This window comes from Pantherophis guttatus, chromosome 12, assembly GCF_059756535.1.
Source record: "Pantherophis guttatus breed Tessera chromosome 12, ASM5975653v1, whole genome shotgun sequence".
In the NCBI taxonomy this organism is placed as follows: domain Eukaryota; kingdom Metazoa; phylum Chordata; class Lepidosauria; order Squamata; family Colubridae; genus Pantherophis; species Pantherophis guttatus.
In genome coordinates, this window is record NC_142074.1 from 3,635,266 (window position 1) to 3,752,010 (window position 116,745).

At 44.1% G+C, this 116,745-nt stretch overlaps 2 protein-coding genes and 1 long non-coding RNA gene across 5 annotated transcripts; 1 reads left to right on the forward strand and 2 right to left on the reverse strand.

Moving 5' to 3' along the window:
* Positions 1–31,800: 31,800 nt before the first annotated feature.
* On the reverse strand, positions 31,801–69,488 carry NALF2 (NALCN channel auxiliary factor 2). Of its 2 annotated transcripts, XM_034434972.3 has the most exons (3): positions 68,571–69,488; positions 52,298–52,469; positions 31,801–45,221 (listed from the first exon to the last, which is right to left on the reverse strand). In XM_034434972.3, exons 1-3 carry the CDS (start codon positions 69,357–69,359, stop codon positions 44,794–44,796), a joined length of 1,389 nt encoding a protein of 462 aa, XP_034290863.3. In that variant the 5' UTR covers positions 69,360–69,488; the 3' UTR covers positions 31,801–44,793. The 2 variants fall into 2 exon arrangements, with proteins under 2 accessions (XP_034290863.3, XP_087733693.1); XM_087877567.1 differs by lacking the exon at positions 52,298–52,469 and having other exon boundaries at positions 68,571–69,399.
* Positions 69,489–73,286: 3,798 nt separating this feature from the next.
* LOC132711957 (uncharacterized) lies at positions 73,287–82,431 on the reverse strand. Its single transcript, XR_009622662.2, has 3 exons — positions 82,276–82,431; positions 76,633–76,758; positions 73,287–75,084 (listed from the first exon to the last, which is right to left on the reverse strand). It is a non-coding gene; the product is annotated as an uncharacterized LOC132711957 (long non-coding RNA).
* ZDHHC15 (zDHHC palmitoyltransferase 15) lies at positions 81,585–115,968 on the forward strand. Of its 2 annotated transcripts, none has more exons than XM_034435121.3 (12): positions 81,585–81,784; positions 91,306–91,332; positions 92,482–92,576; positions 94,507–94,627; positions 95,540–95,609; positions 99,958–99,990; positions 101,915–102,035; positions 103,897–104,029; positions 104,968–105,094; positions 108,410–108,522; positions 110,853–110,935; positions 114,167–115,968. In XM_034435121.3, the coding sequence occupies exons 1-11, from the start codon at positions 81,667–81,669 to the stop codon at positions 110,894–110,896; spliced, it is 1,002 nt and encodes a 333-aa protein (XP_034291012.2). In that variant the 5' UTR covers positions 81,585–81,666; the 3' UTR covers positions 110,897–110,935; positions 114,167–115,968. The 2 variants fall into 2 exon arrangements, with proteins under 2 accessions (XP_034291012.2, XP_034291013.2); XM_034435122.3 differs by having other exon boundaries at positions 81,610–81,784; positions 114,187–115,968.
* The last annotated feature ends 777 nt before the right edge of the window (positions 115,969–116,745 follow it).

The following is a 116,745-nucleotide window of genomic DNA, read 5'->3' on the forward strand; positions in this document are numbered from 1 at the left end:
TCGTGTTAATACCCCAAATCCTTCATTGTTTCAGCTCAAAACACAAAACTGCAAAATTGACCCTTTCCATCCATATAAGGATCTTGCATTGCCAGGGCTGCTTATGGGGGAAGGGGGGCCGCTCCTGAATTGCAGGGGTCTCTTTGTTTGCAGGAGGGAGGCCCAATTGCTCGTGAAACCCAAATACCTGAGAGCAACCTTGGCTGTTCCCCTTTTTCTTCGGTGCCTCTTCCCCACAGCAGAAGCCCAGATCCTAAGTGGGATGTTAGGATGACTGAGAATCTCCAGGGACATTTGCTGGGGAGAATTGCTCCAGGCCGTGTGGATCTCTTGTGGTCACCCCTTCTTCAGCTGCTGTCTCAGAGTTTGTAATTTGTATGCCACCCAGACTTGCTTAAGATGGTAGGCCATATAAATATTTTAAATAATAATAATAAATAAATAAATGTGGCATTAAGAAGCAGACTCTTAAAGAAAGCAAATATATCTTCAGGAGGACTTGATAACTTTGTATTCCCATTTTTGATAGCTGTAGCTGTTATTTTCTCTTTTTCCCCTTGTTTTTGCTTTGAGTGATGTTGTCAGAGCTGCCATCCTTCGCTCAACTCTGTGCTTCGTTAGAGGTCAGTCTGCCATACGTTATTGGGGGGGAGGAAATGAGAGGGAGGCAGGGAGGGAACAAGTGGAACCTGAGACAGAAATCTGGGAAACCGAAGGCGATAAGTCGTACCGTCCCAAGACATTTTGAGGCTGTGGTCCTGGGAATGGACCTATCCATCTAACCCACCACAGTGGGGACAGTTACCAAAATGTCTTCTCTGAATGTGACTGGACAATGGGGTGATAATGGGGTGGGCCAGTAGGGGAATTTTCCCACTCAAACTGTTACGGTATTTCTGGCTTTGCTTATTGTAAACACTTGGCTTTAGTAAAAGCAATCTTTTTGCTACAAATGGAGTCGAGAGTCTTTCTTTCCTCAGGGTCCGAGCTGGACCAGGTCTGACAGATGTGCTAAGATCCAGCCACATGTCTCAGCCGTTTCCCAGTATCTTCGACACAAGCTTCTTAACACAAACTCAGTTTGATGTGATACTATTCAGTTCATACTCTGCAAGCAAGGGAGGCACAGGTGTAACAACTTCTCTCCTTACCCATGATCAGAAACGGGGGTGAAATCCAGCAGGTTCTGGAGAACTAGTAGCAGAAATTTTGAGCAGTTCAGAGAACCGGCAAATACCACCTCTGGCTGGCCCCAGAGTGGGGTGGGAATGGAGATTTTGCAGTATTCTTCCCCTGCCATGCTGACCAAGTCACACCACGCCCACCAAGCCATGCCCACAGAACCGGTAGTAAAAAAATTTGGATTTCACCACTGACCAGAAATACTCTCTAACTCTAACCCTGCAGTGTTATTGAAAGCCACTGATTTTCTATAATCTTTTACACTAAAAGCTGATATTTCATTTTTTACTTTCAGCTGAGATTTTATTTTTCTATTTATCTTTTATTCATCTGTCATTTTTTAATACATATGTGAATTATAAATTATATCTAGAGGCCAACCTCACTTGCGTTTAAATTTTTAAATTCTGCTTCAACATTAGAGACAGGAGGGATCAAAAGACTAACATTTAAGAATAGAAAAATGTAGTTTAAATTTTAAAAAAAATCTTCTAAATTTTTGAGAACATTTATAAATTCATTATGATTCAATTAGAGACAATAAAATATCATCCAAATGGCTTAATAAATAAAACTGTAAATTTAAACTGTGCTATGATCAGATGCATGACATCAATGATACCCTTTGAATATGCTGAAATAATGTTGAGACCAAAAAGTAATCAAATCTATTTTTTTTTAACGCCCAGTATAACTCTGTGCTATAATATAACAAATGCCAATCTACCGTAGTTGCATGTATCCATGTATGATTGAATTATAGTTCTGGTTAATAATTTTTTTTATGAATGGGAATTTTTCCATAGAATTTAAATCCAAAGTCTCGTTGAAGCCTCCTCCCATAATAATATAACCATAAACTACCTAAATAATAAAGGCTTAAAGGTTTTCCCTGTCCAGTCACGACTGACACAAGAGGGCGGTGCTCATCTCCAATGCTCATCCGAGGGAGCCTATGTTGTCGAAGACATATTTCCATCATTATGTGGCCAGCATGAAAAGTTGGAACACAGTACACTTCCTGCTGAAATGGTACCTGTTTATCTACTCACATTTGCATGCTTTCGAACTGCTAGGTTGGCAGGAAGTAGGGTGAGTAACAGGTTCTCATCACAGGCTGTTGCCTTTCCAGCTGACAAGCTCAAGCATCTTAACTCCTGAGCCATCATGGATATATTTACATATATGTGTAAGTCAGTGGTGGGTTGACCCCGGTTCTGTCCGGTTCTTTAGAACTGGTAGTAAAAACGACGGGAGGCGCCACCTACCCACCCGGACGTCATAATTGATCATCTGCGTATGCGCGTGCTCCTGTTGCAAACCAGTAGTAAAGGTAAGTAGAACCCACCCCTGGTGTAAGTGTGTGTGAGTAGAGTGTGTATGTATGGGTATATAAACACTATATTTATATGTATGTGTATATACCAGTATACTCACACTATATGAACATGAACATGAATATGAATATACATATGTATATGTATATGAAATTCTGAATATACACACAATGTTCCATTCATATCAATGGAACCTGAAAAGAAAGAGGTTTATGACTGATTTAGAATTAAGATGCTGCTACTGCTGGAATTTAGGACAGCCTTCCGTTTAGCTGCTGGGGGCTTTTTTTCATTGGTGACCCTGATGCTCTACATTTATAGCCTGGTGGTGGATATCCTGGATTGGATTATACAGATGTATCAGGCCATGCAAACAAAACTCTGCATATTTGGCATCTTAAAGGAATGTTTAACATTGCATGTTCCAAAATCTTTTGACCTGACTTTGCTGCTGACTTGACACAAACTTTTCCTCTGCTGGACCAAGATCCATAGGCATTAAAATACATCTTGATCTTCTTCTTTTCCACCTGTTTTCATGTTTCTAATCTCTAGGTTTCAGTTGGACAGTTGAGGCTCTTAAGCGCCAAATGCCAACAGTCAAGTTATTCATCCAAACTGACATAACAGAGAAGGTGCTGTTTCAATTTTTTAAAAAAATAGTTTTGTAAAGCTATTCAGACAAATATTAAATCTGAGGCAAGTAAGTTTCATAAAAATGGCAATTACTCACCTCACTTTCAGCACCTAATTAAAGCACAATTTGGCACGAAGCGCAACAATGATTGCCAAATCCCACATTTTGAAGATTTCAGCTCTGCCCTATTCTTAGCCAATAAATTCAACATCAACACATGTTGAATCATAAGCCTACAATGCCAGCGATCCATTTGGTGGATGGTTTTTCTTCCAGACTTTCATGCCTCCTCTTGCAACTCTGAAGACAACTCTGATGAGTAAAGAAGAGACACGCAAGATTGTGTGAATTTCAGGCGGCTTTCTGCTTTCTGACCGCCACTCCAGACGACCTGCTGTTTTAGCACTCATTTTGCTTGTGGCTACTTACCCGTGCTGTGCGGTCTAAGGTGGCTGGCAGCAGTGACCAATATATCCCTTATGTCCTAGGGACAGGAAGGCCTTCCCCAGCTCTGCTTGCCTCTCTCTATCCCTTTTCCTCTGCTTAAGGGTTTGCTTTGCCTGATCATATTCCTTTTCTCAACCGCAGAGGGAGAATAACCCAAATTTGAAAGATTAGATTCATCAGCCTCGATCCATGTGGATTGAATTACCTGAGCTGTGAGATAGGCAGAAAAATACATTTGATAAACCAACAAATAAAATTAAAGATTGTCCTAAAGAATGTATGGTGCTAAGCCTTGAGATTTATCCAAAGAAGCCAGAGACGGCCTTTTCAACTTTCATGCCCACCCATAGTCCTACATATGCACTTGAGATACAAGGTGGTATCTGGAGAGCTGCTTTGATAAATTTGGATTGCACCCTTTCCAGAGAAGTGAAACACGAAGCTGGGGGAGCCGATCAGAGTCCCATGAAGGTGCTGGCTTAGCAGCTTTGCCTGAAAGAATATGGTGGGGCTGGAACAGAATGTCCATCCTTGGATCAGAAACTTTTAATGATGGAATTGGCAGAGCTTTGTCCAGTATTCTTTCCAAAACCCTCACTTGGGGCCCTGGGCAATGGATGAGTTCTGCTGTAAGATATCTCTTGGCATCTCTGGGGCACAAGGCCCACCTAGCCTTGGTCTCGGCCTCAAACCCAGCTCTACATCCCAATTGGCACAGGTGAAATGCATTGGCCAAGGTCTGGATGGGGCAGAAGAGACTTTAGCTCAAGTCTAATGAGGCTGAGTGGCTGTTTGGAAGCCTTGGGTCGAGAAGGTCACGATCCTTGTTCTTGGATGGGGCTGCCCTTCACCAGTCAAGACTTGGATGTCCTTTAGATCTGCATCTACTGCTTATAGAGCCTGGGATAACTGTGGCCAGAATGGGTCTTTGTGCAGGTTGTCCTTTAGACAGCCCATCGCATTGGCTGTCAGAGCTGCCAGCCTGCTATGAACTAAGGGGGGGAGGGAGGAGGAAGGGAGGGGAAATAAAAACTGATGGAGTTGGTAGGGAGAGTCATGCCTCTCAGAGTCTTCAAGTTTGTTGCAAGACCGTTGCAAAAGCCATTTACTCAAGTATCATTGGACAGTAAGGGGCCAAAGGAAGAGAAGAACTGGATGGGGAAAGTTAACCGGGAAATGTTGGTGCGAACTTCAATTCTGGCTTTGCTTTACTGCAATTCACTTGACCTCCAATAAAAGTTTTCCTTTTGCAACAAATGGAGCCAAGGAACGTTTCTACTTAGGAGTCCAAGCTGAGGCAGGGCTGACAATGGCCACCCCACAATTGGATTATTGCAATGAGCTTTTCATGGCCCTGGAAGCCGCCCAGAAGCTACCGTTGGTTCAAAATGCAGCAGCAGAGACAGCAATGGGCGTTTCTTGGTGTGCCCTTGTGTCGCCACTCTTCTGCGAATTGTGTTGTTTACCAGAAGGTTTCCAGGTGCAATTCAAGGTGTTGTTACCAATAAAGCTCTGTGTGACTGCATGTCTCCAATCATTTCTGCCTGTCCAATATTTTCTAGCAGTGTGTGCACTCCAAGTCCCCTCCATTAAACATTACCATCTTGCAACACCGAGGAAGCCTACCTTCTGTGTTGGGGCCCCGCCATCTGGAACAGCATTCCCCCAGAGATAAGGATGAGGCCCCTCCCTCCTGGGGTTCCAGAAAGCCTTGAAAACCTGCTTTGATGTTTGTTATTGTTCAATGGCTCCTGTTTTGTTTTGTGGTTTTGTTAGCAGAGCATTTCAGCCTGGACTGCCTGTTGATTTCATATCTTTAGTTGTTTTTATGTCAGTGCTTCTTCTGTGTGACAGAAGGTACAGCAAAATTGGGAGAGGAGGGGGAGAAGGAGGATGAAAACTGGAGAAAATGTGCTAGAGAATTGAAAAAGAAAAAAGGGCATTGGAAAAATATCTGAAGGACAGTGAGATACAGAAACTAGTATACTGTGAAGAGACAAGTAGTCCTCGACTTAAAATCACAATTGAGCCCAAAATTTCTGTTGTTAAGTGAGACATTTGTTAAGTGAGTTTTGCCCCATTTTACAACTTTTCTTGCCACACTTATTAAGTGAATCACTGCAGTTGATAAGTTATTAACCCGGTTATTAAGTGAATCTGGCTTCCCCATTACTTTGCTTGTCAGATGGTCGCAAAAGAGGATTACATGACCTTGGGACACAGCAACCGTCAAAAGTATGAACCAGTTGCCAAGCATCTGGGGATGCTGCAAAGGTCGTAACTGTGAAAAACGGTCATAAGTGACATTTTTCAATACCATTGTAACTTTGAAGGTCACTAAATTAACTGTTGTAAGTTGAGGACCACCTGTATACTGAATAGCCAAGAAAGAAAACTGGCCTCCAAGAAAGACCAAATGAAGAATAGAAAACAGACATGGCAAGACAAAGTACATTTTAAAAAAATAGTACCAGGCAAAGCAGGTAATAAGATCTGGCAAAGGCTAAGAATAGTAAAATTGGAGAAAGAGACAGGGGAGCTGATTCTGGCAGCACAAGACCAAGCCTTATAAGAACAAAGGCATACAAAGCCAGGATTTTGAAGACAGCAACTGACAGCAAGTGCCACCTTCACAAGGAAACAGTGGGGCACCTAGTTAGCTGTTGCAAGACAGTCACACAGAGTGACTACAAGCAGCGGCATGGCAAAGTAGCAACAATAGTGCACTGGAAGATTTGCAAGAAATACCATTTATCTGCAAGCAAGAACTGGTGGGGGCCACAAAACAGACAAAATAATAAAAATAAAGAAGCTAACATGCTCTGGGAATTTAGAATTCAAACAGACCTGCCACGCCACATCCCCCACACACACCCAGGCTTAACAATTGTCAATAAAAAAAGACAAAAAAGTCTGGATGGCAGAATGTGGCAATACCTGGAGGCAGCAGAACAGAGGAGGAAGAACTGGAGAAAATCATCAAATACAAAGATTTACAAATAGAAGTAAAACAACTGTGGCAAAAGAAAGCAAAGATAGTACCAATAGTAATAAAGCGCCTGGGATGCAATCGCAAAACATCTGGAGCATCTCTTGAACATCATTGGCATTGACCAAATTGCCAACAGTCAATTGCAAAAAAAACAAACTTTATTTGGATCAGCTTACATCCTGCGACGATACCTTTAATGCCATCAAACCACATGTGCCTATCTCAGATCCTTGGGAAGGACTCAGTAGGTGGATAAAATTGTCAAATCCAGTCCGAACATCAAGTGGCTGTTTAACAAATAACTACTTTAAAAGATAGTCCTTGATGTATGATCCATCGCTAAATTACAATGAACCCCCCAAAAGCAATTTACAATTTGGATTAAAACTTCTGATGGCCGCTCCTCACAAGGAGCGTTGTGACTACATTTTGGGCTCTTGGCAAGCAGCTCACAATTACAGCAATTTGCAGCACTTGTGACCACAATTTATAATATTTTTTTCTATTTTTATTTCATTCAAAAAAGTTAAAATACAAAACATCAAAAATATTTCTAAGAAACAAAAAAAAAAAAACCACACACACAAAACAAACAAGATATTAAACAAGTGCATTAAAAAAACAAACACATATATACATATTGTCTCCCCTAGCTGAACATTGATTAATATATTACGACCATATTAGCTTTGCACCCCTTGTGAAATAGGCCCAAAAAATTTTAAACTACTAAATTACTAATTCTATTTGCAAGTTATTAACCTGTCATCTACATACTATATTAATGCCAAGATAGTTAACAGGGAGAACATTAATAATAAAAAAGACAAGATTAAAATTTCGAAACTCTCTGTTAACAACTGTTATTGTAATCAACTCATAGAAAATTTGCCGTGGCTTCTTAACAATCCTAAATAGTCCCAAGAATTAATATGATTCATCCTGGATCAAATACCCACATTTATTTCTTAATACCATTTCTTATCAATTGTAATCTACTTAAATGTACTAAGTCCAATCTCGAAAGCCAATCTATCTTTCCAAAAATATCCAGATGACATTTTTTCTGAGTTAAGTGTGATAAATCCATTCCCCGATCTCCTTCAATTCACTTAAAGAAGAACAATTTATTATTTATATCCCCTCAGACAGTTTTCCACTGTTGTATAAGAATTCAGGCTTGAACTTCAGGGAAGTGTCTATGGAGTCAATTCAGCTAGTTCTTTGTCTACTTCCCGGTGAATCTACTGATTTCAAATTACATTCCTTTTATTGGTTTAATTTATCTGCAGTTACTTGCCTCTGAATATTTTCCTCAGCCTTTATGAGCTCATCAAACTGTTTAACAAAGCTTTCAGCTAGGAATTGCATTTTATCAAACAGATAAATACTGGATGCAGTATTCCAAGTGTGGTCTTACTAACTAAGGCATAGTCAATTAACAGATTAACAGAGTTGGAAGGGACCTTGTAGGTCATCTAGTCCAACCCCCCAACCAAGCAGGAAACCCTACACCATTTCTGACAGATGGCAGTCCAGTCTCTTCTTGAAAGCCTCCAGTGATGAAGCTCCCACAACTTCTGGCGGCAACTTCTGTTCCGTTGGTTAATTGTCCTCACTGTCAGAAAATTTCTCCTTATTTCCAGGTTGAATCTCTCCTTGTTCAGTTGCTATCCATTATTCCTTGTCTGGCCTTCAGGTGCTTTGGAAAACAGCTTGACCCACTCCTCTCTGTAGCAGCCCCTCAAGTATTGGAAGAAGGCTATCAGGTCTCCCCTGGTACTTCTCTTCACTAGGCCAGCCATGCCCAATTTTTTTTTATTTTTATTTTTATTTATTTTAATTTGATTTATATGCCGCCCTTCTCCAGAGACTCAGGGTGGCTTACAATGTGTTAAGCAATAGCCTTCATACTTTTGTATATTTTTACAAAGTCAGCTTATTGCCCCCACAAACTGGGTCCTCATTTTACCTACCTTAGAAAGGATGGAAGGCTGAGTCAACCTTGAGCCTTGGCGAGATTCGAACCTGCAGTAATTGCAGGCAGCTGGTCTTAATAACAGGGTGCCTTAGACCACTGTACTACCAAGGCTCTTGATAGTGTTATAATTGATGTGTTAGTCTCAAGAGCAGCTTCAGATTGGGTCCACAGCATCCCTCTCCTGCCAGATCTGATAGGATGGGCTGGGCAAATATAATCAGGGAGAGGCAATTGAAGAGCCTTGGTAGTACAATGGTCTAAGGTACCCTGTTATTAAGCTGGTTATTAAGACCAGCTGCCTGCAATTACTGCAGGTTCGAATCTCGCCAATCCTTCAAATAATTCCATTCCATCCCATGAAGGACTTCCAAGGTCAAAAACAGCTCCTTGAATTGGACCCAGGAGGAAACTGGCAACTGCTGCTGCTCTCAGAAGAGAAGCCTTATGTGTGCCATTCTAGAGGCACACATAGCTGTCTACACTAGGGGTCTCCAACCTTGGCAACTTTAAGACTTGTGGACTTCAACTCCCAGAATTCTGGGAGTTGAAGTCCACAAGTCTTAAAGTTGCCAAGGTTGGAGACCCCTGGTCTACACCACTGCCAGATGAAGCTTCCAGTTACTCTCTAAGGGCAGCTCCAAGTAGAGTGCATGGCAGTAGTCTAATCGGAAAGTGACTATATTCCTACTTGATTGTTTTACAGTCAGTAAGGTTACTTTTCACAGATTGGCTGTTCTCTGCCACACTTCTGTTAGTGCAGTCAAAATCTGTGATTAGAAGAGGTGAGCCAAGTTCCTCTTTTAGTTGAAACCTGGCTCTATTACATACTGTGATTAGTATGCTGAGTCATACATTGGCAAGCAGTCTGGTAGAGAACTCTCTGAAGTAATTGATGGCTGATTTATCTTTGTTGGTTCAAACAATAATATGTAAGCTAAAATAATTTTATCAGCAGCAAGATGGGTCGAGACAAAATACATGTGAAAGGAAAGCTTGAAAAAGAGCTTAGAGGGCCACTCACCTCCACCCACCCAACTCCCCTTAGGACAGAATCCCTCATGGATCCTTGGGTCGGCAGGGCCATCATCCAGGTCTCCTACCTGGCGTCAGGTGCCCTCCTTCAACTTTCTCCTTTGTATGATTATTGCAGATGTCAACTGTAATAGCACAGAGGTTCAGGGGGATCACATTGTTTCAAATTCAATTCAGAATAAAACTGGAAGGGACCTTGGAGGTCTTTTAGTCCAACCTCCTGCTCAAGCAGGAAACCCTCTATGTCAAAACTAACCACTGAGCCGTGGTGGCGCAGTGGTTAGAATGCAGTACTGCAGGCTACTTCTGCTGACTGCCGGCTGCTTGCAATTTGGCAGTTCGAATCTCACCAGGCTCAAGGTTGACTCAGCCTTCCATCCTTCTGGAGTCGGTAAAATGAGGACCCAGATTGTTTGGGGCAAGAGGCTGACTCTGTAAACTGCTTAGAGTGGGCTGTAAAGCACTGTAAATATAAGTGCTATTGCTATAACATTTCAGATAAATGGCTATCCAGTCGCTTCTTAAAAACCTCCAGTGATAAAATACCCACAACTTCTGGAGGCAGGCTGCTCCACTGGTTGATTGCTGTCATTTTTAGGAAGTTTCTCCTTAATTCCAGGTTGCTTCTCTCCTTGATTAGTTTCCATCCATTATTTCCTGTCCTGCTTTCTGGTTCTTTGGAAAATAGGTTGACCTCCTCTTCTTTGTGGCAGCCCCTGAAATACTGGAATACTGCTATCATGTCACCCCTAGTCCTTCTTTTTTCTAGACTAGCCATACCCAAAAGACCAGTCCCTGTGGCGACTGCTGGTGCCTAGCATGGCATGGAGAGATTTCCTTCAGATGAGTCTCTCCAGGAGCTTCTTCAAATCCTGCACCCGAACTGGACAGTTAGAGCCAGAGACCACCAGACCAGGGGAAAATGGGTAGTTCTCCTTGCAAACATTTGATTATTATGTAGCAAGAAATAGGAAGAATAAATATCCTTGATGAGAAGTAGGAGTAGTTGCAGTAGAATATTATCTATATTTTGAGGGACCTGCCTGGGGAAAGCTTTCAAAGCGGGCTGCTTGTGAAAGTTATTATTGTCACAGAAATAATAATTCCTGGGTATTTTTTGTTGTTGTTGCCTAGGGGCTATATCAATTAATCAATGATAGCAGAACAACCAATATTTTATTTTGCAATTGAAACCATAAACTTTTAATCACATTTGGTGCCTCACCAGCAAATATGCAAGACAAAGTAATGTGAAGAAACCTGAATTATTTGGGCAAGAAATATGGTTGTGTGAACTTAGGCTGTCCCAGAAGTCAACAGCTTTCCCTACTAACCTTCGTGTTTCAAGGTTCCCCCAACTGTCATGGACTCACTTGGACTTTTTTTTTCCAGAACTCACATGATAACACGTGGCAGTCAGTGTCATACAGATCACCATGGCAAAGAGATCATTGAAATCCTTTCCACATTCAGATGAAGCAATACCTTCTCTGAGGCAAAATGAAATCTAACATATAATCAACTCTATGCATTGGGCTCCATGATTGTCATGAAGTCAGTGAATAATAGAATAAGAAAATAACAATAACAGAATTGGAGAGGACCTTGGAAGTCTTCTAGTACAACTCCCTGCTCAAGAGGAGACCCTACACCATTTCAGACAAATGGTAGTCCAATCTTTTCTTTAAAACCACCAGTGATGGCGCACCTACAATGGTTAATTGTTCTCACTGTCAGGAAATTTTTCCTTGGTTCTAGGTTGGATCTCTTCTTGATAATGTTCCCTTATTTAGAGTTAGTAACTAACATCATCTGCAAATTCTCTGATGCTATACACGAACATCTGCTGATGCTACTTCTGATGAGGACACAAAGCTATCAGCAGAAAAAGGGGCATGAGATTCTACCTCTTTTATTGAATGCTATCTTTGAAAAAATGTCTCATCTGAGAAAGTCCATTGTTGCTCCTTTGTTTTGATTTGTTCTAGGAATCCTTTCAGCTTCTAGATCACTTGGAACCCTTCAGCCTCCTGCCCACATTTAGCCAGTAACGGGTAGCAGATCTCCTTAGTTCTTCTGCCTATTTGCTGCCCAAACACCCTGCATGCAGATTCTGGATTGGTTCATAATCTTCTAATGTTATGACTTGCTTGAAATGAAAATATACAATTTGAAAAAGAATAACCAACTCATTAGACCCCACTTCACCTGCCTCTGTTGTTCACACCCTGTCATACTCAGACACCTGTGCTAGTTTTGACATGTCTTCGTGTGACTTGCACGGACACATGTTTGAGGCTTAGGCACCTGGAATCATCTGCCTAGTAGCTGATTCGGTGCCATAATCCCTGTTACATAAAGAGCCTGCATCAAGCAGCGACAGCCCTGGCCTGCCTTTAAGCTAAGGATTCAATTCACCTCCGTTCTTTGATCATTTAGCCCTCTGCAAAAGTTGGTCAGTTTCTTATTCAAATTCTGGAAAGTTTTTACAGAAGGACCTGCCAATTTTCCAAAACCAGCCACAAAAAGAAAGAAATACAGAACACAGAATAACAGAATTAAGAGGGGCCTTGGGAGATCCTCTAGTCCAACCTCCTGCTCAAGCAGGAAACTCTATACTTTTGCAGACATATGGCTGTCCAATCGCGTCTTAAAAGCTGTCCCACTGATTCTAGATTCATTCTAGATACAAAGAATGAGTTAAGCAGTTCCACTTTCTCCCTGCTGCCAGTCACCTCCTTGCTCTCTTCTCCCATTAGTGGATTGATAATTTTCAGCAGGAACGGGGACATGCTTTCAGTGAGTGTCTGTTTCTGACTAAGCAATATGCCCTTCGCTGTTCTTGGGCACCCTACCATTGTTAACGTCTAAAGTTTCTATTTTCACACCTGGGAGAAAAATAAGAGAAGGTATCTGAATCCAAAGACATCATCTGGATGTTCTCAGCTATTAGTCAGAGAAGGTTCCTCCTTTCCACCTTTCAGGTAGAGATGCTCCAATAGTTCCTGGAAAAAAATTAATCTCTTTCTTCAGTTCTTGGAACCACTTCCCAGCAATGTGAGGAACATTTTGCAGAAGAATTGAGGTTGAACAAAGATCTGGGTAGCATCACATAATTTAATTAAATTTCAGTGAAAGTTCATTAAATAGTTCCCCATCCAAATTACTGGAAGTCAGCTCAATTCCCAAGGTCACCCTAGATCAGTGGTTTAAATAAAGAGCTACCGGTAATTCATCCCAATTCATTTCACCCTCAATTCCAGTGCTCAATGTATTGATTATCTCCTCTCTTTCTTCTAAGGAACTCAAGTTGCATTCAGAGTCAACTTCTTACTCTTATGCTCTGAACCACCTAGTGAGACAAGCTGGGCTGACTGGTACAAAGTCCTCCTGGGAACTCCGTGGTCAAATGACGATGTCAGTTTGTGACTTCCCAGTCCAAAACTTGAATTGTTGTGATGGATATGTTGCTCCCATTCAGCATTTGTGTGCAAACATCTAGAGGTCATAATAACACTTTTTGCATGGAAATAAAAGAAATTCAATGTCATCACGGCTTATTTCAAGGATAAAGCAACAATTAGTGATGCTTTAGTGACTTTTTAAACTGGCCTCCAAAGGCTCTACATCCCTCCCTTTCTCTCAGAATATTTTCTAAAATCAGAGAGGCAGGACTATTTTAGACTTCTGCAGGTCATTCAACAAGGCAGTTACTCAAGGAGTACTAGTTGTAAATTAATTCAACTGATTTAAATGTAATTGACCCTGCTAATCAGTAATTACCTACTGGTAGTTTGCAAAAGTAATGTTTCTGCTATTGTGAGAAAATATCTAATTAGTAATATTTATGTAATTATACTTCCACTTCCTTTAGTAAATTGAGTTAATAAATAGCTTTACCTGCTCTTAGCTGGTAATCCCTTGTGGCTAGGAAAATGTTCTGGTCCTCTGGCAGATGAAACATGATCTTACGCTCTGTCCCACACCTTCCATAGTGATTCTCCCATTGACCTTGCTGCTCTGTTGTGGTTTTCAGGCTACTACGGAGCAGGCAAGTCCTGTCCAAATTGTCCCAAAAGTGCTTTTATAAAAGGCAACTGGACTTCTTGAGCTGTGCTTTTTTCAGGACGTTTTCTGCCCTGCGTCCTTTCATTGTTGAACAGAGGCTCAGGCTGTGGTGGATGAGTCTGTGTTGTCTGCATCACAAATTGAAGCACAGATGGTTTCTGCAGTCTGCAATTTTTCTGGAAATCCATTCATGCTCCCGTACCATTCGAAGGGTGTTCACCCCAAGTGCATAGCTAAATGTTCATGGAGATTTTCAATCATCCAGGTCATGTTTGTCCCAAGAGCCTTGGTAGTACAGTGGTTTAATGCACCCTGTTATTAACACAGCTGCCTGCAATTTCTGCAGGTTCGAATCTTACCAGGCTCAAGGTTGACTCAGCCTTCCACCCTTTCTAAGGTAGGTAAATTGGGGACCCAGTTTGTGGGGGCAATAAGCTGACTTTGTATAAATATACAAAAGGATGAAGGCTATTGCTTAACGCATTGTAAGCCGCCCTGAGTCTCCGGAGAAGGGCAGCATAGAAATCAAATTTAAAAAAAAAAAGTGCTTTTTCAGGAGACAACTGGACTTTGTTTTTTCCTTGAAGACATTTCACTTCTCATCCAAGAAACTTCTTCAGTTCTGACCGAATCCTTCCATCCTCCACCATTAAGTCACAACTGAAGAAGCTTCTTGGATGAGAAGTGAAACATCTTCAAGGAAAACAAAGTCCAGTTGCTTCCTGAGAAAGCATTTTTGGGACAACCATGACCTGGATGACTGAGAATCTCCATAGATAGTCCAAACTTCTTAAGCCCACGTGATTTGCTGGCCTCCTCTTCCTCTCTCAACTTTAATTCCAACCCTTGTCCTGCCAGCTCATCAGCCCATTTTCAACTTCTTTTCTTCTCCCTGCCCCCTGCGTGAGAAAGTTTTATGTATTTCACTCCGTGGTATTTCCCCACACCAGGCTTATCACCTTGAGGCACACCTTGTCTGTCTGGGAGATCACATCACCAAGATGGCAGACTCTGCTTAGCTGCCCCATTCTGTCACACCTTGATTCAGCAAAGCATCGATAAGCAAACAAGATTATATGTGGGCTGGATTGTGTGACAATTGATGGGAAGCAAAGCTAGCTCGATAACGCCTCACCGAGTTGGAGAGAGGAAGAGAGTGGGGTCCTTTTGATCCTCTTCAACACTTTAATTGGTGACCTCGTTGATGTTTTCATATTGGATGGAATAGACTAAAAGACCAAACTACTATTCAAAATTATCTTCATAAACTGGAGAAATGTCCTGACGGTAACAGGATGCGTTACTGAAATGTTAAGCTGCTTGATTCCTGGGCACGACATTCACTCCAGAAGGAACACAGAAATATAACAAAATAACAGAGTTGGAAGGGACCTAGGAGATCTTCTAGTCTAACCACCTGCACAAGCAGGAGACTCTATACCATTTCAGACAAGTGGCTGTCCAGTCTCTTCTTAAAAACCTCCAGTGATGAAGCACCCACAACTTCTGAAGGCAAGCTGTTCCACTGATTGGTTGTTCTCACTATTAGTAAATTTCTCCTTAGTTCTAGGTTGCTTCTTTCCTTGATTAGTTTCCATCCGTTGCTTGTCCTCTTGCCTTTTGGTCCTTTGAAAAATAGTTTGACACCCACCCACCCCTGTCTTTGTAGGAGCCCCTCAAATATTGGAACACTGTTGCCCCTAGTCCTTCTAAGTGTGCATCGCTTCTCTTGTTTCCCACTGCTCCCACCCCTTGGAGGGGAGGTTCAACATGCCCAGCTGCTCTCCACTGTGATGGAGCAGTCCACACAGCTTGGGTGGGCACCTCAGAAGACACTGTTTTGGATGCCAAGGGCTTTGCCTGATTGGCCTGTGGCTTTGCAGGGGCCAAGATCCTGCATTCCTGCTCTCGGGAACCAGAAGTCTGTTTCTGTGAAGAAAGATGGAAACAGCTGCCTATGTTGAACCATGAGAAAAGATAACACTTTACAAATGGCTGAAATGATCATCATATTTTATAGGAGGTCTGAGCCTCTTCTCTGTCGGATGCCGGATGTGGAATAATGGATTCAAATGACAGGATTCTGATTCCATGCCCAGAAATCTCTTCCTAAAATAAAGGTAGTTCCGCAGTACAGCCAGTGGCTGAGAGAAGTGTTGGCTCTTTCAATTGAATTTGCTTCAATTGAAGCTGGGTAGCATCCATCTTGAAACTTCCCTGTGGATTCCTGCGTTGAGAGTGGTACTCAGAAGCAGGTACAAAAACAATAGATTTCCCCCCCCTCAACCCTAGAATCATATGGCTGTATCAATAAACTAGACTTTCTTCTTTTCAGTAACTGTTGTATCAGGCATGTTATGAAAAAGTCAACATTATGACTGTTTGAATGTTTGAGTCCCATAAGACAGGGGTCCCCAACCTCCAGGCCGTGACATGCCAGAAACTGGGCTGTGCAAACAAGAGAAGGTGCACCCATGGAATGCAGGCTGCATGCAAAACCACACCCCCTCCAGTCCGTAGAAAAACCTCTTTCCATGGAACCGGTCCCTGGTGCCCAAAAGGCTGGGGGCCACTGCCATAAAATCTTAATCTGCTCATTTTCTAAAACCTTCTCAACCTGATGTTCCCAGTAGTTTTTGCTACATTTAAATCCAAATCTTTGGCAACTTTTCCAATGAGTAATTTTGGAAATAGTCACGAAACCGCTAATAACAGGGGTGTCAAACTGGATTTCTTCACGGGCTGGATCAGCATTGTAGTTCTCCTCTGCAGGCCAGTGGAGGGGGTGGCAGGGGGGCAGGATGGGTGCCTCCTGTAGCATCCTTCCAGCCAAAACGGGACATGGAGCAGAGGTGGGTTTCAGCAGGTTCTGACCAGTTCTGGAGAACTGGTAGTGGAAATTTTGAGTAGTTTGGAGAACCGGTAGTAACAATTCTGATTGGCCCCACCCCCAAATATTTTCTGCCTCCCAAGTCCCAGATGATTGGAAGGAAATGGGGATTTTGCAGTAACCTTCCCATGGAGTGAGGACAGAATGGAGATTTTACAGTATCCTTCCGCTGGAGTGGGGAGGGAATGGAGATTTTACAGTATCCTTTCCCTGCCATGCCCACCAAGCCACGCCTACAAAGCCACACCCACAGAACCTCTAGTAAAAACTTTTGAAACCCACCACTGGCATGGAGGTCCATGCGTGGTGTAGGGGTGGAGGTCCATCAGGTGTAGGGGTGTCACATGCAGCCCATTTTAGCCACCAGAGGCACCGCAGGCCAGACCTTTGATATTTCCAGGCCAGCCCCATGGGCCGGACTTAAGCACCCCACAGGCTGAATCCGGCCCATGGGCCTTGAGTTTGACACTCAAGGAAGCAACGTTGTAGATGGTGTCAGTTTGTACTTTGAAGCTCCGTTTTTGACTCTGTGTTTCCGTGTGGCCTTGCCAAGATAATTGCCAATTAGGTCTTTGGCAGCATGTCAAAGAAGATAAAGGTGGGTGTTTACCAGCCTTATCCGAAGGACTGTGGCAGACTTCTGTTGGACTATTTATAAACTTTTGATCATTCAGCACATGCTGTGAATAAAAGGAATTCACAGCCATTAAAATAAAAAGGGGGGGTTTGGGACTAATTGTATGTTTTTTACTATATCAGGAAGCCTAGGTCAGAACAATGATAAGGAAATGGATAGAGGGGTGTGCCCGGCAGCAGGCGATACAGTGTGGATTCTGGGGCTCCAGGAGAACACTGATATCCTAGCTGATTTTGGGGATCCCCAGGGATCATAGCTGTCTTGTGGAGACAGCGAAGAAAGAAGACGCTGGCTGCATGGATAGAGAATGAGTAAGTTCCCTGAAATGCTGGCGTTAGTCTTCGACCCGTCGGCAAAGGAAGGCAGCCATTCTGTCACAAGCCAGAATGGCCACAATCAGAAAGAGAGAATGTAGGAGCGGTAATTGAACGGAGTATTGTTGCCGGGTGAGTAATTGGCCAACTCACAGGTAAAAGAAAAAAAATCTTGGATTGCTTGAAAAAATTGTAGCGGAAGATTGGCGGCTAATTGGCACAGAAGGATTAAAGCAGAGGGGGAAAAAACCCGGAACTTTAAAAATCAAACCTAAAGCCCTGGAAAAAATCTTCCATTCGGATTTAAAACTGGATTTGGGGGAAAAAAAATAAGACAAGGAAAAGAAGATACAAACACATTTTAAACAGCAGGAGACTTTAATGTGGAAAAGAGAAAGTGAAGTTTTTGTATATTACAAGATGGCTACTTTGTTATGGAAAGGATTGTGAATCGGAGAAAGACAGCTGCTGGCAGAGAGCGTGAGAAAGAGGTGTGAGAGAATTCATACAGCTCTACCAAGATAAGAGAACAAAGGACAAAGATTGAAACGGTGCTGGCTCAAGTGAAGATCTGAATTGGACATTATTTAAAGCGGGGGGGAAAGAACACTATATGGACTTGGAAATTTGAAATATATGTAAAAGAAAAGAATAAATTTAAAAAGCTCAGCCTTTTAAATTGAAAACATGGAGAATTGGGAGGAGGAATATGAGACATTGAGGGAGATGTTTCAAAAAATAAGAGAAGCATTTAAGGGAAACAAAGAAGCAGAGGATTGGTTAGAATGCAAAAAAGAGAAAGAGAACAGAAGAATGAGAAACAAAAGGAACAAAGAGATAGTACTGGAGAAGAAATAATTGAAAATAAAGATAAAGATGATTACACTGGGTTTAACAGTGACAGAATAAGAATGGATAAGGGAAAATACATCTCAAATAAGAAAAGAAGAGAAATAAATGGGAAAAGATTGAGAAAGAAAATTAATAGAGTTAAAATTAAAGAAAAGAGGCTGAAGGGGCGATTCAAGAAAAGGAAAGAGAGGAAGGTAAGGGAATGGGAGAAAGGGAGGAAAATTCCAAGAAATGGAGTTGTGGAGAGATTAAGGGGAAATGGTTAAGAGTCAGTGAAAATATTAATTTGTTAATAAAGAGATTGATGTTAGTGGTAGAAATTATATGTGAAAATGTTGTTAAATGAAATAGACCAGTAGGTGCAATGTGAAAGAAAGAATGATTTCGGAGAAAGCATTAAATGGAGAGAAATAAGTAACATACGCATTAATTGAAATTATGATGGAAAATTGAAATTGAATGTAAAATTGAATGAAATTGAAATGTTAAAAAAATGATTTAAGTGTTATACTTGTAAGAAGTAAAGAAGAAAAAACATATTGTTAAAAGTAAAGAAGATAAAGGATTGGAAGATTGTTTGGGTAAAAATTTAAAGAGAAAAATGGAATAAGATGAAATATACTGTTTATAATTAAAAAGATAAGAGGAATTGTGTGAAATATACTTGATAAATGAAAGATCGGGGTTGCCTGGACTCCATAGTGGAAAATATTAAATTGAAGATGAATACAGCAATAGAGAGAGATGAAGGAGGAGAAGAGAGGTGGAAGGGAAGAGGAAGGAGAGAGAGGGAAGGAAGAGTAGGGAGGAAGGAAGGGAAGGGAAATTAGAGTAGGAGAGAGGGGAAGAGAGGAGGAAGAGAGGAGGAGAAGGAGAAGGGGTGGGGAAGTAGATAAGAGAAGAAGAGGAGGGGAAGAGAAAGTAAGAAGGAAAGAAGAGAAGGAGATGGCAGGATTGAGAAGAAAGATTGCTGTACAACAAAAAAGATGAAATGGAAGAAAGGCAACCCCGAACATACAGTATATAAATATACTAAGATAAAGAATGAATGGTTAAAAAATAAAAGAGAATAAATATGAATAAGCAGGAAAATTAGAATTTGAGGGCGAATGAAGATGTTGTTTATATAAGTAAATAAAGAAATATTGAGATATGATAAAAAAAAGGAAAAAAGAAAATTGTGGCAAAAATTGTAATTGAGTAAAATGTATTTGAATTTGATAAATTGTATGAGCCGAGGTGGTGCAGTGGTTAGAGTGCAGTACTGCAGCTACTTCAGCTGACTGCTAAGTTCAGCAGATCAGCAGATCAAATCTCAACAGGCTCAAGGTCGACTCAGCCTTCCATCCTTCCGAGGTGGGTAAAATGAGGACCCAGATTGTTGGGGGCAATATGCTAATGCAATATGCTAATATGCAATATGCTATATGCTAACTTTGTAAACCACTTAGAGAGGGCTGTAAAGCACTTTGAAGCGGTATAGAAATCTAACTAATAAATAAATAAGATAAGATATGGCCAATACTCTGTTTAAAAAAGATGTGGGTGAATGTGGGAGGGGTGGGGGGGAACCAATAAAACTTGATTTTTTAAAAAAAGGAAATGGGTAATAGGAAAGTTGAAAAGAATTGTAGTAATTTTTCTATAATGTTTTACACTTACAAATTACAAAATATTTCATTTTTTATTTTCAGGTGAGATTTTATTTTTCTTTTCATCTTTTTATTTCATTTGTCTTTCTTTTATACATCTGTGGATTACAAACTATATCTAGAGGGCCTTGCACTTGCATTTAAGTTCCACTTCAACCTTAGCCACAGGAGGGACCAAAAGATTAACATTTAAGAATAGAATTTTTTATTTATTAATTTTTTTAAAAAATTCTTCTAAATTTTTGGAAATTTTGACGCTGTTGTGATTTGCAAAATACGTTCCATATATGTGCTCATGCCCATAGAAGACCCAAATTACACATGTACCAAATGTAAACTAAACAAATTACTTGAAGAGAAAGTAAAAGGTCTATTAAGACCACTCTGAGATTCCACCTTACAAAACAAAAAATTCCAACAGAGGAAGGCTGTATCTAAACTGAACCCGATAAGGAACAACTACCAGAAGAAATGAATCTGTACATGAGCCTTTAGAGATAGACCGTTGACAGCATGTCACTCATAGAAGACGACGACAACAGCCACCCCATCCAATCTTTGTGGTTTAGGGGCTCCCACTGCTGAAGAGGCAAGCCCGGTCTGGCTGATGGGCAGGCTGGGTTGAGCTTCAGCTGCCAAAATAAAGCCAAAAACAGCCCCTGAGCCATGGCCCCTCAAGTCATATAGCAGAATTACAGAGTTAGAAGAGACCTTGGAGGTCTTCTAATCCAACTCTCTGCTCAAGCAGGAGACCCTGTTCCATTTCAGACCAATAGCTGTCCAGACAAAAAGCCTCCAGTGATGGAGCACCCATAACTTCTGAATGCAAGCCATTCCACTGGCTAATTGGTCTGGCTGTCAGGTATGCTTCCTTCAGTATCCAGGAAAGAAAACCCCAAAGTCAAGCATTTTGAAGAATTTGGTACTTTTACTGAATAAGAAATGATTAACAACCCAGTTAAGCTGGAAGTGAGCAAAATGCGCGAAATGCATCTACTAAGCTTCTTCCCCCCCTCGTGTTTATAAATCCTCAGCCAACCCAAAGGTCTTCCAAAGGTCAGGTGGCAACACGTCTGGCAGCGTCATCCATCAGGAATGTCGAGACAGTTGGTCAGCCATCCCCTTTTGAAAATACAGTTTCGATTCCCACGAAGTCCCCTCCTACAAAGACAAACCCCCTCCTGCTCCCTTCCCCCCCTTTGCTCCATACCTAATCCCTCCCCGTTTCTTATGGCAGCTGAAGCAGGCAAGCTGAGGCTGACACTCGCTGACAGAAAATTTCTTCTTAATTTTAGGATACATCACTTCTTGATAAAATGTCCATCCGCTACTTCTTGGCCTGCCTTAAGATGCTATGGAGAATAGGTCAACCCACTCTTATTTGTTTGTTTGTTTGTTTGATTGATTGATTTATATGCCGCCCTTCTCTGGAGACTCAGGGCGGCTTATAATGCGTTAAGCTGTAGCCTTCATACTTTTGTATATACCTGCTTAGTAGGGCTTTCGCCCCCCCCCAAGCGGTGTTCTTTTTTATACAAAGTCATCTTATTGCCCCCACAATCCAGGTCCTCATTTTATCTACCTCAGAAGGATGGAAGGCCGAGTCAACCTTGAGCCTGGTGAGATTTGAATTTGCAGTAATTGCAGGCAGTTGGCAACTAAGTGCTACTTTAACAGCACTTAGTCCACTGTGCCACCAGGCTCCTGCTCTTCACTCTGACAGCCCCTCAAACTCTCAAAGACTGCTATCATGTTGTGCCTACTCCTTCTCTTTATTAGATTAGACACACCTAAAACAAAATACCAGCAAATAGCCCAAATCTGCAAGGATGAAGTTAGGAAAGTTAAGGCTCTGAATGAACTAAGACTTGCAACAAATGTCAAAAATAATCTTTAAAAAGTTTCTTTCAACATATAAAAACACAAAAAAGTCAAGGAAGCCCACCGATGGGAGAAGATGGCAAGGAAGTGACAGGGGGAAAGCAGAATTGCTCCATTCATTTTTTTGCATTTGACTTTACACAAAAGGAAAAAAAATGGTCCATCCTATCAAAAGCAGTGCTGTAACAGGCAGAATAGGAATACACATCAAAATAAGGCAAGAAAATAGTAAGAGAACAGCTCTCCCCCCTGGATGAATCCAGTCACCGTGACCAAATGGATTACATTCCAGGGTTCTGAAGGAGCTGGCAGAGGTGATCTGGGAACCATTGAACCATATCTTTCAAAGATTCTGGAGCACTGGGGAACTACCAGAGGACTGGAAAATGCTGATGTGGTTCCTATCTTCAAAATAGGGAAAAAATGAATCCAGGAAATTACAGACTAATCAGCCAGAACACCAGAATTGAGCAAAGCTATTACTAGAACCAACATGAACTTGTCAAAAACAGATTACGCCAGACAAACAATCCTTATTGCCTTCTTTAACAAAGTGACTAAATTAGTTGATCAATTAGGCAAACATAGTTTACTTAGATTTCAGTAAGACATTTGTCAAGGTGAACTACAGCCTATTTCCTGGTAAGATAAACATCGTCACCACCAGATGGATTCTCAATTGGCCAACAAACTGCAGTTACCTACAGTCCTCAATGGAACTACATCTAAATGGAGGGAAGCATGCAGTGGGTACCTCAAGTTTCTGTCTTGGGCCAAGGACTCTTCATCATCTTCATCAATGATTTAGGTAAGGGGACAGAAGGGGAACTCATCAAATTTGCAGACTACACCAAACTTGACAGAATAGCCAGCACAATAGAAGACAGTCTCAAGATCCAGAAGGATCTTGACAAACCTCAACTTTGGACCCTATCCAATAAAATGTAATTCAGTGGTCAGAAAAGCAATTAGGCAAACACTGCCTATCCTGCACCTGGGCATCTGGTTTTTCCTGACAAAGTGCAGGACCCTACTTTTCCCACCAGTTAACTGCATTTTGTTGGCTAGGACCCAACGCTCAAGTCAGTCAAAGATTCTTTGAATATATTCCGTATATCATCTTCTATATATGTGCCATATGTACTTCTTATTCTTTGGAGAGAAACATGAGCACCATCCAGTGGTGGGAAGGAATTATAACTACAAGACTGCTTATTTTAGGGAATTTTCCAAAATTAAGCTGCTGAAAGTACAATCACAGAAGGGGGAAATGGTAATTTAGGAATGTCTATGAATGTAGAGGCAGTTTTCAACTCAGCTATCTATTAAAACATATGTAGGTAATTGGTCCTATGGGAAATTTACCAGCCAATAGCAACTGGAGGGAGGCTAAAGAAGGAAAGGCTTGGTCCACCCGTGAGCAATGGGGAATGCTACATCTACCAAAAGGGAAACCATGTTCAACTGGACTTAAGCAGAACAGTTGACAGCTCAGGTTAAATGAAGTGGTGAGTAGAATAGACAATAGTCTTAAATTACAGGGAAGTACATTTCAGCTGGACATCAGAAAGTATTTCCTAAAAGTAAGGGTTTTTTTGTTTGTTTTTGTTTTAGCAATGGAGCAGAAGAGCAAATGTTTAAATATCTCTAGCAATGACTTTAAATAGAGCCTGGATGGCCATCAGTGAAGGACGCTAGAATAACAAACTGGGCAGGAAGTTGAACTAGATTATTTTTAATGTCTCTTTCAAATCCTACATTTTTAAATTTTTATTTTTACTTAATTTTTTATTATTTTATTTTATTATTTTTTATTTTATTTTATTTTTGAAAATGTAACTCACTTTTAGTGACTTCAGGCAGCTTACAAAGATAAAAATCTCATATAAAAACAATAAAAAGCAACCCCACCCCACCCCCCACCCCCAGCAACAACAACCAGTCAGTCAAATAAGCGACTCAGGAAGGGACTTGATGTAGGAGATGACCAGGTGGCTCCGGAGGGCAGGGTCAAACACATCAGCAGCTTGGAGTCATTATGCTCCCATAAGAGAGCTAAGTCTGTCCCCCTTGAAGTCCGTTGACTCTTATCTGATGTCAATTGGCCTTGCCCATTAGTAGGTCAGATTCTTGTGTCTGGGTTGCATGGAATGAATTCGCAGTGCTTTTGACTTCTCTCCTGACTCCTGGTTTCCTGCATCTGCCAGTCGAAATCTCCAAGTGGGCAGGCATGGCATTGCAATTCAAGCCCTTCCTTTTTGTATGTGTGCATTCAAAAGGGATGGGCATCTCGCAGATTTTAACACACAACCTGGGCTGCTTCCTATCTGCATATTGAGGATACTTCAAGTCATGCTGCTTGAGGACTCTCCCAGAAGCTTCTCATAGATGCTAAACAGCAGAGGAAAAGAAGGATGGCCCTGCTCACGATGGCACCCCAATGAAACTCTCCCTCCCAACTGAAGCCAGGCAGGCAGAAAAGAAGGAGGGAAACCACTGAAAAACAAGCATTGCTATTGCTAATGCTCATGGCGTGAGCAGAAGGAAAACCACGGCTAGTGATACTGAACGTGGCATTTAGGCAGTATCAGGATGGTCCTCTCTGCCCCAGTTCTGTCCAGAATCATATATAAGAACAACCCACAGAATAACAGAATTGGAAAGGACCTTGGAGGTCTTCCAGTCCAACCTCCTAGTTTTCCCTGGAGCTGCAAGTCCATCTAAGATACACTTTGTTTCCTCTTCCCTGTTCAAGACAGTCCTGGCCTTTTTTCCAGGTGGAAAGGGAGCCTCCAGGAGGCTGGTGGGTGCACCTTTTCCATTTAAAAGCCAAAGGAAACCTTCCATTTAAACCTTCCACCTTCCATTTAAAACCAAAGGGGAAAAAAATGCATCTCTTGGAGTTGTCCCTCCAGATATCTAGAGATGTCCAGAAATGAATTCTTTCAAAATCTCATTTCCAATATAAAACATGGCTTTGCATCAAACTGGATGGAATTGTTTCACGTAGTCCAGTTACTAGGGAACGAAGCTGAAGCACACTCTTGGTGGCATTTATTCCATCCCCTGCCTCTCCTCCGCTTCTCCTGTCCCTAACAGAATTCCAGAAGGCCATGCCTAGTCTTGATCAGCTTCGCCTTCTTGACTGGAGTTACAAGCATCATGAAAAGCTCAGCAGGTAAGGCTCCAGTCAGACTGGGTGGAGCTCCTCTATCATCCTTCCTAATGAATTAACTAATTAGGATTTTATAAGCTGCTAATCTGTTCCTCCAGGCACATTCAAAAGACATAAACGTCTAACAAAATGTTCCACCAAGAAAGGCCTGAACTGAATGTTGTGGTCTGTGCATGCTTCTCTGCTGGGAGCCCAGAATTGGTCTAGATCAGGGGTCTCCAACCTTGGCAACTTTAAGACTTGTGGACTTTGACTCTCAGAGTTCCCAAGATGGCTGAGGAACTCTGGGAATTGAAGTCCACAAGTCTTAAAGTTGCCAAGGTTGGAGACCCCTGATCTAGATCACATCACTGATCCAATTGGCCTGAATGCAGTCCCATGCAGTCATAGATAACCACTAAAGCAATATTTGGAGTCCAGGACTGCAGCAGTCTATGTCTTGGCATGGAAAATTCCTTCCCCCTTTTGGCCCACCTGGGTACCCATTCAGATCTTTTGGGGGAAGGCCAGCATTGATGAATGAAAATAACCTTCCTATCTGCATGCCGCAGATCCCTGGCTGACCTGAGTTTCCTTGCTCAGGGGTGAGCACTGTGCCGCATCTGTACAGTTCTTCTGCAACCCATCTGGCATTCTTCCAAGAGGGAAGAGGAAACTGTGTCAACCCCATGAACAGTGCAAACTAAAGTACCTGAAGGCAAGAATGGAAACAATGGATAGAAACTAACCACAGGGAGAAGCAACCTAGAACTGAGGAGAAAATTCCTAACAGTTAGAACAATCAACCAGTGATTGTTCAGAATCACTGTTCAGCTTGCCTTCAGAAGTTGTGGGTTCTCCATCACTGGAGGCTTTTAAGAAGAGATTGGACAACCATTTGTCTGAAATGGTATAGGGTCTCCTGACTGAGCAATGGATTGATCTAGAACAGGAGTCTCCAACCTTGGCAATTTTAAGCCTGGCGGACTTCAACTTTTTGCTGGCTGGGGAATTCTGGGAGTTGAAGTCCACCAGGCTTAAAGTTGCCAAGGTTGGAGACCCATGATCTAGAAAACCACCAAGGTCCCTTCCAACTCTGTTATACAGTTAATGACTTAATGAAAGTTTGTAATAGAATCTTTTGCCCAAAGCTTTGGTTCTGTCAGAATGCTTATTCATGTCTGGATAAGTCCAAATGTTCTGTTTTTCCTTCAAAGTGCCTAGCCTTTGCTTCTGGGAAGCACTGCAACTATTTTTCGTCATAGCTCGCCTACTTCTCCTTTAACATACATGTTTTTAGATAAAGATTTCCCAAGAAATCTTGGAGTTAATATTTACAAAAACATTTACAATCTAAAATGGTGCAGTAAGAAAGGAATCAACGAATTTCAACCCCGGCCACAAGAGGAGCTATAATAAGCATTACCCCAACATTAATCTCAAAAGGTTACAATCCTCCATAAATGTTGAGTAAAATAATATATATATAGGTTTTTAATTTTATAAAAGGAAGAAAGGGGTTAGGTTCTTGAATCCTGTTTTTCAAATTTGCTATCATTTTTCAAATTTTACATTTTCATATAGAAATAAATTTTAAACTTCTATAATTTTTTTAATTTTTAACATTTGTGAAGTTAATTTTTTAAGTTCATATGAATTTTATAATTTTTTAATTTGTAAATGTTACATAAATTTTACATTTTTAAAATCATTACATTTACCAGTACATCGTATCTCTAAATGGTACTTTAATGGCACTTCATCTACATGGAGTGAAGTAAGCAGTGAAATTCCTCAAGGTTCTGTTTTAGGCCAAGATCTTCATACAGGATTTAGATGGGGTGGGGGGAGATAGAAGGGGAACTCATACATTTGTAGACAACATCAACCTGGTGGGAATAACCAACACTCCAGAAGATAGGCTCAAGATCCAGAAGGATCTCGACAGACTTGAACACTTAAACATATCCAACGAAATTAAATTCAGTGGTGAGAAAAGTAACACCTAGCCAAGAAAAACCATATGCACAGGTATGGAATAGGTAGTATTTGGCTCATTACCAGTATCTCTGAGAGGGAGCTAGGATAACCACTTAAATATGAGCCAGCAATATGCCACAGCTGCCAAAAAAGCTAACATGGTCCTAGGCTGCGCAGGGATAAAATTAAGATCATATGAAGTACTACTTTATAATGCCTTGGTAAGGCCACACTTGGAATGTTGCATGCAGTTTTGTCATCACGATATGAAAAAGATGTAGAAACTCTGGAAAGAGTGCAGAGAAGAGCAACAAAGATGATTAGGGGACTGGAGGGTAACACATATGAAAAATGGTTGCAGGAACTGGGTATGTCTACTATAACAGAAAGAAGTCTAGGGGGTGACATGATAGCAGTGTTCCAATGTTTTAGGGATTGCCACAAAGAAAAAGGGGTCCACCTATTCTCCAAAGCACCTGAAGGCAGGACAAGAAGCAATGGATGGAAACTAATCAAGGAGAGAATCAGCCTGGAACTAAGGAGAAAATTCCTGACAATTAGAACAATTGATCAGTGGAATGGCTTGCTTTCAGAAGTTGTGGGTGCTTCATCTCTGGAGTTTTTAATGAAGAGATTGGTCAGCCATTTATCTGGAATGGTAAAGCATCTCCAACTCCAAACTTCTTGTTTTGTTCTGTTAAATTCCCACTTTCCAAACATTTATGGAATTCTCATGGATGCCATTTGCCTTTGGAATTCAATTGTTTTACTGTTTTTCTTTGGTCTTGTTCTTCTCACAAATCTTCAAGATATTTAAACTGAATTTAAAATATTGAGATACATGCAATATATTTATTATTACTTAAAGATAAATAAGGGTAGCCTTTTGCACAGTCCAGACACCTTTATAGGACATAATGAATTTGATTTTTGCATAGTTTATCCCACCCAATTTGGTATGAATTACATCAAATAACATGGACTGCAACATTACAGATTTCTTTCCTGGTCTAAGTGCCAAAGCATTCTGAATAATAAGATTGAGAAGTCAATTCATGTCAAAGCCCAACCACAACTGCTGATCTTGACAGTCCCTAGAAAACATCTCAGTTCTTTTAGCATTGCTATCATGAACGTTTACTAACCTTTGGGGTTTGCTTTGATTAATTTACATACTCCATAAACAGAATTATTCTTGGTTTGGAGAATCTGAACTTGATAACCTCAACAGACAACTCTTCGGTGTCATTAGAATAAGATTCTTCATTAATCCTGTCATGTCTAACCTCTTATTTGTGAACAAGGAAGAATTGCAGCAGCTGGTATTAAAACAAATTGATTTATTTGCAAATCTCCTTATGCATATGTGTGTGTGCAGGCATGCCCTACAGCAAAGCATAGAGATAAGATCAGGTGCCTTCCTAACTGAAGGAGTGGCTAGACTGAAGCCTGTTGCCAAGTTGAGGGAAGGAGCATCTCCACACATGAAGATGAGCCTGTGGAAAAAAGTTTGCCAGAAGGAAAACAAACAGTTCTTAATGATCTGATGTCCTTACATTGCCAATCCAGTCCCAAAACTAGTGTCAACTTCGAACTGAACCTGGCAGCAGCCATTTTCCTGGTCCTCAGTTGCCACACAGAGGGGGAAGGGTGGGAAGGAGGTTGGCATGCCTTACTAGACCCAACAGAGAGTTTTCTTGTGAGAACCAAGGTCATCTCTACTGGCAATGGATAAGGTTGGGAAAGGGGTGCCTGGAGAGCCCACCAATTAACCCAATTGGCCAACATGACCTGTGACATTTAGGGATGGAGTTATTTCCTATTTTAATTATACTGAAACCATGAGAAAGATTTAGAGTTGTTTTTCCTTTGAAGCAATGCCAATATGATGTACTCAATAAAGAAGACCTTTGAGAAGGATCCCAGTCTCAGAGTTCTGATTTGCTTGGGTTCATTAGACGGAGCCTTGACACTTAGGTCATAAAATCATAGAATATAAGGGTTGGAACGGCTTTAGAGAACATCTTGTTCAATCCTACACCCAGTGCAGGAATCCATTACAGCATCACCAACTGATGACCATCCAAGCTCTCTTTAAACACCTCCATCCAAAGAAAATCCAGCCGTTTCTGAGGTAGTCTGTTCCATTGTAGAACAACTTTTACTATATACTAGGAACTTCTTCCTGAGATCTGCTTCCTTATAAACCATATGTTCTCCACATCATATTCTCCTGTGGCTTGGTCAGTCTGCCCTTGCTGCTTCTATCCCATGGATAGAGCTGTATCTCATTGAATTCTGAGTCATCTGTAAATTTAATTAGCACTCCCTCCCAATGAAACAGTAATAACAGCCCCCTACTCAATCCTTGAGGTCCCCATATCATCTCTTGATTAGGGGACTTGCTTGCAAGATTGGACTTTTGCCCATAGGAAGCTTCTGCACCATGGCTTCAAAGAGCAAACCCAGAGGAATAAAAGATCTGGAGAGGCCTAACTTGTCAGTGCAAAGATTAAGTCATCCCAACCTGTTGATGCTTTTTCTTGAGGGAACCTGAATATTATTATCTTTTTTTTCAGGATGATCACAAAAGAACATGCTTTCCTTTTTGAACAGTCAAAAACAACAACGCAGCTCACCAGCTCAAATCCCCCTGCAACTCAGACTAAGCTGAGCACAACCAAGCCCCCACCCAAACAGAACACACCCCCAGCCAATCAGAGCACAACCAACCCCCCATCCAATCAGAGCACAGCCAAGCCCCTAACCAATCAGAACACACCTCCACCCAATCAGAACACAGCCAAGTTCCCATCCAATCAGCTCACACCCCCACTAGCAGTTAAAAGGAAGAGACAGCTGCGATCTCACATTGCTCCTGGAAGCACGAAGCCGAGAACACCAGCCTGAAGATGACGAATGAGACTTCGTCGAAACGTCGCCAAGACACTTCCAATTTTACGTGGGAGAAGACCCGAATAACCAAAGACCTACATATATATATATATATATATACAGAGAGAGAGAGAGAGAGAGAGAGAGAGAGAGAGAGAGAGAGAGAGAGAGAGAGACTGACTCTGAAAAGAGTGCAAAGAGGAGCAACAAAAATTATTAGGGGATTGGAGGATAAAATATATGGTTGCAGGAATTGGGTATGTCTAATCTAATAAAAAGGACTAGGGGAGGCATGATAGCTCTGTTCCAATATTTGAGAAGCTCCTACAAAGACGAGTGTCAACTCTGAAGCGAGCTCGGTTGAAGCCATCTTGTGCTGCCTCATAGTTGCTACGAAGCCTGAGAGGGAGAAGGGAGGGAGTGGGAAGTAAATAGCCTAGACAAAACAAAAATTTTTCCTGTGGGAACCAAGATCATTGAAAGCGGTGGCTGTTGAAGGAGGAGTGGAGCCTGCCATCCATCTTCATTGGACAATGTGACCGGTGACACCTGGGAGGGGGGATTCTACTCTTTTTAATTAGGTGAAAACTATGGGAACTGTTAAGAGTTGGTTTTCACCAGCTGTGCTGATATGATGTATCCAATAAACTTGTACTTTGAGGAATCTACCTGCCTTGGAGTCCTGTTTCGAATGGGTGCATTACTCAGAACCCTGTCAATGAGGGAGTCAAACTATTTTCCAAAGCACCAAAAGGCAGGACAAAAAATAATGGATGGAAGCTAACCAAGGAGAGAAGCAATCTAGAATCAGCCTGGAACTAAGGAGAAACTTCCTAACAATGAGAACAATTAACCAGTGGAATGGCTTGTCTTCAGAAGTTGTGGGTGCTCCACCACTGGAAACTTTCAAAAACAGACTGGACAACCATTTGTTTGGAGTGGTGTAGGGTAGTGGTGTCAAACTCGATTTCATTGAGTTGTGTTTGACCTTGGAGGCCAGGATGGGTGTGGCCAACTCAACATCACTCGTGTCGGGGGCGCCTATGGTGGCCCGAGCATTCTGCCAGCAAAAACGGGCTCCCGAGCTCCATTTTTGGCTGCGATGGCCTCCTACAACCCTCTGCCAGCGAACACAGAGCTCAGGAGGGCCACACACAGCCTCCTGAGCTCTGTTTTCACTGGCAGAGGCATCACAGGCCGGTCCTTCACTGTTTCCAGGGCAGTCCCACAGGCCAGATCTAAGCGCCCCAAGGGCCAGATCTGGCCCCCGGGCCTTGAGTTTGACACCCTAGGGTAGGGTAGGGTCTCCTGCTAGAGCATGAGTTTGGACTAGAAGACCTCCAAGGTCCCTTCCAACTCTATTATTATTCTATTCTTTTGATCCAAGATAACTCTTGCTCCTCCTCCTCATTGAACATGTCTCTTTCCTTCTCTTTTCTCTCCCTTTTCACTCAGCCTGCTTTCATTGTGCCCAGGCCAAAAGAAACATATTTCTCCACTTATGCAAATTGTTCCACAGGAACATCTTGTTTTCACATTTTTACCCTAATTCCAAACTCTCCCAGTGTCTTTCTCAGTCCTACAGCAGGTAACATTTCCTCCCAGATCTTCTGATGACCTTTTTTCCACTTGCCATGGGAGACCACTAGACATTAAAGAGCTGTAGGAAATTTAAAAAACAGCCCAGAAGGCAATAAAGGCAAACAATCCCCCAAATATTCCAGTTTTTAAGAAATTTGCCTTTCAGGACATCAGATCAAGTCTCACAGTTCAACGCATGGATATATTTCTCTACCTATCTGCAATCTACAGACCCATCCGGAAGTGAATATTTCTAGCTGTCAAGAAAATCACACACCAGATAAAAAGTTATCAATTCATAACATTTTATTTCTTTACTGGGTTAAACAGGAGCAGAGTAGTTCCCTGATCCAAAATACAACAGAACTGAAAGCATTACAGGTACAGAGACTATTGAAACACAGAGAGTAATAGGATAATAATAATAGTTTAATACAACTGAATTATAGCATGATTTTTATCATTTCCCCCCTCCTTTTTTGTTTGTTTTTTTGTTTGTTTGTTTTTTTTGTCAAACCATCTTGGAAAACAAATGTAATAGGAACTAGTGCAAAAAAGTTCTAAACATGAAGCACAGTGTATAAAATGACCTAAGAAAAGTGCTCCCTCAAAGAGCACAGCCATTTTCTTATGACAGGAGAGGAAGAAAAGGGAGGACAGAGGGCCAGTGGGGAAGAGGGCCTGAGGGGAGAAGGAGGCTGGAGAGAGAAACAAGGCCATGAGGGAACAAAAGAGTTTTAAGGTTGAGTTCAGCAACACGTCTTGTAGTTTTTCAAACATCTCAATCATGTTCTGCAAAAAGCTCCTTGCCATCGCAGCCCAGGGGTTCCTCTCTGTGGCAGAAGCAGACCGACAATTCGTGTGGTGGTCTGCCTTGATACCCTTCCCTCTCTGGCCGGCTCCCCTTTGGGTGGCATAGCCTCTTTTATTCCAAGGAAGGCCCTCAAGGGGATCTTAATAAACAAACAATAGCATGAAGAGGAAAGAGGAGCTTCCCCCTCCTGGTCTTCAGGTCCCCCCCCAGCACCCCAATTCCATAGACCTGGCTTCCTGCCCAAACAGAAAAACCTCACAACAGAAAGGGCTCCTTCAACCCAGGAGACAGCAATGGCCAAAGGGAAAAGAGGAATAACCCTACCTGTGAAATGAGATGTTAGAATGGGTTAGAAATTATGTCTTCCTGGACCATTTCCTTTCCTACCTGCTATTCTAACAGCCCAAAGTCCCAAAGGTGCTTTTTCTAAAGGCAACTGGACTTTCTTGGTTTTATCCTTGAAGATGTTTTGCTTCTCCTCCAAGAAGCCTCTTTAGAACTGAAGAAGCTCCTTGGACGAGAAGCGAAACATCTTCAAGGACAAAACCAAGAAAGTCCAGTTGCCTTTTGAAAAAGCACCTTCGGGACAACTATGGCCTGGATGACCGAGAATCCCCACAGACACCTACAGCCCAAAGACCCTGACATTTGCAGTTCGTAAAGCACATCTAGGGTATGTTATTATTTTGTACCGTGTAGGATTTGAAAACCAACCTGGCTGGATATTGGAGGCTTTGCCAAATCTGCCTTGAAAAGTAGTTTTCTGGCCACAAAAAGAACAGAAGCATATTCTCAGGTCTACCCTGAATTTTAAATGCACATTTGAATTTCAAAACATTTGTTTTAGAAAAGCAAGAAACAGTGGGGGGGGGGGGCATTAATGATTATGGGGATCACATCCTCTGAGTTAGGTGCATGCACCCTCATTTAGTACAGTTGGGGAGAAAAGCTGACATTCTGATATTCCTCCACCCACTTTTACTTTTAAGAATTTGCATATTGGGGGTCACAGTTTATCCTCTAGGACAGGTGCCTCCAACCTTGGCAACTTTAAACCTGGCTGGGGAATTCTGGAAATTGAAGTCCGGCAGGCTTAAAGTTGCCAAAGTTGGAGACCCCTGCTCTAGGAAGCAGTTCCCAGAAGCTGCCTGTGCTTTGCTTGTTAGAGCTGTTAACTACTCTACCAAGAGTTATCATTGGCAGGAATGCAAAGATGTGGCTATTTGGCAGGCTTAACCATGTAAGTATGTGTAGAATCTGGATGTTTGTCTGGTCAGCAGCATGGACCCTGAATCTGGGAAGATGTGTTCAGAAATTATGCTGGAATTTTGTGCTCTAGGAAGTAATACAGAATCAGGACAAAACCAGATGTGCAGAGTTAAAGGGAAAACCACAGAAGCTGCAAAATCAGGGATTGTGGCATTAGAGCTGAAGGACTGGGCTGTCCGTAATATCAGAAATCTCAGGTGCTCGAGCAACTTGGTCTCTTGATAGGTTTATGAAATGCTATCCTCTAAGAATGCAATGAGAACAGGTGGCTGTTTAATCAAAAGCAAGCTTTATGGAGTCTGATATGTTTGGTCTCGTGCAATGGCACAGTTAATGGCCATGTAATAAATAAGATTTCCAGATGCTCTCTGTAAATTCTATCTCGAATGCACGTCCCTCTCTATTCAAGAAAGGTCTTCTCTGATATACACTCAAATATGATCAGACTTTCCATTTTCATCATTGTTCAAAGACCACAGCATTGATAGCCCTTGCCTCCTCCAAGGTTAAGAAAATATTTGGAAAGGTAAACAAAATTGGAAGCTGTGAACAGAAACATTTCCTAAGGGATCTTAAAGATGGAGAAAACATGTATTTGTGAAGGAAGTAGAAAGATGGATCCTTTTGCTCAAACCCCTAAAACAGGGCCTCCTGAAGTTATCCTTATGTTATACTGTCGAAAAAAGAAAGGTGGATGGGACCAGGTGCCAACTTCTCAGTAAATCTTTCCATCAATTCTCATCTGAGAAAAATAATTGTTCAGATCACATGGCAGAGTTATATACTGTGGCTGAAGGCTGAAATAAATATTTTTGTTTCCTGACCATCCCCTATTTCTAATTTATTTTGAAAGCAAAATGGAACTATGGTTAATGCAATAAAGGAATAAATCTCTAACTTGTCTACATAAGCCCCAGTTTTTTTTACAGAAAGGGCGCCATTTCTTGAGCATGGCAAATCTTTTCCATATTGCTCTTTGCACACTTTGCACATAGAACAATAGGATTCGAAGGGACCTTGGAGGTCTTCCAGCCCAACCTCCTGCTCAAGTAGGAAAGTCTATACTATTCCAAACAAATGGCTGTCCAGTCTCTTCTTGAAAACCTCCAAAGATGGAGCACCCACCACTTCTGGGGGGAAGTGGTTCCATGATTAACTGTTCTCTGTCAAGAAATTTCTGCTTATTGCTAGGTTGGATCGCTTTTTAATGATCTGCCACCCATTTCTGCTTCTTCTGCCCTTTGACCTATTTGGAGAATAGGTCAAACTCCTTTTCCCTGTAACAGGCCCTGTTAAGTACTGGAAGCCAGCTATCATGTCACCCGTAGTCCTTCTCTTTGTTAAGAGTAGGCATACCTACTACCATTATCATACATTTTAGCTTCCACACCCCTTACCATCTTTGCTGCTTTTCCCTGCTCCCTTCCTAGGCTCTCAACATCTTTTTATATCATAGTGACCAGACCTGGGTGCAGTACTCCAAGTGTAGTCTCAGCAATGCAATATAAAGTGGTACTATCACTTCACATGAACTTGTTACTATCCCTCTATTGATGCAACCTAGGACTGTGTTGGCTTTTTGGGCAGCTGCAGCACACGGCTGGCTCATACCTAAGTGATGGTCCACCATGACCCTTAGGTCCCTCTCACAGTTACTTGAGCCAGGAACCACCTATGCTATACCTGTGCATTTTTCTTGCCTAAGCATAAAACTTTACTGAATTGCATTTTGTTGGATAGGACTTTGATGACTTTAAATCTTATCACACTTAATGAATACAGGTAGTCCTCAATTTACAACAATTCACTTAGTGACAGAAGTTACAATGGCACTGAAAAAAGTGACTTACGACCATTTTTCACACTTATGACGGTTGCAGCATCTCCATAGTCACATGATTTACATTCAGATGCTTGACAACTGATTCACATTTATGACGGTTGCAGTGTTCTGGGGTCTCCTTTTGTGACCTTCTGACAAGCGAAGTCAATGGGGAAACCAGATTCACTTAACAACTTTGTTACTAATTTAACAATTGCAGTGATTCACTTAACAAATGTGGCAAGGAAAGTTGTAAAATGGGATAAACTTACTTAGCAAATGTTTCACTTAGCAACATAAATTTTGGGCTCAATTGTAGTTGTAACTCGGAGGACTACCTGTACTTTAAATTTTTATGTCACTTTATTTAACTTGCTTTGAAAACCTGAGTCTGAAGAAATGTGTTGTGTACACATGGGGATGTGTGAGACAACAAAGAGCCTGAAAGCAATAACAAAAGACTATGTGTATCTAGGCATGAAATCCAACAAAATGGGAGCACAGGTCGTATTTTCATCTGTACTTCTAATGGAAGGCCAACATCCAATGAGGAAGTGCAGGATTTTAGAAGTACAGTAGTGGCCAAAATTGTGGAAACCTTTTGGGAAAAGTGTATTTTGGAGGTTTGATGGCTAATAACACCACTTTTTTGGGGAGTTTCAAGATAATCCTATTCCATTGCTGGAATGGCCTGGGAATAGCCCAGACCTTAACCCAATTGAAAATCTATGGAGCTGACTAAAGAAACTTGTTAGTCAGAAGCGACCCATCAATAAAACCCAGTTAATAGAAGCAATCATTCAATCTTGGTTTCACATTATAACAGCTGCAGAACTAAAAGACTTTGTTCACTCCATGGGAACAGAGCCGAGGTGGCGCAGTGGTTAGAGTGCAGTACTGCAGCTACTTCAGCTGACTGCTGACTGCTAGTTCAGCAGATCAAATCTCACCGGCTCAAGGTTGACTCAGCCTTCCATCCTTCCAAGGTGGGTAAAATGAGGACTCAGATTGTTGGGGGCAATATGCTAATGCTAATGCAATATGCTAATATGCAATATGCTATATGCTAACTTTGTAAACCACTTAGAGAGGGCTGTAAAGCACTATGAAGCGGTATAGAAGTCTAAATAATAATAATTTAAAGAAAGATGTTGTAAGGCCATAATTCATGCTAAAGGTTACCCAACTAAGTATTAACTGACGTGATAATTTTTGTATATCTCATTTTTTCTATGGTGATAATTTTTGTATATCTCATTTTTTCTACGTTTCACTTTGTTTCTTTATACTGTTACTGCTATTCTAATAACAAATTCTTCATAAAAGTTATTGCATTACATTCAGTGGTGGGTTTCAAAAATTTTTACTACCGGTTCTGTGGTGTGGCATGGCTTGGTGGGTGTGGCTTGGTGGGCGTGGCAGGGGAAGGATACTGTAAAATCTCCATTCCCACCTCACTCCAGGGGAAGGATACTGCAAAATCCCCATTTCCTCCCGATCAGCTGGGACTTGGGAGGCAGAGAATAGATGGGGGTGGGGCCAGTCAGAATTTTTACTACCGGTTCTCCGAACTACTCAAAATTTCTGCTACCAGTTCTCCAGAACTGGTCAGAACCTGCTGAAACCCACTTCTGATTACATTCTTAATTAAATTATCTTTCCATTGATACATAATTTTATGGTACTACTCCAAAAAAAAAGTGGTGTTATTAGCTAGTTTTAGAAAATAGACTTTTTCCAAAAGGTTTCCACAATTTTGGCCACTACTGTAAATCATTGACTTCAATGATGATGCCATTGAAAGAGGATTTCTGGACCACGGTCTAAATTATGTACATGGAGAGTTTCTGGCAGGGGATAGACTACACCTCACAAGAACCAGGAAGAAAATAAGTGGCTGAGCTTATCTGAATAACTGATGGGATGTCACAGAGAAGAGGTGTTCAACCCATTCTCCAAAGCACCTGAGGCAGGACAAGAAATAACAGGTGGAAGATCCTTAAGGGACATCCAACATAGAATTAAGCAGAAATTTCTTGACAGTGAGAACAATTAATCAGTAGAATGCTTACCTCCAGAAGTTGTGGGTGCTCCATCAACAGAGCTTTTCAAGAAGAGATTAGGCAAACGTTTGTCAGGAATGGTATAGAATTTTCTGATCAAGCAGGGGGTTGGATTAGAAGTCCTCCAAGATCCCTTCCATCCTATGATTCTATGTTCTATAATAATTTGGGTGTTCTAAAATGCAAAATGGCAATTTATTCAATTAAAACATCTTCTGATTTCTCAATTTGGTCTGACTAACCTTAGGAACTTTTGAAACTACAAAAACACAGAATGTTTGAATGTTTTAAAGAACGATCGGTGTCCAATGCTTCTATGCCACTTAAAAGAGTTTTAATATGTGGCGTAGAAGCCTTTTAAATAAACACATTTGGATCTGTTCTATGGATTTATCAAATCTGCCAGTCTGATTCTCAGATGGCCTCAAACAAAATCCTACAGGATCATTATTTCTGAGGGAGCACCTATCAACAGGAGTTATTTTCACAGGACATCATAGACCAATATTTCTCAACCTTGGAAGCTTGAAGATGGGTGGACTTCAACTTCCAGAATCCCTCAGCCAGCGCTGCTGGTTGGGGGATTCTGGGAGTTGAAGTCCACCCATCTTCAAGCTTCCAAGGTTGAGAAACACTGTCTTAGATATTACCTACAACCTTGTGTCTCAACCTTGACAACTTTAAGATGTGTGGACTGGGGGATTCTGGGAGTTGAAGTCCACCCATCTTCAAGCTTCCACGGTTGAGAAACACTGTCTTAGACATTACCTACAACCTTGTGTCTCAACCTTGACAACTTTTAAGATGTGTGGACTTCAATTCCCAGAATTTAACAGGATTCACAAGACCCAGAACATTCTCTTCCCAGGGCATATGCTCCATATGATCCTCTTGCACTATTTGTGAGTCTGGCGCCCAACAAACAGGAGCCACAAGCAAATATCAAATGTTTTCACTCCCCCATTCAATCTTTCTTGTTCCTGTACTTGTTCTTTTAAAACTTTCTGCCTGGAGTCTCCAAAATGCTGCTTGCAAATCCATGTCAGGAGACACTTTCCGTGGCACCCACCAGGAGGGGGCGACAGTAACCAGCTGATAAATTGGTGCTTTATATTTGGTCTCAGATGCAACTATTTTGAGACTGAGCCGCCTCTCCCCAAAACCAATCATTTCACCTAAAATGTTTTTTTTTTAATTCCAGTTGCGTCCACCAGGCCAAAAACTCTGATGATCCTTGACAAGGGTCATTTCCGTACAAACTTTCTCCACCTAAAAATCTATGGGGGGAGTAATCTATATAGAAAATGGTGTGTAAATTGTGTAGAATCAAAACCTTTCTTTTCTCATTCAGAACAAACTGTGTAGAGTAGATTATCTCCTATCAAACGTCAGCAATTGCAAGAATCTGAGCTCAACAGGCTGCGCATTCCTCCTGCTGCAGAAAGTCTGCACTGCCCACCTCCAAACACTTCAGGTTCCCTAGTTGCCCTCTCTGCCTTTCTCTGTAGGAGCCTGGTCCCCCCACCCTCCCACTGCCCCAGTATATTTGGTGCTGCCACAGAAGTAGTTGCAACTCATCCAGTAAAAGAAAATTGGTGGTTCCTTTATTTCGAATCCAAGCTGACAGCAAAGTTTTGTACTGGTAGTTCCTGATTAATGGCCAGTTTTACTCAAGCATACTTTGTTGGGGTGATCTCTCCCTGTAGCTGGAGGGGTGCGGGAAGGGCAGGCCATCGTATTTCAGGCTTCCTAACCATGTGCTGACTGTTTTAATGCTTTTCAGACAGCTGAATCTGTCTTTTCCAAACTACAGAGTCTTTTCCAAACTACAGTAACTGAAGTAGAATGTATCCTGTTTAGAAGAGAAGGATCAACCAAGTCTGGGAAATGGCTCCTAATATGTTTAAGTAGCATCTACGTAGCTGTAAAAGTTCAGAAATTTCCTTTGAGAAATGGAAAGCCCACTTCACGGAGAACAGAAAGGGGCACAGACTTTGGCAGAGAAAGTAGGTGATAATAAGAGATGCAAATAAAATGGTAATAATTGAAGAGCATGTGGCAAAAAATACTAAAGGAAAACAGTAAGAACTTATGTTCAAAGTCAAAAACTGGCCAGAGAACCATTTGGGCCACTGGGTCAAGTAGTAAAAAGAGACACTATGGAATGATGCAGTTTGCAAAGAAACTAGATGAATCTGCTTTTATATTAACATCATATGAATCTGTATTGCTGTGGTGGCACAATGGTTAGAATGCAGTACTGCAGGCTACTTCTGCTCACTGCCGACTGCCAGCAGTTTGGCAGTTCAATTCTCACTCACTCAAGGTTGACTCAGCCTTCCATCCTTCTGAGGTCATTAAACTGAGGACCCAGATTGTTGGGGGCAAGATGCTGACTCTGTAAACCACTTAGAGAGGGCTGCAAAGCACTATGAAGCGGTATATGAAGAGGACCCGGATTGTGGGGGCAATAAGCTGACTTTGTATAAAAAGAACACTGCTTGGGGGCGGGGCAAAAAAGCCCTACTAAGCAGGTATATACAAAAAGTATGAAGGCTATTGCTTAATGCATTGTAAGCCGCCCTGAGTCTCCGGAGAAGGGCGGCATATAAATCGAACTAATAAATAATAATAAATAAATATAAGTCTAAGTGCTATTGCTAGTGTCTTTCTCAAGGAGGCAATGAGAAGTATGCAAGTAAACAGTGATAATAATATTTTCCAGATGTCTTTAGAAACTACCCAGCAACAAATTGCCAGTTGGATGTGATCCAATTCTTAAATAATTCAAAGTCTGATGATTTAACAAAAATAAAGAATAATGTCCTTCAAACTGGATGCACGTTTTAGAAAGGAGACCCAGGAAAATATAGACAAATCAAATGTCTGTTCCAGATAAATTGGTGAAATTCTGATTACATTAAAAAAAACCTACTCTAAACACAGAAGCTCTGCTGGAGGAAAATCACCATGTCTTCCATAAAGATTAATCCTCCCTCTCCAATCTTTCAGATTCCACGTCAAGATCACGTGAAGTGTTAGTACCACTTTATATGGTCTTGCTAAGGCCACACTTGGAATACTGCATTTTGGTTGCCATGATGTAAAAAAGATATGGAGACTCTGGACAGAGTGCAGAGAAGAGCAACAGAGATTAGGAGATTGGAAGCTAAATCATATAAAGAACAGTTGCTGGAATTGGGTATGTCTAGTTTAATGAAAAGAAGGACTAGGAGTGATAACAGTGTTCCAATATTTGAGGGGCTGCCACAAAGAAGAGGGTTCAACCTATTTTCCAAAGCATCAGAAAACAAGAAGCAATGGATGGAAATTAATCAAGGAGAGAAGTAACCTAGAATTAAGGAGAAATTTTCTGACAGAACAACTTGCCTCCAGAAATTGTGGGTGTTCCAACATCGGAATTTTTAAAGAGACTGGACCACCATTTCTCTAAATGGCATAGGGTCTCCTGCTTGAGCAGGGGGTTGGACTAGAAGACCTCCAAGGTCCCTTCCAACTCTGTTATTCTGTTAAGAGGCATGTGTTCATCAAAGACTCTTAAGTAACCTTGACAACCATGGGATAAGAGGATGTGTCCCTGTATAGATTGTTGATAAACACAAAGCAAAGAGTAAGATAAGTGGGCAATTTTCTCAATGGAGAAGTGTAATTCCTAAGGATCTATTTTGGAACATTGTGATGGTCAGTAATCTGGATAATTTAAAGAGGTATTGGTTAAATGCATGGAGGATAGCTCTATCAAGTGTCCTTTAATCATGTAAACTCAATATTACCTCCAGACTAGGGCCAGTATTACCTCCAGACTAGGGCCTAAACCAGTTGGAGGGAAACAGAGGCAGGAGAGAAGTAGGACCAACTCCCCTCCAGGCAAGCACATCATTAGCTGCTGTGAGAAGCCGTATGCTAATTAAGATGGGTTTTGCTCAGATCCAGCTCATGTTCCTGTTATGATTGCTCAATTATCTTACGCTACTTTTCAGAATCGTATTACTCTGTTTAATTCAATTTAAAAAAAAGAAAAAACACCCTCCTCTGCCCAATTTAGCCAAGAGAATTTATAATAACCATCCAGGAATGTGAAAAGCAATGACAATCTTTTGGGGTCCAATTCAGAATAATCAGCAATAGAAACTGTTGTTGGAATCAGTAACACAAGTGCAGCAATATTTCTTCCATTTTGCTTTCATCCAATAATACTCAATGGGTTCAGTTCCGTTGGTTCAATCAACCAGAGGCTGCTTAAGCTAACCCTGAATTAAGTGGGTTTTCTATGGCATTCATTGCATTATTTACCCCCACCTATAAAGAGATCAACGGTCCATCCACCAATTCCTAAGACAGGGAGGGGGGTAGTTTCTTATGAGTCCCAGGCGATTAAAGGTAACACAAAGGCTGAGTCTTTGATTGTAAATCAATAGTGAATATACTGTTGAATCCTGTTCTACTGTTGAGTCTTTTCATTCAGGCAACCTGTTGGCCCTTTCCATCATGAATGGCAAAGGAAGTCATTGCAAAGGATGAAGCCCTGCATTGCTTCAGTATGGGAATTTTATTTTCCGTATGTCTTAAATAGGATTGAAAACTATGCCTTCTTTTGATCTCACTGTGCTCTGCCACCATGATGCAACATATAGTTTCAAAAATAAAAGATGTCTTATCATGAACTGGACTGCATATTTTAAAGGATAGCCAATTCTTATAGAAATTATGTCACCAAGAAGGATCAAAGCAGGTGGAGGGGGGACACCTCTGCAAGGACCAGGTGCAGGCACTTCAATCCCTGGCACCTCGTTACAGGCTTGGGAGTAGACCTTACCTGGAGATCCTCTGGAAAGCATACACTGGTTTGGAGTGATCAATCTCACCCCTTTCATATCATCACTATTCCTCTTCCTCCTGCTCCTCCTCAAAAGAGGCAAATTTAATCTGAGAGCAAGAGAGAGCAAAGGGGGAGTTTATACTTGAGGCAGATGTACTGTGTGGATTGGATCAAGATGCACTTTTGTTTTCATGTTGCATAGTATCCAGTGGGGTTAAGAAGACGACTCTCTTTGGGCATTCAGGACTTTGATCATAAATTTGAGATGGATGAGTATCTCCCGGAAGGTTCTAAAGCTCAGACCGCAGAATAACCCAACATGTCGGTTCCCTCTTTGATAATGAATTGAATGAATAGTTAACAATATAGCCTTCCTGTGATTTGCTATGATTATTCAATTCCAACCACGCAGAAAGTAGCTTTTCTTTGAGGAGGAAGGAATGTGGCCCAACATATCACCAGAGAGCACAAAAATCCATAATGAATGTGATTTCTGGAATTATTCCACTTCAAGATTTGTCAGACGTTACGGAGAAGCCAAGAACAAGGGTTAATTTTTTTACGACCTAAGTGTCTCTAAATGAGTCTATTTTAGAAGAACACAAATCACCTATGGGATTCTTGCTGCTCTCAGAGTCTAGTTGCTTTCTTGCAGACTGATATCAGTGCACTGATGATGTCACTTAGTTTAGTAATGAAATGTCTGCCAGAAAACCACCAAGGTCAGAGAGCACCAAGGACCCCACAGTTCCATCCTTAGCTGCAAGTATTCTCTTCTATTGGTACAAATCACATCCTTAGAGCTGCTCACTTTTCTCCCTCTTGTTTATACCCCTCATTGTTGTCACAAATTCTTCTTTCTCAGTGATGATATGTAACACACCAACTGCTGCTGATGGAGAATAGTCTTTTTGACGCTATCCACGTTTCTGAGAGTGAGGGCCTTTGTGAGAGGTTTGAGAAAAAAAATGGTTCTTTAATGTAAGATTAAAGAGACAGAGAGAGACAGAGAGATATTTCCTTGTCAAGAGTCTCTTAGGAGTCTCCCTTTTTCCTTGAATGAAAATTTAACATTCAGATAGAGAATTTTTGGGTATCAGAAACAGCCTGCCTGCATTGTGTCTGCATAGAACCATTTTTCCCATGGGCATAGGCGGGGGAGAGAGAGCAAATTCAAATTGAAGAAAGAATGTGGACCCAAACCTGGTAGTGTTTTGGTAGAGGGTTAATTGAGCCAAGAATAAGGACATGCCTTTGGTTTCTGTAAAGAATCAGGAACTGGACTGGACTCGAGTCAGTTAATGAGAATATATGAAGAGCCAAGCCAAGCCTATCAATTGCCCCCCCAAAAAACCCTGCATCTGGGCTGGTATTTCTCACAGGAAATATTCAGAGGTGTTTGCTTGGACGTTCTGGCTCAACTTGGAATCAATCGACTATAATCTTTTTGTGGGGGTGCTAGAAACAGGGAGACGGGCATTTCTAACTTCCTACCCTTGTGCGAAAGACAGCATGTCTACCTCTTAAGAGTATGGGTGGGGAACCATGGCCCTTTTATGACTTGGGGACTTCAACTCCCAGAATTCCTGAGCCAGCATGGCAGATAATCCCCCTTCCCCTGCAAAACTATAATGCTGTAACTCAACGAAAAAGAACAGAAAAGGAACGGCTTCTATTGGCCTATTCTCAACGAATCTAAGATGCCCCTCCAATTTTGAAAGTAATCCCTTTGGAGAAAAGCCTAATCTTTCTTCCAAGCAAATACAGTATTTCATGTGTTTGAGGACATCTTACAGAGATGATAGGCAGACAGTGAAGGAATTCAGCCCTTCTGGGAACATGGGACTCCAGACTGCACAAGCTGCTGTTGACTTCTCCTGGGCCCTGGCCTGGGAAGGTCCCTTCAGCACTTCTTGCAGCTCTTGGTCAGAGAAAGGGGGGAAGGGGCCAGAGAGGTCTAAGAAACAGGGAAGGGAGGAACCCTGTCATCACCCCTGGGTTGTCTGGGATGGGCCTCGTGTAGGACTTGGATCTTGGGCAAGCTACTTCTGCCACTGCCACAGGCCAGTTACTCACTCCGGAGGGGAAACATCCCGGCCAGGAACCTTACCCAGGATACGTGGTGGCAGAAGCAGCGGGGGTCACTCCCGGGAGCCTCGCACTGGCCTTTGCAGACGACCACCTGCTCCCCCTTCCCCTCAGCCCCTTCCCTGCCTGGCTTCTGCAGCTTCAGGCCAGGAACTCATGGAGCCCTCCTGGAGGCTGTGTTTCCACACAAGCCGTCTGGGCATCCCAGGGCGGGCCCTTGCGAGGAGTTGCTCTTGGTGGGGGGTTTCCACGTGGGGGTGGGTCTGTGCATGGCATGTCACCCAACCGGTGCCCCCAAAAGAGGTATAAGGAATGCCCCCTCCCCTCCCCCGCAGGCGCCTTTCCCGCCCTTTCTTTTTGCCTGAGGAGCTGCCCTCGCGCTCGGTCACTCGTCTCTGGCGATGCTCTCCTCCACGGCGGGAAGGACCTCCAAGCTCAAGCCTTCACTGCTGTGCACACCAGAGAAGGACACCATGGTGTGCAGGAGCATAAGGACCAGGACGCAGAGCCGGATTTTGCTGTGGCTGAGGCGAGACCCTGCAGAGACCGGCAGCAGAGATGGGGGAGGGTACTGGTGGTGATGGTAATACAGGTGATAGTGCTGCTTCTGTTCCTTCTGCTGCTTTTCCTTCTGCTGCCGTTGCCGCTGCTCTTGCTGGTGATGGGGGTCTTCATGGCGGGGGCTGTGGAATGACTCCGACTCGGTGGATTTGGTGGAGGTGTTGTAGCTGCGGTCCGGTTGGGGATCACAGGAGTCCCACTGCACGTCACAGCACTTCGCTTCCGGGTCAGGCAGCTGGTTCTCCAACAACCCTGGAAATACAATGGCACAATAATTGTCTGTGGAATAGCCCTAGCCCTTAGACCAGTGTTTCTCAACCTTGCTGGCTGGGGGATTCTGGGAGTTGAAGTCCACCCATCTTCAAGCTTCCAAGGTTGAGAAACACTGCCTTAGACTTATATGCTGCTTCACAGGGCTTCACACAGGGTGGATTTGATTTAAATCGAGTTGATTTAAATCACGATTTAAATCATGATTTAAATCACTAGTAAAAAGGCTTGATTTAAATCAACTCGATTTAAATCATAATTTTTAAAGAGCAACTGTCATCTCTGCTACTCCTTTGACCCGCTGTTGACTCACCAATAGTCCCAGTGTTGCAGAATATACAGCCTCGTGCTACATAACGAAGCTCCATTTCATGCTGAATAAACTAAATTATTTATGTATCTTAAATAGAAAACTATCTTACGATAGATTTTTACCCCAAAAGTTTTTTATTAAAATAAATTTGATAAAAATAAAAAAAAATCGATTTAAATCAAAAAAATCCAATTTAAATAAAAAAAATCTGATTTTTTTTATTTTTTTAAAAAAATCATTGATTTTTATCCACCCTGGCTTCACAGCCCTCTCTGAGCAGTTTACAGAGTCAGCCTCTTCTTGCCCCCAACAATCTGGGTTCTCATTTTACCCCCCTTGGAAGGATGAAAGGCTGAGTCAACTTTGAGCCTGGTGAGATTCGAACTGCCAAATTGCTGGCAGCTGGCAGTCAGCAGAAGTAGCCTGCAGGACTCCATTCTAACCACTGTGTCACCATGGCTCATACAGATAGTCTTCGACTTACGACCATAATTGGCCCCAAAATTTCTGTTGCTAAGTGAAACACTGGTTAAGTGAGTTTTGCCTCACTTTACAATCTTTCTTGACACAGTTGTTAAATGAATCACTGCAGTTGTTAAGTTAGTCACACGGTTGTTAAGTGAATCTGGCTTCCCCGTTGACTTTGCTCGTCAGAAGGTCGCAAAAGGGGATATCACGTGACCCTGGGAAACTGCAACGGTCGTAAGTATGAACAAGTTGCCACACGTCTGAATTTTGACGACGTGACCATGGGGATGCTGCAAAGGTCGTAACTTTGAAAAATGGTCATAAGTCCCATTTTTCGATGCTGTTTTAATTTTGAACAATCACGAAACGAACTGGTGGAGGCAGGTACCCTTCATCATTTCATCTTCTGCCTTCTTGGCCCCCAAAGTCTGCAGCAGCCAAAATGTCCATTAGAGAACTATGAGGATAGAATATTACAGGTGTTTCCTAAGTGACTCCTAAATATCTCTAGAATACAGGTAGTCCTTGACTTACACTGACTTAGTGAACTTTCAAAGTTACAACGGCACTGAAAAAAGTGACTTATGACCGTTTTTCATACTTACGACGGCTGCGGTATCCACAGGCATGGGATCAAAAATTGGCTGCTTAGCAACTGACTCATATTTATGACGGTTGCAGTGTCACGAGGTCACGTGATCCCCTTTTGTGACCTTCTGATGAGCAAAGTCAATGAGGGGAAGCCAGATTCACTTAACAATCGTGTCACTAACTTAACCACTGCAGTGATTCACTTAACAACTGTGGCAAAAAAGGTTGTAAAATGGATGTCAGGGTGGCAATTAATCCCATTCTGCTTTTGGGTAATTGCACCTTGATTTAGAGAATGGATTGAGGCTTTTCCCTTGAAGTATACTTAAGAAAATAAACCCGAAGATATAGTTTCTAAGAAAAACTCATTTATTTGTTATAAAGAAAATAAAACATCTTACTAGCTAATTAATTACATCTTGGCAAAGTTTTCCCGGCCACCTCTCCTGATCGGAGAACAAAGAAAGATTAGAAGAAAGTGAAAGAATGTGGACATGCGCAGTTAGCTTAGAGATAAGAACTTGGCAAGCTACGGTAAATCTGAAAGTTCAGAAATAAGAGCTCATCTGGTAAATACAAAAACGCAGTGACAATGGAGCAAATCTCTCTTAACAAACTTCTCACTTAGCAAACATAGATGTTGGGCTCAGTTGGGATTGTAAGTCAAGGACTATCTATATGACATTCACTGCAGGGGCTGTTGGATTTATCCCGTTTACCCTGCTCTTAAAGAAACTGTCTCTATGAGATTAAACCAAGTGATCCAATTTGGATTTAGGGGGCTATTATCCAAAACACTGACTGAGCTGGGGGGGCGGGCTGTGTTCAAAAGAGGAAAAGCGCGGGGGGGGGATGCTGGAATAATATGGTAAATAAAGGAGTGGATAAAAAGCCAGTACAAGCTTGCCATCTGCTTCCAAGGAAAAGGAATACAGAGCATAAACCGGAGAGCCCGTTTTTCTTTGTACTGCCCGCATGCTGGGTTCATTAATTTGGGCCACTGTTTCCAAATCTGCTTTATTGCACTCCCTCCCTCTCACGCCCGTTTTGTCAGCAACTGGGAAATCTGAAATGAAATGAAAAGCAAGGTGCTCCTTCAAAGTATGGACACTCGTCAACATACGGACATTGTCCAATACAGATTTACAACAGTTCATTCAGTGACCGTTCGAAGTTACTACGGCACTGAAAAAATGACTTCTGGCTGTTCCTCACCCTTACAACCATTGCAGCCACCCCGTGGTCACGTGGTCAAAATTCAGACGCTTGGCAACTGACTCATACTTATGACGCTTGCAGTGCCTTGGGGTCCTATGGCCACCTTCTGCAGCCTTCTGACAAGAAAAGCCAATGGGAAGCCAAATTCACTTAATAACTGTGTTACTAACGTAACAACTGAAATACTTCACTTAACAACTGTGGCAAGAAAGGTTGTAAAATGGGTCAAAACTCACTTAACAACTGTCTTGCTTAGCAAGACTCAGTTGTGGTCATAAGTCGAGTTACGATGGTAATGGAGCCTGCTGCCATCCATACTGTCGAAAGTCGGGATGATGGTTGAGTGAATGGGTTCTTCTGGCCACTAGAGATTACCTGAGCTCCCCCAGGTTAGCAGTGCCAGTGTAAAGCAAGCACATTTCATGCCGGGGAGGCCAAGGCCAGAGGGAGGCAGGAGAACCAGAAGGACGCCTTCGTCCCCTCCTTGCCTGAGCATCCCCAGCATAAGCAGCGCTAGCAGGAAGCTAGGACGAGCAATGAAAGGAGAACCGGCTGCATTTGTTCTCCTTGTTGTCTGTGCCACGTGGCCTTTCCACTTTCCCTACCCCGACATCCTGAGTTCTGGATATCTTCGGAAGATAAGTGACCAAACAGTGACCAGTGGCGGGAGGGGAAGACTGGGCCGAATCCAGTGGGGTGGCAAAGCAGGCTGAGTGCCTGTGGGTACCCAGCGGGACAGGAGGGGGGAATAGGTGGTATGGGGCGCTGCACCGTCTGTCTCTGGTTGCAATGACGGCAGCAGTGCTGCAGGCATCGTGACATTGAAACGGGGCTGTACGTTGCTTTTGGGGATCTGTTGTAACTTCGAATGACCTCCAGGAAACCTATACTTAACTGCTACATGCCCCTCTCTTGCTTTAGAACAACGATCCCCAAACAGTGGGCCATGGCCCACTACTGGGCCACGGCCTATTCACAACCGGGCCGCGTGCGTGAGTGGCAGGCTGGCGCATGCACACGCACTCACACCCGCTCACACTCATGGGGGGGCAGGGCACGCACCTGCCACTCACACAAAACCATTCCCTCTCCCCCTCACCGCCCCCACATTAGGCTAAAGATTGGGGAATGCTGCTGTAGGAGATTGTTTGCAGCCCGGTTCCTGATATAAATTGTGATATTATATAAGTGAAACATCTAGGTTACACAAGACTTTAGAAACCACAGCTATGTGACCAATTGTAAAATACCTCAGACAGCCTCTGTGTTCATTACTGCAACAGAAATGGACTTGGCTCATGAGATGGGAAAAAAAATAAAAATCCAGTCCATTCCTACTCTTTGACACCTTCACAGGACAACCTTAATTTTGGGTCTGTGCTGATGTCTTTCATAAATCATGTAACAATTTTAAATAATAAATAATAATTTAAGAAATAATGATTTAAATACTAAACAATAATTAAATAATAAATAATAATTTCATTTACATTTGTTTGTTTGTTTGTTTGTTTGTTTATGAATGAATGAATGAATGCCACAGCCCGGAAAATTTATGCTCCCTAATCTACAGCAATGAATACTTCATGTAAGGTTCATTAATTATATTACAATTAAAATATGTTATTATACAATATTAATACTTCTATTTTAATATACCTAACATAGTAGGAGGTCCACAGGCCCATGTCCCCATGGGCGAGTGTAGGTGCATCCCCTGTTTCCAATCTGACGTAACTTGGCTTAATTTTCCTCTTTTAAAGACAAATAATCACATTTCTAAATGTGAAATTTGCATCATCATTTTTCTTCAGTGCCATTTTCTGTTTTATCGCATTTTTGATCTCATCCAACAGTTTTTCTGCTGCTTTCAGTCCAGAGGAATGAAGAATTGCCTTCTCTTGTTTGACCCACTTCATAACGTACTCGACTTAAAACAGTTCATTTAGTGACCGTTCAAAGTTACAACAGCACTGAAAAAAAGCTATTTATGACCATTTTTCAGAGTTATGACCATTGCAGCATCTCCATGGTCATGTGATCAAAATTCAGACGCTTGACAACTGGTTCATGCTTATGACCACTGCTGTGTCCCAAGGTCACGTCATCCCCTTTTGCGACCTTCTGGCAAGCCAAGTCAATGGGGGGGAAGCTGGATTCACTTAGCAACCGGGTTACTAATTTATGAATTGCAGTGATTCACTTAACAACTGTGGCAAGAAAGTTTGTAAAGTGGGACAAAACTCACTTAATAACAGAAATTTTGGCCACCTTTGTGGTCGTAAGTCGAGGACTACCAGTAGTTTTGTTCACTCTGTTAGCAATTTTCTTTCCTTTTGATTTCTTAATTCAAATTATGATGAGGACCCAGATTGTGGAGGCAATAAACTGACTTTGTATAAAATATACAGAAGTATGAAGGCTATTGCTTAACACATTGTAAGCCGCCCTGAGTCTCCGGAGAAGGGCGGCATATAAATCAAATAATAAAAAAAAAGTTCTTCCCTAAAACAGTTCTGTGGCAGTCTATTCTCGCTTACCTAATGCTCTCTGTCTACCGTTCTTCATTCAATCCCATATCTCAAAGGCTGTCCTTTGCACCACATTATAAAAAGTTCTTCCCTTAAACCAAAACGTTTTAATTCCTAATCCCTTGCGTTTTTCAAGTCTCTTTCCTCTTTACATAGAAATGTGTCCCACCCTTTTTATCAGCCATTCCCAGCACTAAGCACCATCGTGCAATATTGCTTTTCAATCCAAGCACCATCCTGTTCCAGGCATTTGTGTGTTGCAGCTGCCCCTTTCCTTCCTGAAAATTTGCATCTCTTTATGTAGCATTTGAACAACCGTCCCCCCCCCCCAACACCCATCCCAGGCCTGACAAAAAGAAGCTGTCAGCTTTGGAAGCCATATTAGGCCGGGAGCTTCCATGCTGCCACCTTCTCCTGTGTGGGAAAGTAGGAGGGGGCATTTAGTAGAGGGGTTCTCTGTAGACATAATAGCATTCTTCCTGTCGGTCAAGGTCAGGGCGATCCTGCATCTGGAGAAGGAGTGGTCGGAGTGCTGTCTCGAGATGGGACGGACGGTGATTGGAGCATATGACCGACTGAGGAGTGAGGGGATGGTTTTGGGGGTTTTGATTCACTGACGGAAAACCCGGAACTCTCAAATTCGGGTTTTCCCAGATGTGCCAGTTTACCTATTCTAGTAAATGGAACTTTGAAAAATGATTGCTTCAGAGTCTTTACTTGGAGTCGGGGGGGGGGGTTTCTGGAATGCTGACATAAGCCTTGTCAGTACACTGTAAGTAGTCCCTGGTTAACCACCTTTTATGGAACCACCATGTGAAGGCGCTGAAGGAATGGTAGTTAAAGCCAGTCTTCATAGCTACGGCTGTTACAGAATTCAGATTTAATCAGAATTCAGGCGCTTGGCAGCCTACCCACCTCTACAATCCCAGCTATATACTTCAACTTCCTTCGGCCATCTCCCACCCACCCCCACTCTTAACTTTCAGCCAGTATCACCACTACCCACCATTCCAAGCTAACCTTTGCTATCTTCTTCCTACTGGCTGAACAGGTAGCTCTTCTGGGAAAGAAGGGGGAAGCCAGGTGGTGGAGCAGAGGTAGCCAAAAGGGCAGAGGTGGTGGCAGGTGAATAAGTGGAGGGAGCTAAAGAGGAGGTGAGCCTGGCAGGCCAGGAGAAGTGGGAGATGGTGGCCCTATTGACAGCACAGTCCTGCGATTGCCAGAATTCCCATCATTAAGTATTGTGGTTGTGTGTTGTTTCACCTAACAGCTGCTTTCCTTGGTACAGGTAGTCCTTGACTTACAACCACAAATGAGCCCAGAATTTATATTGCTGAGTGAGAAATTTGTCATTTTACGACTTTTCTTGCCACGTTAAGTGGATGGCTACAGTTGTTAAATTAGTAACATGGTTGTTAAGTGAATCTGGCTTCCCCATTGCTGGTCAGGTCGCAAAAGGGGACTGCATGAGCCCGGGACACTGCAACCGTCATATGTATGAGTCAATTGCCAAATGTCTGAATTCTGATCACATGACCATTGGAGATCCTGCAATGGTCGTAAGTGTGAAAAATGGTCATAAGTCACTTTTTTTCGGTGCCGTTGTCATTAAATGAACTGTTGTAAGTCGAGGACTACCCATAATGGAAATTTCAGTCCCTGCTTGGATCGTTAACCAAGGACTACCTGTACCTGGATAAAATCAGCTGCCTGGTGATTGGCCTTGTTCCCTGTCCGGTACACCTGAGGCATGCCCCGGGGGTGCAGAGCCGCAACCTGCCTCCCCTTTCTTAGCTGTATAGATCAGCAGAGGAATGCCAGCTGTGCCAGGTGAACTGGGCTCTCTGTGTGCTCCAGGCTATCCCCACTTGCCCTAATCCAGTGAGGCAAAGGGAGGTACTTCCTGGGACACTTTCAAGCCCCCCTCCGAGTCTTACCCGTACAGAGGAAGCCAGGCAACCCTCCGTAGACCAATTCATCGTTGTCAGGCAACACAAAGGGACACCTAGTCTCCACCTCCAGGCAGTATTGCTTGCATGGAATCCGGTGCTGGCACTGTAGTTGGGTCACATCAAAATACTCAGAGCACAGCCAAGCCTTGTAGACAGCCTACATGAAAGGAACAAGAGTCCAGAGGCAATAATACAGTAGCAAAAACACCCCCCCCCCCCTCCAAGAATCTGAATGGTGTCTGTTGGGATATGTGGGTAGTCCTCGACTTACAATAGCTCAATTAGTGACCGTTACAATGGCACTGAAAAAAGTGACTTATGAGCGATTTTCACACTTACGACCATTGCAGCATCCCCGTGGTCACGTGATCAAAATTCAGCCGCTTGGCAACTGACTCATATTTATGACGGTTGCAGTGTCCCAGGGTCAAGTGATCAGCTTTTGCGACCTTCTGACGAGTAAAGTCAATGGGGAAGCCAGATTCACTTAACAAACATATTACTAATGAATGCAGTGATTCACTTCACAGCTGTGGCAAGAAAAGTGGGGCAAAACTCACTTAACAGCTTAGCAACAGAAATTTTGGGCTCCATTATGGTCGTAAGTCGAGGACTACCTGTAGCCACGGACAACCTTAATTGTACATTGCCTTGCACGACTTTGCTGAACTGTACGTAAGATAAGATAGATTGTTGGAAAATAATGTATCTTCAGCGAAAATTCTCTGTTTCTACCTCGTTTCCCCCAAAATAAGACATCCCCTGATAATAAGCCCAATCGGGCTTTTGAGCGCATGGCAATAAGGCCAAGCACTTATTTCAGGGTCCAAAAAAAAATATAAGACAGGGTCTTACTTTCGGGGAAACACGGTATAAGAAGAAACTCATGAATCCTGTGTAGGAAGCCATTCTTTCCAAGCCCAGGTATGTCAGGCTGAGTAATTTGTGGGGACACTGGAATTTACTTTAAGAGGAAATTATTGGGAGAAAGATAATCAGCACTGCTTAAGTTTGTCACGTGAGTACATGAAGTTGCTCACTTACTGGCCATTCCTCCAAGCGGCTACAGAAGGGAAATGAGATTTGTAGAAAGTACATTTGTACAAATGTATTTTTGTACATTGTAAATTGCATTTGTACAAATCCAGAGTCTGGATTTGTAGAAAGTTAAAACTCAAAAGTTACATAAAAGAGTTTTCAAAGCGATGAGACTTGACATACAACACAAAGCAAAAACAACAATACTGACTTTGGTTTATTGTCATCATCTTATTTCATAAGAATCTGTTGTAAGAGAACTGCACCATTAGTTGTAAGTCATTTTCTAGTCCCGTGACAAGAGAGCCAGAGACAGACGGGATATTTCCTTCAGCAAATCTACATTTCTCTCTAATTTCAGCGGAAAGATGCATTTGTTCTATCCTGTCTTTTGCTGAGAAGCTCAAAATGGCACACAACAAATACCACGCCATCCCCACTCCCACCAAACTAAGTTAAGTTGGGCTCCCACCAATTTAAGTTGGGCTGGCAGAGAACTGCCTCAAGGCCTCCCAGGGAGCTTCCAGGGCTGAGGTGGGGACGGGAGGGGGACCAAACCTGGCTCTCTTTGCTACTAGCCCAGTCCCTTCACCACAGAGTAACCCTGGCTGTCGCTGCCGCTCTTGCAAGACAACTCTGAGTGAGAGTCCTGCCTCTCACCTCCTCCAGTCCACAGCTACAGCCAGCTGCAGAGGTCTTCCCCATCTCCATGTTTCTGCTTTCAGGCAACCCTGCTGCTCTCTGGTCATCAATGACTTTCCTCTGTGGCTATTTGGATTGGCCTGATCCCAGGCTACTGGAAACAACAGTTTCCAGTAGCCTGGGTACAAGAGCCCTGGTAGCGCAGCAGACTAAAGCACTGTTATTAACATTAGCTGCCTGCAATTACTGCAAGTTCAAATCTCACCAGGCTCAAGGTTGACTCAGCCTTCCATCCTTTCTAAGGTAGGTGAAATGAGGACCCAGTTTGTGGGGGCAATAAGCTGACTTTGTATAAATATACAAAAGGATGAAGGCTATTGCTTAACGCATTGTCAGCCCCTCTGAGTCTCCGGAGAAGGGCGGCATATAAATCAAATTAAAAAAACAACAACAGTAGACCAGGACCTCTATAAAATGACCTGCCTCATTGACCTATGTGGAAAGAAATGTGCTGGCTGGCAAGTTACTCTGTGATATGTGTAGCTGGGTCATTTTTTTCTATGTGGGTCAGCTGTACAAGTTCTACAAACTTCACAGAACAAGCAATATCTGTCCTAACAGATGGTTAACCTCCTGCCTTGATCATCAATTAAAGCTTTCCTGTTTCCCATGTTAAAGCCAGCAACTGGATATTTTTTCAGCTGTCAAAAAATCCATCATTTACTTCTTATATTGTCCCACATTGCAATTATCTAGTTAGTACATACCACCTACTGGTCTCCTGACCCAGATAGGAGACCAGCTTTCAGGAGAAAGCAAATTATATTAACATACTAATGGACTAGTGCAGGGACTCAAGGACGCCACCCCCCACCCCACCCCTGCCCCACTGCTGCCAGAAAAGTTAGGGACTGCTGATTTAGACCCCTCCTCGCCTTTTAGCCAGGAGTCAATCTTGAAAAGCATGGCTGGGTGATTTGCAACATCCAGGAAAGTGCAGACAGCTACAAATTGGCCACATTCACATTACTCCACCCACCCACCCCTGACACACAGACACCAATCCCTGGCTGAAGATTTGAAAATACCACTAAAATACTAACTGCTTTTCAAGATTGTATACAGTGCTCCACGGTACAAAAATGAAACCTCTGCAAGAAAACAAGCCAGCTCAGAGAGCACTAAGGACCACTGATATAAAATTTACCAAATGCTCTTGTATGTTGGATTTGCAAATGTTGCGCCAGTGTTTGAGGGGTTGCTGAGCACCACAATAAACATAAAAAGAAAAAGAAGGAAAGAGAGAACTCAAAACAATGGAACTGATCCCCTAGGAAGATGAATTTTTATTAGTCTGCAAAAAGTATTAGATTATAAATGTAAAATTTCTAGTGAGGGAAAGGCCCAAAGGGTTGTGGAATCAGGAACCTGATTTGTGGGTGTATTCTCATCACTCGTTCAATCATAGTTTCGTGTGAATCCCAGAAAACTGAGAAAGTTTTTTGTTTAGGAGGGAACAATCTGGTTGACCACAAAGATTTGTGCTTTACAAAAACAAAAGCTCCTTTTCTTCTCTTTTTTGATCTTTCCTCCTACCCTATACAGGTAGTGCTTGATGTACAACCACAATTGAGCCCAAAATTTTAATGTTGCTAAGACATTTATTAAGTGAGTTTTGCCCCATTTTATGACCTTTCTTGCCACAGTTGTTAAGTGAATCACTGCAGTTGATAAGTTAGTACTATGGTTGTTAAGTGAATCTGGCTTCCCCGTTGATTTTGCTTGTCAGAAGATTGCAAAAGATGATCGTGTGACCTTGGGACACAGCCACGGTCATAAGTATGAGTCAGTTGCCAAGCATCTGACTTGTGATCACATGGTCATGGGGATGCTACAAAGGTTGTAAGTGTGAAAAATGGTCATAAGTCACTTTATTCAGTGCCATTGTAATTTTGAATGGTCACTAAACGAACAGTTTTAAGTTGAGAACTACCTGTACTCCAAGAATTCTGCTGTACGAATTGTAAAGGAAGTGTAATTGGAGCCAATTGAGTAGAGGAGTAGACAAGTGGTATGCCCTGATAAGAAACACTCAAGTCATTCAAACGTGTGTATGTTAAATGTACTTTATCTTAAATATAAATGACTAAATCATGTGTGCTAATGTATATTGACTAGCCAATGAATACATATATGGAAATGATATATAAACCTATATTTCTTTATCTAGGATAACTTTTGCATTAGGGAAATGTCCCAATGATCATTAAATAAAAAATTAGTTTCTTTTGGTTACACTCCAACATAAAATATAAAAAAAGAAAATTACACCAATTTCAATAATTTCACTGTAACCTGTAAGTAATAAAGAAATAACTAGAAGTTAGAATTACTAACATGATCTATAAAATTACAACCTTAAAATATCTCTATAAAAGTCCTTAATATTAATACTAAAACTAAAGCCTAAAATAAGGCTTCAAAGGGCAAAAAAAAGATGTAAAAACAGATAAAAGATTAGAAAAATAAAAGAATATAATTTTGAAGAATTTGAAGGAGCAGCTATAAGGATGAAAGGATAAAGAGAAGCAAGAGAGATCTGGTGTGATGTATTAGTAGACAGTTAAAGACAGTTGTTGTTTTTTTTAAATTTGATTTATATGCCGCCCTTCTCTGGAGACTCAGGGCGGCTTACAATGCATTAAGCAATAGCCTTCATACTTTTGTATATTTTATACAAAGTCATCTTATTGCCTCCACAATCTGGGTCCTCATTTTACCTACCTTAGAAAGGATGGAAGGCTGAGTCAACCTTGAGCCTAGTGAGATTCGAACTTACAGTAATTGCAGACAGCTGGTGTTAATCACAATGCTATTAGTCTGCTGAGCCACCAGTATTGAAAGTATTAAAGAGTGATCAAGAGGATCAATAAAGTGGGAGAATTAATTAGCGGGCCATCCTGTAGGCAGACCCACTATTATAAGTAAATAGATGAGAAAACATAAATTATCTGGCTGTTGAATTCAGTAACAGCACTATTTGATGGAAGTTACACATATGTAAGAATAAATGAAATGCTTAGTAAATGATTCAACACTGAGGAGAACGTGTGAGGTCAGCTCAATTGCTTAATGCACTTATTGATCACTATATAATGAATGCTTGTGAAGAAGTTAAAAGGGTATTGATTGGGACATAAATTTGCACAATAAGATATTCTTTGTTGCTTGACAACCTGAATGATTTGTAATGAATGTTAGACAAACCGTGTGATGCAACGAGGCATATGAATAAGCAAATAAGAAAATTAATGTATCAGGGACGAAATCAATTCTGATTGACTGGAGAAGTGAGGTGAAAGGTTGCTGATAAATTAGATTTCTGTAACTGGGTGTAATGTTTAGTAAGAATGGGATAATTAATACAGAAACTTTTAAGTTCTGCAAATGCTGATAGGAAAATTGGATAGCCAGCTGTAAGGCATAAACATTTGTTGAAATAAGTTAATGGTTGGAATATGAGAGTGTGCATATGTCAAATTCCAAAACAATCCAATAACAGTCTATTCTGGGACAATTCCAACACTATTTCTTGATGATTTGGTCTTCTCCCAAAGGAACTAGCCCACAATATGTGGGAACTTTTAGACCCACAGTTCCTCCTACAGCAGCAACTGGAGGCCATGGCCAAGCTTTGGCTAGTACATCAATTACAACAATTCCTAAGATGGGAAGCACTAGCAACAACCGCTCAAGTCTTTCTCACGACCAAAAATGGACTAGTATCATGTGCTTTCCTGACTTCATCCTTGCAGATTCAAGGTTTTTGCCAATATTCTGTTTTAGTTATGTGTCCCTCTTTCCATTTTTTAAAAATACTTGTCATTTTTGTCTCAGTTTATGAGAGAGTTCTTTATGCAACCATGCTGGTTTCGTTCTGGGTTTATTTTTCTTTCTCTGTGGTATTATGTTAGACTGGTCTTTTATAATCTCATTTTTTCAATTTTCCCAAGCATTTTGATTTCTTTCCCCTTCAAGATTTCCAGCCATTGGAATCTTCCTAAGTTCTCTCTAAGATGTTGAAGTCAGCTCTCTTAAAAGTCTGAGATGCTCGTTTGACTTTATTTACTTATGCCTACATTATGTTGAATTCCAATATGCCATGGTCACTCTCCCCCAAAGTTCCCGCAATCTCAACTCCTTATATCATTTCATCTCTAATGGTAAGGATTAAGTCCAGTATAGCTGACCCTCTGGTTCCCTCTTTTATCTTTCGGATGACAAAATGGTCTGGTACGTTGGTCAGGAACCTGATCTCCCACTTGATGCAAAATTTGTCTCCCAGTTCACATCAGGATAGTTAAGAGTCCTGCATGACTACTATAGCAGGGTTCCTCCATATTTTAGCTAACTGATTAGCAAAATGTTCCTCTATTTAATTTGCTTGTTGGGTGGTCTCTACTGTATGCCTATGGCAGTATAAAGAAAAAGCCACAAAAATGTTATCCTTGATTTCACTATAATTAGGGCTTGAATTGTTACATAAGCAGTCACTGGAATTATTTTACAGTCATTTCATGACAGCTTCTTGAAATAAACCTATTTACCAGAATTTTGTGTCCTTAAATTGTTTCCCATGTTGCTTCCAGTTCTAGTATCTATTGAGCAGTTTGACAGCAATTTCATTAACTCATTACTCTCTTTTTCACAGAACAGGGGGGGAAAACCAGTTCTGGTTTCTACACCCAGACAATGATAATCCTTTGCAGCATCACCGTTCATAGAAAAGGTTATGAAGACTTTGCTTCTATGGCCCAACATCATTATTACATGGTGGCCCAGATAGATCATTTGAACCAAACGATGAATCAAACACCACAGCAATTAGCCCAAATCCAGGAAATTGCCAGACAGAACTGCTTCTTATTTATATTTTCAGAGCAGCATATCCTTCTAGAAATGTTCTACCCCTTCTCCCCAGTTATTTGACTAATGAATATTATCTGAGGCCCTGAGAGTTTATGACTTTATGAGCATCACTTATCCTAGTACACAGCAGCCTGGATATAAACAATTATACCAAATTTATGATCAGATGGACAGCTGCCTGCAGTAAACCCACCAGGTAGGCAACAGCAAACCACAGTATCCGACACTTATGATGAGGTAAATGGCTATAGACATGAGGAATTTTAGTAGAATATGGAGGAAAGTAAGCAGTGGGTACCTCCAGGTTCTGTCTTGGGCAGAACTTTTGATTTTGGGTTTTACTGATTAATAGGTTTGTTCTTATAGAAATGGCCAGTTTATATTACTATGAAAAAGTAAAAAGTTGAGGTTTGATGTTATTATCTTATTCTACTGCACTAAAGGGAGTCAGAAGTCAATGCCTTTTCTTTCTTTTTTCCCTTTGCCCCACACTTTTTCCTTCCCCTTTTCCTCCCCCATTTTCCTATTATTTTCTTTTGTACTTTTGTTTTATATATTATAAACTAATAAAAAACATTTAGATTCAAAGGTTTTGTCTTGGGCCCATGCTCTCCAACTTCTTCATACATTATCTAGATGAGGGGGAACTCATCAAATTTACAGATGACACTAAGCCGGGAAGAGTTGCTAACACTTTGGAAGATAAACTCAGGATTCAGAAGGATCTTGACAGATAGAAATTTTTCATAGTACCTGACTGCAGGACAAGAAGCAATGGATGGAAGCTCACTAAAGAAAGATCTAACCTATAACTATGGAGAAATTTCCTGGCAGTGAGAACAATTAATCAATGGAACAGCTTGCCTCCTGAAGTTATGGATACTCCGTCGCTGGAGGTTTTCAAGAATAGACTACATAACCAATTTTCCAGGATGGTATAAGATCTCCTGCCTTGGGCATGGGGTTGGACTAGAAAACCTCCAAGGTCCCTTCCAGCCCTAGGTTTCTATGGACAGGAAGGAGATAGGTCATGACTCTGCTTTTTCCTCCCCTTCCATCTATTCTCAGATGATGGAAATGCTATGAAACTGAGGGTTAGGAAAGCCACTTATGACTGTGAAGAAACAATTCCAACACATTCAAGTCATAAGTGGCTTTGCTTTATACTGTGGACGTTTGAATTATTTTGCTTAAGATTGTCCTGTCCTGGGGCAATATCTGAAGCATTTATTAGCCATGAAGCTGACATGTGGAAAAAGGTGGCATTTTACAAGTCGATGTGAACAATTTAGGCCTGGCTCCCAGCCTGCCTGTGATGGGACATGATCCTGTCTTCCACCTCAAGTTGCTCAGGGAAGGAGGCAAATAACAGTGAAAGGGTGCTCAGAGTGATAACTGCTCAGTCACATTGGTTTATTCCTCTCCCTCCCCTCTCCCACATTCACTCCCCCAGAATCTATGCTACTCTATTGTCTTTTTCCTCTGCATGTTCCTGTAGTGCAAGAGATGGATTGCCCTCACATGTTTATAACATACACATTTATTAGACCAAAAAGGCACAGCATTTGAGGTTTAGGATTGCCCCATACACCATGTTGAAGTGTTGAAACACTTTCCTTATCCTGCTCTGATCAGATTTTTCACTGTATCTGTCAAACATTCTAATTGTTCTGACTTGCTAGGAAGGACACATGAATCATTTAGAGTCACAGATCCTGTAACTGCACTATAAACATGGTTTTGAGAGTTTGGACATATGCCTATATCCCACGGTGCCAAAGAAATTGGCCTATCAAAAATAAAAAATCAAGTTTCCCCTGTCCAGTTGTGTCTGACTCTAGGGGTGATGCTCATCTCCATTATTTTAGCCAAAGGAGGCAGTATTGTCCAAAGAAACTTCTGTGGTCATGTCGCTGGCATTACAAAAGCCAGTGTGCACAGAACACTGTTACCTTCCCATCAAAGTGGTACCTTATTTATCTACTCGCATTTCCATGCTTTTTCACCGCTACATTTGAAGGAGCTGAGGCAAGTAAGGGAAGCTCATCCCTTTGCATGGTGTTTGGGTCTTTCAGCTTTCCCACTGACAAGCTCAGCATCTTTAACTGCTGAGCCATTGCACCTCCCTAATTTGCGGAAACTTACAGAATATTGGAGGACTTCCATTCCCAGCAAGTTTGCCTATATTTTTTGTAAACAAAACAATATTTCTGTAAAAAAAGAAAAAGGGACAAGTCTTTTAAACCCTGCATCTATTACAGATTTCCTCCCATTTCCAAAAAATAGCCGCAGACTACATATTGTTGTCCACAATCTGCAATGTCTGCAGCAGTGTTTCTCAACCTTGGCAATGTTAAGACATATGGACTTTGGATGGATGGATGGATGGATGGATGGGGAATTCTGGGAGTTAGTAATAGCAATAGCACTTAGGCTTCTATACTTAGGCACTCTCTGAGTGGTTTACTCCCAACAACTTGGCTCATTTTACTAACCTCAGAAGGATGGAAGGCTGAGTCAACCTCAAGCTGGTCAGGATCAAACTACTGGCTGTGGGCAGCCTGCAGTACTGCATTCTAACCACTGCGCCACCAGAGTTCATTATGCAGTTGATGATAGAAGTTCATGGGTCCTTCACGCTGCTAAAGTTGAGAAACGCTGCTCTACAGACTTCTCTCAAGCTCAAACCACACCAAATAGGAGGGGGCAAAATGTTCACATTTTAATTTTTGTATCACCCAAGTTCCCAGTTTAAGAAATAGACAGGCTGATTATGTCTTTTTGACTCCAACCTGGATATTTTCAATGTTCCTTTCTCACTCTCACACCAGGGACCCAAAAACTTTGCACTCCCTCCCCTAACAATAGACTCAGTCTTCAAGATCCTGGCAGCCAGACTGGCAAACTCCTCACTTCACTAAGGTCGCAAAGCGGGGTCACATGATCTCGGGACACTGCGACCGTCATAAATGTGAGTCAGTTGCCAAGCATCCAAATGTAAATCACGTGACCATGGAGATGCTACAATGGTCGCAAGTGTGAAAAACAATCATAAGTCACTTTTTTCAGTGCCATTGTAACTTTGAATAGTCACTAAATGAACCTGAGTCTTCGGAGAGGGGCAGCATATAAATTGAATTAATTAAATTAAATTAAATTAAATTAAATTATTAAATTAAATTAAATTAAATTAAATTAAATTAAATTAAATTAAATTAAATTAAATTATTAAATTAAATTAAATTAAATTAAATTAAATTAAATTAAGGACTACCTGTACTCAGAACAGTTAAACAAAAGTGATCTTCCGAAAACCTCACAAAATTAAAAGAACAATAAAAGGGGAATGATAGACCAATAAAAGGTAGAGCAGGGGTCCCCAACCTGTGAGTCGTGGCCCACTACCAGGCCACGGCCTATTTGCAACCGGGCCCTGTGAATGTGAGCTGGCAGGTGTCAGCGCTCACAGCCCCACTGAGGGCCAATGGGAGAAAAGAAAAGGGGGCCTGTCAGGTTTTGGCGGGAAGAGCATCTTTTGTGAAGGAATTACCTCAGGCAAGATTGAAGTTATTTAGTCTGTTGGAAACACCTGAGAATGTGAACTTGTCTTCTTTAACATTTATTTTTTATTTCAACCCTGGCTGGTGGCCTTCTCTCACCTGCCTCAGGTGGGCTGAACTGTAGACTCAATTTTTGTTTTTGATTTGGTTTCCCTTTTTAGTACTTAGCCAGACCCCTTTTCTGTCCTCTCCAGCTCCTGAGAGGGTCAGTGTGGAGGGAGAAACCAGGGGAGCAGCAGGAAGGCTACTGAACTCTGGCATGGGGACCTCAGAGACAAAGGGCCTCGGAGGCCGAGGAAGCTCTACCCTCACTGACCAGTGGGCCTTTCTGTGAAAAGGCTTCTGGTGTAATGGAGCCTGGAGAGAGAGGGGTCACCAGGCTGTTCCAAATGAATGCCCTGCTGGCTTTGTGGAAGGAGTCATTCTTCTTCCTGCTTCTCTTCCTTTGAGATGGGCTCTTTGGTCTACTGCATTTAAATTCCCTGCCCAATTTCATTTCATTTGCCCCAGAGATAGAGTCAAGTTCAGCTCAGACCTGAGAAAATATCAATTCCTAGATACGACACTCACATTTATAAAAATATTTATCAAAGATCTGGCAACTTTTTTCGAGGGGAGGAGAAGGCAAATGTCTGTGACACTCTAAAAAGTCGTTGGTGGGGTTATAATAAAAGCTACATTTCATTGAATTAATAGAGTTAGCAGTTGTGTTTTGTGCAACATGCTTTAATTGGGTCATGAAGTCAGAATGTCACACAAATAGGAAACTGGGTCAGTTGATGCAGCCAATCGATTCCAGAGAGGGAAGCGCAAAACCCTTTCTTCTCCCAGATGTCAGCAATACCCATAACTCTGTGGATTTAGTTCACCATCTCCATTTTGAGCTGCAGACCGAATGGATGAAAACATCTACCTTGATCCTGGGCGTTAAGATCCTTATGTAGTACCCTGTCCTGGATGGATCATGGACCACACTTTGATTCTATGTGGGTCTGTGGGCTGCCCCCAGAGTCTTTCACAGACTTGGGAGGGGGGTTGTTTAAGAGAGGGCAAATGACAAAAGCAGCATCACATCAATATAAGACAAGTGCCACTCCTTTTGTATATTCACTATGACATTTCTCCTCAAAAGCAATGGAGTTGCATTAGGGTTGCACACTGTTGCTTTTGCTACAGTGATGAAAGCCTGCTCCCGGTGGGTTTAAGTATTTCAGAGAGGTGGAAGGCGAGATTTATACAATAACACCCTTGAATGAAGATAGAACTCCTTTTGGACCTGCAATACCTCCTCTTTTGGCTATCTAACTTCTGGTTTACCTCTGAAAATCATCTCTCCTTTTTTGAGAGGAGAGAAGTTCACAACTTGCCAGGAAATGGCGCTACCTCACAGGAAACAAAGCCCGAGTAGCACAGGTGTTCTATTCACAGCCCACTCTAAGTCCCAATATATCTTATTAGCACTTGCTCAAAACTCAGCTAGGTTTTATACAAGCCTGTTGTAAGAAAAGCAAAGTCAGCAGTGAAGAGACCTCTGCTCTCCCCAAATACTATAGGTTCTTGAGTCCACCAGACTGCTTCAGGCCATGTGCATTTTGACCTTGGCTGTATAGTAAACTGGCAGCCAGCACAGCATTTTCAGCACAGTTGATGAATTTAACGTATACTGCCTTTAGTAACCAGTTGCGTAGCTCAAATTGAGTAATTTTTCCAACTTTGAATGGTCACTAAATGAACTGTTGTAAGTTGAAGACTATCCATACAAGAATTATATGGGTAGTCTTCAACTTACAACAGTTCATTTAGTGACCATTCAAAGTTACAAAGTTACAATAGGTCAACCTATTTTCCAAAGCACCAGAAGGCAAAACAAAAAACAATGGGAGGAAACTAATCAAGCAGTACTGGTAGAACTAAGGAGAAATTTCCTAACATTGAGAAAAATCAACCAATGGAGCAGCTTGGCTTCAGAAGTTGTGGGTGCTCCATGATTTGAGGCTTTCGAAAAGAGAATGGAGTGGATAATTTAATTTAATTTAATTTAATTTAATTTAATTTAATTTCCAATTTATATACCGCCCTTCTCCCTGAGGACTCAGGGCGGTGTACAGCCAAGATAAAAAACATAGAATACAAATATTAAAACATTTAAAAATACATATAAATTTTGGCCCGAAAGTTAAGAATCACAGACTAATTAAAAGAATTTAAAAATTTCTTCTTAAGCCAACCCGGCTTGCTGAAAAAGATGGGTTTTCAGGGAACGACGGAAGGCATTGAGGTCCTGGATTCTTCTTATCTCAGGGGGCAACTGATTCCAGAGGGTGGGAGCCCCCACAGAGAAGGCCCTCCCCCTGGGGGCCACCAGCCTACATTGTTTGGCTAATGGCACCCTGAGGAGGCCCTCTCTGTGGGAGCGCACGGGTCAATGGGAGGTCGTCAGTTGCAGCAGGCGGTCTCGAAGATAGCTAGGCCCTATGCCATGGAGCGCTTTAAAGGTGATAACCAACACCTTGAAGCGCACCCGGAAGACCACTGGGAGCCAGTGCAGCTCGCGCAGGAGCGGTGTTACAAGGGAGCGCCATGTTGCTCCCATCACTACCCGCGCTGCTGCATTCTGGACCAGCTGGAGCCTCCGGGTGCTCTTCAAGGGGAGCCCCATGTAGAGAGCGTTGCAGTAGTCAAGGCGAGAGGTGACGAGGGCGTGAGTGACTGTGCACAAGGAATCCCGATCAAGAAAGGGCCGCAACTGGCGAATCAGGCGAACCTGATAAAAGGTCCCCCTGGTAACAGCCGTCAGATGTTCCTCCAAGGACAGCTGCCTATCCAGGAGGACTCCCAGATTGCGAGCCCTTTCAGTGGGGGCCAAAGACTCGCCCCCAATAGTCAGTGATGGAGTCAACTGACTATATCGGGATGCCGGGAGCCACAGCCACTCAGTCTTGGAAGGGTTGAGCCTGAGCCTGTTCCTCCCCATCCAGATCCGCACAGCCTCCAGGCACTGGGACATCACTTCAAGGGCATAGTTGGGGTGGCCTGGGGTGGAGATGTACAGCTGGGTGTCGTCAGCGTACTGGTGGTATCTCACCCCAAAGCCACGGATGATCTCGCCCAGCGGCTTCACATAAATGTTGAACAGAAGGGGCAAGAGGACCGATCCCTGCGGCACTCCACAAATGAGAGGCCTCGAGGTCGACCTCTGCCCCCCTGCCAACACAAACTGCGACCGGTCGGAGAGAAAGGAGGAGAACCACCGCAACACAGTGCCTCCCACCACCAACTCTTCCAGCCGGTGCAGCATGATACCATGGTCGATGGTATCAAAAGCCGCTGAGAGATCTAATAGGACCAGAACAGAGGAATAACCCCTGTCCCGAGCCCTCCAGAGATCATCCACCAACGCGACCAATGCCGTTTCCGTGCTGTGCCCAGACCTGAAACCCGACCTGAATAAACATATCTAAGCATATGTTTAAACATATAAACATATATATGTTTAAACATATAAACAGACCTGAAACCCGACCTGAATAAACATTTATCTAAAATGGTATAAGGTCTCCTGCTTAAGCAGGTGGTTGGATTAGAAGATCTCCAAGGATCCTTCCAACTCTATTATTCTATGTCCTGTGTATGTATGCTCTATATCTGAAAACAGAAAGAAGTCATCAAAGTTTTTGAATATGTTGCTAAAAATGCAGTCATTATACAAGAGCCTTGATAGTACAGTGGTTTAGTGCACCCTGTTATTAATACAGCTGCCTGCAATTTCTGCTGGTTCGAATCTCTCCAAGGCTCAAGGTTGACTCAGCCTTCCATCCTTTCTAAGGTAGGTGAAAGGAGGACCCGGATTGTGGGGGCAATAAGCTGACTTTGTATAAAATATACAAAAGAATGAAGGCTATTGCTTAACGCATTGTAAGCCGCCCTGAGTCTCGGCATATAAATCAAATTAAAAAAAATATATATGCAATACCAGTGATACAATTTTTTTTTCTGAACTGAGGACTGCTTTTAAATAACCACACCAGAAGTCAGTGAAAAAAAAATAGATGATCTGGGAAAAGTTACACTTTTAAATTAAATCCTCTCTAACACCAGCTTCAATTTGTTTGTGTCTTCTTCTGGATACATTTCATCATTGACTTTTTTCTGAGAATATCTATAGGACTGAAATATGATGATCCCAGAGTAATCTGGGATCATGAAATTCTTGTTGGAAGCCAACCCTTTTTTTAAGTTAACAGAATACCTGACAAAATAAAATGACACAGCATTGGACACACTGAGACTCATGGGCACTGGGTCATTACTAATCTCTGAGGTAAACAAACCACACACCTACGTATCAGCCTCCTCCAAAAGCTAAGGATGATTCCCCTCTCATCCATTGCATTATCAATGGAACTAAACCATCTCCATTCTGCTTATAGTTTCTTTTCCAACACTGCCATATTGTGACAGGCACTCTCTATTCCTTCTCCCCATGAAGGTCCCACAGTCAAAGCTGATATACAAATATCAACAGAATCGCCAGAAATGTTATCCCCTCCCTTCCACCTAATAGTAAAAGCTTAACTTTATGTTATATTCAACATGCATGGCATAAACGTGTACTTTTAACAAAATGCTACAATGAGGTGGAATAATTTATTGTGGGATCAGAGGACAGAGAGAAGGTACATTTAATCCTCCCGTTCCAAATTAGTTAATGGAAATAATGTTTCCATTACATTTCCATATGTAATGGAATATCCATATGAAAATCAGTGCCCCTGCACTTATTTCTTGAATGCACATTCCACTTTCCAAAAATGGGGCATTTAATGTTATGTACAGCATAACTTCAAAAACCTTTTCAGAGAGGAAGTAACGTTCGAATTAATTCTTATATGAAAAATACAGTCAATTTGGTGATAAGTTTTCTTGACAATCCAGAAATGGTCTGGGTCATATTTTCAACTCTTCTTACTCATCTCTATCCCTGCAAGAGCTATTAATTCTCTGGGCTTCCATTCTTAATCAGGGCGTCTTATTTCCAGAGGTGGCTGAGGGGGGCAGGTAGGGAGTCTGTGCCCAAGCTAGAGCCCTGATCTCCCAGGCTACCTTCCACTGAGTTCCATGCAAGTTACACTTGGAAATGCTACCCATGGAACTGGGCCATTTGGCCAACACTCATGCCTATTATTAGTAGGGGCAACTTTTGGAAGAGTCTTTAGGATGTGCTAGATGCCTTGGAGTACAGTTATTACGCCTGTCCTAAAGGCAACCCTGGGGAACTTTGGAAAGTGGGAGGTGCTTATGATCAAACATCCCAAAGTAAAATTTCTAAAATGCTTTGATGTAAAGGAAGTTTGGAAACTATAATAAACTATAATAAAGAGAACCCTTTGGGACATCTACAGGAATACATAGTAACTCAATGTTCCATCTTTCGGTTCAGCAAGGCAGCTCAAAGCAGCTAACAACATTGGTCAAAAGTTGAGATCAAAATATAAGGCAATAGTGAGTGTTGTCAACAAGGCAGATTCATTGCCTTCTTAACAAAAGTAAAGTATTGGAGAGAAGCTTCCAAAAAAGCTCCTTGGTTCTAGATGAAAAGAACGAGTCTTACATAGGAAAGCAAAGGTGAGTTGTCCTGAGCGACAGTCAGTTCAGAGTGGCTACTTAATCACAAGGCTATTTTGCTACCCGGGAAGATGAGATTCCCAGCCCTTGACCTGCCCTGCTGAACAGCAAGTCGCTGAGGAACTCTGATGGCAATCTACGTCCTTCCCAAGAAATTCTGAGCAGGGCTGCTGCAAGAAAAGCAAAATTAGCGTTTAAAGCAGCCGGCCTGCAAGAAGCCAAGGGCCTGGCTCTCTGTGGAGGGCATTCCTCCCATCTCAACCCATCTGTCCAGCCAAAGTCTTGCTTATCGGCAGCAAGAGAGATGGTCCACTGGTCCAGAGAGAAGGGAGGGAGGCACAGCTGAAGAGTCCCAATAGGCCGACCAGCTGTTGCACCCAAAGCCGGGGACAAGCCCAAGGGGGTCCGGCTGCAGGGGAAGGTTTCTGGGGCCCCCCCCTCCCCCTGTTCCCCGGCCTCCCTACCTTGCAGTCTCTGAGGCAGGAGCGCACAGAGTAATCCTCGGCCTGCAGGTATTTCTCCAGCAGAAGCTCGAACTCCTCGTATTTTTCCTGAGCGTGTTGGTCCAGCCTTTGATACGCCTCCAGGCAGCTGGTGCAGGCCTCCCCGCGCCGGGCTCCCGCAGCAGCAGACAGGAAATCCATCAGCAGGTTGGACAAGCTGCAGTCCAGGCTCTCCGGGCCGGCCATGCCGAGCAGCAAGTCCCAGGCCGTGTAAGCGTCACAAAAAGGGAGGCGAAAGGTCCGAAAGTGGCCCTCCAGGAAGTCCAGCTGGGGAGAGGCGAGGGCGGCGGCGGCGGCGGCGGCGAGGGCGGCGGCCGCGGGCAGCCGGAGAGGCACGGCGGCGAAGGCGGCCAGGGAGCCCTGCTGGAAGAGGCGCCGCTGGGAGCAGGCCGAGCTCAGGTCCGGGCGCGGGGGCGCGGCGGCGGCGGCGGCGGCGCAGTGCGGGGGGGCCGGCGGGGCGGGGCCCTCGGCGCTCCGGTTGCGCGGCCCTCCGAGCAGGGCGGCCTCGGGCGCCGCCATGGCCGAGCTCCTGGCCTCAGCTCGGAGCCGCGTGCCGGCGGCGGCGCCGCAGAGCCACAGGCGGTCGGAGAGGAGGACGGCGAAGAAGAGCAGCGAGCCCAGCGACAAACGCCATTTCTGCGCCCGCTCCGAGTCGGCGCACGGCTTCTCGGGCTGGCCCGGCTGGCCCAGGCGGGCGGCTAGGGCGGCGGCGGCATGTTCCCGTGGCTGCATCCAAGCGCCGCTGGTCATATTTTTCGGGGGCGGCACGGAGACGGGCGGGGGGCGGCGGCGGGCGGCGGGGGGGCTCCCGGGCTCCGCCGCTCCTCCGGCCGCCCCCTCCGCGAGCAGAATGTCACCTGCCGCCGCCGCCGCCCGGGCCCGCTGGGAAGGGGAGGGGCGGCCCCATGGCGGCTCGCGACCAGAGCCCGCCGGCCCCGCCCGCCGCTCCTCCACCGCCGCTGAGCCCCGCGCGGACGCCCCCAGCCTCCCCCCGCGAGGCCGCTAAGGGCTGCCGAGGGCCGGCGCATGGTGCTGCGCCGCCGCGGCGCTTCTCAGCATGGCCAGCCCTGGCGGGAGGAGGCCGCCCCGCGCCGTCCCGGCATCCCCCCTCCTCCCCCCGGGCGCCCCGGCTGCTCGGTCCGGCGCTCCGGCTCACCGCTTGGCCCGCTTCATCTTCCGTCCCGACGGGCCCGCCTGGCTCCCTCCCTCCCCCCGCCCGCCTGCCTGCCTGCCTCGGCCTTCCCCCCTCCCGCCCTGCGCAGCGGGCAGCCTCACTCGCCTTTCCTCCTGCGCTTCAGGCCACTCCGGAGCGCCCGGGCGCGGCGGCCAGGCCCGTCCATCTCCCCCTCCCGCGCCCGCCGCTCGCCTTAGGCCGTCGCCATCTTCAGCCGGGCAGGGAACACCTTGAGAAATCGATCGGGTCGGAAAGGAGGGGGCGGCCAGAGGCGGGGGCGCATGCGCGCTCCGCTCCGCACCCGGGGAACACTTCCTTCGCCCGGCGCCCCTGCCTTCGCCACAGCGCCCCCGAAGCCGCGGCCGCCATGCGGGACTTCCCTCCGGCCGCCGCGGCCCCTGGGAGCCCGGGCGGCCGGCGTCGGGGCGGGCTGAGCGGGCGGCTTCCCGACCGCAGCTCCTCCTCGCCCGTCCCCGAGCGGCAGCGGAGCGCGGCCGCCCCCCGGCCTTCCCGGCTGGCCGTGGTGCTGAAGGACAGCTCCCGAACGGCTGAGGATCGCGGAGCGCCGCCCGGCTTCTTCGGGAGCGCTTAGGAGCGCGGCGCTGGTTGCGAGGCGCGGAGGGGACGTCCCGCGATAGCTAGGAGGGGCGACGGCGGCTGAGGCTGGAGAGCAGCCCACGAGGCTGACGGCGCCTCCAAAGCCTCATTGGCTTCCTCCGTGTTTTCCCGCGGCTGCGAGCGGTGATTTGTGCGGAGGGTTTAAGGCAGCGCCCCGAGGCGATGCGCCTCTTGGCTGCCTCCTCCCTCTTCGGCCCACCGCCTCCGCCCTCCACCGATCCCGTCCAGGAAGACCTCGGCCAAGACCGGAGGGCTCGCACAAAGGAAGGAGAGCCAGGAGCTTCAGCGGCTGTCCCTAAACCCGACTCTACTGGCAACTGTCATTCCATCCTCAACCTGAAACCTCTGGAGGAAATCGGTCGTTAATACCTGTTCCACCTTTCAGGTGCATAGATAATGCGGAGGCATCGCTGGTCTTTCTTTGCGATGACCTTTGGCGGAGCTGCAACAAGAGTAGAACTAAAAGAATTGCAGACTAACAGATTTGGAAGGGACCTTGAAGGTCTTCTAGTCCAACCTTCCTGCTTAAGCAGGAGACCCCGAATCATTCTGGACAAATGCCTGTCCAATCTCTTCTTATAACCCTGCAGTGATGGAGCACCGACAACCTCTGAAACCAAGCCATTGCACTGGTTCGTTGTGCTCACTGACAGAAAAAATCTCCTTAATTCTAGGTTGGATCTCTCTCTCTTTGATAAGTTTCCATCTGTTACTTCTTGTTCTGCCCTCAGGTGCTTTGGAGAATAGGTTGACCCCCTCTTCTTTGTAATATTTCCTTAAGTATTGGAAGACTGCTATCATGTCACCGCTAGTCCTTCTCTTTCTTTGACTAGAGTGCATACCCATGTGCAGATGTAGTCCATCTGGTCCTGTGATTTAAACTTATCTAGAGTGGATAGGTGTTCTCTTACAATTTTCTTGCCAATTTTGATTTATATTCCTAATCTATCTTTTATGGTGCTGCTTTTGGTAGATTGAGCTATTTTTTTCCTTTTGCATGAAGAGAGATAGAAAGATTGAATAGCAGTTCTGCTTTCTCCCTGCTGTCTATCACCTCCTTACCATTTTCTCCCAATAGTGGATCAATCATTTACTTGGGGTTTTTTTTCTTATTTTTTACAACCATCCTGGTTCCTTTTTTTAATGTCAGCAATTTTTGGTACCATTTACCATGGTACCTTGCTGGATGTCTGTTATGATTAGGAATAAACAGTATCTTGTCTTAATTAGAGAATGTTTAAGCACCACCAAGACTAATGTGGACAGAAGGCTGCAAGTTACAGCCCAACAGTCAAACTCATCTGACAAATAGAACTCTAATCATAACAATATTCTTTCTGAATATTTTAATGGCTGCCAACTGGACTCTGGTAACTTTGCAAAATATGCTCATTTATATTCATGCATGCATATTGTGTATGAACTGGACATCGTGCAGAATTGTTTGACCTGAACCAAGATTATGTGAAAACAAATTTGATATTTCAAAGGAATGCCAGTGTGCATGCACTCAAAATGTAGTGTGTACCTTTTATCAATCTTTGACACAGCTCAATGGAAGACCATGTAGTACAGGGGTGAAATCCAGCAGGTTCTAGAGAACCGGTAGTGGAAATTTTGAGTAGATCAAAGAACCAGCAAATACCACTTCTGGCTGGCCCCCAAGTGGGGTGGGAATGGAGATTTTGCAACATCCTTCCCCTGGAGTGGGGTGGGAATGGAGATTTTGTAGTATCCTTCCCCTGTCACGCCCACCAAGCCACACCCACAGAACCAGTAGTAAAAAAATTTGGATTTCACCACTGATCTAGTAGGCGTTGGATATTGCCAATATCCAAAGATCTGAATAGAAATGGACCCAGAACACCAAATGCTTTGGGTGTTTTCTTTGTGATAGTCCTGAAATGTAAGCCAATGATCAATGATTATCAGGACTGAGGACTCAACTGCCTAGGCCTCTCCCAAATACTGTACATAGTGAACCTGAAACCTGAAATTAAGACTTTTCAATTCATTTATCCCTTCTCTGATATATTTACTTTATAGCACTTCAGGAATGCCACCTAGATTTGCTTTGGATAGTGAGATGGGCAGCAGCTAGATATAGATAGATAGATAGATAGATAGATAGATAGATAGATAGATAGATAGATAGATAAAGATTTAAGAACATTGACAGCTACTGGTATATGTTTATAGACTCCTTCCTGCACAGCTGGTAAAGAGTGATGATTACTAACCATTCAGAAATGATGAAGGAATGAAAAAGTGATCTACTGCCCAAATGAGCTTTTTCCTGCTTATGTGAATGTGGAGATTGGGCACAAGAGAAGGTGAGTGGTCAGGACTAGGACAGGATGTTTTCTTTCCTCCCGGGCTTACTACCTCTTGAGAGCCATCACTGATGCGTTCCTTGCCTTCTGCAGTGACATCACTTTTCATCATCAGGTTCTACTCTGAAAATTCTCTTTGCATCTCAGAACGTCCCAGGTTACCATGGAGACAGACACAAGACCTTTGAAATGATTCAAGGTTTACTGACCACTCTTTACCAGATGCTCAGTTAGCAGGCTAGAATCAGTTTCTTCCATCCTTTGAAATATACTTTATCTATTATGGGAGGTAGGAATTGGGCCATCTCACTCTTTAAGGGAATCCCTGGTTTCTCCAGAAAACTCATTCAGTGGCAAATAGTTGCATTACACAGGCAAAGTCTTAGGGAAAGGCAAAGTCTTGGGGAAGGGACCATAAAAGAGAAGGAGATGGAAACTATGATGGTGTTGCTTAAACTTTCGGCTTCATTGTTAGCATTTTATAAGGTGATATTGACACTTCTAACATGGCAGTCCGGAAAGGAAATCAAAAGAAAACCAATGAGGGGAGCCTTTGTGAAATATTTGACTTATTTTTATTGGATGTGCTCATATCTTTGATACTTTGTTCAGTGGAGTTTTATATCTGCTGCCAATAGATATTTCTCAAAGTATTTTTTGATAGACTTAAATTTTTAATTTTGTTTCTTCATCACATCTCAAGTTTAGCAGGGGGACTGATGGGACAGAGAGGGGAAAGAAATAGGCATTGCAAGCAGTGATGGTATTCAAATTTTTTTTCCTACCGGTTCTGTGGGTGTGGCTTGCTGGGGGGGGTCACTGACTGAGTGGGCATGGCTAATGTGACATCGCTCATGTCCATGCCTATTCAGTTACATGACCCCGCAAGCCACGCCCACAGAACCCATTAGGAAAAAAAATTGAATTTCTACCTATCTACCTATTTTCTGCCCAGGCCTGGCCTAATCTGTCAAATGCCTCCTCCTGCATGCCGCCCACTCTCCCTTCCTCAGTCCTTTCTGCTCCTTCAGAGGCCCTGGCCGTAGCCCCGCTTCCTCCCCCACAACCGCCTCTTTCTTCAGCCTTACCTTCCTCCCGCAGCAGCTGGTCCGGACTTTACTTTATTTTACTTTTATTTAATTTGTATACCGCCCTACCCCCGAAGGACTCAGGGCGGTGAACAGCCAACAATAAAATACATACATACAAAATTTAAAAAGCAGAAATAAAATCGAATTAAATAGTTTGGCCCAGACAGATTTCACCCCTGCCACTGTTCTGTATATAGTAGAACCATACTCTCTGGAACTTGCTAAAAATGCTTGAAGCCACCAGGTTCGCTCACTCCTTACTCTTTACCATGCTAGTTTTTAATGATTTATTGTTCTTTGAAATCCTGGATGCCCTTAATAGATGTTTCAAGCCATTTCTGAGTATCTAGATGGGGTGCTTCAGGTCCTTCCGCTGTCGACAGTCATGTCAGGAGCACAAAAGCATTTCCACATTGAAAGAATTAGACAGTGACATCAATGTTGCCCAGGGGACAATCAATTGGGGATTACTTCATGTCCCCATTAAGCTGCCCACCAAAGTGGTAACCATCTATCTACTCACGGTTGCCCGCTTTCGAACTGTTGGGTTGGCAGGAACAGGAGCAAGTGATGGGACCTTACCCTGTCCTGTAGTAGCAACTGGGTCTCGAACGTGAGCCTGAAAATCATCATACCAGTGTCCTAACCACATGAGCCATTTCACTCCTTTTCTTCAAGGTTATTTAAGGTGGTTCAAGCCATATTTTGGCATCTTTTTTCAGGTTCTACCTTCTCCAGGTTTCCCAAGGATTCTTGAAGCCATTTTTTCAGAACTGGTCTGGGTTCTTCAGATGATAAGAGGCTTTCTAGAGATCTTTGAAGCCATTTCCATCGGTCTTTCATAACAATGATACTTGGTTCTCAAACCAGCCATTACTTAGGGTATCTCAAACCTCTACTTTAGGCTTTGGTAGATCATTTAATACATGCTTTAAGCCATTCCTGAATTCCTAGATGGGACGGTTTTGGTCCTTCCCCTTTGAGGTTCATTATAATATATCTCAAGCCATTTTTTGTAATCTTGTTTAGAAGCTTCAAGACCTTTCTGGTCTGGGTTTTTCACTGAATCTGGAAGCCCTTTTTCCAGAACTGGTGAAGATTCAGTAGAAGATGAGAGGCTTTCTAAGGATGCTTGAAGCCACTGTAATGCAGCAGGTGATGGAGCTGGTGGAAAATCCAATTGTTCAGCTAAGTGCATCTGCTGGAGCATCTGTTACATCCAATTTTGGTCACCACAATATAAAAAAGATATTGAGATTCTGGAAAGATTGCAGAAAAAAGATGATTAGGAGGCTGGACGCTAAAACGTATGAAGAACAGTTGCAGGAATGAGGCATGTCTAGTCCAGTGAAAAGGAAGACCAGGGGGAACAGGATAGCAGTGTTCCAATATTTGAGGGGCTGCCACAGAGAGGAGGGGGTCAAGCCAGGGGTGAAATCTAGCAGGTTCTGACAGGTTCTGGAGAACCGGTAGCGGAAATTTTGAGTACCACCTCTGGCGGTGAGAATGGAGATTTTGCAATATCCTTCCCCTGCCACGCCCACCAAGCCACACCCACCAAGCTACACCACACCCACCAAGCCACACCCGCAGAACCAATAGTAAAAAAAATTGGATTTCATCACTGGGTCAAGCTATTTTCCAAAGCACCCCAAGGATGAAAACTAATCAAGGACAGAAGCAACCTAGAACTAAGGAGAAATTTCCTAACACTGAGAACAATTAACCAGTGAACGGCTTCCCTCCAGAAGTTGTGGGGGCTCCATCACGGGAGGTTTTTCAGAAGAGAGTGGACAGACATTTGTCCGAAATGGTATAGGGTCTCCTGCTTGTGCAGGGGGTTGGACTAGAAGACCTTCAAGGTCCCTTCCAATTCTGTTATTCTGTTATTTCTTTTCATTAATATCCAAAGAGTTATAAAATTAGGATTAAGTCAAATGACAATAGCCTAACATATTCATTAAACTGCAACAACTTTGTGTAAAAACCACAAACTTGTCCCCTTCGAGGCATGTGTGGACTTCAACTCCCAACATTCATCATTCTCTCTTGCTGGGGAATTCTGGGAGTTGAAGTCCACTCATGCCTTAAAACAGGGCTGCCAAACTCCTGGCGCTGGACCGGATGCGTTATGCTCTGGCCACGCCCACGCCCAGTTTAGCAAAGTGGGAAAAACTCCTGATACGTCAGATGACGACGCCATGACAACATAAGTGTCAGCACTTCAAGCTGCATTTACTCTAGTGCTGACATAAGAAGGAGAAGAGGAGGCGTCTGGAAAGGGACATTTGACTTTTCACCTACTTATTTTCCCTGGAGATAATATCCCCTAGGAGATGGGATGGGAGGGGGGAAATTCCTTTGAGCTGGAGCAGTAGATTAGGGGTAGAGTGACTTTGAAGATGGCCAATGAGTGCAGAGGAGTGGGGAAAGGAAAGGGAGGGTTTTGGGTCAGGAAGTCAGTGTTGGCTGCGATGGAGTTGGAGTTAGAATGTCGTGCTTAATAAATAGGAGTTTTTCATCAAAGACTTTGTTTGAAATGCAATTTATTTGAGACGACCTCGAAACCTGACAATGAGTTTGACACCCCTGCCTTAAAGTATCTCTCTTCAAACAATCCTGACTCCCCATTTGATTCCGAGTCCAATTCAAGGCAAATTAATCCATCAAAACCCTCCAAAGGAGTCAGCGTCAGATATCTATCAATCTGCTCATCTCTGGCACTGCTAAGGTCTTTCTGATAACAGGAAAAGGTGGTGACCATTTGAAATATGATGGGACTCCCACCCCCACCCCCAAGTACTTACAAGTCCCATATTGGGGATGAAAACCAGGTGGGTGACCTTGAATCAGTCCTCCTCTCAGCCTTTGCCTACCTCACAAGGTGGTTGTTGTGGGGATGAAGAAGTCTAAGGTATGTTCACCGCCTTGAGCTATTTAGAAAAATAATAAAGGTGGGTTAAAAATCTAATTAATAAAAATTAAAATAAATAAATATTTCAGTCACCAGGCTGAGTGTGTTGGGAAATAACTATAGCTGGCCAACTGAGTCCCTTTTCAGATTAATTTCTCCAAATCATTGAGCCAGGTCAATTTCTACATTTGTGGTCACAATGCCAACTGGGATATCCTAAGGCAATTTTTTGGTTCCTAATCTTGCAGATTTTTCCTAGCAGAGATCATTGCCGCCTGCCAGCTGGCACCAACCCCTTTTCGGAGAAATGATGGATGGGGATTTTGGTCAAAGTTATGCAGGTTGTTGATGCGGCAGGTATGAGCACTTTTGTGGTCTGGGATTGAACCTCACTTTTCTCATCTCTCCCCCCCACCCCCGAATTCTGCCTAACGGAAACTTTCTCTTTCTCTTGAAATGCCCAAATGAGGGAGATCCTCTTGATACCCACAGTGCCAGCACTGTCAGCTGCCCAATCCAGTCGCTTTCCAAGAATTTTGAGCAGAGGCTCCCAGCACTGAGTGACCGGCCAATGCCTGAAAAATCTCTTAATTACAGAGGCTGCGCTACTGCAAGGGATCCAACTGTAGACCCCTAGGGCTCCAGGTAGTCCTCGACTTATGACCACGATAAGTACCAGACTTTCCTTTGCCAAGTGAGGAGGTTGTTTGGTGAGTCACACCCATTTTTTTCAGCTTTTGTGCCACCGTTGCTAAAGAAATCATTTCAGTTGTGAACTGGGGCTTCTCTGCAGCGGTGCCTTTAGTAACCCGTCCAGATAGACACTCCCCCCCCGCCCCCAGGCCTAGGCGGATTCTGCTCAGCACCGGAGACCCGGCCAAGCAAGGACCCTCTTTGCAGCTCCGGCAAACAGGACCGTTCTTTCCCCCTATCACTCGATTCCTCTCCGCCTGGCGCTTGCCCAATTGCCCCCCCCCCTCTGCTTGCCCTTTCCTATCTCGCTTGGCTCCTCCAAGGCTTTCCTTCACCACCAGCAACCCGCACAACCACACGCAAAAGCAACGCACCAGACCCAACCTCCCCCCGCCCTCACCAGACAAGCCCCGCGCACCCACAACCCTTGCCGCTCCCCAATGACGGCATCCTGCCCCACTCCCCCACTCAGCATTATCTCACCTTTTAGCACTTGGGGTCTAGAAAGACCTGCTTTGTGGTAATAATCTCTCATCCATCCACAAACAGATTGCAAGAAGCTGGTAGATTGGGCTGGGATGAGACTGGACTCGATGTGGGGGGGGGAGTATTGTTTGGAGACAACATATAGCATGGTGCACTGTCTGCTGTTACTGCATTTTGTTGGTATTTATATTTAATTGTATGGCACTGACCCACCCAGAATACCAGATGTGTGTCAGTCTCTTCAATAAATAAGATAAAGAGAAGGTGTTACTTTATGTGTGATCTCCTGTTCAGACACAATCACATCACAACTAAGGAGGAATTTGTATTCATTCTAGGCTAGTTGGCTGGGAAGGGGGGGGAGGGAAAGGAAAAGGGAGAAATATATCTTCAGCTTTCCTTCTCTTTTGATTGTTTTCTCACTCCAATACATTAACATGAGCCGAGGTGGCGCAGTGATTAGAGTGCAGTACTGCAGCTACTTCAGCTGACTGCTAGTTCAGCAGATCGAATCTCACCGGCTCAAGGTCGACTCAGCCTTCCATCCTTCCGAGGTGGGTAAAATGAGGATCCAGATTGTTGGGGGCAAGCTAATGCTAATGCAATATGGTAATATGCAATATGCTAACTTTGTAAACCGCTTAAGAGAGGGCTGTAAAGCACTATGAAGCGGTATAGAAGTCTAACTAATAATAATAATAATAACAATACATCACCCACCCTCAATGCCCTGTTGGGACAAAAGGAGACTGGGAAAGGAGACCGCAGGAAGCTGTAGATTGGGGTAGGATGGGTGTGGGAGGAGAATTGTTTAGGTGGCATATTTTTCGATGCCAGGGTGAATGCTGGCACCAACAGGAAGCAGTCTCTTTCTTTTCTCCATTTCTGGGCTGGCCAAGATCCCTCTCCTGCTTCTTTGCAAAGGGTGAATGGGAGCTTCTGGGGGTTCTTCATCAGCCCTCTTTAAGCTGACTCCTGCACCGTCTGCCTGTGGTTGATCACTTCTGCCTCAGACAATAACGAGGTTAGGCTTGGGCTGTAAGAATGCAGCTCTTGCCTAATGCACAGACGGTTTGTGCCTGGATATGTGCAAATCCAGCTAATTTTGGTTGGTTCAGGATTCTTCCCTGGGATTGGGGCCTGCTGCCCAACCACAAGCCTCTTCCAGGAGTGAAAGCCAGGAACCGCAGTCACCCTAACCCTTTACCAAGGGAGAGCTTAATGAGTGGGCAGTGACTCCAACCTGGGCCCTCCTGCGATTTGTGGTTTTGGCTGCATGTTTTGGCTGCCCATTTGTTTCCCTTGTCTTGGGCGGCAGCTTTAAGATTGGGCTTCTTTCATATTCACCCCGGGCATGAAACCACTGGGGGGGGGCAGCTGGGTGGCCAGTGAGGATGGGTGGGGGCTCTCTAGGGAATTCCGTAGAGAAGTTAGTGGGAACGTTGTTTAAACCTGGTCTCTCTGTGGTCTTTATACCAGGGGTGAAATCTAATTTTTTTTGCTACAGGTTCTGTGGGCGGGGCTTAATTAGTGAGCGGGGCTTGATGATAAGGTGACTGGGAGGGCGTGGCTTGTTGGTCAGGTGGGCGTGGCCAAGTCAATGTCACTTCTTTGCCCTTTTAAAATCTACAAAACACAACACAACTGGCTCACCCACAATATAAAAGCAGCTGTGCTAGACCCAAAATGGCCCCTGCAACATGCAGGAACCTCACACAGCCACAAAAAGCCCAAAAAAACAACTTTCACACTTTACACACACAAAACTCCACATACAGCTTTGTGAGATTGTGTGTGTTTGTGTAGTTAGAGTGAAACACTACAGAAACACACTAAATCTCAGAAAGCTGCACAAATATTATTTTATTTTAATTTATTTTTATTTTTATATAAAAGCAGCTAAATTTAAAACTTCCTAAACTTTAAATGGCTAGGTCTAAAAAAAGAACAACTAAAAAAAACCCCAATTAACTATTTTTTTAAAGCTCCCGAAGGGGAAAAAAACTTACCCAATAGAACAGAGGTCTCCAACCTTGGCAACTTTAAGACTTGTAGACTTCAACTCCCAGAATTCCTCAGCCAGCTTTGGTTTGCTGGCTGAGGAATTCTGGGAGTTGAAGTCCACAACTTCCTGCCTGCTTGATTGCAGGCAGAGAGATTCAGTTGCTTGCTGATGCAATGGATTGCAGGGATTACAGCAAGGCGTTGCGACCAGCAGCTAAGGTAAGCAAGCTGAGGGGGGGAGGGGGAGGGATTTTTGCTACCGATTAGCAGATCGTCAGAGTCATTTAAAAGGAAAAAAGTTTTTTTCTTTTACATGGCTCTGGCGATCCAAGCAGAGTTGCCTGATTAGCAGGCAACTCAGCTGGGATCGTCAGAGCTTGGCTGGTCAGAGCCATTTAAAAGGAAAAAAAAGGCTCTGATGATCGCGCGGCTCAGCTGGGCAAGGGGGGCGGGGGCAGGGATTTTTGCTACCGGTTCTCCGAACTGCCCGCCGCCATCGCTACCTACTCGCCCGAGCCAGTCCGAACCGGGAGCATTTCACCCCTGCTTTATACCCTATTTGCCAGGAAAGCAGGGTTTAGCTCAGGAAAAGAGGGCTCGCTCCCAGGAGGGATCCTAGCCAGGCACTAAAACTACCCAGAAGCTGGAATTGTTTCCTTCGGCTTCGGGCATCACAACTCTGGCCTCTTGGGGAGGACCTGGGTGGCATCGTTGCTCAGGCCACAAGGCTGCTGCTTTTGCTTTGGGGCAGGAGGGTGTGCAAACCCAACCCATCATCCAGAGTGGAGCACAGTGTAGCTCAAGGTGCTGCAGGTATAACAGAATAACAAGAGATGCAAGAGACCTTGGAGGTCATCTAGTCCAACCCCCTGCTCGAGAAGGGGACCCTACACCATTCCAGACCAGTGGCTGTCCAGTCTCTTCTTGAAAACCTTCAATTGATGAATCCCCCACAACTTCCGAAGGCAACTTCTGCTCCATCGGTTGATTGTTCTCACTGTCAAGAAAATGTCTCCTTATTTCTAGGTTGAATCTCTCTTTGATCAGTTTCCATGCACTGTTAAGAGCCTTGGTGGTGCAGCAGACTAAAGTGCTGTTAAGTACCACCAGCTGCCTGCAATTACTGCGCGTTCAAATCCCACCAGGCTCAAGGTTGACTCAGCCTTCCATCCTTCCGAGGTAGGTAAAATGAGGACCCGGATTGTGGGGGCAATAAGCTGACTTTGTATAAAAAAGAACACCGCTTGGGGGGGGGGGGGCAAAAGCCCTACTAAGTAGGTATATACAAAAAGTATGAAGGCTATTGCTTAAAAAGCATTGTAAGCCGCCCTGAGTCTCCGGAGAAGGGCGGCATATAAATCGAACCAATAAATAAATAAATAAACTATTCCGGAAAGCAGCCCGCGATCCTCTCCCAGCTGCGCCCTCCCCGCCGGCGCCCGATGATTCCCGCACCTTCCTCGGGAGCAGGGCATGTGAAGGCAGTGCGCGCATGCGCGTCTCCCAGCCGTCTGCGCTGCTCCCTCCAGAGACGGCCTGCCACGCCGCTGCCGGCACTACATTTCCCGTCGCGCCGCGCGCCTGCCTGCCCGCCCGCCCGCCTCCAGGCGCCGCAGCCGAGCCCCGAACGAGCGAGGGAGGGAGGGAGGGGGAGGAGGGAACGGGCGCGCCGCCCAGCCCCGCTTAGCCGATCGCCGATCGCCGATGCCGCCGGGCCCGGCCCGCGAGGGGCGCCGCGGCGGGGATGGCGCTGTCCAGGGGGCTGCGGTGCTGCCAGCGGGTCTTCGGCTGGGTGCCCGTCCTCATCATCGCGCTGGTGGTGCTCTGGTCCTACTACGCCTACGTCGTCGAGCTCTGCCTGGGTAGGAGGGCGCAGCGGGCGCGGGGAGCCTCCAGACCCATCATCCCCAGCTTCCCTCCTTCCCTCCTCCGGCGCTGTTGGACTACCACTCCCATCCTCCCCGGCCTAGGCTTCCTCAGCCCCTTCCCCACCCCCACCCCCCACCCTCCAATGGTGCTGGGTTACAGCTCCCCCGGCTGCCTTCTGGGGACTGAGGATGATGGGCACGGTAGTCCCAGGCTTCTGGGGACTTTCCTCGCCTGGTTGCCGATGGGGGGGGGAATTTGGGGGGGGGCTAATTCCCAGGTGGGAGGGGCACAACAACCTCCCTCCAGCGCTTCCAAGGGGGGGTCGTGGGGGCGCTGCCCCCTTGCTATGCCTGGACAGCCCCCCCCCCCGAGGCCCCCCATCTCCTGCCCCGGCAGCCCCCCCGAGCCCCCCCCCACACCCAGGACCCCTTTTCCCCAGGCATCCTCCCCTACAAAGGTCTCCCTCCCGACTTCTCCTCCTTACCTGGCAACAAAGTAGCAACAAAGTAGCAGAGGTTGGGACTCGCTTGCCTTTAAGCCGCCTCCGCCCGCCTTGGTGGGCCAAATCAAGCATTTGGGTGGGGGGGGGGCTCTCGGGGGCTTTCTTTCTACACGAGAAGCCGGAGGAGGAGCAGCTGGCTGAGCGCAGGCGGTTGGTTCAGACAGGAAGGGGGGGGGGAACCAGGGGCCTTTTATGCATCCCAACTCGACTGTGTTGTTTCTGTGTCCTATATGTGGATTTATGCATATTTATTTATTCATATTTTTGTCATGTTTAGTGTATACCGGAGGGGGTGATGCTTTTGAGAGCTGCATGCAACGAAATTTCACTTTCATGTATGCCGGTTGGTGCACATTTAAAGTGGCAATAAAGTTATTCTTATGACTTGTGGACTTCAACTCCCAGAATTCCTGAGCCGGCTTTGGTTGAAGTTGAGCTGAAGTCCACAAGTCATTTGAGTTGAAGTTGAGTTGAAGTCCACAAGTCATAAAAGGGCCATGGCTCCCCACCCCTGGCTTCAAGGCCAGACTAGCCTCTCCGGGATCACCTGTGGGAGCATTTGATTCGAGGATGCTGCTCACCCGACTTCGTAACTTCCCCCTCCTTGAACCAATGCAGGGGTTGTGCAATATTGAACCAATATGCACACAACACCGGATTTGCACAGTTAGCGTATCGGGCTGCACTAGTGCCTCAGATATGGGTTGTAAGAAGCGCTTCCAGTATCTTGTGAAAGCTGCACCTCAAAAACAGCTCAGCTTTTTTGTTTAGTTTGTTCCCAGGAGAGCTTGGGGAAAAAAAGGTTGCTGCTGCTTTAAGCATCTCATTTACCTTAAGGCAGTGCTGTGCAAGCTCAGCAATTTTAAGTTGTGTGGACTTCAACTCCCAGAATTCCCCAGTCTGGCTGGAACCAAGTTGGTGGTCTTTAGCGAAGAGACGCTGTGCTGGCATTTGGGCAAAAGCAGGTCTTCCCCACTGTTTTCTGAAGCCTGCTCAGTGCAGTTTGTTTAGGGTGCCATACAGTGGTGAATTCCAATTTTTTTTACTACTGGTTCTGTGGGCGTGGCTTGGTGGGTGTGGCTTGGTGGGCATGGCAGGTGAGGGATACTGTAAAATCTCCATTCCCACCCCACTCTGGGGCCAGCCAGAGGTGGTATTTGCCAGTTCTCCAAACTACTCAAAATTTCTGCTACCGGTTCTCTGAACTGCTCAAAATTTCCGCTACCAGTTCTCTAGAACCTGTCAGAACCTGCTGGATTTCACCCCTGGTGCCATAATAACCTGGTTATTTACGGGACTGCCTACTACCACCAATAGCCTCCCACCGGCCGGTACGCTCTCATAGAGAGGGGCTCCTCTGGGTGCCGTCGGCCAAACAATGTCGACTGGCGGCCCCCAGGGGGAGAGCCTTCTCTGTGGGGGCACCTACTATCTGGAACGAGCTCCCCCCGGAGATATGGAGGATCCCGGATCTACGCACTTTCCGCCGTGCTCTTAAGACCTTTTTATTCTACCAGGCGGGCCTGGCCTAATCTTTTCCCTCTTTTTAATTACGCAAATTTTAAATTGGTTTTTTAAATGATTGGGGTTTTAATATGTTTTGGGCCAAATTTGTTTAATTCGATTTTACTTTGTTTTTAAATTTTGTATTTATGTATTTTTACTGTTTGGCTGTTCACCGCCCTGAGTCCTTCGGGCGGTATATAAATTAAATAAATAATAATAAATAATAATAATAATATGAACACAGGCAATCCGGGAACTTTCTTACAACAATCTGCTAATGTAGTTCAGTGTGATTTTCAAGAGCATTATACGGAGCGGGTGGATTAAATTTGATTAGAACTTTGTTAAAGCTACTTGGTGAGTTTGGGGCAGGTCCCACTTGGTTCTTAACAACTGGATTCTGCAGCATCTAAAAAGGTTAAAGCATGGCAACTGGACCAAAGTTTATTAAATTGAGACGTTTCATTACTCATCCAAATAACTTCTACAGTCAGAATGAAAAATTTAAGTTAATCAGGGAGTCGTCGGAATGAACTCTTGCCATACCAGCTGCAGGGGTTTCTCCCCAAAATGTATTGCAAATGTAAATGAAGACTCAATCATCCAGGCCAAAAACATCTAAAAAGGTTAAATCATGGCAACTGGATCAAAGTTTATTAAAACTTCTGGAGTCTGCAGTCTCTGTTTAAGCCTTTTACTTCTTATCTTTGGGCCCTTCAAGAGCCCCCCTCCCTACATTTCATCATTCAGGAGAGAAAAGATAGATATCCCCAACCCCTAATCCATTAGAGGTGGGTTTCAGCAGGTTCTGACCAGTTCTGGAAAACCGGTAGTGGAAATTTTGAGTAGTTTGGAGAACCGGTAAATACCACCTCTGACTGGCCTCACCCCCATCTATTCTCTGCCTCCTGAGTCCCAGCTGATTGGGAGGAAATGGGAATTTTGCAGTATGCTTCCCCTGCTATGCTCACCAAGCCACGCCCACCAAGCCATATCATGCCCACCAAACCACGCCCACAGAACCAGTAGTAAAAAAATTTGAAACACACCACTGCCCTAATCCATTAGAAGTGAGTTCTGTAGTTGGGAAGTCTGCAACACAATTCCATCTTCTGTTGTGACTTGTTCCTTTGTGTGGCCTCCTAGATAGACCGGAGCAAAAATCAAAATACTACTAAAGCTCTTAGTTTCCAGAAAATAGCTCACCCATTTATATAAGGACCCTTGTTGGAGAATTGGGAGAGAAGGTAGACTGCAGGGGAGACCTCTTCCTAGCCACTAGCAGGTGAAGCCAGGACTTGAAATCAAGGGTGGGCTTACTAGAGGAACAAAAAGCTATCAGGGAGCTCTAAAGGTAGAAACATCCCTTTCTCTTCAAGATGCCCCTGAGGTTGATGGCACCAGAGAGGACCAATAGTATCAACCATCAGCCAGCCTTCATTTAAGGAAGGAACAGACTTGATGTCAGCACTTCAAGCTGCATTTACTCTAGTGCTGACATAAGAAGAAGCGGAGGCGTCTGGAAAGGGACGTTTGACTTTTCACCTACTTATTTTCCCTGGAGATAATATCCCCTAGGAGATGGGATGGGAGGGGGGAAATTCCTTTGAGCTGGAGCAGTAGATTAGGGGTAGAGTGACTTGGAAGTTGGCCAATGAGTGCAGAGAAGTGGGGAATGGAAAGGGAGGGTTTTGGGTCTGGAAGTCAGTGTTGGCTGCAATGGAGTCGGAGTTAGAATGTCGTGCTTAATAAATGGGAGTTTTTCATCAAAGACTTTGTTTGAAATGCAATTTATTTGAGACGACCTCAAAACCTGACACTTGACTGTAAAATGGTTTCAAAGCAAGTGTCTGAGACACTCCATTTACCCGGGGATTTAATGCAGCTGGTGGTTTTTTAAGAATCCCATAGATCAGGGGTGTCAAACTCAGTTTCATGGAGGGCCGTATCAGGGTTGTGTTTGACCTCGGGGGACCGGGGTGGGCGTGGCCAGCTCGACATCATTCCTGTTGGGGGCACCTGCAATGGCCTGAGTGCTCTGCCAGCGAAATGGACTCCCGAGCTCTGTTTTTGGCTGGCACGGCCTCCTGCAACCCTCTGCCAGTGGAAACGGAGCTCGGGAGTCCATTTTGCTGGCAGAAGCACCGCGGCCAATCCTTCGCTATTTCCAGGGCAGCTCTGCGGACTAGATCTAAGTACCCTGCGGGCCGGATCCGGACCCCAGGCCTTGAGTTTGACACCGCTGCCATAGATTCAGTTAATTAAAACTGAATTTGCATCTTAGAGAGAGAGAAAATCGTTGTTTTAATTTGCCTCCAGTTTTTCCGATTCTGTGTGCATGCACATACATGCCGTCCCAGAAAGGTTTGCCTTGCCGTGCCCATTTTCACTGGCAAACAGCAATGTGGGCAAGCCTGAGCTTTTCTTCATGGGGTGGGGACCTGTAGTCTGCAGAAGTAAAAGCATCTCAGCAGAAGTAACCCATATGATACTCCTGAGGGGTAAGACGAAGGTGCAGCGGTAAGGTTTATTTATTTATTTAAATTTTTATACCGCCCTTCTCCCGAAGGACTCAGGGTGGTGTACAGCCATACTAAAACAACATATACCCATAAAATTTAAAAACAGTTTAAAATATATTAAAAATTTGACCCTTATAGTAAAAAACTACAAACACCCAATTAAAATTCATTTTCTAAGCCAGCCCAGCCTGTTGAAACAATGGAGTCTTAAGGGCACGGCGAAAGGTATGTAGGTCGGGGATCATACGAATCTCCGGGGGCAATTCATTCCAGAGGGCAGGTGCCCCCACAGAGAAGGCTCTCCCCCTGGGAGCCGCCAGTCAACATTGTTTGGCCGACGGCACCCTGAGGAGTCCCTCTCTGTGGGAACGTACTGGCCGGTGGGAGGCTATCGGTAACAGAAGGCGATCTTGTAAGTACCCAGGTCCTAAGCCATGGAACGCTCTGAAGATAGTAACCAACACCTTGAATCGCACCCGGAAGACCAACGGGAGCCAGTGCAGCTTGCACAGGAGAGGTGTTACATGGGTGTGCCGTGTCGCTCCCATAATCACCCACACAGCCCCATTCTGGACCAGTTGGAGCCTCCGAGTGCTCTTCAAGGGGAGCCCCATGTAGAGAGCATTACAGTAGTCCAGACGGGAGGTGACGAGGGCATGAGTGACCGTGCGCAAGGAGTCCCGGTCCAGAAAGGGTCGCAACTGGTGCATCAGGCGAACCTGATAAAAAGCCCCCCTGGCCACAGCCATCATATGATCTTCTAAAGACAGCCGTGCATCCAGGAGGATACCCAAGTTGTGAGCCCTCTCTGAGGGGGCCAAGGTCTCACCCCCAATAGTCAGCGATGGAGCCAGCTGGCTATACCGGGATACCGGAAGCCACAGCCACTCGGTCCTGGAAGGGTTGAGTCTGAGCTTGTTTCTCCCCATCCAGATCCGCACAGCCTCCAGGCACCGGGACATCACGTCAAGGGCATCATTGGGGTGGTCCGGGGTTGCCTCCCAGAAGTGCTTCTTACCTGATACCCAAGCAAGGAATATTAACAGGACTCATAGTAGGGTGCCTGGTGTCCTTCTTTCTTCAGAGCTCAAAAACCTCTCTATTCCAGCCCTACAAAATAAGGCAGAAATTAATAAACGGTTACAGAAAGACAGATTGCTTGAACTTGCTGTCTGCTACAATCAGATCCTTTGTGTGTGTGAGGGGGGGGGGGAAGTGAGGCTGTATTTTGAAGGTTTGGCAGAAGGGATATACAACCTCAGGACCAATGGTAGGGTGAACCAGGGGTGAAATCCAGCAAGTTCTGACAGGTTCTGGAGAACCTGTAGCGGAAATCTTGAGTAGTTCAGAGAACCAGGAGTGTGGTGGGAATGGAGATTTTGCAGTACCCTTCCCCTGCCATACCCACCAAGCCACGCCCACAGAACTGGCAGTAAAAAAAATTTGGATTTCACCACTGGGGTGAACCATTTCAGGAGTTCAAGCCGTCACAGAACAGAGTATTTGGAGATGGTGCTGAACACCAATAGGACCTCTCGGCAGCTGACTCAGCCGTAGAAAAATTTACAGAATTCTCTTTAACAAGGTTATTGATAAGGTTACTGAAATTTCTGCAACGAGATTGCTTTTATTTTAGAATCATAGAATCCTAGGGCTGGAAGCAGGGTGGATAAAAATCAATGGTTTTTTTTTAAAAATCAAAAAAAAAATCAGATTTTTTTGATTTAAATCGGATTTTTTTTTATTTAAATCAGATTTTTTTGATTTTTATCGAATTTATTTTAATAAAAAACTTTTGGGGTAAAAATCTATTGTAAGATAGTTTTCTATTTAAGATACATAAATAATTTAGTTTATTCAGCATGAAATAGAGCTTAGTTATGTAGCACGAGGCTGTATATTCTGCAACACTGGGACTATCAGTGAGTCAACAGTGGGTCAAAGGAGTAGCAGAGATGACAGTTGCTCTTTAAAAATTATGATTTAAATCGAGTTGATTTAAATCAGGCCATTTTACTAGTGATTTAAATCATGATTTAAATTGTGATTTAAATCGACTCGATTTAAATCAAATCCACCCTGGCTGGAAGGGACTTTGGAGGTCTTTTAGTTGAACCCCCAGCACAAGGCAGGAGTCCTTATACCATCCTGGACCAAAGGATGTCTAATCTTTTCTGGAAAACCTCCAGCATTGGAGCATCCACAACTCCTGGATGATCTGTTCCATTGTTCGCACTGTCAAGAAATCCCTCCTTAGTTCCAGGTAGGATCTTTCTTTAAGAATTAGTTTCCACCCATTTCTTCTTTTCCTGTCTCAGTGTGGAAAATAGGTTGAGCCCTCTTCTCTGTGACAGCCCTTCAAGTATTGGAAGACCCCTATCACGTCACCCCTAAGCCTTCGCTTCATAGACGTACCTAGTCCCCTTAATCAGTCATCGTATGGTTTATCTTGCAGACCTCTTATTATTTTTTTTAATTTGATTTATATGCCGCCCTTCTCCGGAGACTCAGGGCGGCTTACAATGCGTTAAGCAATAGCCTTCATCCTTTTGTATATTTATACAAAGTCAGCTTATTGCCCCCACAAACTGGGTCCTCAATTTACCTACCTTAGAAAGGATGGAAGGCTGAGTCAACCTTGAGCCTGGTGAGATTCGAACTTACAGTAATTGCAGACAGCTGGTGTTAATCACAATGCTATCAGACTGTCTTTGTTGCTCTTCTCTGTACTCTTTCTAGGGCCTCAGTCTTTTCTGTATCGTGGTGACCAGAAGTCACCACGATACAGAAAAGTGTGGCCTCACTAGGGCAGTAAAAAGTGGTACTATCACTTCTCATGATCTAGTACCCAATAGATCTTTCAGTTCTTTAAGGCAGATAATTTTCAAGTTTTTAATAGTCTCTGAACCAAAGAGCAAGCTGCTTACTTCCCAAAACTGAGGCATTTGCAGGTGGCTGTTGTTTTCCCAACCATCTCCTGAATCTCAATTAGGCAGGTGGAGCTCAGTGCTTCCTTCCTCATCGCATTTGTTTTTCTTTTGGCTGCTTCTTTGCATCCAGTTCATTTTTTTTCTACGTGAACCATGCCTGCTACTCCATTATTTTCTTTATTTGGAAATAAAGAAGAGGTGGGCTGATAGGATTAATCACCAACTCCTGTCATTCAGCCATTCGTGGTGCTTTCCATCATTTTTCACAGCAGCCTTCCTGGGTGACTGGTTCAAATTTGAGTCATCTGCATAGCCGTGTATTGAGCAATGCACAGATGTATGGTCTGACTGGGTGTGTTTCATGATGCCCTGTGATTATTCAGGTAAAGCAGAGGTCTTCAAACTTGGCAGCTTTAAGACTTGTGGACTTCAACTCCCAGAATTCTCCAGCCAGCATAGCTGGCTGGAGAATTCTGGGCGTTGAAGTCCACAAGTCTTAAAGCTGCCAAGTTTGAAGACCTCTGAGGTAAAGTTTGAGAATCATCATTGACGTATTTCTGCCCTTTCCTTCAAAAAGAACCTCATTATACTGGCACTCAAGTTCTTAAAGATGTTGGCCACTATTCTGTTTTAATACTCTCCTTAGTCCTTGGGGATCCTTCTTCTCAACTCCTACTTATTGTGAGGATAGAATGTGACCAAATCCACCATGAAAGAACCTGCAGAAAACTTTTTTTTTTGTTGTAAATGTACAATGCTTTCTTCTTTTCCAGTTTAGAAGAAGGATAAAGCCATTTTGCTTGTTAACTGTGTATGTGCTCAGAATGAAGCCACCTTCTTTTGAGGAGAGTAGGACCTGAAAAGCAGCTTTGATTGAGCATGGCATGTGATTTTGGCAGTACAGCAGCTGTGACACAGCAGAAAAGATTTCTGGCTGCCATCCCCAGATGTGTATTCTGGCCTTCCCTTCTTTTATCTCGAAAGATAAGCACTCTTGGAATGAATGGATGCTTAGTCCAACTAGATGTGGACAGGGGTGAATCAAGGGTGAAATCCAGCAGGTTCTAACAGGTTCTGGAGAACCAGTAGCGGAAATGTTGAGTAGTTTGGAGAACCGGCAAATACCATCTCTGGCTGGCCCCAGAGTGGGTGGGAATGGAGATTTTGCAATATCCTTCTCCCAGGAGTGGGTAGGGAATGGGGATTTTGCAGTATCCTTCCCCCGGAGTAGGGTGGGAATGGAGATTTTGCAGTATCCTTCCCCTGGTGTGGAGTGGGAATGGAGATTTTACAGTATCCTTCCCCTGGTGTGGAGTGGGAATGAAGATTTTGCAATATCCTTCCCCTGCCACGCCCACCAACCCACGCCCACAGAACCTGTAGGGAAAACCTACTAAGCAGGTATATACAAAAGTATGAAGGCTATTGCTTAATACATTGTAAGCCGCCCTGAGTCTCCGGAGAAGAGCGGCATATAAATCGAACCAATAAATAAATCTATAATTACTGCTATTCTTATTTATTAATATCATATACCAAGTATGGTAGCTAATTAAATCAACAGATGTAATCTTTTAAAATCATCCAATTCAGATGGAAAAGAGAGAAGGTCTTAACTTCATTCATGAAAGTCGAAGAAGTGGAAGAGTAGAGTAGAACTTCCAAGGAAGGTTTTAATAAATCTACAGCGGATCAGCAACCAGCTCCAGATCCACAGCTTGAATTCTCCACAAAGCTCTCATCCTTTCCATGAATGAACTTGTTGAAAAAGAATCTTGCTTTAGTCTGGCAAGTTTCTGTCCGTAGGCCAACAATAACAAAGTAATTAGTAACTCCACATGTCGTTCTTGATTCTTTGGGTCTTTCAGTTATAAGGGTAATAAATCAAGTGGATAAGTGAGTATCGGTGCAGTAGTATTAATAATACAATGATTTATGGCCCATAAAGTAAAAATTAATTTCAGACACATGGTCAGCATATGCATAATTGCAAGCATATTTCTTTGTGGAATCCTTGATATGTCATTTGAAGATGTCCTTCCTTTCTTTTTCAGTGACTCTGACAAACTCTGTAGAAAAAGGTACGTGGATATTTATTATATCTGATCTTTATACTTCATTCTGCTCTAGATTGCTTTGCAGCCACCTACAATGATAATCCAGTATGATTATCCCACCATAGACAGAGATAGAAAGGACTCATTGATGGGAGTTTTCCACCAGAAGTGTGGTTGAGGCTCATGGAAATGCAAAGTGTCCCCAGGCCGCCTGCTTAACAGAAGGCCTTGGAAGTCATGGATGGATGTAGGAGAATCTAAGTTGCACTCAACTAATTAAGGGGACATGCAAGGGAGAATCTGGGCCTTGGGGATCCAGTTTCGAATTGCTTGCTTAGTTTGAGTGATTGATTGATGGATTATTTATTTATTTATTGTTTTGTTTTGCTCTGTTTAATGTATTGGCTACCCATCTTACTACAGGGTAGCTCTGGGTGTCTTACCATAAACATCAGCTCCCCATTTAGGTTACATTCTTAGCAGTTCTGGGCTTGGGAAGGGGTTAGATTCCTTTCCTCCATAGTCCCTTTCTTGATGAAATCCATGTCCTCCCCTTCCCTCTACCCCAGTAGCTTGTGTTTGAAAGGGGTCTCAAACTATATCATTTCCTTTTTGTATTCCTGAGGATACAAAAATGAATGTTGACTGCTGAAGAAGTCAACACTCATAATGTAGGGAGAAATGTATCTTGCTTTCTCGTGGGATGACCGTTTTTTTTTCCTGAAGCGTCTCACTTCCTATCATAAGCATTTTTTCTTCTTCTGTTCAATCGTGTCTGAATCTTGGAGATTGCCTGCACAAGTCTCTGCTGTTTTCTTGGCAAGGTTTTCTCGGAAATGGTTTTCCTTAGCCTCCTGTGTTGGGCTGAGAGAAAGTGACTAGCCCAGCTGGTTTGGGGCCTTGGGTAGGATTAGAACTCATGGTCTCCCCTTGTCCAGCCTGAGGCCTTAACTAGAGGTCCTTCGAAACACAAGACCGGGGGGGGGGGGGCGTATAAATTTAAATAAATAAATAAATCCAGACTCCATGTTGATTCCCCCCAGTCTTAAGCATAGAGGCACTTTGAGAGAGGTTTATGTTGTCTACTGTGAAAGTCAAGGATACTATTAAAGGATTAGCAGCAAAAGGAGCATTTCTACTTCCTTGGTTAATACTTTTCTTTTTCTTCTTTAGCGGCCTACCTCACTGTATTCCATATCATCTTCATATTCTTCATATGGACGTATTGGAAGTCTATATTTACTCCTCCACTGCAACCGGACAAAAAGGTAAAACTCTGGAATTTTATAAAGAAACTAACCAGTCTTCCTAACCTGGATGCCTTCTGGATGCATGGCCTTCAACTCCCAGAATTAAAGTTGGTTCATATGTCTGGAGAGAATATAGCCTGGAGAAGGCTGAAATACAGAAAGGTAAAACAGAAGTGGCGTGCTCACCTTCAAGAATAATCTAAATAGGCCGTCTCATCATAACTTTAGGTCTGCCTTCATGGTCAGAAAGCAAGTGGATCAGTTTGGGGACAGCTACAATTACAGTGGTATCTCGGTACTCCTCATTAATTGATTCTGGGAGGTGCGATGAGTTCCAAAAACGATGAGTACCAAACAGATTTTTCCCATAAGGAATAATGTAGTGAGTCAGAAGGCAGCCAACACTGACAAGTTCTAGCTTATGTGTTGAGTATCAAACAAACGATGAGTACCGGGACAAAATTCTCATGTCAAAATGTGTTGAATACCAAATTTGATGAGTTTCAAAGCAGTTGAGTACCAAAGTACCATTGTGTAAAGCATGGGGTGCTAGAGCCTGAGATAAATTAAATATCTCTACTTCACAATAAAAAGAATACAGTAAAAAAGAGAAATAGTTTAACACAGCAATTTGTTATTGAGGAAGGGAAAAAAATAATAGGACTATAAAAAAATATAATTAAAAATTCTGTGCAACTGTATTACTTAATGCAGATATTTGGCCATCTGATACAAGTGTGGGGTTATCATCCCTTAAAAAAGTATAAACAACATTCTTATATTTGGAAATTCTTGGGGTGATCAGAGCAGGTCTTGGGGCAACATAGAAAAGGCACCATATGAGGACACGAGCAAGAGTTTCTACTGCCTGGATCCACAAGGGCAAAGTCTCTGTGAATAAGAAGTCCGTGAAATCTCCCCCACCACTAGAGCTGGTGGGAGGGCAGAAATAATCGGAATGGCTTGGTCAGGTTTTGCAATAGTTTAATTGTGAAATCAGCCATCTTGGTAACCAAGGGGAAAAGGCTGTCATTGGCCTTCAGGAGATTCTAGCGGAGGGAAATGGGCAGAGACGTTGACTGTGATCCTACTCACTCTTCTGAACTGACATTAAATCTGCATTTATTAGGTTGCCTGGTGTTGCCTGTCAATGATGGAAGGTGGCTTCTTTTTTGGACACACAAAGCACATCTGTGTCTCTGGGCAGCTCCGTTCCTAATGTCAGGCCTGCCACCACTTAAACCTCTAAGTAGTAACGATCCTTGGTTCCATTTGTTGAGAAAAATTAGAAGTCAACTCAGTGGTGAAACGTAAAATTTGTTACTACCGGTTCTGTGGGTGTGGCTTGGCGTGTGTGGGGGGTAATGTGACTGGGTGGGCGTGGCCAACTTTTTTTTTTTACTTTTTTAAAGCATTTTTTTACAACCTATTCGGGCTAATAGGTTGTAAAAAAATGCTTTTAAAAGGTTAAAAAAAAGTCCCTGACGATCACAGCTGTGGCGCGCGATCGTCAGAGCCTTTTTTTAACCTTTTAAAAGCAGGAAGTAACAATACCCGAGTGGGCGGAGCCTCGTGCCACCGTCGCTACCGGTTCTCCGAACCACCTGCCACAATTGCTACCGGATTGCCTGATCTGGTCCAAACTGGGAGCATTTCACCCCAAGTCAAGTATATAGCAGTAGTTCACAGCCAGAACTTGAGAATCGCGGGCCAAAATCCCTCAGTTCAACTTTTCTGTCCCTTAACTGCCTCCCACTGCTGATTCCCCCCATGACCAATCAGGTTCAAGCAAGATGTTTTCAGAATGGTCACTTCAAAGGCAGCTTCCGCCTTCTCCCGGAAGGCTCAGGAATTCTGGGGGTTGAAGTCCACAGGTCATATAGGGGCCATAGGTCCCCACCTCTGTTCTACAACCGTGTGTGTTTCACTCTTTTCCTTCTACTTCCAGTTCCACATGTCATATGCTGACAAGGAGCGCTATGAGGATGAAGAAAGCCCAGAGGGTCAAAGGCAGATCCTCGCAGAGATGGCACGGAAGTTGCCAGTTTGCACAAGGACAGGGAATGGCGGTGAGTTTCTAAGACGGCTTGGGCAAAGCCCCCCTATGCAGCAACCCATACTGACACCCCCCTTTTGGAGAGCGTTTGGGGTGACAAAGAGCATCATCAAAATCAGCAATGACCAAATGTTTGGCTTTTGTATTAAAGGCAAAGGACCGATAAGGCATTCATTCATTCCAGCTCTTAAAATCAAAATGCAGGCCTAGTGACATCATGACAAGCTTTTCCCTGGCTGCTTTTATCATTTTCACCCTAGCTAAAATTTACACTCTGATTTCTAGATGCCGGTTGGAATTGTAAAACTCGAGGTGGGGTGAATTCAGATCTGGGGAAATTGTCCCTTCTGCCTAGTAATTCTGGAAGCTGTAAGCCAAAATATACCTGGAGGGCGCAAGATTGAGAAAAGCTCAGTTCACATAAAAAAATATGGTAGGACCCCCTGAGAAGCTTTACCAAAAAAGCTGGAGGAATTGGACCCACTCCGATATAGGAAATTGACCAAGCATCCTAGAAAAAGGAAGCGTTAAATAACTTCTGTTGTCAAGAAATGACACTGTCCATAAAGTCATCAGCTCAGCCTGAGTGAAGCATGTGTGTCTGTGTCATAATTTCTCCTGCAGCATTCAGCCACCTAAAAAATATAGCTTCCCTCGTTTTATATAAGGCACCACCTATCTTCAAAGTAGCCCTCAAATCGTGCCTTGATCTCACGTTTCTCAAAGTTGGCGACTTTAACATGTATGGACTTCAACTCCCAGAATTCCCAATGCTGGCTGGGAATTCTGGGAGTCGAAGTTCACACATCTTAAAATTACCAAGGTTGAGAAACGTGCCTTGGTCCTTCTAGTAACAAGTTTGTAACACAGAATTTGCACTCGTGCTAATGATTAACTAGGGGCGTTTTTGTCGTGTTCTTTCCAGCCATTCGATTCTGTGACAGATGTCAGCTCATCAAACCTGACCGTTGTCACCATTGCTCGGTTTGCGCTGTGTAAGTTTACTCTTTTCATCCATCAGCAATGCGGCTTGAAGGTTAGCTCAACAATTACGCAGGAATGTTGTTGACTGCACGCATAAAAAGAAATAATTTTGCTTGCTTTACCCATGGTGGCGCAGTGGTTCGAGTGCAGTACTGCAGGCTACTTCGGCTGACTGCCGGCTGACTGCAATTCGGCAGTTCGAATCTCACCAGGCTCAAGGTTGACTCAGCCTTCCATCCTTCTGAGGTCATTAAACTGAGGATCCAGATTGTTGGGGACAAGAGGCTGACTCTGTAAACCGCTTAGAGAAGGCTGGAAAGCACTGTGAAGCAGTATATAAGTCTAAGTGCTCTTACTCTTGATTGTACAACTTGACATATACCAGTTTCCACCCCACCCCCAGAGACCCACTCCTGTCCTCTGTCTGTGTATCTGTCTGTCCCTCCCTCCCTCTCTCATCTCTCGCTCTCTCATCCATCCATCCATCCATCCATTTCTATCATATCTCTCTCTCTCCCCACCTACTTACCTATTTATTTATTTATTTATTTTTAAAATTTTTATACCTCCCCCTCTCCCGAAGGACGTGGGGCGGTGAACAGCCAAAATTAAAAAACATACAATATAAACATTAAAATACTATAAAAACAAAATTAAATTTATATTGGCTTCCCCCAATTTAAAACCCCTTACCCATAAAATTCAGCAATTAAAAGATTTTTAACCCAGCCCGGCTTGCTGAAATAAAAAAGTCTTCAGGGCCCGGCGGAAGGTACGGAGGTCCAGGATTAGTCGTATTCCTGGGGGTAGCTCATTCCAGAGGGCGGGTGCCCCCACAGAGAAGGTTCTTCCCCGGGGGGGTCGCCAGCCGACATTGCCTGACCGATGGCACCCTGAGGAGGCCCTCTCTGTGGGGGCGTATTGGCCGGTGGGAGGTTATCGGTGGCAGAAGGTGGTCTCGTAAATAACCGGGCCCTAAGCCATGGAGCGCTTTGAAGATGAGAACCTATGTGCACACACACGCTGAAGATTTTAATGAGAATAGTGAAAGCAAATATAAACTAAACTCAGAGAGAGGAAAGTACTGTGTTTCCCCGAAAATAAGACCCTTTCTTACATTTTTTTTGAACCCTGAAATAAGTACTTGGCCTTAGTTCCATGCGCTCAAAAGCCCGATTGGGGTTATTATCAGGGGATGTCTTATTTTGGGGGAAATCAGGGTATTAAAAAAAAAAAAATAAGTACAAAAAAGAAAGATAAAAGAGGTAAAAAGAAATGCATGAAAAATTGATTTTGGCTGTAAGAAATAATTAATGCCATGTATTGCTAAGTTAACTTTTTAAATTTTCATATAATTCAAGGAAGAAGACTTAAAATAAAAAGAAAGAATAGAGAGAGAGAGAAGGGAAGGGAAGAACATTCCGATGTTCTGGGTGAACATTCCAATGTTATTTTTACCTTGCAGGCTTTTCAGGGTTAAAAGGTACAGTTGGACAGTCTGTTTATAATGAAATGCATTGGACCAATGAAACAGTAGCTTTTCTCCAGCCGTTGGAGATTTGGATCTGACTTTGGCACTGACTGGAAAGCAGAGCTTGTTTGCAAGAGGGCAGGCAAAACACGATCACTGGCTGGGTTATGCCTGGACTTGTTAGCTGACGTTAGCCCGGGTGCAAAGTTATGACATGCCATCTTGCAAGGGTTGCCAAATTACAGGCTTGGTTTCATTTCCCTGAAATAGGAAGCAGTTTGTTCTTTCCCAGGAGCAAAATGCCGGTTGCTGTGGCAGATGAGGAATGTGTACAAAGAAGGCCTTAGGCCGCAAGTATCCCGGGAGCTCCCGTATACCATAGCTGATCTCCGCTGCCAGATTCACCAGTTTGATCCTCCTAATCTGTCAGAAATGGTGTAGGGGCTCCTGCTTGGCGGGGGGTGGGGCGGGGGGGTTGGACTAGATGACCTCCAAGGTCCCTTCCAACTCTCTTAATCTGTAATGTCTGCTGCCAGCCTTGCCAGGTGGAGCAGACAGGAAATACGGACAGAAAAGCTAATTCTACTTTATTGTGCAGCTGCATTAACAGAATCTTGCAAGCCTGAAAGTACAATTCTCCTGCTGTTATTTTTATACGGGCAGTCCTCCACTTAACAACAGTTCATTTAATGACCATTTGAAGTTACAACGGTGCTGATGACTTATAACCATTTTCACACTTAATGACCGTTGTAGCCTCCCTATGGTCACGTGCTTTACATTCAGATGTTTGATGACTGACTCATATTTATGACGGTTGCAGTATCTCAGGGTGATGGGATCCCCTTTTGCAACCTTCTGACAAGCAAAGTCAGTGGGGAAGCCAGATTCACTTAACAATCATATTACTAATTTAACTGCAGCAATTCACTTCACAAATGTGGCAAGAAAGGTCGTAAAATGGGGCAAAACTCACTTAGCAAATTTCTCACTTAACAACATAAATTTTGGGCTCAATTGTGGTCCTAAATTGAACTACCTGTAGTCTGTTAAGATAAGGAGGGTCCTTCCTGAGCCTGTTCTCCCATCCATTATGTAGCTGTGGGCTCTGCTCCCTTTTATCTGTGGGTTCTCCAAGCAGTATCTCTCCACCCGATCTCCCACCATCATTCATGTCTCTAGCTTAGAGTCTGCTCCTGCCTCTCATTTCCAGAAGACCTTCTGGGTCTTAGTCAAAATACTGAGTGAGAAAAGGTTGGAAACTGACCCCCTTTGAGGACAAAGAAGACTGTTACGAGATTATCCTGCTGGGTTTGCCAGTCAGAAGGCAGATTCCCCCATCTCACCCTAACCCAATCATTAGCTGTGAATTGTGGTAGGATTGTTGTGCTGAGAAACACAGGAGAAATGGTAGAGTTCGAAGGACTGCAGGCAGGGTTGACTCTCTTTGAAAAATTAGCCTAATGACAGGCTTTTGCTTAGGAAAAGGTGGTGTTCCCTGATGAAACTGATCCCCTGGTAACACCCAAAGGGCCATTTTCCCTTTTCCCTTCCCTGTTCATCCTGCCTCATCATCCTTTGTGATTTTATAAACAAGGGCGTCTGCTTTTGCAGGTACATAATTTCAGTTATGATCACTGCATTGTTTTTGTCCAGCGCCTTCTTTTTAGTTGTGTTCCTTCTGGCAGAGAGGTTCAGGTAGAGATAGAAGTATATACTTGTTGGTGAGAGCAAAATCTCCAGGCTGACTTTGAGCTGAAGGTGGCAACTCTCAGTTTAAAAAGAAGATGGGTGAGTTTGGCATTGCATAGAATTTTTGTGGTTGTTTGTTTTTATCTGTAGGTTATTGAGAGGGTATCGGTGATTATCCCTTCACTAGACTAGACTAGACTAGACTAGTGCCCTAATTAATTCATGAGCCATGAGCCAAACTTCAAAAGAAATACAGTCACTTATTAGGAGCCCCATTTCGGCAATATTCAGATGCAATTAGAACAAATCCTACATACATTTACGTTCCCCTATGACCCTGTCTCTCCCCTCCTCCCTGGCCATGTCATAAATCACATTCTCCAATTAACCACTTTGGCTGGCTGTGAAACCCAAAACTCTCCTACTGATTGCGGTAGAAAAGCATCTGTGGAATGTAATTTTAGTTAGGGAAATCAATCAGCTCCATCAGTTCTCTCTCCCTCCTGCTCATGGCAACTTGAAAGCTTTGCAAGTTGACAACTAAGACTAGACTAGACTAGAATAGGAATAGGAATAGGAATAGAATATTCTTTATTGGCGAAGTGTGATTGGACACACGAGGAATTTGTCTCCAGTGCATAAGATCTTAATGTACATACCAACAACAAAGTGATAGGTCATGTATCATAGTTCATAGGTATAATCATTAATCATAATATACAACATATCATAAGGGTAGATAGGAGAAGGTAGTAGAGAAGATGGGAAGGATAATATCAATACAGCCCTACTATATGGGTAAATGAAGTTTATATCTTGACTGCCAGCAATCTTTGCCTGATGCCAGAGCAATTTTCTGCATGGCTTTAAATCTAAGCAAACTACCTTATTCATTCAACTGCTGGTAGCAAACACGGAATCCCTTTTTCAAAGGATAATCGAGACATAAGATACCGCAACCGTGTCCTGTGTTGTACATGCAATAACAGAAAGCCTCACAAGGGGGCATCATGACCAAAGAGACTTCCTGGGAAATGAAATTGCAACCTGAAAATTTTAGCAATAAATGACATCACCTTTTTAAAAAAAACAAGCAGAATCCTGGTTTATGAGTAATCTAGAAGAGAACAAAGTCTGTGGGTTTTGCTTCTTTTCCCTCTTGTGTGGTTCCTGACATTTTTCTCTTTTTTTAATAGGTGCGTGTTAAAAATGGACCATCATTGCCCATGGTAAGGACTTTTGAGGACCATTTCGTTAATCCACCATATACACATTAAAGTGTTTCAGGGACAGACAGGTGTATCAATTTCTGAAATTGATTGGCTTATTCCACCAACACTGCTTAAAATTCAGAACTCCAACTTTGGTTCAGCTACTCCAATAAACATTCATGCGAAACAACGCACAACCCCAAAATTGTTATGCATAGAAGCGTGCAAAAAGATGCCATGAAATGGCATTCTTGATGCAACACCTTGCATCCTTTCCTCATTGGCTTGAGAAATGTTGACCCAAGCCATTTGTGCTTTTGAACGACCTGCCAAAAGAAAACGGAGTATCACATTGGTGGGTTTACACTTTCCGTTTCTGCTACTCAGAAAGAAGGACTGGATGTTATATCTCAAGTATAAAAGTGCATTATTAATGTTTGTCCATCCCAAATCTGGGAAGGAGATTCAGAATTTCATATTCTATTAACAGGAATTCTCATTTTACCTCTCTTTGGTACAGGTTCTCCTTATCTTGCTATATTCCCCCCAATATATTTTGGGGGAAATCCACAAATGCATAATAAATGGAACCATGCAATCGTGCCAGGTGTGTTCCAACTACCTGGTTTTTATTTCTTTGACCTTACTCTCCACAAAAATGGAGGCCCAGAATGTCTCCCAATAAGTTTGAACTTGAGGGATTTTGCATAGAGCAAAGCAAGATCTGCCTCTCAAATATTGTTCATAACCTGGAGCCTTGCAGAAAGTTATGACTCTAAAGCAGTGTTTGTCGACCTTGGCAACTTTAAAATGTGTGAACTGCAACAGTAAGGCTGGCTGGGGAATTCTGGGAGTTAGAAGTCCACACATCTTAAAAGTTGCTAAGGTTGAAAAATACTGATTTAGGCATTTCAAATGCTTTCCAAGTTGGAGATAGTTACAATAAGAAAAAATGTAGTTATATATGCAGATATAGTTTATTTTCTATGAATGACTAGATTAAAGATGCAGCAAGAATTACTCGATGAAGGCTAGTATGTACCATGAAATGAAATGAATATTTACAAATTACTGGAAGGAGAAAAGCAGATCTTAACGAAGAAGGGACATGAAGAAAAAAAATTGAAACACTTGTATATTAGCTGGACACTCTAGAGAGGATCGGTCAAGCCCTGGGCACCATTTATTTATTTATTTATTTATTTATTTATTTATTTATTTATTCATTCATTCATTCATTCATTCATTCATTCATTCATTCATTCAATTTATATGCCGCCTTTCTCTGGAGACTCTGGAGTGGCTTACAATGTATTTTAAAAAAAATTATAAAAACATTTAAAAATTAAAACATTAAAACCCATTCACACCATTCATGGCTGGATCTCACAAGATCGCAAGAGCGAGATCAATGGCCCCAGGCCTGCTGGAGGAGCCAGGTCTTCACCGCTTTCCAGAAGGCCAGTAGGGTGGGGATGGTCCGGACCTCAGGAGGTAACTGGTTCCAGAGAGCCGGGACAGCCACAGAGAAGGCCCTCCCCCGTGGGCCCGCCAGCCAGCATTGTTTAGCTGACGGGACACAGAGGAGACCAACTCTGTGGGATCTTACCGGTCGCTGGGAGCTATGTGGTAGAACCATATCCAAGAGTTTGGAGGGCAGTTTAAGCCTTGATCTGAAGTCAGTGTCTATCTGCTTCTGGGAGAGGCTGGAAGAGGCAGGTACACCTGGGAGGGTGCTGGAGGGAGGGAGGGCATTAGGTGGGCTGGGACTGTGCCCATGGACATAGTCCATGCAGGGACTCTTCTGTGAGCTGGGCGTTGGCATTTGGCTGCATCAGAGAAACGAGGGTGCTTGTTGCTGCTTTTGCTTTTCATAGCATCTTTTCTCCAAATGTATTTTGATTCCACCTTCCTTCTTATTTTTGTCTCTTTTTTCCTCCAGGGTGAACAACTGCATCGGCTTTTCTAACTACAAGTTCTTCCTACTGTTTTTAGCCTATTCTCTGTTGTACTGCACGTTTATTGCAACGACAGTCTTCAAGTATTTCATCAAATTCTGGACAGTAAGTTGGGGGACCTGGTTACTGCTTCCTTTCTGGATGTCATTGGAGTCTGAAATCTTCTGGGGTCAAAACCAGAAAGAGCGGGAACTCCCCCTTTCCGAACATTGTGCAAGGGATTACTACAATCCTAATCTTTCAGAACTGGGGAAATTCATTTCTACTTCAAGCTAGTTTCCTTTTTATTTATCATTAAAATATATAATGGATCATATTCCCCTCTCGTTCAGCTGTTTTGTCTTGTAGTCAGGATTGGTATAACAGAGCTGGAAGGGACTTTGGAGGTCTTCTAGTCCAACTCCCTGCTTAGGCAGGTGTAGGGTTCCCTATACCATTTCAGACAAATGGTTGTTCTATCTCTTCTAAAAAAAACTTCCAGTGTTAGAGCACCCACAATTTCTGGAGGCAAGTCGTTCCACTGATTGATTGTTTTCTCTGTCAAGAAATTTCTCCTCAGTTCTAGGTTGCTTCTCTTTTGATAAGTTTCCATACGTTGTTTCTTGTCCTGCCCTCAGCTGCTTTGTGGTCAGGGCTTCAGGGTCTCTATGCTGGGGATTTCTGGGAGTTGAAGTCCACGCATCTTAAATTTCCTAAGGTTGAGAAGTAGTACGGGTAGCTTTCAGCTTAGGATCACAATTGAGCTCAACATTTCTGTTGCTAGATGAGACACTTGTTAAGTTAGGAACGTGGTTGTTAAGTGAATGTGGCTTCCCTGTTCATTTTGGTTGTCAGAAGATCACAAAAGAGGATTATGTGACCCCGGGACGCAGCAACTGTCATAAGTACATGCCAGTTGCCAAGCATCCTAATTTTGATCATGTGACTCTGGGAATGATGCAACGGTCATAAGTGAGAAAAATAGTCCTGTCCCTTTTTTCAGTGCCATTGTAATTTTGAAGGGTCACTAAATGAACTGTTGAAAGTTGAGGACTACCTGTATTCTAAAAACGCCCCCCCCCCAACCATTGCCGCAGAACTCTCTAACTCCCAGCAGCCTTAACCAAAGACCGTCAGGGAGGAAGGCAGGGGGATGTCATTCAGCCACAACTGGAGGGCAACAGATTCCCTCCTGTTGGTCCCTTATGACTGGGAGGGGCATTCCCTGGTCCTCCAAGCTCTGCCGAAGCCAGACCTGCAAAAAAAAAAAAAAGAACATTTATTTATTTATTTATTTATTTTTGAATTTGTATACCGCCCTTCTCCCTAAGGACTCAGGGCAGTGTACAGCCACGTAAAAACATAGACTACAAATATTAAAATACCATTAAAAGATATATATATAGATTTGGCCCCATAATTAAAAACAGTAAAAAAAACCAATTAAAACATTTAAAAAGTATTAGGCCAGCCTGGCTTGCTGGAAAAAGAAAGTTTTAAGGGCATGGCGGAAGGCACGGAGGTCTTGGATTCTCCTTATCTCTGGGGGCACCTGATTCCAGAGGGCAGGTGCCCCCACAGAGAAGGCCCTTCCCCTGGGGGCCACCAGTCTACATTGCTTGGATGATGGCACCCCGAGGAGGCCCTCTCTGTGGGAGCGCACAGGTCGATGGGAGGTCATCGGTAGCAGCAGGCGGTCTCGAAGATAACTAGGTCCTAGGCCATGGAGCGCTTTAAAGGTGATAACCAACACCTTGAAGCGCACCCGGAAGACCACTGGGAGCCAGTGCAGCTCACACAGGAGAGGTGTTATATGGGAGCGCCAGGTAGCTCCCGTGACTACCCGCGCGGCCGCATTCTGGACCAGTTGGAGCCTCCGGGTGCCCTTCAAGGGGAGCCCCATGTACAGAGCGTTGCAGTAGAACATGCCTGCTCTTTTGACCCTCTCCGGATCTCTCCTTTTATTTTCTTTTGCTTTTCTTTGCAGATGGAGCCAACCAGTGGCCATTCCAGGTTCCATGTCCTCTTTCTTCTTTTTGTGGCAGTCATGTTTTTGGTCAGCCTGTTGTTCCTCTTTGGCTACCACTGCTGGCTCGTCAGTCAAAACAGATCGACTCTAGGTAAGGCGTTCCCCATCGAGAAGAAAGCTGTGGGCAAGGCAGACTTGCACCAGCCCATTTTGGCCGACCAAACTGATTGATACGCATTCCAGAATCCAAGAATGGCTCCCGTTCCCCATTCTGGGATCCCGGAATCCTTATTCACATGTTTTTTGCTTTATATTTGTTGGTTGTTCATAGAATCATTGGGTCAGAAGGGATTTGGAGGGTCTTTTAGCCCAGCCAAGAATCCAAAGACATGAAACCCTCCAGTGATGGAGCCTCCATGAATCCAGGAGGCCAGCGGTCCCACTGATGAAGAGCTCTCACAGTCCAGAACCGAGTTTCTCAATCTCAACAACTTTTAAGATGTGGGGACTTCAACTCCCAGAATTCCCCGGTGCTGCTTAAAGTTGTTAAGGTCAAGAAGCACTGGTCAGAAACTCCTCCTTAATTCATCGGTTCTTGATCTTATTCCACTGATATTTTTGTTTATGAAAAGGCATTACCAATTTTTTATTACAGTGGGACAACTTAAGACCTTTTGGATCATCCTCATATCAACCTACAAATATTCTCCTTTATTAGTATCAATGGAACAGGCTGCATTCAGAAGTTGTGGGTGCCCCATCACTGGAGGCTTTCAACAAGAGACTGGACAACCATTTGTTTGAAATGCTCAAGCAGGGGGTTGGACTAGAAGACCTTCAAAGTCTCTTCCAAATCTGGTGTTCTATGATCCTCCTTATCTTCCGCAGGAAAGCCTGTTTGACATCTTAAAACACGAGATTGTGAAAACACCGGTTCAGATTCTGTTTTGCTTGCTATAGCCTTCCCTGTGCTGAAAACGCAGGATGGTTTGAGGTGTCAGCTGATTTCTAGCAGGCGCAGCCCCGAAAAATCCTCTCTTATCAGGTTCCGCTTTCCAGCGCCTGAGACAGCCTTCTATTTTGCTGCAGAGGCCTTCTCGGCTCCCGTGTTCTCCGGCGGCCCTGATAAAAACGGATTCAACCTCGGCTTCGTCAGAAACTTCCAGCAGGTGTTTGGGGAAGAGAAGAGACTCTGGTTATTCCCGGTGAAGTCCAGGTAAGTAGAAAGCAACCCACCCACCAGCCATGGAGACCGAATTTGAGTTCCTCTTCCCTCGTCTCCCTTCCCCCCAAAGGGAGGTTTGGGGCTGTGTAGGTGGGGAAAGGGGCCCCGGAGCTGTGGGGCAGCAGAAACCTGTCCGGATGTTCTGCCAATCTTCCTTTTCATTTAAAAAGAGTCAGGGAAAAGCTGGTTGCTGCAAAGCAAAGCACTTTTGTCTTCGTGAAAAGAAATCTGCTGGCCTGGCTGGTATTTTCCCCAGGATGCCCTTCTGCCAGGGGATACGAAGGCACAGCGGTTAAAGACGCTGAGCTTGTCAGCTGGAAAGCTGACAGCCGACATTCGAGACCCGAGTGCCGCACGACAGGGTGAGCTCCCGTCTTCAACTCAAGCTCCTGCCCACCTAGCAGTTGGAAAGCATGCAAATGCGAGTAGATGAATAGGTACCACTTTGTTGGAAAGGTAACAGCATTCCATGCACCTTGCTGTATAATCATGCCGGTCACATGACCACAGAAATCTCCTCGGACAATGCTGACTAGGAGATGGAGATGAGCATCCCTCCCAGAGCCGGACACGACTGGACAGGGGAAACCTTTATCTTTATCTTTGCCCACCTGCCTAGACAAAGGGCCAAAGAACCCTATTCAGTGTCTGCGGGTGTGAAAGAAGCGATCCTGTGCAAACTTCCTGGTTTACCTTCTGCCAAATAGCACATTCACAGCCATTTTGTGAATGTACCTGTGAAATGCTTTCAAAATTCCATATGGGGCCCACCAGCCTGAATGGCTTCTTTTTAACGTCCTTCTCTTGGGCCTGGACCTTAGCAACTGTGCTCCCCCACTCACTCACACACATACACAGGTCAGTGTGGTTTATAGAGAGTTTTATTGATGTTCCCCAGCAGTTCCCTTCATCCGGCCTCAGAATTGTCCAAATAAAGCCAGCCACAAGCAGGCTAAAATTAGTCCACAAGGCAACGGCCAATAGTCCATAAAACAATAGAAAGCTGCTCCAACAAGTAAGTCCACTAAACAAACTTAAAGCCACCAGGCAAAACTAAAAGTACGTCCACGAGAGTTCCCTTGGCAAGAGAAGTTCAGAGTCTCAAAGGTACAAAGTCAAGCAGGAAGCACGAACAAACACACAGCCATAAACCAAACATGTTGTTCCCAGCAACACCTCCCCTCTGCCTGCCATGATAAATAGCTTTCTGGTGCAGCCCTTCAAGATGGATGGGGCCTCCTCCCGAGTAATCTGGCAGATCTCCGTTGCTGTTGTCTTTTCTCTGTCCTGCGTGCTCTTGGATATACCACAGAAGGCAGCTCCTCCCCCTCCTCTTCACTGACCTGCAAACTGTCCCCAGCTGAACTCTATTTCGGTCGGCAGTTCAGAGTCATTAATTAACCCTGTTCCTGACATGACTTCTTGGATTATACTCCTCTGTTTCCGTAAAGATTCTGTCGCATTCATGGTGGAATTGCACTGTTTCCTTGTTAAAGAAGAAGACAAGAATTTCTTGAGGTTTTTTTTTTCTGGTTTAAAGACAACGGCCCTTCCAGAGGCATTATAGAATACATCTTTAGTAACAGCCCTTCCCCTGCTGTTCCTGCTTATGGGCTCAGACTCTGGAGACAGTTTATGGGTTAAATGTCAGGCAAAAACTGCAAGTAGTCCTTGCTTAATGAACAGCTGCTTAATGACCATTCAAAGTTAGAATGGACTTCAAAAAAGTGTCAGGGTTCCCACCGATGCCCTAATTAAATCATGAGCCTCAAGCCAAGCTTCAAAAGAAATCCAGTTATTTATTAGGAGCTTCATGCCGGCACGGACCAGATGGAGCCAACTCTGACCTTAGTTAATTCACGCTTTGCCTCCGACCCTGCTTCCCCCTCCACCCCCAATATGCGTCATCAGCCACATTTCCAACGAAGCAATTTTGTGGGTTGTAAAAGTCACTCCCCTCCGGCCACTGTGGGTTTCCGTGGAGATGACCTCGGCGTATTGGTTGGAATGTGCCTTGTTTTGACTGAGATGCCAGCTCCTCGATGCAGCTGCAAAGTTTGCTTTCCCATCCCCCTTGCCTATGGCAACTCGAGAGCTGGTCAGGGATGCTTTGTGAGTTGACAAAAAGATACTTACGATCCAGTCTCAAAGTTATGACTGCTGACCCCCTCCCAATGTGGTCACCTGATCACATTTTGGGTGCTTGGCAGCCAGTTCACATTTACGACCAGTTGCAGTGTTCCATGGTCATAGGACTGCAATTTGCAACTTTTTTGCTGCTTTCTGGCAGAAACCTACAAAGAACACCTATTGGATATGCTGTATTTGCATAATGATCTCACTATTCACTTAACAGTTGCATTGATTCCTTCATGAAATTACAAGAAAAGTCGTAAAATCGGATCATGTGATGCTGCCTCAATTTACAACTACAACAATTTATGACTAAAATTCCAGGCTCCCTTGTGGTCACAAGTCAGGGGCTGCCTGGTGGTTGTTCATTTGGGGGGGACGTGCCAGAGGCAGGGCAGCAAGTGCAAGGGAGGCCCTTTTGCACAGAGCCAGCAGTTCCCCCCAGTCGTGGGGCTGAGGAGAGGGTGGCCCAACTGCTGTTGACTCACAAGGTAGGAGGAAAACGATCTGGAGCAGGTAAGCAGGCAGACCGACAGATTGACAGGCTGATATCCAGGGCTGCAGTAGGAACACCTTGACTGTCATACAGATAGTCCTCGACTTAAAAGAGTTCGTTTAACGACCATTCAAAGTTACAACGGCCCTGAAAAAAGTGACTTATGGCGGTTTTCCACTCTTATGATGGTTGCAGCATCCCCAAGGTCATGTGATCAAAACTCAGATCTTTGCTGGTTCATATTTATGATAGTTGGAGTGTCCTGAGGAATCATGTGATCCCCTTTGGAGACCACCTGATCAGCAAATTCAGTGGGGAACCAAAATTCACTTAACAACCGTGTTACCAGCTTAACGGCTGCAGTGATTCACTTAACAGCTGTGGCAAGAAAGGTGGGAAAATGGGGAAAACCCCACTTAACAAATATCTCACTTAACAACAGAAATTTTTGGGCTCAATTGCTGTCACAATTTGAGGACTCCCTGTACTTCTCTGCAGAAGAGCAACTAATCTCACTCGGTTAGATGTTGGAGCATCTGAAGGGAAGTTTATGAGCATCGGAAGGGCCTGTTGCTCCTCCATGATGCCTGATGGCAACAAGGCCCAGATCCGTCATTTGCCGGTTGGCTTTTCCTTCTCTCCCTCTCCTGACCTCCGTGCTCTTTTTCTCTCCACAGCCAGGGAGACGGACACTCCTTCCCCATCCGAGCCCAGAGCGAAGCCCAGAATCCCTTGCTGGCAAATGAGGAGCAGTGGGAGGAAGACGGGATGGAAGATGGCAACCAGCACAGTAAGGGCACCCCGGCCTTTGAGGGGCTGCCGCTTGGGATGTAGGATGAGCCGCTGGTGCAGAGAGGAGGAGGAGGGGGCTATCGTGGGGAAGGGGCTCTGGGGCAAAGTGGAGAATTGAGCGAACGGGTGAAAATACTGTTCTGGAAGGTGCACTCGCTCTTATCCAACATTAGAGAGAGAGACACACACACTCAGAAGGTGCGCCTGACTCTCAGCACCACAGATTCCAAGAAAGAATTCGGATAAAGTTCCCAACAGGATTCAGAAGCTCAGAATATCAATGGCTGGCCAACAGGGAGACAAATAGTTCTCTGCCACAACTATTTGTCTCCGCCCCCTGCCTTTTATCCCCAGAGCTAGGGTGGGGCTTCGCTAGCAGCGGTGGCTCTTCCGTTCCAAGGACAGGTCCATAGCTTCCCGCTGCTCTCCTCTGCCTTCTGCGCATCCGCTCATCAGACATGGGACCCAGCTGTTCCTCTTCTTCCTCACCAGCCACCTCCAGACCTGGGGGCTATTGCCTCTCCATCTGGGGGCTGATTGACGGCCCAGGCTCCGCCTCCGTCTCTATCCCTGCCAGCTCCATTCCCTCTTTCCCCTTGGAGCTCTCAGGTTGCCTTGACACTGGCCCCGACTCCCACTCCGCTACCTCATCTCATTTGGTAGCCGGAGGGGCTGGCGACTGACAGGCCACATCAACATTTCTCTGTTCCTGATAGCTGGGGAATTCTGGGAATTGAAATCCACACTATCAATCCTGCCCCAACTTGGTCTCTTAAACAAGAGCAACCCTCGACTCCATTTGGTGTGAAAGGTTTACTTTATTAAAGGCCAAGTAGATTATAATACAGCAAAGCCAGAACTGAGGTTCGCGTGCCAAACTTTCCCGGTTAACTTTTTCCTGTTTGTCCCTTCCCATTGTTCATCCCTCATTGTCCAATCATAGTCAAATAAGATGTTTTGGGAAAGGTCTCTTCAACTGTAGAGTAGGCGGTACGGAGGTACATGCCTTTCCCAGCTCTCTGACCTTGATGTTGTGTCTCTAGGTACGATGAATCCTTAGTTTTCCCCACTTCCCATCCAGCTCCCTCCCGCCCCCCATAGTCAATGGCAGACTAGCAGCTAGCAAATGCAAAGCACAACTGTGAGGTGCCAGTTCTGACACACACATCTTAAAGTTGCTAAGGTTGACAAACACTGTTCTGTACATTGGGGGGCAGGGGAGAGAAAAAATGGGCATCAGACATCCAAAAGTCATAGGGGTCGGGGGTGGGTGGGAGTCAGCAATCCTAGGCCAGTCGTTCTTATGCAGCAGAAACAGAGATGCCCTTCTTACAGCCCCTTCCTCATCATTGAGGCAGATTTAGGGAACAATTGGAGAATAGCCTTCCCATTGCATTCTGGGCCAGTTAGTTTTCAAGTAGTTTTCAAGGGTAGCCCCATGTGTAGTCCCATTTGCAGTAGTCAAACCTTGAGTTGACTTCCTGGAGTTATTCATTCAGTTTACATTTGATAGAGATACAAGTTAAGTCTTCTGTGGGCATGCATACATACATGGAACATACTTTGCAAATCACAAAGTATGTTCCATGACCATGTTTCTCCATGTTCTTCTTGCAAAGGCTTTTGCAGATATCCCCAGTAGTTCCAGTGCAGAGTCCCTTCTTCCCTTTACATTTTGCTTGAAAAGCAGGGTTTTAGGAGATGAAGAGTGCTGCAATCAGTTATTTTAAAAAGTTACTCCTGTTCTCTGCATCCAACTGAAGGCCGCTTTGTTTACCAATCAAGTCCTATTCACCAGGGGACTCGAGAGGTTGCCCTCAAGATCAGATTGATTGCAGGATTGGGGAACGGCTTGTCTTCCTGCTTGGGGTGGGGGTGGGGGGTTAATGGCCCAGCACAGAAGCCTGGCTGAAAGGGGAGCAAAGGGACCAAGCTGTAAATCTCAAGGGCATCTTTGGCAAAGTTTAAGAAAGGCAGGGTAAGGATGCACGTGCCCATACTTACCTAAAGACGTAAACCTTTTGGCTGCAGGCCTTCCAAATAATTTTTTGCCAAATTTGCTTTTGAATGGTTTAAAAGGGAACCGTTATTAAACACAGAATTGGGAAGTAATCACAGTAATCGTACCGAATTCTAGTTGCATGCGAAGGACATGCAATCTTCCTATGAGTTTGTAGAGTGTGGTCTCCAGCAGGCCATTCCAAACCAAATAGACCCCCACCCTACCCCAGCCTAGGAAAATTGGGCTCCACAACTACTGGGAAGACAACTCTGAAGGAAGAGCAATCTCTGGCTGACTGAGTGGGCTTGTTTTCTTTGTCTGTCCAGATTACCAGTCACGGACTTCTCTTTCCATCGAAATGGAGACGTAGCAGCTTTGAAGAGCTGAGTTGTGCAACTCATGAGCTCTGGTAAGTGTTTAGCACTCCTCTTTCAGTTAATTTTTCTTTCATGAGATACTCGATCTGGACGTCTTGCCTCCAGAAGTCAGAACTCCTGGAGTGAGCAGTGAGTTAGCCCTGCAGAACTGCATTCTAACCACTGCGCCACCCAAAGTTGCTGCTGGGTGCCAGGTTGGGAAGCGCTGAACTGGAGTTCAGTATTAGTAGTGTGCCACAAAGTCCTGGCAGCAGTGGTGAAATCTAAAATTTGTTACTACCGGTTCTGTGGGCGTGGCTTGGTGGGGGGGGTTATGTGACTGGGTGGGTGTGGCCAATTTTTTTTTTTTTTTACTTTTAAGAGCATTTTTTCTACAACCTCTTCAGCGAAGAGGTTGTAAAAAAATGCTTTCAAAAGGCTCTGACGATCCCAGCTGATCGGCAGAGGCTTTTTTTTCTTTTAAAAGCCTCTGCCGATCAGGCAACTCAGCTTGGATCATCAGAGGCATTTAAAAGAAAAAAAGGGTTTTTTTCTTCTAAAAGCCTTTGACGATCCCAGCTGAGCTGTGCAATCATCAGAGACTTTTTGTTTTTACTTTTAAAAGCATTTTTTGGCCGAAGAAGTTGTAGAAAAAATGCTTTTAAAAGTAAAAAAAAGCCTCTGACGATTGTGCAGCTCAGCTGGGTATGGGGGGGGAGGGGGCAGGGATTTTTGCTACCGGTTCTCCGAACCACCCACCTCCATTGTTACCGGATCGGGTGATCCGGTCTGAACCGGGAGCATTTCCGGGAGCAAACCTGCCTGGCAGGTTTGGTGCAGGAGTGCCAGCAGGTCAAGGTCTCGCCTTCTGGAGCTTGCCTAGAATCGGTGCTGGGTTGGCCCCAATTCAGATTTGATTCATCCAGGGGTGTCTTCGGCCCAGATGCTCTTACACAGCCAAGTCTACCTGACACACACACCCCGCCCCCAAGTGGAAAGTGTGAGCTTTTCTGATGCTGCCTTGTGCTCTTGGGGAGAAAGCTGGATAGACGTCTATCAAATAGAAGAGGCAGATTTTGTGCTTCAGAAGAAGTTGACTAACCGCTTGCAAACGATTGTGATTTAGAAGACCCAGGAGGCTTTTCCGATAACTATTTCACCACAAGCCATTTGCTTGCAGGAAACCCACCGTCAACTGACTGTGCCACCCTCTGCCACATTGGCTGATGGATGAGTCTGCTCTTGAGCAAGACATCTCCTGATGGCACAGATATCTTTACACAAAACCAACCGCAGAGCTGAGAAGCATTTTTCTAAACCTTCTTGATTAGTCTAAACAACGGAAGCTCAATATCTATGGAGATTCTCCATCATCCAGATCACGGTTGTCCCAAAGTTGCTTTTTTCAAGAGGCAACTGGACTTTCTGGTTTTTCTTTGAAGACGTTTCGCTTCTCATCCAAGAAGCTTCTTCAGCTCTGACTGGATGGCGGGGAATGGAAGGGTTTATACTCCTTGCAGACAGTTGGTCATTTGCATCCTTTTAAAAGAATACAAATGGCTGTCTTCAAGGAGTATAAATCTTTCTGTTCCCCACCATCCAGTCAGAGCTGAAGAAGTTTCTTGGATGAGAAGCGAAACGTCTTCAAAGAAAAACCAGAAAGTCCAGTTGCCTCTTGAAAAAAGCACCTTTGGAAGCTTAATACATTTTCAGAAAAGATCTCAAATGTTCCAAGCACAAGTGCAAGGAAGTGTTCTGGGCCAGCTCCCCAAACAAAACATGGCAAACCCCCTGAAGTAAACTCAGTAATTCCTTTATTAGGAGCGCCGGCAGCCCCAGCAAAAAGTTTCTCTCTCACTGCAGGCTAACAAGTCTGTCCAGCCAGGAGATGAATAGTTGTCTGCCACATCTATTCATCTCCGGCCCCTGCCTTTTATCCCCAGAGCTAGGGTGGGCCTCGCTAGCAGCAGTGGCTCTTCCATCCCAAGGACCGGCCCATAGATTTCCACTGCTCTCCTCTCCTCTGCCTTCTGTGCATCCGTGCGTCAGGCACTGGACCCAGCTGTTCCTCCTCTTCCTCATCAGCCACCTCCAGACCTGGGGGCTGTTGACTCTCCATCTGAGGGCTGACGGACGGCCCAGGCTCCGCCTCTGTCTCTCTCTCTCTCTGCCAGCTCCATTCCGTCTTCCCCCTCAAAGCCCTCAGGTTGCCCTGATGCTGGCCCTGATTCCCACGCCACCTCCTCCTCCTCCTCTGATTCGGCTGCTGGAGGGGCTGGCGGCCGACAGGCCACAACAGAAAGAATGGAGGAATTCCATCCAATGAATGTGAAAATATGAGAGAGGGATAGAACTTGCATTCAGGGAAGGTGGAAGACAAGACTGTTGTCTCCTCTACCAATGCCACCAGTTGGCTCGGATTTTGGCTCCCATGAGAAAGTTGAACGGCTGAAGGACAAGAGTGCGATGTTACAGAAACTACAATCCATAAAGGGATACAGGTAGTCATCGACTTACAATCATTTGTTTAGCAACTGTTCGAAGTTACAACGGCACTGAAAAAAGTGATGCAGACTGGTTCTTGCACTTATGACGGTTATGATCAAAATTTGGATGACAACCAGCATCTACTTACAGGAAGCGGGGCTCTACTAATGAGCACACAATCCACTTAACAACCGCAACGATTCACTGAATCATCCTGGCAGAAAAGGTTGGAAAATCGGACTTAACAATGCTTAGCAATGGAAATTCTGGTCCCAGCTGTGGTCGTAAATCGAGGACTACCTGTATTGTGCTTCTTAGTTTTGGAAAGGGGCAGCCAAAGACATGGGCAAAGGTAGGGAACGTGGGGTCATGTCACTTCTTTTTAAACTTTAAGTTGCAGCAAACACGAGGAAGGGGGTGGGGGTGGGGAAGAGGAATAGTTCCTTTGGAAAGCAGGATTCCAGGTCCAACCCAAACCGACTGGCGCTTTCCCTTCCTTTGGAGTTTTTGCCTCCCCAATTAAAGATTTTGTTCCGGAACATCAAACAGCAGCTGCTGCTGAATACTTTTCATCCCGGAAAGGAAAGCGCTGCCTTCTGCCCCCTCCTCCCACCTGCTCTGATCTCGATCATTATCAGCACATCTGCAGGTGCGGTTTCCTTTCTATTTCAACGTGCGCATTAAATGCAGGGCTGCCTCATGTCGTGTCGCGTTGGGTCCTTAGGAGTAGAATAGAAATTCTTTTAATTAGACTCATTCTTATTCCTTTCTTTTCCTGCAACCCACTTCACTTCCAGCTTCCTCCCTGTCTCATTAGCTTCCTCTGGTGATGGAGACTCAGGAGGCATAAAAGAAAAAAACAGCACTTGGATCAGAAAAAGAAAAGCAACATTGGAGGTTAATTCTCGCTTTCCGAAACGCTTCTTGAGGAGACTGTCCTTGGTGACACTTCCAAGGTTTGCTACATATTATGGATCTTTTTTTTTTCCAACATGGCAGCTCTGAAGTGATTAAGGCTATTCATGACCTTCTCTTTTTGTACGTCTTACCCAGAAGAAGGGAAAACTGCTTAGTGCAAATGCATTTCCAAGTGCCTTAAGGGGCATTTAGCTAACAGCCTGGACTTCGTGTTGTCTCGTTTTGCCAAATAGGAAGAACAGCTCCATAAAACGGTGTAGACGGACGGTTAAAAAGGTTGAGCAGACGGCTCAAAACAGGAATCATGGCTGCCAAACCAAGTCTTACTGCTAGAGAACGGGGTGAATACTCACTGCTTCTGTAGCCCTAGGAAACCTCCAACACCCTCAGGCCCTAAACGTACTCATCGTCAACTCTTGATTTTGCTAAAGAATCCGGCTCTTTTGAGTTCTCCTTTTTGATGTAAGCACAATCCTTGTTTGTAGGTGGCCTACAATTGTCTGAAATTCATTCAGAACAGCTTCAGCTACTGGACTAGTTTCTGCTATGAAAAAAATAGTCATTGAATTGCACAAGTGACCCCGTATTGGACTGTCCACGGAGGCTGATGTGACTATGGGCATCTTTAGACAGAACTTGCCTCCTTCCTGCAAAAGTCAGCCTGCCAGGGGGAGAAAGTCTGTCCCCTGGTTTTGCACGCAGGGGAAGCCTAGGCCAGCCTCACTTCACGGACTTTTTAAACCCTTTGCATAATCTGATCAGGAATAAGATTTGTGTCTCTCCGTCATTCATTTGTTTCCAAATATTTAAAGAAATTCATGGATAGAGAAGTCCAAAAGGCTGGCCTTCCCCCTGGCCCTTTAACTTGAGTGCTGGGTGACTTGATCTTAAATGTTGGTGTTGCAAGAAGAGGTTTTGATCCGTGGGTTTCCCACCCCCCAAAAAAAGATTTTTTTTTTCAGGCTTTGACTATGCAGAAATAGGTTCTTATCTTCCCTCTTTAGAACTTTGGAGAAGAAAGCAGCCCAGCACCATAATAGGAGGTGATTGGAAATAGGTTATAGACGTCAACCATTTTGCACAATCCACAGGATCAGGGAGGTGGGCTGGTGGTGGAACTCCAGTGTCTGGAGCTAAACTAACTTCCCCCAGTGCCAAGATGGTGTCACCAAGCCAGGCAACTGCATTTCTCTGCTTCTGCTACATTTCGCCTCCCCACCCATATAAGCAGATGAAAGTTGAGCTCTCTCCATAGAAGCCCATTCCAGTACTACCTGGGTAGTACCTCCATTCCACTGGGGCCATCAGATCATTTTTAAAGAAGACTTTTAACACAGTTCTGCAGTCGGAAGAGGCAGCCCACCACATTTATAGTGGCTAGGACTTCCTCAAAGATTTGCCCGGGACCTCTGTGGCTTTGCTTGCGGTGTATCTTTTGGGGTTTTGGAAATGCCCTTGCTAAGAAGTAACCCGGTTTCATAGCTTTGCAGTTGCATCCTTTGCTGATTCTCTAGGGGAGACCTCCCAAGAGTCGGCCTCCAGGATTGTCTAGGGCTACGCTGTTAAAAAGCACGACTTTTTCTCAATGCAGAAAGGCGCCAGCCAGAAAAACTGAAGCAGACAGAAATCGTAGGGCAAATATTGAAGCTTTACTCATTTCAATAGAACAAGTTTAAACATTTTTTCTGCTGATTATATTAGTCCTTTGAATGCTATACATTTTAAGCAAAATAGACATTTGCGTGGGTCCACATGTAACACTTATATTCTTCCCTAGTTAGACTTCATAACGGTGCTGTCAATCACTTGCAATGTGTTTCCCTTTCTAAAAAGACTCTTTTCTAATTAACAAATTAACAAACGCAGCTCCACTCCAACGTTTCAAAAAGATAATCTACTAAAACACTAGATCATGTATTTGGGGGACTAATTTTTAATGACGTATCCCCAACTTCATGGAGCTACGTGAGAAAAGCATCTCAGCTGCTACTGAACATTTCTCAGGTCCACTCTGTTAACATTATCAGGAGGTGTTCGGCTTCGTTGATCTCTCACTGAAAGGGGGGTCCAGAATTTTGGGAATCCAGCAGGCAGTGACTGGGTAAGGCGTGCCTTAAAAAATCTCCAAAGCTGTGTCTGATCAGCATGAGTCTTACGGGGCCTAGAAGGAATGGCCTGGTCAACTACCCTTTGAATTTCAGGCACTTCTTCATGCCCCGAATTTTCAACTGTTTTTAGACATTCTTGAATTAGGGACATCAACAGCAGAGGGAAGTGAAGATCCTGGCACTTCTGGGCCTTGGCATTAGTCCCAAATAAACAATCGGCTAGCAGCAACTATAGTTGTAGTCCAGTGTTGCTCAACCTTGCTGATTTTTTAGGTGTGTGGACTTCAACTCCCAGAATTCCCCTAGTGAGCGTGCTGGCCGGGGAATTCTGGAAATGGAAGCCCACACAT

Bases quoted from the DNA above. Each gene is read 5' to 3' on its own strand.
- NALF2 (XM_034434972.3), bottom strand. From the start codon at position 69,359: ATGACCAGCGGCGCTTGGATGCAGCCACGGGAACATGCCGCCGCCGCC. The intron at 52,470-68,570 runs GTAGGGAGGCCG...CCTTTCATGTAG, and splicing joins CCTGCCTCAGAGACTGCAAG to GCTGTCTACAAGGCTTGGCT. The intron at 45,222-52,297 runs GTAAGACTCGGA...TTGTATTTCCAG, and splicing joins GCCTGGCTTCCTCTGTACGG to GGTTGTTGGAGAACCAGCTG.
- ZDHHC15 (XM_034435121.3), top strand. From the start codon at position 81,667: ATGGCGCTGTCCAGGGGGCTGCGGTGCTGCCAGCGGGTCTTCGGCTGG. The intron at 95,610-99,957 runs GTAAGTTTACTC...TTTTTTTAATAG, and splicing joins CATTGCTCGGTTTGCGCTGT to GTGCGTGTTAAAAATGGACC. The intron at 108,523-110,852 runs GTAAGGGCACCC...TTGTCTGTCCAG, and splicing joins GGAAGATGGCAACCAGCACA to ATTACCAGTCACGGACTTCT.